Genomic DNA, 117,303 nt, shown 5'->3' on the forward strand with positions numbered 1-117,303 from the left:
CTGATGTAGACCTACATTCTGTTTTCTACCGACCAAAATGAATGGATTTAGGTTAAACTTTGGATACAAAATCCTTGTCTCACACGTAACATAAGCTTATTTTTAGTTGACCTATGACCCTAAGTAGTTCAATTCCCATTTTAATCAGTTTTCGCGGTTATTTCCATTGTAATTAATTTATAAAAAGTTTATTTCATTTTAGTATTTCATCCGAATACAAAATAGGAAGATTTGAAAATAGATTAAAAGTATTTTCAAATTGATAGAAAATAATATAAAAAAAATTATATTAGTAGAAAATTATTTTAATAACAAGAAAATAGAAGAGTTTATATATTTAAAAATATGATATATTCTCTTATTAATTTTTATAATAATTTTAAGTGTAAATATATCTTGTCAATAGCAATATATGAAGATGTAAACCGTCTCCTACTCTTAAAATTCACTGCAATTAATAAGTCTTTCCTCTTTCTAATTAATCAATTTTACAATAAAGATTTCTGAACTCCTATATGCTATCCACTGAATATCTTTGATCCACTTTTATTACTCTGATTGACTAAACACATTCAAAATTTCTCTTAACGATTAAAGGTTACACACGTTTGTACTGTGCAATATTAAATTTTGTCCCATATTAATTCCAGTTTAGAAGGACTGTATTTAAAATTAATTCACGTTCGATTTCGAAATTAAAATAAATTTATTAATTCTGCCATGCATACATAATTACATTGATAGGACGAATTTAACAGAATGATATACCGAATACTTTAACCTTAATGAACTAATTCGTGTGTAATTAATATATCTGTAATAAGTATTTTAATTAATATTTGAAAAATAAGAATTATATATGTAAATGTTTACAACGTGTTATCAATATGATAATAGATTTAAATACAGAAATTTAGGTTATAATGAATTTTAAAAGGTTCAGGAGACATTCGCTGGAAGGCATAAAAGCCCACGTCTTTCTTTATAAATTGCCGTTGATGAGATATATTCGTATCGAGAAGTATTTCCTACCTTTTGAAGAAGTTTTGATGTGAATATTTATTATTATAATTAGACGTTGGGGTAAAGAAAGAGGAAAAGTGTTTACCTTTTATAGATTTGAATGTCGTGAGTTATTTGTATGGAATTAGTTATTAATTCAAAACAATCACCATCCAAAATTTATTTTCTTACCTGATGGAACAATAATTTGTTTCACTTTTGCATTATTATTATTATTAATGTAGAGGATTATCGTAAAATATCCCTATTCGACCCGGTCTAGACTTTAGAGAGATATTTAGCGGTGTAAATGCAACAGAATCTGGTATGGTGACATTTAAGAACACACGGAAGATATTTCCGTTAATACAAAAATTCACAGCTGTGGCATTTTTGGCGCTGCAAGCGGCTTCAGGCTAGGGATGTCAGAGTACCTGCTCTGGACTTCCAAATACGGAAGTCTTTTTTACTTTTATTTTATTGATTTATTTTACACTTGAAGTACGATAGAAATAATAGGATGAAATATTAAATAAATAATCCGTAATTTTAACACAGTTTTTTCTATACAAAGATAATAAATTTGTTACAGATTATACTCGTTCATCCATTTTCCAGACACCAGCAGCATACGTAGTCATTTAACTTAATATCGAGCTATCAACACGTCGAGAAAAATCGAATCTTGAGAAATTAAAAGGAAAAGAAATACTGTAGAAGAAAAATTCATTAGTAAATAGTCCGGATCATTTTTTTTTTTGACATTTTTATCCAGTTTCGGTGACTTTAAATTCAGTGAAAATTCAGGAACCAAATGAACACATACAAATTCATTACCAAGAAAGAGACTGCGTGCTTTTTGAAGAATGTGGAGAATCTCACACACAAACCATAGTTTAAAACACACTAGGAATGTCTCATCGAAAGCCTCGAATGCTTAAAATATAAATTTGTTAACATTTTAAACGCATTCGTTGAAATTTCTAACATAACTCTTGATGTTGATTCCTGATACGAATTTTGTTAACACTATCTGTTTCATTGCACTAGCGGAATAGCGGTTTTCTCGCTGGAAATTCATAAAGAATTAGCTGTGAGAAAACGACAGAACTTGACAGATATGACGATTGCTAGAAAGTGACGTTAAAGAAACGATTGATTTAAATGAAATCGTCAAAACTTTTTCGGTTATAAAAGTTAAAAAATGTAAAATTGTATATTTTTAAAGTCACTGTATACATGGTTAGAAAATAGCATATATTATTTAACGTTTTAAATACATAGAAATTTATTTTCGGGGAAATGGTTTAGATTAATCTCATGAAGTCTGATTTTATTAACTTGATCTGAGTCAAATTTTGGTTAAAGCCCCCTTGAACAAACATTAAAAAAGAAAAAAAAAAAAGCTCTTTTCTCCTCGTGGGCATTAAGAGGATCTTTTACCAAACCAATTCTGTGTTCGGCCAGGCCCAGAATAAGCGACCGAGTGGTGAGGACAAGGTCAAACATATCTGAACAGCCCACCCCGAAAAATTCCTGGGGATTTTTACCCGTCTGGATTTTATTCCGTGTCCCCAGAGCGGGGTTTGTTTCCATCTTAACCGCTCGGTCATTCGGTCGTCTGAACAAACGTTTTATTTGTATAAAACAACTCAAGATACCTTAGTGATGGAGGAATATTGCTCAAAAGTTTTATCTTCAGAACGGTATGAGTGGTATGTTTAACGGTTGACCGCAAATTAATCATTTGTGATGCTGCTCATAAGCAGTGTAATAATGTTTTCCAAGGCTGCTAAATTTGCAACCTGTCTTATAATGTAGTTAGTAGTGCCGTAAGTTGTAAGTGTTTCTTTCACTGAAATGCCACCATTCCAAATTTGATTGCATTTACACTGCTAAATAGGTCTAGACGGCGTTAAATAGGGGTACTACGATATAATAGACTTTACCATACAGGGTATAAATGTATGTTGATTAATTGTTATTTATTAATATTGTACTAAATTCTTTAAGTCAGAATTTTAAAATTTGATTCTCAAATAAACTAGAATATTTTGTCGAATTTTAATACCAATTTTTAGCAAAGATTGAACGTAATTTTTTAGAACACATCAAAAACTATGTGACTTAATTTTGATTTATACTACTTCCAGACATTTTATTCTATTATCAGATCTTTTTAAATTTATTCTAATTAAAGGAAATTTATTTAATTCTTTAAACATATTTATTCGAACTCCGACACGCATACATTTTTTAAAGTGTTAGATACGTCTGTTTGGCACGCGCGCTTCCCCTATAAAAATCTGCCACTCTAGCAGCTGTTTCGATTAAAAATTCAAATATTTAAACCGCTAATTTAATACTACAGGAAGTTAATTAACTAACGAGACATTAAAGTGAGAACGTAAAACGAAATGAAAAAAAAAAAAAAATCTACTAACATTACTCGTAGTCATTATATTTAAGGATAAGGTATTGTTAAAGGTTTCATTAAAGTCGAACCGTATACTTGTGATAATGTCTCCGGCAAGTAACCTTAACCCATTAGGTCGTGCAACCGGATTCTTTTTAAAAGATCGTTGACTGAAGGTCGACGATCACCCGCATCCACGTAATTTCATCTTAAAAAATTAATAATAATACGAGAAAATAACGTAAAAGTTTCATTTCTTTCATCATTACATAAAAGATTTCTTGTGTAATAAATGGAATTAGTTTTCTCAATGGCTAAATTATTGTAAAATTTTTTTATATATTTAATTTATATATTAATGTTTCTAGATTATTATATTAAAAAAAATTCATATATTCAATATAAAGGAATTTAAAAAACAGAAAGACAAATTGTACATGGATTAGAATAGAAACGTCTCTCTTCAAGGTCTCTCGAGTCCAAAAATTTAAACACCTTGGGGGGGGGGTTGTTTTCTGATCGATCGCCACACCTTCCTTCTGTTATATATAACAAGCGGGAGTAAAAATTAGTATCAAAACTCGCTACTATGACACTTGGCCCTTCGAGTAATAAAAGTTTTAATTGTACAAGACATGTTATACAGAGATCTAGAGATATAGGTGATACTGCTCAATGTATTATGAAGGTTATAAATAGTGTACTCAACATCCCTACAACCAAAAAACGTCATAAATTGACATATCTTGTTGCAATTTCTTCGAAAAGCTTCTTATTAAGAACTTGCAACAGGAGATTATTCACGATAAGAAAAACTAATTAAATATTATATATAGATTATTGGAAACGAGTATAATAAAGCTATAGAACTATTCGTATTATTATATTAATAATTTGATCAAGGTTCGTTAATAAATATACTTTTTTTTAATAGATGAACAGTTTAAATATTATTTTAAATATTAAATTTCCGGAAAGCAAATGAATGAAATATTAAATGAAAATAGCGTGTTAAATATACTTGTTAGAAATAATTGTAAAATTTAAATGACGCATTTCAAACGTTAGAATAAATTTACATTTGTAGTGTACTTTCTAATTTTAACCTGTTAATAAATTATAGTTGTTTTGCACGGCTTTTCTTTCTAAATTTATATCACTCCATTTTTATTAACGAATAAGTTATTTCTCTTTTATAAATTAATTTTTTATTATTATTTTTGGAAAGGTAATAAACGTCTATTTAAAAAATTAATCAAGTTAGAACACAGATTATTTATCATGGAACCACTAAGTTTTCTCAGGACTGTTCGACATATATAATATAATGTATAATAAATAATACTGCATTAATCTTTATTGCAAAAAATTATTGCAAGTGGGCTATTCTTTTGCTTTTAGTTGCTTGTTTTAGTGCAATTCCCGTATACGTTACTCCTATAAAAAGTGCAGTATGATTATAATGTACTGTACAAATGAATAACTTTAGTTATAAGCTCTAGACCATCAGCTTCATAAGTAAGCTATTGAATGAAATTACAATTTTTTTATGAATATTTATTTATCTGTATATGACTCGCATTATTGAGGTGTACTGGTTTAATAAAAATGGCACCTGATAAAGCTGTAAGTGTTGATGTACTGTACAAGCCACAGGTTAAATATTAAAACATGGTCATATAAGTACTAGTCTATATACTGTTTGTTGTAAAGTTGTAAACATTATGTAACTTATTAAAAAGAATAACAGAAACATTAGTATAACAGAATAAATGTTATAATATTGTTCGTGGACTAAAATTTAAAATAAAATATAGTATTTGAAATTAAAACTTTCAGTCATTTAAATTAATATTTCATAATAATTGAGAGTAATGTAACAGTCAAATTGCATATTCTAATGAATAATTGTTGCTTAATAAGCACTTTCTTATGAAATAAACGTGAAAAAAAGTTAAAGTTGATATTTCTATTTGTTGATATTGTCTACTGTTTAATAAATTTTTATAAATATACTTATTTAATTCTCTATAAAAATAATTAAATTTAGTTTACATGCGTAACTTCTTTATTATAAAAAATTAAATATATTCTTATACAAGTATCTCCAAATTTCTTCTCTAATTTTGCATTTCAAAACTAAATAAATTAATCCTTATACTGTATCATACATAGCTTTCTATTATGAAACCTATTTAGTTAAAGTCTTTAATTATACGCCAGAATAACCTCTAAATAAAAAGATACTCTATTTGAAATTATAAAAGGCATTCTGTGGCTCGAACTCGAAAGAAGGTGCAGTTTACTGCACGTACGTACTGTACACAGTATGAAATATATACCGTGGCCTTAGAACTAAGGACCCAATATGGCGGCTCCATAGGAGCATTGGCGTCCTGACCTTGTGTTTATAGAACTTGGATCAATAGTAGACTGTAGCACCATCTAACAAACACAGTTGTTGTTGGTAACTTTTTTCGCAGAGTCGCATAACCAGAGAAATATATTTACCAAAGCCAAATAAGTATATGTGGAGCTCGGATGGTAAAATTTTGTGGTAAAATTTTCCCAGCGAAAAAAAAAAATAATTTAATTGTCGGGGGATATGATCGTATCTTCCGCTGGAGTCACTTCCTTTTTCCAGGTGATACATAGAATGTGTTACTAGGAACTTAACAACAAAAATCACTATTGGACGGAGAAATCAACATTACAAAAAATGAGCAGGAGAAGAAAGAAGAGAGGACCCCAAATAAAACAAAATGTCCGATGACGTCATTGAGAGTTGAAAGCGCCCTTCTCATAAATATGTCCGAGTGACGTTCATTTCGATCGGTCCACATTTCGGCCTCGATCTCCTCGTCGCTCATATGAGCTAATCTCAGTCGGAATATCTTAGACCGACTCCAACAGAGATTCGGCTCGACCCATTCGATACATCAGGCTTGCTCCGAACACTCCGAAAGAAACTCCGGATCGGGCTGAAATGCACCAGATTCTGGATCCTCCAAACGTCGAGGAAGAACCAGTATTTCGAGCGGAATTCCACTGACTTCCGGATTCTCTGTGGGACCCTGTCCCATCTCTTCATCTCTCTGCTCCTCTCTCTCTACACCTATCTTGTTACTCGCGCGTCTTCCTCCGAAGATCCTACGCAAGAAACTCTTCTTCTTTCCACTCATTTCACTCTTCAAAAATCGCAAAACTGCTAAGAACGCAAACAAAAGCCTTCGATAACAATCGAAAAGAAAAACTATTGTCGACGAGCGCTAACAATAAATTATCAATTGTTGAGAAAAATGAATATTTTTGCCTACAAATTTCGTTTTTCCTTCCCTTTATGGGTTTATATAAGAATTTTAAAAGAATATTTTCAAACTAATCATACACAATGTTATTGAAAATTGTTTTAGAAACAAGAAACTTTTAAGTCTCAATTTAGTCATATATAGGAATTAATTTAGATAATTAAGCATTTCTCGTTATCAATAAGATACAGGCGAAACTTCTGGGTAGATAGGTAAAACTTCACGGGGCTTCCCACAGCGCATTATGCTAAATTGTATGATTATAGTCCTACAGTAAGATATAAATGGACTATCTATATTCACGCAGTCTTTATCCCGAACAGTTTGTAGATATTTATCGTTTCCGAATGTTTCAGCCCAGGCAATTCTATCACACGGTGTGATAGTCACCTACCACAAGGCTCTGTTCTCTGTTCCATCTATAAGGAGATTATTTTATTAAACAAAACGGGTTTTCTGCAAAAGTGGAACATAAATGAAATTCTATATAATATCGCGAAAGACAGTTTACGAGGTCGGACGAGTGTTGGTAAATACCTTCATCGGTAGAACCTTGATTGATGTCGGGATGTCGTGGATCGTCTTAAGGAACGGGTGGAGAGGTTTCCGCTAGGTCGAGGAGAGTAAGACTCCTGGTCCTGGATGGTGTAGTTCGAATGTCCGGTAGATATAAGCAGCTACGGTTTGGCGTACGGTGGCGGTGGAGCACGGCTGGAATACACTTGCACAAGGAGGTGGATCGGAAAATCCACTCTCTGTCATTAACTCTTTTATGTGGGGTCCTCCCTCTGGCATTCTAATGCCCATTTTTGGTAAAATGTTTTGTTTCTCCAAAAATTGCGGAAAACTCAAAATTTTTTTGTCTCAATTCCCCCGATAATAGTCACTCGGAAGCTGTGTCACTCACCAAGGCGTCGTAGATACCGTTCCTGAACGGTACTTACGACGCCTTTGCCGTTATAATTCGGCGAAATAATGTGCATATATATAAATTGGAAGTATTTTATACTTAAGAAAATCGAAAGTTTGGATTACAGATATCGCGAAGAAAGAAAAGAGAAGTATATTTTGTAGACTGGAACAATGCGATTTCGATGAACATATGATAAACAATGTGGATCTGATTATACCGAAGAAATGCCAGCGAATAAGTGTTAATAAATAATTATTACGTTCAACGATAGTTAAATGAATCAATTGCTACCATTAATAAGTCCGACTTGGTGAAACATTCCGTCTAATATTTTATAAGCTGTATTTCGTGCAAGTATAACACATTAAATTATCCGTTATCTTAAACTAACACGTTAGAAAATAGATTATTTTTCACAATAAGTACGCTTTTATATCCTCCGATTGACACCATTTGTTTCCACTAAGAAGACTCAGTTCGTTAAATGTCGTTTAAACGAGATCATAAAGGTTACATCATTCTTAATTCCATTCTTTATCTTGTCATGCTCCCATCAATCACATCATCTTTCTCTTCCAGATCAGCTCATCCTTAAGTATTTTTTTCTTGTTATAATTTATATTATCGATTACTCAAAAATTAATTTTCCGAATTGAATTATTGATTTATATAGCTTATACTTACTTGTTTTCTCCTAATTAATTAATTAATCAATATTCTGTTTATTATATATGGTTACTGTATATGCATGTATACAGTATAAAGCCTATATATATATTTATTTATTAAGTTTTCTATGTTAAAAAAATAGAAAGAAAGAATTTCTATAATTCTTCATTCGAATTATAACATTGTAATAAACATTCGCATTACTTTGCATTACTCGACGTTTAATACTCCACGAGTCTAAAAGTGTAAGAAAAGAAAAATAGCTTACAGAAAACTCTCTGTGTGTGGAGACAGAGAGAATTTTGCATTGAATTCTATTCGAATTTGCGTTTATTTTGCAATAGGCCTATATCTCAGGACTAGAAAAATCAAAAATTTCTAATTTTGACGGGGTTATTTCTATGTATGGGGCATTGATGCTATTAAAGTTTGCTGGTTAAAGGTCGAGGGGTGGTTAGATGCATGGGGATAATGTGTCATATCTCGATGACGGTCGAACTTAATGGAAGTTTTACTCATTATTGGAATTTACAATTTTTTAGAAACTCATTTCTATACTCAAAGTCGAATCTTCTGCCTTTTAGTAATAATTAATAAAGTAAAAATTGTGTTTTTATAAAATCTCGTAACTGCACCGTACGTAATTTTAACTTTGTGCTAACATATCTTACGTTAAAAAAACAAAACACTAAGTATTTTTTTAAACAGAGTATTTCCTCATAATTCAACGAAATTATTCTTTTTCTTTTATCAAATATCAAGATTACTTTATAGTGGAAACAAATTGGAATATTTTAATTAAATTAATTATTTATTGCGTATAATTTTATTTACGAAACTCGAAACTCGGCGCTAGAAGAAAAGAACAAATCTGATAATAATTAAATTATCCGCTAGATTAAAAATCAAACAATAATGAATGCGAGTGCGCTTATTTATCTTCGTCAACGCAGCAGAGGACTCGATAAACATCGACTTATTAAACTATCGAACAATATGAAGCTTAATTAATTTTCAATAAGCTAAAGTAACAAATATCTATTTAACAACTACGGCTAATTACAATTGTTTTTCGTGTAAAATAAGCAAATTTTGATTATTTAAAGCTATTTAAATTTATACCTGTAAAATCGAGTCTACAAAATAAATCGTTTAAGAGTTGAAAAGTAAAACCGATAAATTAAAATAGAAATTATTACTTAGTGAATATTAAAAAAATGTTATAAACAAATAAACAAAACGTGTACGTCGGACGTTCGGCGCCGCTTTTCTGTAAGCCTAGAAGTTTGACAATGGTGTTTGGAAAGTCAGTGGAATCGTGCTCGGCGTTCCAAACGCCATTGTCAAACTTCTAGGCTTACAGGAAAGCGGCGCCGAACGTCCGACGTACACGTTTTCGCGTTTAAAACTTCGGCCTCAACTTCGCTATTCACGCAAGAATAAAAGGATGTAACTAAAATTTTAAACATTCGATTAAGAACGGATTTCTATAAAATAATTAATCTTTACACGGTGCACTTATTTTTTAATAAATTTCAGAAAATAATCATTGATAGATCTATATTTGCATATTCTGTTTTTTTGGATGATGTGTTGTTTGCATTACATTGTTTATATTTATTCTCGTAAGCTCCGTTCAGGAGATACTTACACAGTCGAGTGGATCAACTTGACAAAAGCTACTGTTTGAAAAAAGTACTTTTCCATCCTTTTGCTAAATTAATGCAGAGAAAATTAATAACTACAAACATTAAAAAGTATATACAGGCAGATGACACATAAAGTGATCTGATTAATATCTGTTCGGTGTGAGATCTATTCAGCGTAAAACACTTAATACTTTTTCGAGATTTCGGAATTTCGGCAACTTAATGAAAATTATCTTTCCGCTGGACCATGCATTCTTTTGAGTTAGAAGTATTTCTACTCAAACATTCCGTGTCAGTGAGTGAATGAGTTAGTCAATGCCAACCAGCTTAACTTCATAAATATTAATTTAAAAATTTACTATTCAACCTCCATTAAACTTCCAAATTTTCCAAACTGTTCTTTACTAGATTCTTCTAAACAGCAAGTTAATCGTCACTGGTCGAACCTGTAGACATTACATCATTTGTTGCGCCCATTCAGTGAAGTTTGCTTTTTCAATCTCCCAACGATTGCAGTGGTTTGAATGTGATAATGCACTTCATAGCGGTTGGTTCTCGCCTTAATCGGTCGTTTATCCAGTCATCAACAGAAACGGTTATTAACCGACCTTTACAATATCAATCCGATCCAATCCGACTCAAATTAAAGTCAGTCGGATTAAAGTCAGGATTCACGTATTTACCGCCTCTGTTATTGTAAGGTCGGTCATTAAGATTAAAATTTGTTACTTGTTATCGATGTAACGTATAAAATAATTACAATAATATATTTATTTTTGAGAACTTTATTATGTAATATTTTTAAACTCGATATACAAATTACGGATAATTAACACGATTAAATTTTAATTGAATACAAATATTAAACTAAAGGCACAAGACAGGATTAAGATAAGAATAAGTCATAAAGCTGCATGTAAATTTCAGAGTGATTCAGAATCTGTACGATAAACTGTGCGGCACGATTGATTTCTCAGGAGAAACATTTTATGCGCAGCAACCCGTGTTTCCTGACGCGTCGTTTACGATCTACGCGACCGCGCAGACAAGTAATAAAAAAATGAAAATAATGAAATATTGACACGTTTATTGTTACAAATACCGTTGCAGACAGTTCACAGAATGTATTCGAAGTATCCTTCGTTAACTTCAGCTGTTACGACAGTCGAATACGATCTAACATACGGAGTCAATGACAGGTTTCGAAAATGCAACGTGTGTACGCAGTATTAGTTTCTCTCTGGTGTCTGTCTGTGGCGTAAATGATACTTTTCAAGTGTCCCCAAAGAAACAAACGGCGAGCCGTTATGTCCATTAAGCGAGCTGGCCAGCGACTAAATTACCTACCACATTTTTGCAAGGGTCGAGAATCGTACAAAATGTATTTTCCAGATAATATATCATTTAAAAATCATACAAACTCTGTACGCTACAACTGTACATCACTAACATAGTAACTTCACAGGAAATATACATAAATAACGTAGTAGTTTTTAATAACGTGATACTGCTAAAATCGTTTCATTAAGTTAAAAAACGTTTAATTTTCATCTTAAACTTTTTGGTAATTGTTTTAAAAAATGTTTTTAAGAATATTGAAGAAAATAATAACTTTGATATGTTTACGGATATATTACTCAATTACAAACAAACAATGATTTATCGTGACATCGTCAAATATAGGGCTGCGAGTTTTAATCATATTTTAATTTAAAAAACCACGTAACTTCCGGTCCAGAGCTAATTTCGTATATAGTTAATCGGTGTCTCCATCCTCTAAGTGTTTCATATCCGGTTTCCATCTTCATCTATCTAACTGTTCTCGAGATTGTTTGTTTTTTAGCAAGTTGGGCATCAGCTTCTCTGGCTATTTCGTCCCGTGTAATGTGTAAGCTGATTTCCTAGTATTAGTAGTTGAATGCAGTTATTACGGTAGACGTAACGCGCGGAAATAATGCTTTCCGGGAGGTCTTTTAAGAGAAACTGCCTCTTATTCGGATTACAGACCTGAAAAAAACCCGGAAACTCCACGTGGCAGTTCGTTCTGGCAAAGCGCGAACCCACTATCGAACTTCCAGTGTTCAGAAAACGGAACCGCTTGGCCACTGGTGGACCTGCCGCTCGTTCGTAGATACAAAGTTACTTAAGAGGGTTGAAGTTAATTCGACCGAAAGTAGTCGTTTATAAAACCCATTTCTACTCTCAAAATGAAATTTTTTGTCATTTTTTAATAATTAAGAATATCAAAACAGATCGTACCACACGCAGTTTTAAATGTTGCTGGGAAAGATAAGAAACTCGTTGCTGAATTTTCATTATGTGAAACAAACATTTTCGCACATTATTCAAAATTATTTCGAAATTTAATAATTTGGAATTTGGAATCTGAATAAAACAACTGACATTTTGAAAATGTTTCACCCTTACAAAAATATATATATATATTAAGATTAATATTATTTTATTTGTTATGGCATATTCCAAATTTGATGGATCTGAAATTCCTCACGCTATGGATTTCGCTAGTACATCATTTTATATTCAAATATTTTTGTTCCTTACTAAATTTCTAAACTTATGCAACAACTCTTTTTTTCTACTATAATAATTATCATATAAGCCTATGATTTAATGCTAAATCAATTTAATACCTCTTCATCTTCCCGTGGGTTTCTTCCGCAATTCTTCTTTCTTCTTCCTGCGCTTCCTGAACTGCCATTTTTAAGTGATTTCGAAAATGTTCTTGCGCTTCTTTCATTGCCAATCTCATTCGTTGCTCCGAAGAACGTCTCTCTTCTTCCATTCTCGACTCTAACTCGTATCTTTTCTGAATTTCTACTTTTGCCACTTCTTCCTGTTCATAAATATTCAAACAATTAATCAGTTATTACAATTATGTAAACAGTTGAAGCGAATTTCCGACATACTAGATTGAGTACTGGCGATGTTTACGCTATACGTGTCAAGAGTTCTCAATCTATAATCTTATAATTTACTAAAATCATACAAATTTACATGATGTACGACACTGATCGATGCAGATTTAATGAACCGTGTTTATTTTAATAAGCTTAGTTATTTCTCTGTGGATAATGACTGATTTAAGTGGATTTTGTCGCGTTAATCTCTAAATATAATTTATTTAGATCATAACAGAACGAAGGAAAACACGAAGAATATGATAAACATAACAAAAATTAAATACAAATTTAATCCTAGTTAGTAGAACATAATTCTATATTAGAATTATCTGCTCTTTCCAAAGGAAAAAATGGATCTTTTCTTTCTTCTATATTTTTATTATATCATGTTTTATTAATACACTGCATACCTGTGGCGTACTCACGGGGATGATTTGGCAGTGGCTTGCGGTGACATTTTATGATAGGGAAGCTGTGCCGGCCTTGGATAGAATCATTAGAAGCGTTGTACGATATTTTGATGTGTAGCATCCACGAGCTAAACCGTGTGAGGTTGGTGCTGTGTAAAACGCATGGGCGAATGACTGTAATCTGGTTGCTTCACACGATTCAAATATTTTCGCCGTTAAGCTGTCCCGTAATCGACAATACAGCGCTTCCATGGGAAATATGCATATACGAATTTATATTTGAATATACAATAGCAATTTTATCACTGTTTACACATGTATAGACATTTGTAATAAAATAAAAATAATGTTTTTTATAACCGCATTATATAATTATTCCAAAGAACGTCAAAATATGAAAATGTATGTATTTATGTCAATATGTATTTATATTTTAGAAAACACAAGGAAACCGATGGAAGCACCGCTTTATGGACTACACGCCACCGTGATTCACATGTTGATGATAAGGTAAGAGATTAAAAAATAAGACTTTTATTACTATTACTGTCGAGAAGAGAAGCCGTGAGGAAATTTCTGCATTACAAATTTTTTTATAGTCACATTTGGAATTCCTTTTTAACAGTTACTAGTAACGGTAATGACTATAATAGCAATAACAGTAGTAGTAGCTGTGGTGAGATCTCATGTTTACAGCAATACAGTAGAACCTAAAGGCGAAGCCCGCTTTACAGAAAATTACAATTAAATACATTCTATAGAATTTCAATTGATGAAACTCTTACGTATGTTAAGTGATGATCGAATGATTTCCTTTCTAAATAAACAAATACGATCTACAAAGTCACTAAAATTTATTATAATTCTATTTTCTTCCTATTGACCAACACGTAAAACAAAACCTATAAATATTAATACTAGATAAATACAGTCAAACATTGATATAGCACTCTCGTGAATTCTCAATAAATACTTGTATATAAAATATTTTCCATGAATATTATTCAATCCTTTCGTATCTGTGAATTATCAAATTTACAATTACGAATCGAAACGACATTGTTATCATATAATTCTTTAACTAAGCTCTCAAATTGAAAAGTGTGTTACTATAGTTAATTCGTATTGTTTCGAACCTATAACCAACTACCGGTGTTTAGTGTTCACCAGTGGCCAGTTTATTCACTGCCACTGGTGGGTCTTCACGATTTAACCGACTAAACATCGGCTTTTACTAGATGTTTTACTATAAGAGATCCGACGATAAGAAGAATGTCGTTAAGAAAATAACCGATTTTTTTTTTTTTTTCAAGTTAAAACTATTTTTAATGATATTATGAAAAGGAGAATTTTAATTATTTCATTAATTTTATACAAAATGGATTCAACTGAAGTTAAAATTTGAATTAGATTTAAGATTGACGAGTTTTGCATGCGGAATCGGTTTCTGTTATGTTTGCCAATTTGATAAATTGTCTTAATTGAGCTCTTATTTTTGTCACTTCGGCTTCGGCTTCTGATTTTTTTAAAAGATTTTCACTCAATTGTTGTGATAATTCCTGTACTTCAGTGCTCAATTCTTTTAATCTGAAATTTAATTTCATAATAACGTCTTCGTATTTTTCCTTTTGCTCCTTCATCTGAGTCATGAAGTGAATCTCCCACTTCTTCTTGCACAATTCTAACGTTTCTTCCGCTTCGTTTTCTAATTTTGCGTGTAAGTTGGCAAGACTTTTCTGTTTGTCTTCCGCCAACGCCAGGTTTAATTTTCTTAATTTTTCTTCAAACTCTCTAAAATTTAAACAAATAATTATCGATAAAACTTATATTATAATATATGTAGTTTTAATATGTAAGCCTAATTTTTATAAAACGAAACAAACATTTTCGCCATTTTACAGTTTTTATATTCAAAATTATTATTTCGATATTTAATAATTTGGAATCTGAATGAAACGACTGACATTCCGAAAATGTTTCATCCTTACAAAAAAATATATATTAAGATTAATATTATTTTATTTATTATGTCATATTCCAAATTTGATGGATCTGAAATTCCTCACGCTATGGATTTCGCTAGTACATTATATTAGTGTTTTTTTTTTTTAAAATTTGTTTGCAGACTTTACCGCGAGATGACAGCACTAGCAACTACGATGCCGTCTGTATGAAAGCATTAAAAAGTATGATAACTTAAGAACTATGATAACTTTCTTATTTTTTGTCTCCGGTCCAAAAGTAGAGTATCGTTGAACTCGTCTCGGTCCCCTCAGTTCAGATATATACTCAAAGTCCCGAAATTCCATAGATAGTAATCTATAGTATCCCCAAATATTTTTGTTCCTTACTAAATTTCTAAAATTACGCAACGACTCTTTTTTTCTACTATAATAATTATCATATAAGCCTATGATTTAATGTTAACTCAATTTAATACCTCTTCATCTTCCCGTAAGTTTCTTCCGCAATTCTTCTTTCTTCTTCCTGCGCTTCCTGAACTGCCATTTTTAAGTGATTTCGAAAATGTTCTTGCGCTTCTTTCATTGCCAATCTCATTCGTTGCTCCGAAGAACGTCTCTCTTCTTCCATTCTCGACTCTAACTCGTATCTTTTCTGAATTTCTACTTTTGCCACTTCTTCCTGTTCATAAATATTCAAACAATTAATCAGTTATTACAATTATGTAAACAGTTGAAGCGAATTTCCGACATACTAGATTGAGTACTGGCGATGTTTACGCTATACGTGTCAAGAGTTCTCAATCTATAATCTTATAATTTACTAAAATCATACAAATTTACATGATGTACGACACTGATCGATGCAGATTTAATGAACCGTATTTATTTTAATAAGTTTAGTTATTTTTCTGTGGATAAGGACTGATTTAAGTGGATTTTGTCGCGTTAATCTCTAAATATAATTTATTTAGATCATAACAGAACGAAGGAAAACACGAAGAATATGATAAACATAACAAAAATTAAATACAAATTTAATCCTAGTTAGTAGAACATAATTCTATATTAGAATTATCTGCTCTTTCCAAAGGAAAAAATGGATCTTTTCTTTCTTCTATATTTTTATTATATCATGTTTTATTAATACACTGCACCCCTGTGGCGTACTCATTGGGATGATGTGGGTGTCGGATTCCTTTCCAGAGGCTTTAGGAATAGAATTTAAACTTAAAAAGAATTCGTCTATAATAACAAATCTAAAATTACATTTTATTAATGAATCAATGAATTAATGATTTTATTTCTTATAATAATAATAATAATAAAAATGAATGCTCTACTCACTTAAGAACGGCTTAGTATATACGCTTCTGTAGATTGTTATAGAATAAGATAATTATGCATGCCGAAGTTTTAGACTTGCAATAACGATATTTAAAGAAATGGAACGAATATGCTTTAATTAGAATAAATGCAAGGAAGCTGACTGAGAATAAACGAAAGGTGATAAATCGAAATGATATAGTAAGTTACGTGCCAAAGTTATGGCACGTGTGCCGACAGTGGCACACGTGCCATAACTTTGCCACCTCCTTTCTAGAAGAAAGATCACAGTTATCGAATTTGTTCTCAAAGTTTTCTTCTAGGAATATCGGAAACATTCTAGAACATTTGTCTAGCGGATATACAAGAGACGTACAGTACATTTGTCGGCAGCGAGTCAGTCTAATACTATACAGCGATCCGAGCGATAAACACACTCTCCCAGATCGCTTGGCAGAGCAAAATTTTAGTTACCTCACTGCCGTACAACATAATGTACCACTACAGATATGTTATTTTATGTTAGAAATAGCCGACATTAATATTTATAGAGATTATATGACAGTTTTCGTCATATTTATTATACTTGTAGTTCTTTTTTCTGTTGCCTCTTTAGATTCCGAATGTGATCATTGTGCCGAGATGTAATTTGCTTCAGTGTTTCCTCTATAACGTGTGCTTTAGCCTTATTTGCTCTATCAATCATTTCTAACATAGTTTCTTCCATTACTTTATGGCTCTCCGTTTCTATAACTTCTAAAGCTTCCTGGTGGAGTTTTCTACTCACGTCTAAATAATAAAGTCATTTAAATAAATATGATTTATTCTAATTCATAAAATTTATTTGTAAAATGTTAATATTCTAACTTTGTAAATGTTTCAAAATTCCTTTTTCTTCCATAACCTTTTTAATTTCATCATAATTTACTTCTTCGACGGGTATTTTCAAGTATTGTTCGTCGATAGTTCCCGAACAATTTCCCTCCTGTAAATATACAAATATTCGAAGCTGTTACTTAAATTATAGATAAGATCTAGAATTTTATCTCTAATTAAATTACTTCAAGATATTCTTCCGGATCTTCCTCATCCTGCGAATTTCTCTCCTTGAAAATATCTTTTTCCTGAGTTATGCAGTCTCCGATTTCTGAAATAATTAGAAATGATTTAACTGCAATTTATTATTAAATTTATTTAATGATCATTTAAGAAATTTTCAGACAAATTCAATTAAAAATTAACTGAAACATCTTTAAAATTTTTATAAAATAAACATAATTCGTTGTATTTACCTTCCATCATCGTCGAATTTGATCGCATGCTAATTCAATATCTAAAGTTTATCAAATAATAAACTATTATTCATATTATTCGAAATTTATTTAGAAACAAATCAAGAACGGCAATTCTTGGAAATATACATTTTGTTTCGTCATAAATAAATAAAAAAATGTTTGTTATATTATTTTCTCTTTCGAGGCTTTATTTTATTCATAAAATTATTAAATTACCTGAAATAAATAATAATAATATATTACTTATCCTCTTTGTAAATTTGGCATAGCAATTTAGGGGTTACCTTTGGTATGGAAATTCAATATAAAAACACCGTATAGAAACTCATAGTTCGCATCCACCCTTCTATATACAATACATATCTTTTATTTATTATTACTTTTACGGCTCTTATATATCACAGGAAAAGTGTAGTGATTAGTCAAAAACGACCCCGCCGAGGTGGGAGATAAAGGGATTGTGTGCTAAATTTCGCGTAGGGTCAGACTTAATGACAACTTTACTCGTTATTTGGATGCAATTTGAAAAAAATTTTGACCTATAAATTTTCCTGACGTCTGTTATCTGTACGCCAGTCCGCTTTTCCTTAAACTCGAGAACGGAGTTATTTAGATGAAAGCCGAGAGCATATGTAGAAACAGTAGGATCAGGAGGTCTTGATTAACTACTACTAACTTCCGGTTATATCAATTCAAATCTTCCCTTCTCCGATAGCAGTTAATAGATGACCGGCTCGACTCCATTGTTAGAAGAAAAGTGTGATGTACAGGGGCAAGCCACTACTAATTTGTGGTGGAGAGCATTTATTTAAATTAAATAAATTAAAAATCTGATTAAAAATTCCAGCCCAGAATTGCGATGAAGTCACAATAAATAATTGCTCGTTAGCGTTTAAATTTCTTTTAACATCCATTCTTACCCTGAAAATTAAGCTATTTGCCATTTTATAATAATTAAAAATTTTATGTTTAAGATGAATTTTTTTAGTTTAAATTTTATTCCTAAAGCCTCTGGAAAGGAATCCGACACCCACATCATCCCAATGAGTACGCCACAGGGGTACAGTGTATTAATAAAACATGATATAATAAAAACATAGAAGAAAGAAAAGATACATATTTTTTTCCTTTGGAAAGAGCAGATAATTTTAATATAGAATTATGTTCTACTAACTAGGATTAAATTTGTATTTAATTTTTGTTATGTTTATCATATTCTTCGTGTTTTCCTTCGTTCTGTTATGATCTAAATAAATTATATTTAGAGATTAACATTACAAAATCCACTCAAATCAGTCATTATCCACAGAGAAATAACTAAGCTTATTAAAATAAATACGGTTTATTAAATCTGCATCGATCAGTGTCGTACATCATGTAAATTTGTATGATTTTAGTAAATTATAGGATCATAGATTGAGAACTCTTGACACGTATAGCGTAAACATCGCCAGTACTCAATCTAGTATGTCGGAAATTCGCTTCAACTGTTTACATAATTGTAATAACTGATTAATTGTTTGAATATTTATGAACAGGAAGAAGTGGCAAAAGTAGAAATTCAGAAAAGATACGAGTTAGAGTCGAGAATGGAAGAAGAGAGACGTTCTTCGGAGCAACGAATGAGATTGGCAATGAAAGAAGCGCAAGAACATTTTCGAAATCACTTAAAAATGGCAGTTCAGGAAGCGCAGGAAGAAGAAAGAAGAATTGCGGAAGAAACTCACAGGAAGATGAAGAGGTATTAAATTGATTTAGCATTAAATCATAGGCTTATATGATAACTAGCAGGTAGGCCCGGCGTTGCTCGGGCAAAAGTAACGATAGCGAAGATTCAGATTATTACGTTATAGTCAACCTTACCCGTTTTCACAGAATGCAAGAGTTAGGTCCTCCTGTTTCCAGACTAATGTTCGATTTCCTGCAAAAAAAGGAAAAATCTGCATCTGCGTCTTGCACGTCACTTTCTCTTAACACTTCCATTGTTATATAACTTTTCCATTGTTGATGGAAGTGTTAAGCCTTAATCCTGTCCTTCGCCCTCGTGGGGAGGAATTTCGAAAAATCCCTTCTTAGTGTGCGTTCTGGTGACTTACCCTAACTGTGTACCAAATTTCAACTTTCAACCCCTGACCGTTTGGGCTGTGCGCTGATTATTATTATTATTATTATTATCAACTCGTCTCGATTATATATATAGATCACTATAGTAGGAAAAAGAAAAAAAAAAAAAATTATTAAATTGTTGCATTAGTTTAAAAATTTAATAAAAGAACAAAAATATTTGAATATAAAATAATGTACTAGCGTGAAAAATTTCAGATCCATCAAATTCAGAATATGCCATAATAAATAAAATAATATTGTCTCTTTCTCTTTTTATCTTAATATATATATATATATATATATTGAACAAATCAAACATTTTCAGAAAGTTAGTTGCCTTATTCAGATTCCAAATTATTAAATTTCGAAATAATTTTGAATAATGTTTGAACATGTTTGTTTCACTTAATAAGTAACTCGTTGCTGAATTTTTATCTTTTCCGGCAACATTTAAACTGCATCTGTTATGATATTTTATTAAAAACTTTTCATATCTTTAATTATTATAGTGGAAATCTTCGTGAAGATCTGTGATGTTGTTTCCCAAACTCTGTCTCCTTCAGTTGGTTTCCGGGTGTATCACGATTCGATATAGTGGATTCAGGTTCGATGGAAGCACACCTCCACACTCAATTCAGAGATAATATACAGTTTATTTACAAAACAAAATACGTAGAATGTACAAGTTTGACAACATAATATATACAGGACAACAAAGTGTGGTGTCTCACGTGCCAGGTTGGCCTTCGGGAACTTAGATATCAGACTCTAGAGGGCTCAGTCGGCTTGTGGAGTTGGCTCAACTATACGGTCCGTCCAGTCTCCGCACTTATCCGTCCCCGAGATTGTTATCAGAGGAGTTCACTCTACGCTCAGCGGGCTTCTAGAGTGCTAGAAGCTATCGTATTATCAGTCTCTTGCCCTTCTCCTCTCCCTCTCCGCTATTTAAGGGTTTCTTTTGGATGAAAAACTTCCGACCAATCACAAACCGTTCTTTCGTGAAAAGCTTATACTCAGGTCCGCTGTTATCCGACGAGAGTGGAGCTTACATTAACGACCGCCACTTGTTTACGTTTAGTAGTTTTTTATATGGCAAGCGGCCTATCGTCTGACCGCAGGTGAGTCCAATTGACAAGGTCGCGCTTCTTTTGTTCCCTTGCTGCAAAAAGGCCAATACTTTATAATTATAAAATGACAAAAATTTCATTTTGAGGATAGGACGAATTTTATAGACGACTACTTTTAGTCAAATTTACTTCAACCCCATAACGTAAGTTTGTATCTACAAACGAGCGGCACGTTCACCAGTGACCGAGAGGTTCCTTTTTCTGAACACTGGGAGTTCGCGCCTTGCCAGAACGGGCTGGTCACGTGGAGTTTTCCGGGTTTTTTTCAGGTCTGTAATCCGAATAAGAGGCAGTTTCTCTTAAAAGACCTCCCGGAAAGCATTATTTCCGCGCGTTACGTCTACCGTAATAACTGCATTCAACTACTAATACTAGGAAATCAGCTTACACATTACACGGGACGAAATAGCCAGAGAAGCTGATGCCCAACTTGCTAAAAAACAAACAATCTCGAGAACAGTTAGATAGATGAAGATGGAAACCGGATATGAAACACTTAGAGGATGGAGACACCGATTAACTATATACGAAATTAGCTCTGGACCGGAAGTTACGTGGTTTTTTAAATTAAAATATGATTAAAACTCGCAGCCCTATATTTGACGATGTCACGATAAATCATTGTTTGTTTGTAATTGAGTAATATATCCGTAAACATATCAAAGTTATTATTTTCTTCAATATTCTTAAAAACATTTTTTAAAACAATTACCAAAAAGTTTAAGATGAAAATTAAACGTTTTTTAACTCAATGAAACGATTTTAGCAGTATCACGTTATTAAAAACTACTACGTTATTTATGTATATTTCCTGTGAAGTTACTATGTTAGTGATGTACAGTTGTAGCGTACAGAGTTTGTATGATTTTTAAATGATATATTATCTGGAAAATACATTTTGTACGATTCTCGACCCTTGCAAAAATGTGGTAGGTAATCTAGTCGCTGGCCAGCTCGCTTAATGGACATAACGGCTCGCCGTTTGTTTCTTTGGGGACACTTGAAAAGTATCATTTACGCCACAGACAGACACCAGAGAGAAACTAATACTGCGTACACACGTTGCATTTTCGAAACCTGTCATTGACTCCGTATGTTAGATCGTATTCGACTGTCGTAACAGCTGAAGTTAACGAAGGATACTTCGAATACTTTCCGTGAACTGTCTGCAAAGGTACCTGTAACAATAAAGGTGTCAATATTTCATTATTTTCATTTTTTTATTACTTGTCTGCGCGGTCGCGTAGATCGTAAACGACGCGTCAGGAAACACGGGTTGCTGCGCATAAAATGTTTCTCCTGAGAAATCAATCGTGCCGCACAGTTTATCGTACAGATTTTGAATCACTCTGTGCATTAAGAGTTAAAAATCTCATGTTACGTATTAATTTATTAATTTGTGTTTCTTATTTACTAGATCAATAAACCCAAAACACTGATTATTCTTATAAATCAAAGGATTGTTTTCCTGTATGAAATTTATGGACACGTTCACCATTTTTTCACTTTTATGCATTTGTAAGCTTATTTTTTAACTTCATATTTCACTCTATGATAATATTTGATTATCTGAATTAGTTGGTATAAATGACTAAATCCAGACAGACATATCTGTCTCTAAAATTATTTTCCTAATATGCAATAATGCAATCCTAATATCACTCCTGATTCATTGTTTATTACAAAATGTTCTACGGGTTCATTTTGGCGCTCGGGGCATATGTCCATTTCCGCTCTCTTTAGTTACGCTTCTGTTCAGTGACGTAGCTACATATTCAGCGCCTTGGAGCAAGTAGAATCGTTGCGCCCCCATGATCCTCGGAAGAGGTCTGGCAAAATTTATTTTGAACATTCAATTTAAAAACATATATCTATTATAATTATTTCGATTTAAAGCCTTACTTAATAATTTATTTGAGGTTCGAGGCATTTCAACTATAAGATATTCAATTTAATAAATATAATAATAAAACAATATATAATTCTTATTATTAGGTAAATATTATTAGGTACTGTACAGAGTACAGTACCTAATAATATTTACTGCATAGTATATAAACTGTATTGACAAAATGTATGCAAGTTTAGTTTCATAACAAACACATAAAGACAACTTCCAAGATTGTTGTTTTCTTGCTTTTTTGTTTGCAAATCGGTCAATCACTTTCTTCAAATAAAGTTGACAAGCTATTGTTTTTTCAATTCATACAGTAGCCAGAGCTAAGACGGTGTTGTGACATGCTGCTTCTTAAAAAGCCAGAAATCAAGGAGAAAGAATGGTGGCTTCTCCCCGGCTCAGTCTGTTTTCCTCCGTGTCGGTTTCCCCGTTGTCTCGGACTTCATTTTCGTTCATTTCGTTCATTATAAAGGTTGTTCGGTATTTTTAATATTAACTTTATCCAGTTTGACGTTGCATTAATATAGAATACGCGAAACCCGCAACCTCGACGGCGACCGACGAATCTTTCCGTAAAGCGAAATAAATCGAAATTCTAAGAATTCGATTGATTTCATCCGATGGCCGAAAACGGACGAAAAAGATATTTATCAACGTATTCAAACGAATTTCGGGCAATTTTTGGAGATGGTCAAGCCTCGAGACGTAAAATTTCAAAAGATTGTCTTTTACCTCTCCATTCTGCACCATGTAAACGCAGAAGATAATTTATTTATCAAATTCCGAACACAAGAAAACGGTTGAAGCAAAATTTAAAAAGAAAAAAAATTATACATTAATTTGAAAAAAATAAAATTGATTTTTTTTAATTCGAATTTTTACGTAATTCGAACATTGTTGACGCGTCTTTTAACGTTTGTTCGAAATTCGTCACGCACGACGATTCGCAGTTCGATTGTGTTTCTTGTTGTGGTCGGACGTGCTTTTGTTGTGCTCTTCGATTGCGTTGCTTTTTTGCCGTTTGAGGACTTTTGCAGAGAAGATTAAAGATTTTTCAGATAAATCTTAGTCCATATTGACCCTAGACGTAAGAATTTATTCAAGATTACTTGGAGGATCGGTCCCAGAAGACATCTCGGCACATCGTTCGATGGTCGGCCGTTTGCGCTTCGGATTCGAATCTTTTAGATTTAAAAGGCAGCTGCGGTCAGCATTTTGCTTTTATCGGAAGACTTTAAGCACTAATTTAAGCTTTTGTTTTCACCGGACTAATTGCAAATTTTCTTTTTTTACAGAATGGCGACGTTGATGCGGCTTTGGAGGCTGTTCCGGCGGAGGCAGGCGGTGGCGCCGTAGGAAGGGGGTTCCTCGGACGACGCGGAACGAGTCTGTCGTTCCGTGCCGTTGGAGGAGCGGGGGCTCGACGAGCGAGAGGCAGCGGGTGAAGAAGACCTTCCCCAAGTGCGCGTGGCGTGGCATCCTCCCGGAGTCGGGATCATGCGACGCTACACCCTGGGTCCAGTGCACTTGGCCAAGGTCTTCGGGGGTCATCCGGCCACAGACCTTGCTGTGGCGGATGTAGAAAATGACAGCTCGTCCGAGTTGACATTTTCTGGTTGGTCGCGTTCTGCCCGTTCGTTCGCGACGGCGATGGCGACGCCACCGCCTTGCCGAAGTCGGAATGGGGAGGAATCGGAGGAGAGAGCCGCCGAAGTTGAGGAGCCGTGCTGTCCGTGGTTTCGTTGCTGCGGACGGCTGCGGTTCCCTTGGCCTAGGCGGTGATTCTCTTCGATTTCCTCTTCTTCACCCGGATGCGACTTTCTTACCGGATTCGACACCTTTTCCCGGATGTGACTTCTCTTACTCGGTCGTGACCCACGGACTTGTCTCCCGAACGTGACACTCGTACGACGACGACAGATTTGACTCCCGATTGTGACCACCCAGACTTGACCCTTCTACTCACCGGACGCGACATTCGGCCGACCTTTCTTCCCAAACAGCCGTTATGAGGATTGAGCATCCGGTTAGGGTAGGTTAGATTAGGCTAGGCTAGGCTAAGTCAGGTCCTTCGCTCTCCTCGTGACACTGTTCGGGAAGAAAGACTGTCTGATAAAGGTAATAATATTAACCTTAGGTAATAAACGAATGAACTTTTTCTTTTCTCACTGCCTTTGTGTTTTCTAGGAACATTTGGGAGGGAGAGAATCTCCCTCCCCAACTTTATCACCAAGAGGACCAAGTGAACAAGTGAATATTTTCCGAAATCTCCGATGGTAAGAACTTTCTTTCATTTTTTAACACATATTATTCTCGTATTGTAATTTACTGTTTTTCTTTTTATAGACATGTCGAAGATGTTCTTCGCTTACACATACACACACGCACGAACATAACATCACTGTACACGAAGATATACACCGTTTAACCTTTACTCGAATTCTCGCACTCAAGCACTTATATGCCAAGCACCTTGTTCTGTGTAATTCCACACAATGAAACAACCCAAACACTCGCTTCCCACAAATCCAACCCCTGGGTCCTTGTCCCGGGAAGTGGAAACGCCAATTTTAAAGATTAAAAGACTTTAAATTGGCGGCCGAAGGGGCTCTGGTAATTACACATCTTGCATGGATTAAATAGAATTTCAGACATTAGCATCAATAATCGTATTGTGATGAATTTTTCTGTTAAATTTAGTGTCGTGAATGCGAGCTGCCAAACTGTATGGAACGGGACTTGACAGACCGCCCTGGGTTCTTCAACAGCCCGAATCGATGTCAGAACGGTAGACCGAAGTCTTAACCGCTCAAACATCCGGCCGCCACCTTGTTATACACTTCTATATAAACAGTTTATTGCACACTAGACACTTGATTAGCAACTAGGCTCTATGTTCCAAGCGACATAGAGCCTAGTTGTATCCCTGCCTTATCCATTCTCCACAGATGCTTCAGTGTATGTAGTATGATGTAAGTGTTTGGTACAGCTGTGGTTATGTATTGTATGTGATTTTGTTTTATTTCTCAATAAATGTGATGTCTGATCTGTTGTGATGAATTGTTTTGTCTGAGATTATAACTATCATAATATATTTTGTATTGTTTCCTACGACCCTTTGAGGTGTGTATTCATAGTATGAATTCTGGGTATATGAAGGGTTTTTGTTTATGTGAAAGTTTTTGAATATATTTGCTATTTAAGAAATGTTTTTCTAACAGCCTGTAACCCATATGACATGTTTTGTGTATGACGTGGCATTTCCTGTAAGTGTCGTCTGGTGTTGTGACTTAAAATGTGTGTTCTGCAGTTTCTTTATTTCTTATATTCATTGTGAAGCAATCATAAACCCTTCTGCCTCTCCAATGAGGTATCTGTGAATGAGCCAGCCAGCAGTTTGATGCAGTTCTATCATGATCCTGGCTGAGATTGTCTTATTACTATTATATGGGGTTATCCAGAAGTCCTTCAAAATTGCAGCCATTTGTGGTGCCAAGAATATAATTTTTTTATGCAATGGTGAACTGAGTTTTTTCCCTTTAATTTTGTAAATTTTTTGGTTTTGCTTATTTACAAAGATACTTATTATTAATATGTATTTATTTACATGTATATTACATGCACAGCAGCATGTAATATACATGACACAGCAGTGTGAGCGGCTATGTTGAAAGACTTCCGGACTGCCCAGTGCATTCATCTTTAAGCACTAGCTTTTAACAGATAAAAATTAAGACTGATTTCCTATTGCAAAACAAATTTAAATATTTAAAATAAAGCATTTTAAGAATTTATTTATTTAAAAAAGGAATTAAAGTTTGTTGAAGAGAGGAAAGATTGTTAAAAATTCTCTTTTTTATCGTGTTTTTAAAATCAAAATACTAATTAAGCATTAATTAAAATATAATTTTTAAAAATATAACATCTGACATTTTGATACATTTTATTAAAAATATTTTTTTTTCTTTTTTTCACATATTTTATTTCATTAAAAAAAAAAAAAAATTACACAACAAATAGTATTTGAATTTTCTGTTTACACAAGAGTTGCACTGTTTACATACATCTAGATATCAGTTTAACTCTCTAGAGACATCAACAGAACCGTTGACACTCAGTAGTTCTATTGATTAGCTCTCTTTCAGATTAATATAAGAAATATTTAAAAATTAATTAATTATTAATTAAAATATCCAACAAAATACAATATTTAATTACTATTTTCTGTGACTGTTTCGTCTGTAATCATACAATAATTTCTAAAAAAAATCGCATTTATAGATTTATGAAATGAGAATATATGAATGATCGAAAATAGAGGAAAAAAGAAAAAGAAAAAAAAACATGGAATGCTACATAGTCATTAAGGATGATTGAGAACAGATAATTAAGGTCATCTTTTACTTCGGTTAATTTCTCGAATACTCTTTTCTACTTCAAATTGACGTAAATCGACTCTTTGAAGGAATGCTTGTCTTTCCAAATAGCTATTCCAATAAATAATATATTTAAAATGCTCAAATTTGATTTAATTAAATTTATAAAATATAAAAAACAGCTTACCCATCTTTTCCTTTATTATGTAATTTTAATTCATCATCAATATTTTCATCCTTTTTAAAAGTTTCCCAATCTAATCGAGATTTATCCTGAAATATAACATTTCAAATGCGTAAAAAGATAATAAATAAATGCTATCATTTCATATTTTTAATTACTCATAAATTAAGCCATTTATTGAAAAAGTCTTTGGGATGCAAATGTAAGTAAATTAATTCATTTTGATTAATTTTAATACAATGATTAGTTGTAAATTTTATAATTGTTAAATACATAAATTTTAATTTCTTTGGTAAAGTTCAAATGACTGATAAAATATTCTAGAGTTTGAAATACAAACATTTAAAAATCAAATTGGAGCATTTTGCAATGTACTGTAACAGTTTGAAAATCTTTATCATCAAAATTTAGGAGAATTTTCTTTCGGCAAAGTTTTCTTCATTACTGTCTAACATTTACGATTTCCAATGTCGTCATCGGACCAAATTGTAAAATAAAAGTAACTGTTTTATTTGAAATTTTTAACTTAAAATGTTATCTAAAATTACTTGATAAATTTTAAGAAAAAATTATACATGTTTAAGTTACAAAAATAGTAATATATATTTTTAATAACTAGTCATCTACTTTTGAAATTTTGTTCTTATAAACTTTATAACAAAACATTTCTATTTATTTTTTAACTCTAATCCTTTATGAAGACAAAAATTTTACATATTGTTAAAACAAATTTTAATTGTTATATAATCTAAATACCGTAAATCGTTGTAAATCGTTTATTTTAAAAAATGCATACATTAATCATCGTCAATTACAGAATACCTTATATTCAAATTTTACCACTAAAAAGATAATTTATGTTATTTATAAAAAAAAAACCAAAAAGAGATTTTTGTATTTAATAATTAAAAAAAACCTAAATAATAATAGGTCTAGTGAAAGAATATACATAATACTTTTTAATTTCAAATGCTTTTCCATCAAACACAAAAATAAATTCTTACCTTTTTATACCTTAAAATTAGATCAAACTTGTGAAATATTGGAAATAGTTATAAGTACAGTAGAGCATCGATTATCCGACCCCCGATTAACCGACTTATCGGTTAAACGATCGCATTCTAGTCGGCAAATTCAAATGTCCGCTAGTGATCTGGCGCTACAATATTTGATTATGTCTCGGCTACTTTAATATTATTTTTGTTAAATTTTTGTATGTTTTAGCTGGCAGCACTGGCTCGACCATGAAAGGGAGGCTAGTATTTAAACCAGGCCTAATACGCTATACTAATAATGTAGTTTTTCATACTTTTCGGTTATCCGACTTTTCAGTTATCCAACCAACCCCAGTCCCCAATTAAGTCGGATAATCGATGCTCTACTGTATTTACAAAAATGTGAAATTTTTGTAAAGTGCCATTTGTTTTAGAAAATACAGTCAAACCTGTTTTTATGCGCTCTTTTTATGTGCGATTTTTATTTGTGCGATTTTTTTAATGCGAATTTTTAATTTGTGCAGTATAGTTGGCGACTAGTCTCGTGCGATTCGTCATGTCTTACGTTGACTTATTATAGCTAAATAAACTTATTATAGCATAAATGCACTTATTATAGTAATATTATTGCATGAATATGCGAAAAATAAAATAATTTACTTTTTAAGTCAACAAAACACCACCTGGACAAAAATATGTAAAACAGACGATAGACCAGACGATGCAGTCAAGTGCTGACATCTGTTGTCAATAAATTCTATTTCGTACGGTTTTGAGTTATTTTCTATGTGAGACTTTTTTTATGCGGTCCCTGTTGACCACATAAAAAAAATATTTTTTTAATTGTGTCGTGAAAACTATTATTTACAGCCATCTGTGAAGTTTTGTGAGATTTTTTTTATGCGTTTTTTTCATGCGGTTACAAAAATGTGAAATTTTTGTAAAGTGCCATTTGTTTTAGAAAATATTATTGATTTGTTATTAAACATTTTCTTAGTTCATTGGCTTCTTCTAGAATAATAATTTTGGATATTTTTTTATATATTCAGTTTTATATTATATACTGGTAATAGGAACTTGAAATCTAAACTGCATTTCATACAATTAAATAGAATTTAAAGTTAAAAGTTAAAAATTTAATGAGAAAAGCTATAAGTATAATATGAATAATCAACTATTACCTAATTGTAAGATACAAGATATATTATATAGAAATGTTTATGTTTTCATTAGTTTTCATTTAATCAGAACAATTTTTATTATAACATTTTTTCATGTCCTCTCAATTAGTTGATTGTTATTTTAAAATAATTTTTCAAGTAATTCAATTCCTTGATAAAAGAAACTAATTGATTGTTGGATAACTAATTAGACAACTCTACTGATCTGCCAATTATTTTTGGATTATACTGAAGTAAATATTTAATTAAATAATGAAATGTGGCCCAGAATTATGCAATTGTGCTGTATACTTTTAGACCACATTTCATTACTTCAGTAATTAAAGATTAGTTTAAATATAGTCTTAAAAACTTTAGATTTGTATTTTACAATTATTGATAGATCAAAGCCTTGATTTATATTTATATACCTGCTAAGATAATATATTCATTATAAATTAGAAGTGATGACATAAGTAAACCAAATAATCAGTATTGTCTAGCAACATGAAAAACACATTAATTATAATTATATGAAGCCTATTAAGAAGAGTATATTAAAAAAATAAAAACAATTTTTATATTAAATTTTTCAGTTGTTATTACCATATTTAATCATTATTTATGTCAAGCAATAAGTATAAATATAGTACCAAACTATAACAGCAGTTTTCAAAATTAATTTTGTATTTCATGAGCTTACCCTAATGTTCTTAATATCCAAACAGCTATATTAATTATCCAACAAAACATATTAATCATTCTTACAGAAATTCATATTAAATTTACCAAACATTATCTTTTGTTTGGCAAACAGACATTTAATATATTTCATTTATAAATCGTATTATGCACATTTAATATAGATATTTTAATCAATTTGTTTAAACGACAACAGAATATATTTTGGAATATTTTAATAACAGGTCTCTCTTCAACCAATTTTTTTTCTAAAATAAAGTAAAAAAAAAAAAATCTTATCAAAATCTACAAATAAATATAGACAGATATTGTAAAGCATTGTATCAATGTTCACTGAAAAATGTCTAAATTTGATCTTAATCATCCCTATTTCAGTTAACAATTAATAGTATCAAAAATAACACTTAAATACATGCTTAATAAACAAAACTTTGCAATTAAAATACAATAGCATTTGAATGATAATTTTTTTATTGATATATGTGTAAACAATATATTTGTTTTCTGTTTTTAACTTTTAAAAAACAAAAGGGAAATTGAAAGTAAAAATATAAATAAAAAAGCTACTTTTCAAAATACTAAAACTGTTCAGAACAAAATGCATCTGTCCATCAAATAAAAGATAATGTTTGCTGCTTGATAACTTTATTGTCTCAATGTATAAATAAGTGTTTCCCAAAATTTTCAGACAACTTCATCCTGTTAATGCATATATATATATAAGTTTTCTCCCCTTTGCCTTCCAATGTCCCTTAAATCTTCTGTTGCCCTCAAGGAGACATCATCATCCATTTTGGACGTTTTTTTAATCAGATTACCTATTATAAGATTGTTTCATAGGAGTAGCTTTTATTAATAAAAATTTTAACTTTAAAATATAAATAAAGTCATTGGAAAATATTTTAAAAAATAGTTAGTTTATTATTGAACAGACTATTGTTATAGATGGGGTACCTTTTTAATCAAAAGACCATATCCTATTTCTGAAGTAACTCTCAAGGCTACATTACATATTACAGATTGCATAATTATATATATTTACCATATATGCACCAATAAGGGATTGTCCATAAATGACAGCCATACTGGAAAAGAGGGGAGGGAGGAAGTTAAGACAAGTTGGAAAATGTTGGACAAGGAGAGAAAAGGGATTGAGTTTCAATGGATGTCCATTTATTTCATTAAATTTTAAACAGTCTATGCATTTTATTATAAGTCTATTTATCTCAAAATTTCTTGTTTGTTTCATTTCTGCTTATGGTATCTATTATTCATAAAGTGATAAAGATTTTAAGAGGGGTCAAGTTTTGTTGGACGTCTGAAGTGGGGAGGGGATTACAGAAACTTGGACAACCTGGGACAAGAGGAGGTAAAGGAGTATAGATTTCAAGAAAAATGCACACATAATTTATAGACAGCCCCTAATATATATAAATTGTAGTTAGATGTCTTTATTGAAAAAGAGAATGGAAAACATATTTTAATAACTAATAAGTTTCATTTTGTTGTCATGTATAAATTTCATTTTTATCAATTTATATTTTATCAGGTTGCACTAAAAGCCACAAAAAGTTATAAAGTTTCTCATCTAAGTCAACTATTCTTGAAACATTAAACATATGAAATATAATACAGCCAAAGTAGGAAATCAATTTTAATCTTTCATCTAAATGTACTGTAATAATCTTGAAGTTAATCTTAATTTAAACTTAATCAACTACACTGATTGTCTATTTTAATTTATCAATTTTTTTATTTTGTAGAAAAATTAATATGTCATTACATCTTTAATCTAGTCCCAAAAACTAAAACAATAAAATACAAAACATAAATAATAAATTTTGATTATACAAAGTGTTAAGAAATTAAACTGGCAGAATGAAATTTGTAGTAGAGAATGGGTCAATAAAAGCAAATTTTGTTCCACGAACTGGGTTGTTGTGTAGGCCTAATGGATAGTGGAGACAAAACAATTTTGTCTTCCACTTGGGTGGTTTGGTTTTTCCAGAGGGGGTCACAGCATAGCAGGACGCATCGCACCTGAATTCCGTCTGAGGCAGACCTGAATGTGAGCTACTGACCTTGCTTTGCATTGGCCTGTTGGTGGACTGACCAACCTCCTTAAAAACAAAGGGATAAGGATCCCCATACAACTTTTTAGGATCTCTCAACCAAGTTTGAAAAACAGCTAGAGTTCCCTTGGCAGGTGTTGTGTGGATGATTACGCCTGAACTCAGACAATGGACATCTGATCATAGGGACTGGCACCCAGAAGTGGCAGATTCTATGGACTCTTCCTTCAGAATGACCCATTCAAGTAAGGAAACTGTGTTCCAATAAAGGCCGTAAGGTGACCTTCTGACAAACCAGTCATGGTATGTAAAAGGGAGGAATAAAAAATCGTTCAATGAGTCAACATTGTGAATTTTACTTGGATATTGCAGCAACCATCTTATAACTTACAGATTCCTAAACTTTTGATAGTGGTTGTTGCTCTGTAATGCAAGAATACCACAAAAGCCTGACATTATTGTTAAACATTTGTTAAATCTATTCAAGGAGTACTTTTAATTCACACTATTGTAATACCATTGTGAAAACTCTCTTCACATTGGATATCTTTCAGGGCTTGTCTTGTACAGTTTGATGGTAAGAGGATGTAGCAACTGTTCATGTAGCATGTCCATACTTTGAGATGATTCATCCCAACAACATGCAATGAATCACTAGTCTTCAAAGTCATCAGTTCTTGTCAAGTGTGGTTGTCTCTATCCATTTTTTTTTTCTTTTTTTAAAAAAAAAATCATTTTTCTTGCAATTGCAGTCTTTTTTTTGCACACACAAAAAATATCAGAAATTGAGATATTAATACAATTCAATGTATTGGGGTCTGGGATATGTGTCTTGATAAAGAATTTATGCAAAAAAATACATGTCAAAGGAGCTTTGTCATATTAAAGAAAAGGGTAACCATAGCCAATTCAATAAAACAATTGAATATTATGAATGAAAATAGAATATAATAAAAGCCAAAATATTAAAAATATTATCCATAAGACTTCTTGAGACATAAATAGCATGAAAGTAATGACAGAAATCTTAAAATAGTGTTAAAAATCTTTAGAATTATAAATTTCCATAAACAAATAAACTTATGCTATTTTAGAAAATAATAAATTTACAAACTGTAACAAGATAAAAGCAACAATTATCACATCATGTATTTCCATTCACTAAAGCAACCATTTGATCATACTACAATCATCATTCAGGATCATTTTGTATATTCAAGGAGAGAATAATCATTTGCATTTAGTTTACCTGTAAATAAGATGCTCCTGAGATATGTGGATTTCTCCATTATGTCTGATAAACATTCACTTAGTCAATATAATTAAATATCTTACAGGTTTCACACATTTTTCACAAGTGACAATAATGTATTGAAGAAACAAAAGTTAGAATGCCAACATTTTAAAAGAAAGAAGGTTAAGAAAAAAAAAAACAGTTTTTATTGTGAAATATACATTTTTCTTCATCTTAACTGATGTTATGAAAACATTGCATTTAAATAAAGATATTAGGCTTTTGAATTTTGGACTTTTATTCTTTATTTATTAAAGAATTTTGCCCAACTTTTTTTTATTGTTAATTGAATTTAAAATTTGACATTCAATTAAAAGTAGGTTATCAGTGAAAAATTAACAACTAATGAGCAATAGTTTATTGAGACCTCATCAGAATGCCAGGCTGCAATTTTTAACCATATTTTTAAATTTATTTAATTTAAAATATGTGCTTTCCACCTCAAATTAGTATTATAGTATCTTGCCCCTATACATACTTTTCCATTAACAGTAGAGTCTAACTCCTTTCAGGGGAAAATTTTTGAATTGAAATAATATGACTTCTGGTTTGTATCGGAAGTTTATATATAGTTAATTGGACCTGCTGACCCTAAGATTTCTATACCTGGTCTTGGATTTCATTTATCTAACACTGTTCTTGAGATTAGTGAAAGATAGATGGATAACAGTGGGAATTTCTAAGATGCATCTGTCTATGCTTTTAAAACTGCTACACCACAAAACAAGGCAAATGACAATGATGGTTGGCTTTCCTACACTACATGCATACTGTGTAGTGAAGAGAAGAAATTTTAGAAGATTTATAAGGGGGATGTGGCAACCCCCAGTTCACAGATTAGAATTGCTTGTATTGACCCCTTTCTACCACTTATTTCATTTTGTTGGTCTAATTTCTTAACATCCTATAATTATGTAAATAATTAATGCTTTTCAATCATTATTTATTTATGCATAATTATGAAAGAATTCCTGCATAAATGTTTTACATAAACATCGATTTTCATAAGATACATTTGATATTGTATTAAGAAAACATTCTCAATACTGCATTTAAATATAAAACATTTAAACTGTTTAATTTACTTGTATATTATACGAATGTTTAAATTTTTTCTCATCAGCATTAATATTATAATTTATTAATAAATGTAATTCAATCATTTTAATTAATAATGTATCTGAAATATAATAAATAAAAGTATTTTATACGTGGGATTAACTTAACGAATACTCCAAATTTAAATATAAAGTGAAATAAGCAGTATAAATCATAAAATTGTATTACATAAATAACATCTATCAAAAGAAAAGAACAAACAGCTAGACATAAAATCTGTCTGAATCTTTGTTTGTTCTTTCAGTTGTTAACTTTTAAATTTTCTAATCATTACAAAAAAAATTTTAGAGTAATTCTTGAATTCTGTAGCAAATTATTTAGTATACTAAGAAAATATACTAAATAATGATTTGATATTTATATTTACTGCAGATATTATTCAACTATTTTATTTTATCCTACCCTATGATATAAAAATATATCTGATTATTAAAATTATGAAGATATTTATAATAAATGCAATTACTGTGATTTTAATGAATCAATTGAAATTATATTATTAATGTAAAAAGTGATGAGAATTATAAATTTTAAAAATTATTTCATTTTCAGAATAATGAAATTTCTAGATTATGCTAATTCATTGTTTATTTTACAATCCAAATAAATTAAACATGATAAATTTATTTACCAATGTTGTCATTTTAGGCTTCTTTCCCATAACTTTTCCAAGTATATTCCCTATATTACTTGAACGTTTAATGCTGAAATACATAATAAAAAATGATCTAGTTTAATTTGAATGATATTTATTGAATTATGCTGATCACAATATTTCATTTTGTATCACTAAACATTAAGATTTAGAATTTTTATTAGTCTGTTTGCTAACTCAAATGTTAAGAATATCATTGAACAGATAGCAATAATATAAATTTTAATTAAAAAGTTATGCAATTTTTTCTCTTTCAAAGAAAAAAAAAAACATATATCAAATATCAATATGTTCTTTTCTATAGAAGAAAATTATTCAAGAATGCATTAGCATGCATCTCAGCAGTTTTTCTGCTGCAATCATAATCATTAAGAATTATTTTATTTCCAAAATAATTCAAGCTATTTTCATGTACAAATTACTCAATTCTAATTTTTTTCCTCTTTCTCTCTCTCTCTCTCTCTCTTTTTTTAAAATACAAATTACTACTAAATCTCTGGTAAAACCTAATCAGGGGACAAAACATCTGGTATAAAAAAAATGAAAAATGAGGAGAAAAGTACACAAATGGATATAAAACACAGGCATACACAAATTAGACTCAATTGTTCAAAAGTTCTCAACACCTTAATCTTTTAAATATTTTGTTTTAATTTTTAGACAAATTAAAAACTTACTATTATAATAAGAAATAAAAATTTTAATTTAATAAAAAATTTCTTATATAATAATTATATTATTTATAAAATCATTTAAGAATATTCAAGTAAAACAAAGACTTCTTTAAAAGAAAAGTCATAAAAATTTTTTAAAGCATTTTTCTACTCTTTCTCAATGTAGATAGACTCTTTGAAATACTTTGCAAGAAATGTGCCGCCGAATATAAAAAGATTTACTTATACTCTTCAACCATGTTTGTATAATGTTTTGAATTGTTTCATTTGTTTTAAAATGATAATCACTAGAAAGAATGAGGTCTTGAATGCAAGAAAACTGTCATTGAAATAAGAATATTATAACGATGATAAAGGATCAAGAATATCATTGATAAATGTAAAAATATTTCATAATGTATTGTATTATAATATCTACTGTTATCTCTGAAATCTACACGAATAATATCTTTCATGTTTCATAACAAATATGGACTATAACTTTATCAGTTGATATATCTTGATCTAAACATATAATAATACATTCAGATTTCATAATATATAATGATTTTACAATATTTACAAAACTGATTATTTTCATTAAAATACTTCTAAATGCTTTACAAATCTGAAATTATATGAGGGCTGTTTCTTTTTCAACCTCTGACGGTCCATAAAACAAAGACAAGTGTAAATAACAAAATCAATTTATTACCAGAAGTTAGGTACAAACATTGTTACTTTTCAACATAATCACTGTGATGATTGAGGCATTTGTTTAACTGTGGATGAGCTTTGAAATCCCCTCTTCATAGAATGTTCCCGCCAGTGACTTGAGATGGCCTTAACAACGTTGTTTTGAAGATTGTCATTAGTCTCGAACCTCTACCCTCCTAGCCACATTCTCGGAAAGAGGTGAAAGTCTTTAACACGTTAAAAAGTTCCAAGCTGGGCGAAAGTCTTCACCATCTTTAAACACCCAGCATATAGCCTCGATTTAGTGCCGAGAGACTTCCACTTTTTTCCTACATAGAAAAAGTGGCTAGGAGGGCAGATATTTGGGACTAATGACAATCTTCAAAACAATGTGAAGGCCCATCTCAAGTCACTGGCAGCAGAGAGAATTTTAAAGCTCATCCACAGATGGACAAATGCCTCAATCTTCATGATGATTATGTCGAAAAGTAACCATGTTTGTACCTAACTTTTGGTAATAAATTTATTCTGTTATTTACACTTGTCTTTGTTTTATGGACCATCAGAGGTTGAAAAAGAAACAGCCTACATATTCTACATACTTTGTTAGAAAGTGGTAATTTGTATTGGCATCTAATGTGAAGATAATTTCTGGAAAAAACAGATATTCATGAATGATAATGTTATCATTGCTTAATCATGTATCTTCAGTAACTTGATGCACATAACAAAGGTGGAATAATTGAATCCATGTTTATTTGCAACTGATATTAAAATGAATACAGTAAAGCAAATTAATGATGTATCAGTCAAGGCAGGTAAAATCTCAGTTTTACTTGAATATCCCTTGTTACTTTTAGGCAAAATTAAAGTACAATACAAGTATAACAAATATCCCAAAGCCTGACACAGATACATAACCAATCAATTGCCTTAAATTCCAAATAATTCTAAATTATTTAATAAATTATTAAAATTATAATTATTAATTTAAATAAGAAATAGCATCTAATGTCTATCTGTAGTAGCAAATTACTTAGTATTAATCATTAAAATAATGGATTTATAGCCCGATTATTTAAGGCAATTGTTTAGTTAAAGTACGATACACCTTTTAAAAAACAATATTTAAAAAAAAAAACCTAGTTTCTTAATGGAAAAGTAAAATTCAATAAAAGTCAATTGGATATAAAATATATGAAATTAAACAGAATGTAAAAAACATATACAAAGAAGAAATGCAATTGGATATTTGACGATAGATGATAAAAGAAAAAACAGGCATAAACCTAATAAATTATAATACATAATTAAGAAAATAAAAAAGACTGAAAATGATATTAAAAATGTATCTGATAACTTTAAATTTTGTTATGAATTAAGAAAAATATTATTATTAAAAAAGAGAAAAGCTGATTTGTATTAATTTTATCTGAAAAAGAAATATCAAAAATTCTAATTTTCAAATAATTTTATTAATAATACTTTTTGTAATTATCTGATTAATTCAATATTGAACAGAAAATTTACTTATCTTAAAAGTATATCACAAATAACTTCAGTATATATATATCTTGTAAATAAATCATGATATAATATTCATGCCAATGGATTTATATTGAAATTAAAAATCTAGTTTCCAGTTAGAAACATAAATAGTTAAATGAATGTAATATACTATATATTTCTTTTATTTTCAATAAAATTATTATAAATGAAAATAATAAATTTTTTTTTGTAATTTTAGAAAGAAATTAGAGCAAATATGATTGGAAAACATTTCATTGTAAAATAAATCTATATTACTACATAATGATCACAAATATTTTATATTTACTTATTTTTAAAGGTTTACTAAATGAATATTTATTATTTGCTTAAAATTTTAGTTCTTTACTTGAGAATGACTAATTCTTTTTAAACAAATATTTAAACCCTAATTTCTATCTTTATACACAGACTATTTTGAAAATGTATCATGATTCATTCAATTTTTTAAATAAATTTTGAAAATCAATTCCATTTGCAAGAACAAATCACACAAAACAGAATGATCTGTGAAATAGAAACAATATAATTGATTGTGTATCAAAACAAGTAATAAATTTATGATGATGAAGTATAGAAATAACTTAAAATAAATTGTTAAAATTAGAAAGAGCAAACAATCAACACTTTAAAATTTCAAATGGACATTAACTCTTTATTACAAAAATATTATAAAAATTGAATGCAAATGAAAATACTACAGGAAATCCTTATTAATTCAAACTTGGATAGTTCAAAGTCCCATTAGTTCATAACTGTACTTTTGTCCCAGTCAGGGATATAAAAATTTATATGTTGAGAAATTCAGTTAGTTTGAAATACAGCTTACTTTGAAATTTGAAGTGAAAATTCTGTCTGAACTCATATGTGTAGGTTAACTCGTTTATTTAGATCAAAGTGCCTCCATACTATAAGAGAACAATAGTCCAAGAACAACTCTAATCTCATCAATATGGCTTTGCTTTTACAGTAACACATTTTCAGGTGTCATCTTACACGTGAACTACCCTTTTTATCTCTTATCTCATAAAATACGACTGGTTTTTGGAATTGCAAGATTGGACTACAAGTAGCAAATTAAGATATTTGTAGGATTCTAGGCTACTAGATTTGAATGACTTACTACCTTTTGGGCCACTTTAAAAATAATTTGGGCTACATTTTGAGGAATTCTGCTTTACTTTTTATAAAACCTATCTGGCAACTTGTGAAGTTCTCACTGGACATGTACTGTTTACCTGCAGTTTATTATTATTATTATGTTGGGTTAAGCTAGATATACTCGGTTAACACCGGTGGCTAAGTACTATGCCGGACCAAAGTCAAGGCATAGTAACCAAAACAGAAATTAAAGAAGTGTATCAGTGTGTGTGTCTGTATTCAGGAATTTTCTCACAATATGACATGTATTCAATATAGTGGCCTTCTGTAGAGTGATATATGTGTTTCTATTCAATTCTAATGTGCCCAGGCTTTTGTGTAGTGTGTGTGGTATGACACCTGTAGAGGAGAGAACAACAGGTACAATAAGCACCCTATCCATCCTCCACAGATGCCTTATTTCCTGGGCGAGTTCTGTGTACTTGCTAATTTTTTCAGTGCATGCGTTTTGTATATTGTGAGTGTTTGGAATGGATATGTCTATAATGTATGTGATTTTATTGTGTTTGTCAATGAGTGTGATGTCTGGTCTGTTGTGGTAAATTGTTTTATCTGTGATTATGGCTCTGTCGTAGTACATTTTGTGCGTGTTGTTTTCCAATACTGTCTGTGGAATGTATTTGTAATATGGTTCGTGGATGTCTACTAATTTGTGTTTCCTTGCAAGCTCTTGGTGTATTATATTTGCTACTTGATTATGTCTGTGTAAATAATCTGTTTGTGCCAAGAGCTTGCAACCAGAGGTGATGTGTTGTATAGTTTCTGGCATGATGTGACATTTTCTGCATGTGTCATTTGTGAGTGTTGCATCTTTGAGTATGTGTTTTCTGTAGTTTTTAGTATTTATGACCTGATCCTGTATGGCAATCATGAATCCTTCCGTCTCCCCAAAGAGGCATCCCCGAGCTAACCAGCTGTTTGACGCAGTTTTGTCAACAAAATCCTGGGCCAGATCGTAAGGATGCCTGCCATGGAGTGCCTTTCGAGCCCACAATTGCTTAATGGTGTCTATGCTTTTTATATGTTGTGTTGTGTCCATATGATGTGAGTGTAAGTTTAATGGTGTGTTATTCGAGTCTGCTAGAGTTACTGCTTTATGTAATTGTGATGTTTCTTGTTTTTTGTAGAAAAACTCTCGCAGTGACTGTATTTGTTTGTAGTGAAGGTTAACTATGTCAATCAGGCCACGTCCGCCATCTTTACGTGGAAGAATTAATCTTTCTGTGGCGGATTTAGGATGATGTTGTTTATGCTTAGTAAGTGTTGTTCTTGTTTTCCTTTGGAGTTGCTCGAGATCTGTGTGAGTCCAATGTATAACTCCAAAAGAATATGTGAGTACTGGGATGACATATGTGTTTATTGCTTTAACTGTGTGTTTTGCATTTAACTCTGTTCTGAGAATAGCATTTAACCTACTTTGGTATTCTTTAATTAATCTTTGCTTTATTTGTGTATGTTCTGTTAGTTTGGCCTGTTGGAATCCTAAATACTTGTAGAACTCGCCCTCTTCCATGGATTCAATAATGTCTCCATTTCCAAGTGCAAAATCTTCTTTCTTCAGGATTCCTTTTTCTATGTGAACTGTTTTGCATTTATCTAGGCCAAATTCCATTTGTATGTCCTTGGTGTATGAATGTGTGATTTGTAGGAGTTGATGAAGTTGTTTTTGTGTGGATGCATAAAGTTTTATGTCATCCATGTACATGAGATGTGACAGTGTAAACTGTGTTGTTTTTTCATGTCTGATATTGTAACCATATTGCGTGTTGTTTAACATGTTGGATAATGGGTTCAGGGCTAAGCAGAACCAGAGAGGACTCAAGGAATCTCCTTGAAATATTCCTCGCCTAATAAAAATTTGGTTTGTTTGTATGGAAGTGTTACTAACCCTGAGATGTAGTGTTGTTCTCCAGTGCTGCATAGTGTTTTGAAAGAATGCAATGAGTGATGGATGTATTTTGTACATGTGTAGAATATGTAGCAGCCAACTGTGTGGAACACTGTCGAATGCTTTTCTGTAGTCTATATATGCCATGTGTATGTTTCTGTGTTGTTTGTGTGCTTGCCGTAGAATGACTGAATCTATGAGTAACTGTTCTTTGCATCCCCTGTGTTTTCTACGACAACCTTTTTGCTGTTCTGTTAGAATGTTGTGTTCTTCAACGTGTTTGTATATTTTGTTTGCGATACAGGATGTCAATAATTTGTAGAGTGTTGGAAGACATGTAATTGGTCTGTATTGTGTGGGGTCTGTGGTATTGTTGTTTTTAGGTTTCATGTAGGTGATGCCCTGGGTAAGAAAATTTGGCATGTCTTGTGGATTGATGATGATGTGTGTTAGATGTTTAGCTAGTTCCTGGTGCAGTGATGTAAACTTTTTGTACCAGAAATTGTGAATGTTGTCTACACCAGGTGTCTTCCAGTTGTGTGTTCTGTTAACAGTGTATTGGAAATCATGTATGCTTATTTCAACACAGGGCATAGTTGGTATGTTGTGCAAGTTTCTGTTCTCCTCCTCGATCCAGCCTGCATCAGCATTATGCGTGACAGCACTGGACCAAAGAGAAGACCAATATGTTGTGAGTTCTTCTTCTGTTGGTGTGCCACTGTGCTGTGTAACAGTGTTTGCTTTGTTATTGATTTGTCTGTAAAAGAGTTTTTCATTGTTTGTAAATAATTTATTTTGTTGTTTTCGTAGTGTACATGTTTTGTATCGTTTGAGTCTACGTGCTTTGGCAGCAAGTTTTTGTTTTAGTGTATCAATGTATTCTGTAATGCGTGTGTTGTGATGTTCATGTTTTGTGTGTGTTTTTATTTTCTTGAAAATGTTTTTGAGCTGTTTCCTTAATTTGGGTGTTATGTTGTTTTTAGCGTATTGTGTCAGCTTGCCTAATTGCTGTCTAATGTCATTTATTTGTGTTTCTATTCTTCTCTGCCAGGCAGGCTTGTGATAGAATTTTGTTTTCTGTGTGTTTGTCTGTGATTGTACTTTCAGTCCATGGTGTGTCACTACTGTGACTGCCCCAGCATAAACTAATGTATGAATGTCTGCGAGTGTAGAAATTGAATGAATGTAGTGTGGTAGTAAGTGAGTGTTTACATAATTTAGTGTTTTTCCTACTTCCTTCGACGTGTTGATTTTTGGTATTCGTGGTCGTTGTGTGGGATCTGTACCTGTATATTTAGTGAGTGTTTCCTGAAATATAAGTGAGAGCGTATTAACTAAATTCATGTCTATGTTATCAGTGATGGATGAAGAAGTGTCTGTAGTATCATTAGTGGTAATTGTTGTATGTGTGTTATTATCAATGCTTGTTGCTGGATTATCCTGACAGGTTACATGATCTTCATTAATGTTAGATGTTTCTGTCTGTTGATGTATTTGATCAGCAACCTGTTGTTTGATAAGTTCAAGTGTTGTTTGTGGAATAAGGTTGTTGTGTATAATTGTTCTTTTTTGATCAACAACCCTTTGTTCGGTGACAGTGAGATGAGGATACTGTTGTGTGAATCTATGGTGTAGTTGTTGTCTGTATGCTGTCATGTTTGTTTCGAGTTTTGTGATTGTGTAGTAAGTACGGATGATAAACTCGTTCATTTCTACTGTCCATTTCATCCGTTGGCGTGGTTTTCCAGCCTTTGTGGTCTGTGGATGCATTGCCACAGAAACACCAAGGCTGGGTTGGTTCCTCACATCTGTTGAGGGCATTGCAGTAGCCATGCTTGGGCCGGTGCTGCTTTCGCCACCGGTAACCAAGGGAGACTGTGACCTATTTTTCGAACGTGAGCCTCTGCCTAACCCACGAACGCGGACCTTGTTAACCCGGGCGACGTCCGAGCCGGTATCACACTTTGATCTAGTTATTACCATAATAAATATCTCCACAGAATGTGGGTGTGGTCACTCTTAGCTTCATTTCTCCCCATAGACCTTACTGGCATGGGTGTCCCTACCAGGAGCTTATGCTCCAGCCTGCATTGCCCTATGGATCAGTAAAATTACTGGGCTCTCCCACCACGACCAGGTGGTGACCACTGTTTACCTGCAGTTTATTCATATTATTATTATTATTATTATTATTATTAATTATTAGTTAACAAAAATAGCATTTTGTATATGTAGCCATATTCCATTTCCTTAATAAATTACATCAGTTATGTGGAATTTTGCATATTGTAGAGAAATATGTAACCTAAATCTCAGATAATTCAAAGTCAATTATTTTATCCCTTGAATTTTGAACTAATGAGCACTTCCTATAATATCACGACAAACAGTTTTTATATTCATATCTAACAAAAAGCAAATAAAAGTATGAATAAGTAAAGAGGGTCCAACATTGTCAGGTAAAATCACCCACAAAAATTTGAGGATTTAAACCAGATTCAAACTTAGGTCTCTCAGAGAAGCATGTAGACTCCTCTTACTACCTGTCATCAGATTATCAAATCTATTATTGTATATTTTGAAGAAAACATTACAGAATGTATGTATACATTTTTTTTTTTTTAAACAGTCTTGTCAGCACTAAGAAAGCTTATTTTAATCATACTTTTAATGGATTTGGCCAGAGCCACAATGGAGGCAGTCAAGAGATCAGAGACAAGACCTGATACATCCAGGACAAACTCATCAATGTAATATTCCAAGGGAGTTGATCATCAAGATTCAATCTTGGTTTCTAAAACAACAGACTGATATCTTAGCTACCTCAAACATTCAACAGACTACAATTGAGGTTGAATGAAAAATAACAGCAATTTTAATAACTTTGAAAAATGAGATCCTTCAAAGTCTGCTAAAATGTTTATTAGCTAATAACTTAATAAAAATAAAATCTAAGAAAAGTAGTACAGAAAAATTAAGTTAATTATCTACTTAATCTGATAAGGTAAATAATTTGCAGTTAACTTTTGCAAAATATTTAATATATTTAATATATAAGTTTTAGACCAGAGATCTCAAACTCAAATGCAGCAAGCAGCCTGTCAAATACATGTCATCATGTATATTTAATATTATTTGGTAAACCAAAACAAATACTATAATTAAAAAAAAGGCTCCAAAAAAAGCCCTTTTGTTGCCGGGCCTTTACAACTTATGTAAACAGTTAGACATTTAAACTTTTTCTATTTTAACCCTTGCAAGATGATAGAAACATTGGTTTTTATAAAAGAAATCATCAAGGCTGTGGGCCAGATATGAAGCCTTAATGAGCCGTATTCAGCCTGTGGGCTGTCAGTTTGCATCCCCTGGTTTGAACCTTATAAAAATTAAGAACTTTTAAATTAATAAAATGAAAATTTCCAAGTACATAAGCATTATAATCAAAATAAAGTATTTTGCATTAACTGTTTAAACATAAGAATTCTTGACAACTGTTATATTTGACACTGATATGAACAGAATTACACCTTACTTATTTCAGCAGTGTTTATTCTGAATTACAAAGGTTTCTGGCCATATTTAGAGGCTTTCTTCAAGTAAAAAGCTATTCCATTTATCAAAATGTTTGATAAGTGACCTCTAAATATGGCTGAAAACTTTCGTAATTCAGAATAAATGTTGCTGGAATAAGTAAGAAAGGTGTTATTTTGTGCATATCAGTGTTAATCGAAAAGTTCCAGTTTATCAATTAACTTTGTTATATTTGATTCTCAATTTGTTTCTGCAGAAAACATATAAAAAATTAATACTTAAATTGTAACATAAATATTTGCTCTAATATGCCAAACTAACATTTGCATTCTAGTCCTCCATTTTCAGCATATAAGATCAACTTCAAGATTCTCAGCTCAAAATTCTGGTTTAGAACTATATCTGACATATATGTTGATCTTGCAAATACAGTAGGCTAATGATAGGCTAGAAATGAAACATGAAGACAGTACAAGGTTTGTCCCAAAAGTAAGTGTACTAATTTTTTATTTCAAAGTATACAAGAGTTACAACTACAAATGATCTCTTTCAAAGTATGACCCTTGTGAAGTCACACAGTGGTTGCAAAGTTTTTTCCACTAGTTGTAGTAGTACTTGAAGTTGTTTTCCTTAAGGGTGTTTAGTTCATCAGTTCAACTTTTTTGATGTTTTCCACCATCCTGAAATCATGACCTTTCAACTTAGATTTTATCTTAGGGAACAGGTAGAAGTCACATGGAGCTGGGTCAGGGCTGTACAGAGGTTGTGAGAATGTGGGGTTTTTTGTTGGCCAAAAATTCTTGAATTGATAGCGCTGTGTGAGCAGGTGCATTATCATGTGGTGCAGCACTCAATCTGCTGCACTGTCCCTGCATACTAGCTTGATCCATTTTTGAAGTTGTTCCAAGACATCTTTGTAGAAGGCCTGAACTGTCTGTCCTGAAGGTAAAAATTCTTTGTGCACAATTTCACAGCTATCAAAATAATGATATGCATCATCTTTATCCTGGATCTTTGTGTCATCTAAACACCATGTTTCTCGATAAAGTGGCATCTCCATAAGCTTCGGTTAAATCTGCAAATGTCTCAGTTGCAGATTTCTTCAGTTTCACACAAAACTTGATAGCATAATGTAGTTTAAGATTTTTCTCCATTTCAAATGTAACATGTGTTAAAACACTATCTTACACAAATAGAGATTGTGTATGTTTGACTTAATTAACCAATCAACTTGAAATAGTCTAGACATGCTGATAAGATATCTAGCAATGTGAAAATACCAGTTAATGATGTGTTAAGCTGCACAGTCATTAAATAAAAATCAGTACACTTACTTTTAAGACAGTCCTTTTATACTATGATGCACTTTTGCTATATAAGTCAAAATAAACATCTCCAACAGAATATAAATATTTTAAACAGTGTAGTATCATGATAGTAGTGCTACATATATGACATTAAAACATGATATGCCTTTGCTTACACTCCAGCTGATAGAATAGTGTGTTCATCTATACTGAATTTTTATTATATTAATTTCTCAATTAAATAAGTAAAATAAGTTCACCAAACACAAGATTTAGTTTGAATATTTATTGCTGTTTGCCTGAGTTACAACACAGTCATTGTTATATCACTGCATACATTTTAAAAATTTATATCTAACTAAACATAAATATTTTTTATATTTAACTTTTTCTAATCAAAATTCAATAAATAATATATGTATAAAAAGAAAATAATTACATTTGGAAATATTTAAATTTTATTAAAAATTTTCATGAATTACATTTTAAATCTGCATTTTAATATATCCTAATACAAAAATTTCTCCTTGAACATTATCATCCATAAATCACACATTAAATTATTATTAATATTAATAATAATTTCAAAAATGAAGAAAACTACTTATAAAGAAAGCTAAAAGAACTACTATATAAATGGTCAGCAAATATATGATAATTATAACTGTGATCCTCAAAAAATTCGTCTAATTACCGTATTTTACGGACTATAAGACGCACTTTTTTCTTCAAAAAATTGCCTTTAAAATTCAGGTGCGTCTTATACTCTGTAGCGTCTTATAGTCCGTAAAATACGGTAATAATCAATATTAATACGAGTTTACCAAAACTAAAATATTTAGCAAATATTAACTTTGATTTTATTGTGAAAAATTCATATGCTTAGTGGTAGTAAATTATTGAAATGAAAAAATTATTGCTGCTAAAATAATTGAATTGTAGTAATTTTAAACTAAAATTTAAATAAAATAACTTTTTGATTTATTTACTTAAATCATTTTTGTAATATAAATTACATAAATTATTAACACATGAATTATAAGAATGTAGTTTTTATTTCCCAATCAAGTAAAAAATAAAAAATTAAACAAACATATAATTCAAAAACCAAGTTTAATTGAAGTTAGTTTTTTATTTCAATTATTTCTTGAATTATTAAGTAATTAATAATAATTACATAATTATTTAATTTAAAAAAAATCAATTTTTATGAGATCATTTACTTAAAATTTTAAATTCATTATTTTTCTCAGAAGGACTTCATAAAAGTACTATACTTCAGTTAGCTTTGCTTTAATTTTGCTCTCATTCTCATTGTTGCCTCTTAACTTAAAAACAGACTATTAATTTTCAGTTATTTAAGTTAAAAGCAATCTGTTTTATGTAAATATGAATATGTGCAAAATGAGCTAAAGTTAAAATATAAACAATTTAGAAACATTTTCATATTAGAAAGACATTCAAAGTAAATTTACCCAACTTGAGCACTTTTATTAGATTCTGGTTGTTCGGCAGCTTTATTTTCAGCTTTGTCTTCAAATTTCTTAGCTTCTTCTGAATCTACATCAACTTCTTTTGTTACTCTAAACAGATATTTAAACATTTATTTTATTTCAGAATTTTTGTAAATATTTTATAATTAGAAAAAAATTTGAACTCAAATAACTTAATTTTTAGATTAAAAAAGAAGGGGGAAAAATACTTAAATTTAAATTTTCTTCTAAGATTTATATCAAATAAAAGTAAATTAAATATTAAATGAACTAGAATGCTACACTATAACAATTACTACAACAATTACATAGTCAAATTTTACAATGAGTAAATTAATAGAAAAATTTCTTAAAATCATATTTAAGAAAACTCAAAATAGTATTTAATATAACAAAATTATTATAAATATATTAATTAACTCCTCTATTAAATGATGTGTGTATGCACATGTATATACATAGATATGAGATTTTAGAAAAGTGCTTTAGATATATTCTAGTAAAGAATTTCCAGAATTACCTAGGAATTCAGGGAGAGAGTTAGTTATCCTTGTTATAAGGAAGTGTATGTTTTTCACAGGGTGGCAGAGCAACAATGCAAAATTGGGTGGAAATCAGTCAAAGGGTTTCATTTGTAGGGATGAAATCAGAGGAGGAGTGAGGGGGTCCAAGTTTTATGGTAGTCCATACAGTACAGATCGCAAGTATGTGGAATTTGGTCCAGATCAGTCAAAGGGTCTGGCAGTTTGTAGGGGAGATAAAATCAGCATAAAGAGTGGGGAGCCCATAACACAACTATATTTCATGACAATTGAGACTTTTAAATATTTTATCATCAAAATGGCTCACTTGCATATGCCTACACCTGAAAAGTAACTGAAAAAACTCCATTTATGTAGGTAGATAACTCATAACATAAGACTAATTCTCCTTTTTAAATAATGGGTACAGTAGAGTTAATACTAAAACAATGACACAAAACAAAAACACACAAAAATACTGTAGACCTATGTACAAAAGTTTACTTTCATCTAAGGTAAGTAAATATATCCTCCTTATAGTTCTAAGTATCTGGTAACAAGAGTATTATTATAAGAAACAAACAACTAAGACAATAGAAATGAAGCATATACACAACTACCTGAACTGCATGCATTAAAACTGAAATTGAAAATATAAGATAAAAAGTTTACAAAAGCCCATTAGGTGACAAAGGGGATTGACCTTCAATGGAGCAGGCAAACAATGATGCAGGACAAATGCTATGGTAAAAACATCTTTTTTGTGCATTTTCCTTCTTTAATATAAAAATAGCATATAGCCTATGCTCATCTATAAGGAATACACTTTCCAATAACGAAAGAATTTTTAAAAAATCGATTCAGTAGATTCTGAGATTACCTCTAGCAAACAAACAAACATTCTTGCCTTATATATTAAAGCAAGAATGTTTGTTTGCTATTATATATTAAATATAAACACAGACATAGGATATCATATTATTAGATGTTTTTACAGTGAACTAATTCAAACTTAAATATTTTTTATTTTTGGGCTGCAATTTGTAAAATACTGTAGACTATAAATTCCCACTGTTGTCCGTCTTTCAGTCTGTCTTTCCTTAATTTTGAGAACAATGTCAGATAGATAAAAGACAAGACCAAATATGGAAACAATAGGGACAGGAGGCTCCAATTAACTATATACGAACTTCTAATGCAAGCTGGAATACGTGTTATTTTAATTTAAAAAGTTTTCCCTGAAAAGTGTTAGATAGATGACAGGCATAACTCTATTGCTAAAGGAAAGTATGATGTACAGGGGCAAGTCACTACTAATTTGAAGTGAAGAGCATATATTTTAATTTAAATGATTTAAAAATATGATTAAAGATTGCAGCCTGGCATTGTGACAATGTCACAATAAATAATTGCACATTATTTTATAAATTATTGGTGTTTGTAATGTTAAAATTTTGTTAACAAGAAATAAAGTGATTACTTACGATACTGATTCTCCAGCAAAATCAAAAACTTCAGTTATGATTTTCTTATTTGGAACAGAAGCTTTTTCGGCTTTCTGCTTTACTGAATCTGACTAGAATAAAAAAAAATAATAATACTTTCATTAAATACTCAACTTAAACTGTAAAATAACAGAAAATGACAAATGAATGTTTCAGATCCATAGATTTTTAATAAAATATTTTTAGTTTTATCAAACAAATAATAGTTAAACCTTTCAAATGTGAATTCATTACAAATAAGACAACTGACGTAAACTGATCATTCCCTTTTAAAGTTTGTTCAGAAACTATTCATAGTTTATGCATTTGAAAAAAAAAATAAAATCATTGTAACAGAGTAAAAAAAATATCAAAGTTTGTTGAAAACTCGTTATAAATGCAATTAAAACCTGTAAAATGATAAACTGTGAGGAACATTCAATAAATATCTGGACTAATTTTATTGTTATGCAAATATTATATATATGGATGTGCCAGAAAAACCTGATGGTATTGAAAATAAAAGGACATTTCAGAGAAAAACATGACTATTTATTATTTTACATTGATACAGTATATTCATCATTTTATGGAGAATTAATGTTGAAAATGATATTAGGTAAGTGTCCATCATGATGATTAATACACACATTTAGCCAGGCTGAAAAAATAATAAAACTTGCTGTAAAGTGTCTTTCAGAATCCCTCAAATGTACTCCCAAATTCACTCTTAGTTTATTCATACTGGCCAAATGTTGTTCAAAAACATTAAGTTTCACACAGTCCCACAAAAATTAATCTAGTGCAGTCCAGATGATGTTCCCAAAGTAAGAAATAATCCAGCTTAAAACATTTCTTTGAAAATTGTCATGAAGACATCTATGAATGGTTGGTCCATCTTGCTGGAACCATATGTGACAAGGATTAACCTCATGTCTCAGAAATGTTTTGCACCTGGCTGAGCAGCACTCAGTATTACTGTTAAAGCAGTCCTTCTTGTCTTAAAAAATATATTGGCTGCTAATGCTGTTGGATGAAATGGCACACCACAATTATTTTAGCACTATGTGGAAATTGCTACTGAAATTCACATGGATGGTTTTCAGTCCAGAAACAACAGTTCTGTTTGTTCACAAACTCAGACATATAGAAGCAGAGCTTATCTGACATCAGTAATCTGTTTTTGTCACCCAGAGATTTGTTACAAAGCTGAAGTTGCTGCCTGTTGACTTGTTCACTATGCTCCTGAATAACTTGGATCTTGTGTAAGTGATAATGAAAACATTCATGCAAGATTCTGCAAATGCCACTATCCACCATACCAAATACAACAGCTTACTTCAAGTTAACCTGTGAAGACTACAAAACATGGAATTCACATTGTCTAGTCTGCCCTAACATTATATTATATATGTTCTAAGCTTCTCATATACAGTAGAATCTCATTTTAATGGATAGCTTAGGCTCCAAAAATCATCCATTGTTCTGAAAATCTGTTATCGTGAACAACAAATTTCCTGTACACCCAGGAAAAATCCATTATTCGAAAAAATTTCCATGTTTTAACCTCAACATAAAAGAAATACCTGTACTTGAAATTATTCAGTCTATTAAGATCTCTATCCTTTATTCTAAAGAACATGTATGTTACAAGATCACATATTATGCTGTATGTGTGTACAACAAAGCAGACAGAAACTGTATATACTTTAAGCATAAAAAAGAGACTAATTACATATGCTTATTAGCACTACACTTGACTTTGCAATTTGTTAAAACAACTTGTCCATCTTGTTTTCATGGTGCTTTTCTGCCTATTGAATACAACTGCTTGCTATTAGCAATGTCATGTACTGTACAGTACAGCCTGTTCATTTATGCTGAAACTTATTATGAAGGTTTGCAAAACTTTGAAAGACTATGGCTTCACTAAATTTTGGCACTACACTTAGACCAGTATCAGAATATTCACTAGGTGGCTTCTCCTTGATGATATCAACCTGCTGACTCTCTTTGTACAATTCTTCAATTATACAAATCCTGGATGTAACAAATGCACCATCAAACTTTGCAAATTCTCAAAAACATCCATATATTAACTAAACTTGATACAATAGTTTACAGTTTACAATAGATAGGTCTAGAAAAAGAAATCTGTTATTCAAAGTTACTGATCTATTAAAAGGAGGTAAAATTACTTTGATTTGATGGGACATGGGAACAGTGGCGTAGCGTAGCGGGGGCGGCAGGAGCGGCCCGCCCCGGGTGGCACTTTTAGGGGGCGGCAAAATTTCACAATAAATAATAATAATATCTTGTAAAAATTTTTGTAATAAATGTGATTATTATGTTGTAAAACATATATACATGATTTTTTTATTTGTAACATGTACAATACACAATAATGATGATTGTTCTTGCCGAAAAGTTCTTTAGAATTACTGTATATTTTAGTCTTTTAAATTGAGATACCTAAATAAGGGGGGCGGTGAAATTTTCCTCTGCCCCGGGCGGCTGACACCCACGCTACGCCACTGCCTGGGAAAAAATGTTATTCTGCAATCTGTTAAATGAGATTCTCCTGTATATCCAAATTGACTCAGTAATTCTAAAATCTAATTTAAAATCAGAGTCAACTATTAAAATTTGGTTTCTTGAGAAGTTCCACTTTATTTCATAGCATGAAATAAAGCCATAAAAATTTTATAAAGTGTATTTCTATTTTAATATAATTTTTTTTTATTGTCACCAAAACAGATCTTCAATTACCTCCATTTTCTGTTGATCCAAATGTTTAGATTATTTTTATCATACAAAATATTGTGAAAAAAAATAATAAAACTAAAATGCTGAATGCAGTATGACCTTGCCATGTGCAGACTTGCCACACATGATTTCAGGTTTATGCTATTGGCAATAAAGAAAAAAACTTAGTTATGCACTTTTTTCTCATCATACATTCATCACAGCACCTTCATCATTCTTGTTCTGGGAAAGTGCTATGATCATTTCTCTCTTTTGCACTAAACATTGGAACTCACATCAGTCTTTTCTTGAGATCTTGCTTGTAACAGGTCATCTGTGTGATATCATTGCTTTTCTTTGTTTCTTTTAGCCCATCGGTGGCCAAGTAGATAAAACCACTGAACACTGGTAGTTGGTCATGGGTTCACACCTGACCAAAGGCTGGATACATGGAGTTTTCCTGGTTTTTCTTTTTTTATGGCTAATGCCTAAATAGGAGCTAGTTTCCCATAAAAGTTCTCCCAGGAGGGAATTACCCATTTCTTTATATCATCAAACCAATCCAATCCAATCCTTGTTTCCTTTATGCTAATTACTTTACAACTACAGTTCCAAAGTCAAGAATAGTGATACTGATAGCTTTGATAAGCCAAAGAAAAGCTATAAAGGGCTAATTTTAGAGAAAAAAAAATTAAAATTTTAAATTTAGTGAGAAAAAAGAAAAAATTCTTCTTTTGAAAATTTTCAAAAGTTGTTTTTATAATTTACAAGTACAGTATTATGCTATTTAGTTGCCTTTACATATATATGTATATATATATATATATATATGTCGTATTATTCTGCAGTCGTAGTTGTGGGGTCAAGTGTGGGGCGAGCAAGACAAAAGAAAATTGGAGACCATAAAATAACAAGTCCATTCACTTTCGGGTCCTCACTCGAACTCTCTTTATTCTTCAATTCTTAAATTTATCTTTGTATACTAAGTACATTTATCAATTAACAGGACTTATTATACTGGAAAATTATGAATGCAGATATTTAGTCTTACTGATCAGAAACAATATTTTTTATTTAGTTCACCTCTCTTTATTCTTTATTATTGTTGTTAACCTCATTCCAAACGGAACGAGATTAACAAAGTAAATTACAGAAAAATACATACAAAGTTTACAAAAGTTTAAAATATGTTATATATATATAATATATAAATGTGTTAAAGCAGAGGTCACACTGCATAGTGTGAAAATCACCACTTGGCAATATTTTTATTAGAGTGGCAAGGCAATAAGAACCTTAGTCTGCTTATTTTGATATTCAGTGTAAAATTAAATCACAAAGCACATGTCAGGAAAAATAGCAGAATGTTGAACTCTACATATCTAGCAATGTCATAATGTCATGTGGCAAGTTTTGACAGAAAAGCAAGAAGTCATGTTGAGAACTGAAGGCAATTTCTGTACAATGCCACCCAGCATTTCCAGATTGCAGATTTTTTTTTTTTATTAACTGACAGAATATTTTTTATCACTGATCTTTTTTCAGTAAACTAAAGCATAAAAAGTTTGTATGACAACATGTAAAATACTGTTTAAGCATTGAGATCAATATGTTATTCAAAATGTTTCAAAAATGATTCCTATTTCTAAGTGACAGTTTAATATGTTACTTTTGCTTTCAAGACACCAAACTGTTAAAGCTACCAGCACTTACATTAATTAGTAAGTAAAACTGGTAGTGATAATAATTTGAAATGGTAAAAAAAAATTTAAAACCAGCAAAGTGGTTGGCAAATTTTTAAGATTTTCCAGAGAATCCTCTGTGATCGGTAGGCTAGTATAGGAAATACTTAATAATTAATAAGGTTCACTTTTTTGCAAGAGGTCTTAGAATGTATTGGTTGTATATAGCAGGGTCCTTCTATATTCATTTTATAATTCTTCATATTTATATTCTCAAAGCTGATAGATTGTAAAAGTTAAAAATGAACACCAAAAACAATGTTTTTCTATCTGTAAATGTTTTAAAACTCCTATTAATCATTTTTTGATTAAGTATTTTCTTTTATATAACTTGGAATTCATTTGTTCAATGAATTCTGCATTATATTAGTTCAATGAATTCAAAGTTTTATGAACTCCAGTGCTAATTAATTATCGAAATACATGGATAATTAATTAGCGTTATGAACATTTTGTGAACAGAACAATGTAATTAGTTATAATATCAATTTATGATAAATTTAATGATTAGATAATTTACCTGTGTCTGCAAATTTTGCTCTGTTTTAGGTTTGGATTTTGCAGGAGGCTCAACATCTTTTAAAAAATCAGCCCATAAAGAATCTGATTTCTTTTTATCAACTTCTGGCAACTTTTTTCCTGTTTCATTACCATTTGAAACATCATCATCATTGGTATTATCATCTGATTCATTGACACTATCAGAATTATCATCTCCATTGTTAAAATCATCATCGTCATCCTCATCATCTTCATAATCATCATCTGATTTATTTCCACGTTTTCTTTTTCTAAAATATGCATTTTAAAATTATATTTCAGAATAATACTTTTACTATAACAACAGATTAACTAAAAGACAAAACCTTGATTTAACAGTTTTCCTTTTGCTTTTTGCTCGAGTTCTTTTTGTTTTAGATCTTCCTCTTTTACTGCTAGCAAATTCTTCACCTGATAGAAATTCGTCACTTTCTTCTCCTACAATAAAAGAAATAAAACAAACCATTATATTCTCCACAAACATTTTATTATTTATAAAAATTTCAATATTTAGTTTTCAAAAAAAAAAATATTTTATCAGGTCAATCCATAAGTCCATGGACATTTTTATGACCTTGAGAAAAATCTTGTTTTGCTGTTAAAAATGTCAGTCTAATGTGATAATTTTTACACTGAAGTGTTAAATTGGATCTCATTCATATAATACTGTTCAGAATTGTGAACATTTCAATTGTTTATTTTCCTTAAAATGGAAGTAACCAATGAATATAAAAGATATGTTTTATACTTTTTATTTTTAAGTGGTGAAAATGCTACAAATGCAGCCGAAAAAATAAATACTGTACATAATCAAATTGTAATTAGTGCAAGGACTGCGCAGAAGTGGTTTAAAAGATTTAGAAACAATGATTTTAGTGTGGAGGATAAGGCTCGTACTGGAAGACCCGTTGACTTTGATAATGATGCTCTCTCTGCACTAGTTGAAGCAGAACCATCTTTAACAGTTTATGAAATTGTGGAACATTTAAATTCATCCCATGGAACTGTTCATAGACACCTACAACAAATCAGAAAAGTTTCAAAGCTAGGAAAATGGATACCACATGAACTGTCAATAGCTAACCGACAACAACGTGTAAACATTTGCACGTCTCTTTTATCCCGTATTGCTTTAGAACCTTTTCTTGGTAGGCTGGTTACTGGAGACGAAAAATGGATCCTCTATAATAATGTGATGAGAAAAAGACAATAGGTGGATTGCAACAAGCAGCCAAAACAGACTGCAAAAGGTGGGTTGCATCCAAAAAAAATTCTTTTGTCTGTTTGGTGGGATATGTTAGATGTAATTCACTTTGTGCTGTTAGAACCTAATCAAACAATTACGGCTCAAATGTATTGTGAGCAATTAGAACGTTTAAATGAAAAATTGAAAAAAAATCGACCGTCGTTAGTGAACAGAAAGCAGGTTCTCTTGCAGCATAACAATGCCAGACCACACTGCAAAAATAACTGTACAGAAACTTGAAAGCTACAACTGGAAAATTTTACCTCATCCACCATATTCACCAGATATTGCTCCCAGTGATTATCATCTTTTTTGCAGTTTGCAGAATTTTTTAAAAGGGAAAACTTTTGAGGATGAGAACAATGTAAAAAAAGCTATTTCTGAATATTTTGATTCAAAACCGAAATCATTTTACGAAGACGGGATTAAAAAGCATCCATCAAGATGGCAAGAAATTGTACAAAATAATGGTGAATACATTATAGATTGAAATAAAATTTAATTAACATTTTTTGCTGCTTTTTTTGTAGATAAAAATACGCATGAACTTATGGACTAACCTGATATATATAAACAGGTGCCCAGAAAAATCCAAAATATGCACTAAACAAAATATTTCAGGCTCTAGTTAACTTTAGGCTAAAGTGCTATAATTTAAAAGCATATGGAATGCTGTAGGACATTTCATAATCTTTTTCTGTAAAATTGCAATGAAAAAAAAAAAAAAAATGCTTTACACAAAAAGTATATGACTTTTATATATTAAATAAAACATTAAGTAAAAAGTTTACAGTAAACCATTTTGCAAATGAAGAAACTGAAAACAGACTGTACTCTCCATTCCACAAATACTGCACTCTCTAATGTTTCAAGAGTGAATTACTATCACAGAAAAGAAAGACTGTACCACTGAAACTGAAAATTTAATGTATTTGACTCCACAACGCTTTGAAAACAAAAACATTAAATATCAAAAGAAACAGGTAATTCTGAACAAAATAGAGACACACAGATTACTGGCAAAGATGAAGCATGAAAGTTACTGCAAAAGTTCTCCGAAAAATTTTTCATTTTGGATGACAAATTTTATTTCATCTTCTTGCATTCAATGATCTATGATAATGATGGATTTGATATCTGCTCTACACTTGCCAATATATAGATTTTCAAGAAAAATAAATTTGAGGGCAAAATTTTGGTTTGGATTGCAATGAGACAAAGAACTGAATAAGCCCTAATCAGAAAATAAAGTTTTACTATCCAGTGATATTTAAATGAATGTATACAACAACAACGCCTTACATTTGAAAGAACTATTCTCAAGCAAATTATGTCTTTTGACTAGACCAAGCTCCCATTATGCCAAAACTGTATGGGATTATTAGCAACAACAAAATATCACATTTATCAAAAAGAAGGATAACCCTGTAAACATGCCAGAAATTAAGTAAAATCGAGGATTTTTGGGCAATTCTCAAGGCAGTCATTTACGAAAAAAGGTGGAAGTCAAAAAGCACATCAGGTGATCAAATATGCACTGATAAAACAAAGATTAACACTTGAATACCAGATATGCAGTACTGAGAACATACCTAAATGCAAAACATACTATTAAAGCTATTAATATTTATGTTGTCCCTATACTCACTTATTCTTTTGGAGTTATATACTGGACACACAGATCTTGAGCAACTCCAAACGAAAACAAGAACACATAATAAGCATAAATAATTCAAAATTATTCATAGAGACTAACTCTTCCTCGTAAAGGTGGCTATGGCCTGACTAATATAGTTAACCTGCACTACAAATTAATTCTGACACTGCAAGTTTTTCCACAAAATACAAGAAACATCAAGATTACATAAAGCTATAACTTTGACAATCAGTAACATGCCTTCAAACTTACACTCTGAGCACCTGGACATAGTTCAACACATAAATAACAGACATCAATAAGCAGTCATGGGTTCAAACGGCACTTCATGGCTGGCATGCCTACAACATAGCTCAGGACTACGTTGATAAAATGTGTCAAACTACTGGCTGACTAGGTCTTGCCTGTTTGGAGAGACACAGAAATTTATATTTGCCATTCAATATCAAGCTATAAACACTAAATACTACAGAATACATTCTGAAGGATACATCATTCATATATGATTCTTGGAGAAAATGTCCGATTCTGTCAGAAACAATACAGCATATAACTTCTGGTTGCAAGTTCTTAGCACAGATTATATATAATTATTTACATAGGTGTAATCAAATAGTAAATATAATACAAGAGACTACATACAAACACAGTTTATTAAAACACCCAGGTACTATAATACAAATATACTTCATAGGCAGTATTAGAAAATGACAGATAAAATTTACTCTAACACTTCATTACAATAGATTTGAAATCACTTTCATTGACAAATACAAATAGAATTGTTTACATACAGAAATCTCCATTCTAAACACTCATAACATGAAAAATATTCACAATGAAAAAATCAACAAGTATATTCCACTCACCCAAGAAATAAGGCAGCTGTAGAGGATGGATAAGTGCTATTCCACATACACTAAACAAAAGTCTAGAAACGTTAAACCTTAAAAAAACATACATGACACTACAGAAAGCCACAATATTGAACACATGTCACAAAGTTAGGAAATTTCTAGATGTTGACACATGTCAAGAACACAGAAGCTTAATGTTACACTTGTTTGGATAGCTATACTTTGACTTCAGTCATGCATAGCACTTAGCACCGGTATCAGCTAAATGTGACATAATAATAGATAGAAAAACTAAAAGATTCTCTGGGAGGAAAAAAAAAATATAAAGGAAAATAATTGTTACTGTCAATATGACAATATGAATTACTATATTTTAAGAAACAGTTTTTAATAATCATTTTGAACTGTTTTTCAAATTTAGTAGTAATCAGTAGTTAAGTTTTACTTTATTATCTGTACATTACAGAAAATATAAACATACTATTCAAGTTTTCATTATTGATTAATATATTTAAATGTTTTGAAATATTTAACTGTTCTACCACTAATCTTATAATATAATCAAGATGGGTTGATAATAATAATAATAAGCACAGAGCCCAAATGGTTAGGAGTTGAAAGTTGAAATTTGGTACACAGTTAGGATACGTCACGAGAACGTACATTAAGAAGGAATTTTTCAAAATCCCCCCGCAGGAGAGAGGGAGGATTAAGGATTACCCCAAACCTCAGATTTTACTGTACAATTTTAAATGAAAGTTTTTGTGGGAAATCGAACATATTTTTAGACTTATCTAAAAATTTTCTAATTAATCTCGGAAGAGGGGGACGAAATTCTTGCACCCAGTGAAAACGGGTAAGATGGGCTATAATGTAATAATCTTAATCTTGGCCATTGTTACTTTTTGCCCGAGCAAAAAGTAACAATGACCGGGCTCATCTGCTAGTTATAAATAATTACTTATCAAATGATAATGCTGGATTATCAAGCTATACAAAAATACAAATATTACATAACTGGGCTGAAGATACGCGATTAAGTCATCATCTTGTATTAAATTTGATAACAAAAATTAATTTAAATACTTTTGAATATTCTGGAAGAAAATACAAACAAAAACATCTAAGATGTAAAAAACTTGTGCCAAGTAAAAACTTATCACAATTTAAACAACAGTCAAAATTTTTCTTAGGAGTTTTTCTTTGGATAAGATAAGTTTGGCACTTCAAAGCAGTATTCATAAGACTTGCAACATCATTTTTACTTGTACTATTCCAAGTGCCAGAAGCTTATCTTTACAAAAAGGAAAAAAAAAAAATATGAAGAACAATTTTGACTGTTGTCTAAATTTGATATAAGTTTTTACTTGGAACAATTTTTTATATCTCAGATGTTTTTGTTTAGATATCAATTGTTTTTTGATTGATGAAGACTTGAAAGTGTTTTTATTCTGAAAGAAATACAGATACTCTGATTTTAATTTATTATTTATTAATTTCAAGAAATCATAAATTGTTGTATGTAAGGTTTTCTAAGAATAAATTGTTTGTTTGTTTGTTTTGTTAATTTGTGGCAATGTAACACTTGGGCAGTCTGCCTAGGGGATGCCTTCCAGGGGGTCTTTTTAAGGGTAACTGGCCCCTATTTAGGCATTACAGACATGGAGAAAACCTGGAAAATTCAACATGACCAGCCTGTCCTGGCAAGGCGCAAACTCACGACCGAACTCCCAACGTTTAGGGAACAAAACTGCTTGGCCACTGGTGGGCCCTAAGAATAAGTATGTCTCATCTAATCAACTTGAAGTAATAGCCTCTGCTCGGTCGAATGGCACTACAGAGTACTAAGAGACGATGTTCTAATCATAGGCTGGTCCATCGCCCGGTGGGCACAGAGCTCCTAGATACTGAAAATCGGTCCAGGGATAAGTGCTCTGGCTTTGACTCTGGCTTGGGCTAGGGTTCTGGTGGGTCCAGAGGGCCACCAATCCTAATGCCTTCCTTGCCTTCATCGCTCCCAAGTCCGACCCTCTAACATTAACATACGTTTCAGTGCGGTCAGGGCCGCACATTAGGGCACTCTACCAGAGGAGAGGGATACTCTCTGAACGGGCAGTGGGGTCCCCTTCCCAGCAAAAGGGGGACCCAGCCTGATGTAAACTCCAAGCTTAGAGGTCAAAAAGACCGAGAACTGTTTCCATCATATCCTTTAAAGTCTCAAAGTTTCCTTTACTTGCTGCAAGCATTTTAAGTACTTGGTCTGCGGGCTTTGTCCAGTCAATGTGACTAGCCCTCACACACTCGTGTGAGGGCTAGTCCTCCGTATGGGGGCACTCAAGTACATAGTGCCTCGTGTCGCCACGCAGGCACCCACAGGAGCAGCAACCATTCATACATCTGAATCTGGACATGTAATGGGGAAACTTCCCGTGTCCTGTTAGGATTTGGGTCAGCTTCCAATTACAACTGATCAGAGTTAGGCCAACTTCTGGCACGAAGGCAGAGGTTGACCTACCTACTGTACTGAGGTTCCAGCACTCTTGCCAGTGAGTCATTGATCATTGCAGTAGAGTACCTTTTATGTGACTAGCCGTTGGTGCTACCTTCTCCGTCATAAATGGGCCCCTGGCTCCCGCCTTGGCCAGTTGGTCGGCACGCTCGTTGCCCAGGATTCTGATGTGGCCTCAGACCCAGCACAGGGCAAGACGTCATTTGTGCCTCGCCCTCAGTACGCTACCTCTGATCTCTAGTACAAACTCATCCCTGTGGTACCCGTCGCGCAGTGCCTGAAGCAAAATAGGTATGTATAGACATTTTGCATTCCATGGCCATTTACTTTTTTCTACTACAATATCATTGCATTCTATCCATTCATTGTTTTCTTTGAACATGCAAGTGTAATGCCACTTTGCAATTCACATCTGCAGGTGTAAATGATGATAGAACAAAAAGTTAAAATCTTAGAACAATTTTGTTTTAAATTACAGATCAAATGTGCAAAGTTGTGCATGTCAAATGCATTGAATTAAGCAAGCTCAAATAGCACTCTCCAGGCTGTGAGATAGAGTCTGTATCTTTAAAGTTAATAGCCATTTCTTTCCTGAAGGCTTTGTACATTTATACTCTTTCCAAATGTTTCAGCCAAGGCACTATTTTCTCTCAATGGAATCTTATTTCTAAAAAGTAAGAAAATTGTAGGGTTTCTTATAAAAACAATTCTGTGTGTACTACATCAGGCTATCTCCTTATAGATGGAACAAAGAGCCTTGTTGTATGTGATTACTATACTGTGTGACAAAACTGCCTCAGCTGAAACACTAGAAAGGATAGAAATCTACAAAGTCTTCAAGAGAAGGACGGCATGAATATAGATAGTTGACTTATATGTTACTTTAGACCTATAATCATAAAATTTAGCTAAATCTTTGTAGAGGAAATTGCTGTAAACTTTGATGATAGTGTGAGGTTGCAGAGTTGCACTTAAAGTCAGAAGAAAAGAAAAGTGTCAATTCATATATGGGTATGACAGACACAGAGTCAGACTCAACAGTTACAAAAAAATTGTCCAGATTTATTTAAATACAAAAATAAAGTTACAAGAATAATATTCTGGATCTGCAGGTGAAGATTATAAATCTTCAGGTTCTTTTTTTTCTAAAGAAAAAGAATCCCAAGAGAAGAATCCTTCAGAGTTGACTGCACCAAGGTGTTGTTGTGAGAAGGTCTGTTGGGAAGGTGATAATCAGTCCAGTTTGAGCCAAAGATGAAGTGGAGAATTTAACCAAGGAAGATGCTGCACAATGAGAAGTCAGAGAGAGAAGTTCTCTGTGTCCTTAAAATCAGAAATTTATCATTTATGGTCCCAGATCAACCATTTTGATTAGCTATTTTTCCTCATCCCCACTTTTTAATTGGTCATCACTTAGTACTAAGTGTAACAAGATCTGAACTCAGATCATGAGATGAGTCAAAATTGATATTTAATTTGATTCCAACCAGAGATAGTTGATCTTAGTACTTACATTGTTTAGTTTTCCTTTGTCTAATTTCTCAGAAAAGGTTTTTTCCCCCCTCTAATAAATTTAATATTTCCTTTTATGGACAAAAATTATAGTTTATAATATTAACAAATTTACAGATTTTTAGATTTTAGTGTGGTTCTGGAACATTTCTAGAGCCTCACATTAGAAACAATGATGTTATCTATGTTTATCTCTAAATATATTTAAACTTGTCATTATGTTGCAACCTAACATGATGATGTAAAGTCTGGTCAGTGCTCAGCAATGGCCGAATGCTGATACATCATTTAGTAAAATCATTATAAAAAGTTTTTATTTGCATAAATCTGAGCTTTTGTTATTCTGAATAACATTTTGAATAAAATTCATTTGTTTCAATGCAGTTTTATCCTTATAAGCCATAAAATTGAAATAGCTCTTTTGGAAACACCCATGAACTTTGACTTATAACAAGATGACAACTGATAACAAGAAAAGCTTAAGTGTAAAATTTGAGCTTTCTAGACCCAATAGTTTTTCTCTACAAGCATCTGCAGTGCCAGATGAAGAAAAAAAGAAAATACAGCTTCTTTGGTGATTTTTATATCTTTCAATCGCTTATATTCCAGAAAGTTTTATAGAAAATCTTGACATTTTGCACACTACCTAAGAAAGCAATTATCTTTCAAATGAGATATTCAGTATTACTTAGATTTTCGGTATTTTGGGGGGAGAGAAATCGACCCCCAATAATTGGCAACTCTGATTCCTGTATATATAGTCAGTCAGTGACTTTTACTTTCCTGGCTGTTATATATAACAGAGGGAAAGTACAGCAATCAGTCAAAAAATGACCCCCAAGATTTTTACATTTTTGGACCCAGGGGACTTTGAAACATCAAGATATGCAAAAAAAAATTTGAGAGGGTTCTGTATGTACGGATGTTAGTCTCTCTCTGTGTATGTGTGTGAGGGGGCATAATTTTGTCCATCTTCTTTAAAGCTTAGTAATTCCTGTGCTTTTTGTCAAAAATTTCTGAAATTTTGCAGGGAGGTTTGTTTATTAGGAGACTGATGCTATTAAATTTTAGTGATTAAAGATTGAGGGGGTAAGGAGATAAAGGGGGTCATATGTATCTGCAGTAGGGTCAGACTTAATGATGGTTTTACTCATTATTAGCATTTACAATTTTTTTTTATAAAACCCATCCCTAGCCTCAAAATTGTTTTTTTTTGTCATTTTATAATAGTTAAAAATATAAAAGGTTTTTAAAAATAAAATATCATAACAGATGACACCACCAAATGTTGCCAGGAAAGGAAAGGTAAGCAATTTGTTGCTGGATTTTTTTTATTTGGTGGGGAGTCACTGCCTTGACTCTCGACATCAGTATATATTTTCTTCCAGAACATTCTTAAGTAATTAATTAATTTTTAAATTTTTCCAATGTAAAAGCTTAAAGTTGGCTGAATGCCTGCCAGGATCATGGACTCATAGTTGTCTCAGTTGGCATGACAACAGACTGTATGGTTATATCTTCTAAATTAATTGATATGAAAGCAAAGATTGGACAGAGCTGCAGGTAGTGTAATTGGTAACACATCTGTATACAAACCAGAAGTTGTGAGTGTGAGTCCTGGATTAATCTCTTCTTTCAAAATATTCTAAATTAATTAATTTAATTCTTATTATTAAATTTAACACAAGATAGTAACTTAATTGCCTACCTTTAATCCAAATTACATAATATCTGTATATTTAATTAGCCAAGTTATAAGCCAATAATCTTACTTATAATCAAATGATAAAGTCATGTTTTAATTATAAAAAAATTTATATAATTATGAGCATTATATTTTATGCTTGAAATAAGAAAAAATAAATTTCCAAAACCACTAAGTTCTTTAGATTTTAGCTTAAAAATGAAAGACCATAATATTTTAAACAGATTTCAAGTCTTGCTTTAATAACTTCGGTTAAAAATACAGAAAAAAATAACAATATATATAACAGTAAATATTTCATATTTACATATTACATATATTTTTGTTTACAACAAACATATTTTTGTTTAATTCTTTTTGCCTCTACATCCTTACTTTTATTAATTTCTGTTTTTATCCTTGTCTACTTTGGACTTTGTTTCTTAACAGGACTTATTACACTGTGTAGTGTAGTTTCCATATAGCAAATAAAGGAGAACTTATCAGAAAAATCAAAACGAAATATCTTTATTTTCACCTTATATTGTTTTGATTTTTCTAAGTTCTCCTCTATTTACTATACAGAAACTACACCAGTGTAATAGGTCCTATTAATAAACAAAGTTTAAAGTAGACAACGATAAAAACAGAAATTACTTTTGTTTATTTTATTTTGTATAAATATTATAAATAAATTGCTAATTAATTATTAAATTAAAAAGTATTATTATTAATACTGTATAAGAATATGTAATTGTATAACATTTATAGTCTTATGTACTTTCTGATTTGACATTCTATAATTGATTATTCCATAGATTAGTTCTGAATATGTGATTTTAAAATATCAAAAATTGTTGTCTTATCATTATTGTTCTTAGAATAAATGTAGACACAAAAGATAATCATCATTAAACAAGATAAAAATTAGGATTTTAATTGGATTAACACTAACAGAAAACATAATTGTTATTTACTTAAACTATCAGAGTCAATCTTTATTAATACTTCGTACCATGCTAAAATTATTTATTTCCAATGCTTATTTCAGGCAGCCAAAATATTAATGTACAGAAACAATTTTGTATCACATTCTAACCATTCGATTTTTAAACTGAGGGTGTTCCAATAGGAATAAAAACATTCCTGTACAGTACATTAATATTTTGAATGCTTGAATAAGTATTACAAATAATAACTTTTATTAAAATCTTATAACATCATTCAGCATTTTTTCACAGAATACTAAAGTGAGCAGCTATCCATATTCATGAGAATTTTGTTTTTAATTTTAAATTCTCTAATGATTTCACAGGTTATCCAAATTTAATAATATATAAACAATTTAACTGATAATAAGTTTATATATTTTTTAACTTGCTTATACTCATAGGCCTGATTAAATTTATATAATAATTTAATCAGAATTAAATTCAATATTTCTTATCATTTTTTACAGATAATTTAATAATTAAAACTGATTTTAGATTTCCTTTACAGGGGTGCTGTCTGACTGTCGTAGCTTTTGGTGTGAATTTTTTTGCTCTTTGATTTGATTCACTTTTGTTTTCTTCTGGAAAAATGTTAAGAGTTTTTGTATCGGAAGAGAAAAACATTTTCGCCACAATCTAAAGGTAGATCGCCACAAAATGTAAGAAAATGTCTCAGATGAGTCAACAGAACAGTTGATCTTGTCTTATATAAGTGCCAAAAAGGAGATTAACATTCAAGAAGGAATTTGACTCTTGTTGAAACTGCAAGCTTCTTTAAATAGTAAATTAGAAACACTTTTGAACTGTTTAGACAGAATGGATTGAGAATATAGATACAGCATTGGTAGATGTCGAATCTAGGCTATCTGTCCTTGAAACTAATAGAGAAAAAGGCTATGTTAAAAGTGACAAATCCAAATGCAGAAATTAATGTAATCTGCATGAAAAGTTAATGAAATTAGAAGATAAAGAAAAAAGGAATAATATTGAAATCTCAGTCATAGAGGACAACAATAAATTGGATGCTTGTTCAGTTAGGGGTTCAAAACTTCTCAAGGATAAATTAAAGGTTACAGATGTCAATATTAAACATGCTTTTAGGATTGGAAAATTTAAACCTAATATAAAAAAAGACTGACTATTTGTGAACTGATTTTGAAAATAAATTAAAAGTTTATAAAAATGTTAGTAATTTAAAAGGCCTAAATATATTCATTAATGATGAGTATTATACGAGTACCAGAACTGTCAGAAACAAACTAAGACTGCATGGAAAAGAAATACATTTAAAAGGCGATTGATAGATGAAAAAATATTTTGCTTGTAATTACAAAAGTGAAATTTTCCAAGATGGAGAATAGTCTTTTTTAGAAATATAATTTATAATGATAAACAGCATAATAACATAAACAACAAAAATGACCAATATGATGATCTGTATTTGGATAAAGATGATAATATGAAACTTCTCTTCTACAATATTGTAGGTTCACATAATAAATACTGTTTCCCTAATTTCTGGAATCTGATATACAAAATGGATATATTCTGTCTGGTGGAAACATGGCATAAATCTTCAGTAGTTGAATCAATGTTCTCTGATGATTACAAAATTTATCATCAGATATCTCATAGCCATGATGGACGTGGAAGACCCAGTGGAGGCTTACTTGTTGGGCTTAGATTAAATACAGTATCTGCACATTAAATAAAGCCAACCACTGTCGTATGCTATATGGCAGTGGTTGGCTTTAGTATTATATAGTATTATATTTAGTATTATAATGTATCGGGTTTTAATAGGATTGTTTGTTTAAATAATTAATAGTGTTAAATATAAAAGTTTATTGAGTAATACATGAATTCCTTTGGAAAGATGGTTCAATTATTATGCTACTAGATTCTCTAAAAAACATTGTTTACTCATTAATGATGAACAATTGTCAACATATGAATATAGTGTTTCCAATAGAATTGGAATGTTTTACAGATTTTACACTAGAGAAGCTAAAAGGAGCTATTAACCATTTTAAATCTGGTACCTCATCTGGAATTGATTTTATTAAAACATAATATTTAAAGTGTTTTTCAGAAAATTTTCTTCTTACATCATTGGAAGTTTTTAACTCCAATAAAAGAATTTCTACTTTCCAGGAAAAATGGACTGAATCTTTGATTACTTCAATATACAAAAAAAGGCAATAAGAATGACCCAAAAATTATTGGCCTATATCTTTGGTCCCTGTAATTGGTAAACTATTTATGTCTTTATTAAATAAAAAATTAGAAGATTGGATTAATAAATACAATATTTTGTGTCAGGAGCAAGCAGGTTTTCGATCTGGCTGATCTTGCCAAGATCAAATATTTGTTTTAAATGCATTTTGGTAATTGAAATTGCAAAAAAAGAACTTTATGCCATTTTTGTAGATTTTAGATCTGCTTTTGATACCGTTAATCATAAAGTTTTATGGTCTCTACTAGAAAGAATGGGTATGAATAAACAGTTTCTTGGTCTTATAATTGACATATACAGCTGACCCTTGATAATCCGACGCTTTTGTAATCCAACATACTTCCCATCAAGGTCACCGCAGTCCCCGTCCCGTTACGTGTCTGCTTGCACAGAAGGATATCGCAACATGAATCTCCCCACCCAATTCTTACACAATGACACACATTTCTTGTGTTTTCCATGAGCAGTTCTGTACGTACTGTACTATTTATGCCTATACATACTGTATGTACATTTATTGACTTCCATATTTCTTTTAATAAACATGTTTTAGTTAACTGAAATGGGTGTTTCATTTCCATATTAACCTAGGCAGCATTTTACTCATAAAATGTAGGAATATTGTAGGCTACTGCTAGCAAAACAATGCCAAATATGTAATCACTTTCGGTAATCCAGACACTTTTGGTAATCTGACACCCCTTTGGTCCCATACCTGTCGGATTATCAAGAATCAGCTGTACTCCAAAGCCATAGCAAGAGTAAAAATTTTAGCCAAAACGACTGATTCATTTTGTATTGACATTGGAGTTTTGCAGGGTGAGATAAGTTCTGAGCCTACTGCTTTTTAATTTATGTGTTAATGGTTTGATAGTGCAACTTGCTAAATCTGACCTACCTGGGATTTCTCTCTCTGATCAAGTTGAGTTACATGTACTAATATATGTTGGTGACATTGTAATTCTTGCTGATATTCCACAAATATTACAAAAGAAAAATCACAATTCTAGAGGAATTCTGTTGTGACAATAAATTAACTATAAATGTCTCAAAAACAAAAGTGACGGAGTTCAAGAAAGGTAATAGACTATCACCCAGAGAGAGATGGTCTTTTAACAATCAGCCTATATGAGTTGTTTCGAATTACATATACCTGGAAGTATTATTTCTATCTGCTGGACAGTTTTTATAGGCTAAAAATTATAGTATTCATAAGGCTAAAATGGCACTGGGTTCTATGTGGCCTATTCTTTAAAAAGCTAAAATTAATTCTGCTCATTTATATAAAATTATTTCAATCAATGATTTCATCTGTACTACTTTATGCTGCTTCTGTATGGGCAATTACTTATCACAATAAAATGGAGATTGTTCTTGCTTTATATCTTTGAAGAATTTTCATGTTATACCATGCATTGAAAAATCTATTAGATCAACATGGTTTCATATTTCTATGGTTGTCTCAAGGTCCTCATTTGATCAAAAGTTATCAAACATTAATCATAAAAGTGTGTTGGGAACAGAGCATACAAGAATATTGGTCTTTGCTGGAAAGGAACAAGCATTTTCAATTATATTGTATTTTTAAAACAACTTATGTGTGTAAAGATTATTTGTATATGGACATAAATTATCATATAAAACATTTAATTCTACAGCTGAGATGTGATCAAAATTAAATTTTGACATATAACATTAAACTAATAATAGACTCTGAGAGAATTTGTAGTAAATGTAGTTTTCAAAAATGTGAAACTTGGGAACATGTGTTCTTTCACTGTATCAAATTTGAAACAAATAGGAAAAAGTATTTGACAAGATTTAAAATCCTGGAAAGATATAATTAATTTATCCTGTTTTCAAAAAATGATTATTTTTGTGTTATCCTGTACTAAATTATTTAATTAATTTGTTAAAATTTTACTAATTTCAGATTTACATCATATGTATAAAAATAATTATTATTGTGTATTATTGTTTAGTATTAAGCTATTATATTAATTTGTTAAATTTGTTACTAACTTCAGTTTTTACGTTATTCTCCCCTTGTAATGAACTAAGGTTCATACAATAAAGAATTGAATTGAATTGATTTCCTTTACAATAAATTTTTTGTTTTTCCTTTTTAAGTCTTTCCACCTTGTGGGCACCAAGGAGACCTTTTTTCTTATACCCATTGTAAATTTGGCCAGGTCCACAATGGGGAGAGCCAAGTAATGAAGGATAGGTTCTGATTCATCCAGAACTAACTGTCCAAGAAAAATTTCCAAGGAGATGCTTGTCCAGATTGAATTCCAGGTCTACAAAGTAGTAGGTTGATACCTTAACCATTTTAGCCATCCAGCTGTCAATGTTGTTGCTTATTTTGGTTAGTGATAATGTAAAATTTATCCAGATTATAAGCAGATTCCAATCAACCATATAAAAATAAATATTAGCCTATATGAACAAAAGAGATTGTCTAGCATTGCATAAGTATATGCAAATGATACATTACTGTAAATGTCATAGTAAAACTAAAGTAAATTAATTCATTCAAAAAAGGATCTATACGATAGATCTGCAGTAATACACAGAAATTTTCCAAACATAAAGGAATTATACTCATAACCGCTATTGTGAAATGATTATACTTTACAGGGAAATGAGACAAATGCACAAGAACCATATATAGATTCCATGAATGCTTTCACAGCTGCATCAATTGTTACACATTACAACAATTCTGAATGTAATATGTTACTTGATGCAAACTTATAGCAATGTCAGGAATTATAGTCCAAATTGCTCTTGTCTTCATGACATTGAAGTTTTGACATACTTCCATGTATATCCACATACAAGCATACATAAAAGTGAAGAAATGGGAACTGCAGTAATAACAAATATATTGAATTTTATGTCATCTTGATATGCACTATCTACAACTGGCACAACATGTAGGAGATAAAGGACAGCAATTTAGCTTTACAACATGATGTTAAATTTATGTCAGGACAAACCATAACTGTTTGACCCCATGAGCCCATGACATGATGAAGCATCTTTTCCAGAATGGAGTGTGGAACTGCAAAATGTGCATTATTGGGCACAACATCTTCCATAATATATTCAAAATACACAACACAAGTTGTTTTACACTAAATGTCTGATATAGTGTCTGATCTAGAGTGAGCAGGTTCTTGGTCCTGTATTTATTGATAGCACTCAGACTAGTGACTGCTATCTTAACATTCTATAACAGTGGATGAATGATTTGATGAATTTCTGTTGAAGTAACAGTGGCAGGTTTGGTATCAGCAGATTGTGCAGTAGCTCATTCTTGGACAAATATGTCAATAACTGAGAGAGGTTTGCCAACTGATGGATAAGACAATGCAGTTCTGTTCCATAGCCATATTTTTCACACTTGACCATTCCTGTGTTTTTAGAAATGATACATACAGGATCTACATTCCCCTAAACTCTAGGAATCTATGGAGATAAAAGAGGGTGACATGGAGTGCATTAATATACAGAATGCACATAATGACAAGTGAGGAGCAAAATTTCACTAATGATATTATCTAAAAAGGCTTGGAAGGAGATATGGATGTACTGACCTATGTTTAATAGTACTCTCAGCAAATCTTGATGGGATATTACAAGGAGGGAGAGAAAGAATAGAGCTTGCTAGGCTGATCACTTGGCAATCCAGTATGAATGTTTTAAGAAAGGTTTCTAGAGGAAACTTGAGTGAAGGACAAAGAAAAAAAAAAGGTGTTTGTAACAAGACAGTTTTTTTTATATTTTTTGAAATGAGAAAGAAAAAGCAATGGTCTAAAATGCTTCTCTGAGAGAAGGGAGAGGAGTGTACAAATAAACAAATCTCATAATTAACATTTATTTTTGATACTGAAATTGACAAAAAAAAAAAAAAAATTAAATACAATGTCTCTATCTTGTGTTTAAAACTTTTCTACATTTATTTATTTAAACCACTTTAGAATAAAAATTCAATAATAAAATTTCTTATACTGAAACATTATGATCATAGGGGGAAATGATTATTTTCTGTATAAACAGAACATCTTATTCATTAAATGTCATAGCTATACTAATAATAATCTGAAATTTATCTTATAGTATATGATTACAGATATCTTGGTTTTATATAATTAAAATATATTGATACTCATCTAACATACTAAATTAAACTTTGGTATGTATGAATAATCATAATCAATATACTGCTATCAAATATAATGTACTGTTAATATAAAAGTAAGAAATACATTAAAATTCATACAAAAAAAAATATTATTCACTTTTATAACCACTCAAAAGCTGTTTTAGGTGAATAAAACAAAATGTTACATCCTTCAAATCTGATGTTCATCCAAGTTCAAGAATTACTCAGAAGACAATTTTATTCTCAGATGTTTTATTTAAATGTAGTTTGGATCGGCATTTTCTATGATCCCTCTTCGGTAAAGTTACAATCTGCGACAGAGCTCATACCAATTTTTCGGACCTCGCCAGCATCAATCACGGTAACGATCCCCGAAACAAATTTTGGATTCAAAGGACACAACATTTCGTTTTATTCGTCCAAAAAACCCACTTTTAACTGGTTCTAAAAGCAAATGATCTGGCAAATATTGGTAATTTTAGCTTCATACTAGAATTATTCTTCTTTTCCTCCGGCAGCCGATTAAATTATCATCGATTCTTAATACCGATCACATTAATCGGATATCCATTTAGAGCCCTATTTTCGTAGCCGTTTTATAACAATTACGGGCGTCCGCCGGATCCCACACCCGCACTTGTTAGAAAATAGGAACCTAAAACGACACCCGACTAACACGGTTGGTATTAAGAATCAACAATAAAAAATACATTCTTAATAACAATAATAGATTTACACTTATTTACCATAGTTTAATTACTACTAATAATTATTCAAAAAGCTGTAATTTCATTAAAAACTATAAAGAAAAATTTAGCAAATGAAAGAAATCAGACAAAAGATAAAGACAATTTTAATAATTTAGCATTTGTGGCTATAATATGTATTTTTTTTTTTTTTTTTTTTTTTACATAATTTTCGCAAATCATCACACTACGTTGATTTAATAGCAAATTTTGTCGCAGTAATCTCCATCCATCTTTTAACATTTTTATTAATTAAACGTAAAGCCGTTTAAGTAATCGAATTACATATTTAAACGAACTTGGATTGAAATTTTAATAAGAAATCGCTTTATAATATCGAATAAGCCTATTAAAATAGCCGAAGATTCCGTCGGAAAAATGTTGTTTTTAATTGACTTGTTAGTTTACTGCGCCACGGACAGACGAAATAATGAATTTGATTTACATATTACAACTTTGTCTTACCAGAAGGGACGTAATCTTCGTCGGTCGAACTTTGTTCTTCGAAATCGGGTTCGATCTCCATTTCTTCAACAAGTAAATATTTGAAAAATTTCAAATTGATTTAGAAATTTAAAATATCGATAGATATAATTTTTATTGACTCCCTGGTGGTTCTTTTCGGAAGCTTACATTTGCAGATGGCGTTAGTGCCAACTGCTATACTGGTTACCATAGTAATATTAAAAGAGGTAATGTTTGCAATTAACTTCTTTCGTCGGATAAATATGAATCCGTTTGTAAGTCTAAATACATATTTTGACATATTTTATGAACTAGCTTTAAGAAATTCCCTTCTACATTTAGTTGTATAAAAAAGAAACAATTTATCAATATTTTTTTCTGAGTTTCATCTTAATTTATTCCTCATAAATTAAGAATTTAATATCAAATGAATTGACTTTGTCTTGAACAGAACATGCAATATTACATCTTTCTAACTGTATTAATGAATATATATATATATATATATATATATATATATATATTAAGTTTTTATTTAATCTTCATTAAAGAATAATGATAATCCTTTAACTAAATATGGAATGATATTATGATTTAAGTGTGTTACAATATGTAAACATTAATATTGTGATTTAATGGAATTGATGTTAAGCGTGTAAAAATTCCAATATGGTATCTTATGTCGAATGACAAGTCGATGGTTTATTTACTTTTATAAATAATTGATAAATTATCATCGAGTCGCGACGATTATGGGTACGTCGATTCTTATTACTGTTTATAAAGTCGAGTATAAATCTTATTCTGTAAGCTTTATTGAGATTTAATGTCTTGGTTATATAAACTATGTATTTAACCTCGACAATTGTTGATACTTAAAGTGTATAATTTAGATTACAATTGAGACAGTCTGTTTCTAAGAAGTAGAGAATTTTATTTTCCGTCTTTGTGTACATTATTATATTTCGCATGTGAAAGTTGTAGCGAAGTGAGTGAATAAGATTCATATTTTTTCCATTAATGTAGCCATAATAATAATCGATACTATTAATACATTTTCCTAGTTAAATTTCTTATCCATATGGTGATTTTGTTTTTTCCTAATCGGTCAAAAATATCGTTGTTTATTAATAATTCCTTTATATTTCTGTTTTATAAGAGATAATCAATTTCTTTGATTTACAAACAAAACTGTGTTGTGTTATCTTGTAAAAAGGAATTTATGTTTTTTAATATTTAGTTGACTGAAGAAGGGCAGTGCCCAAAACATGTATCAATACTCGTATCAACTAAATAAAGATGGAAAACCGCCAAGTGTTAAAATAGTAGCACGATTTGTGTTTGTGAATCATAGAAATTAAGAAAACACGGTTTCAGAAGATTAATAATTAATTTCTTGATGATTTCTAAATAAAAATGATGAAATTATATATTTTTATTAATGATTTTTTTTAATATTTGTTGTATTTTTTAGTAATAAAGTTAATATTGAGAAATCAGACTCATCACTGATATATAGATTATCGGTTTTTATAGATCTTGTTTCATACAGATAGTACTACAAACATTTTGAAAAGAAGCTAACCTGATGCAATTTAATTGGACTGCAATTTGAAAAAATTGTAAACCTATAAATTCCCACTGTCGTTCATCCTTCCATCCATTTGTCTTTCCTTAATCTTGAGAACAAAGTTGGATAGATGAAAGATGAGACCGGATATGGAAACTTTAGGGGCAGGAAGGCTTGATTAACTATATAAGAACTTCTGATGCAAGCAGGAAGTCATATTATTTCAATTAAAATGTTTTCCCCTGTAAGGTGTTACAGATGACTGGCATGACTTTATTGTTAAAGGAAAAGTATGATGTACAGGAGCAAGCCACTACTAATTTGAGGTGGAGAGCATATATTTTACATTAAATACATTAAAAATATGATTGTCACAATAAATAATTGCTTGTTTGTTATGAAATACAATAATTATTTGAAAGATTGGTTCTAGAAATCCTTAAAATACATGGACCAATGTTTCAAGATATACAAAAAAAAAAAAAAAAACAAAAAACAAAAATTATTTGATATTGAATTTCCTTGGTAGCTTATAGTTAAGAGCTCACATAGAGGATTTCTGTCCCACAAAATCTGCCTGGTAGGTCAAATGTCAATGCAGTTGTGAGGCCCTTGGACATATATCCTTATGTTGCATGCATGAGCTTCAATGAACTTGTATTCAAGGTATTGTTATCCAAAATGTATTTCTTGGTTATTGTGGTTCTTCCAAAGAAGTAGCAAATGAATGCAATCTGCAAGTTTCAGATTAAACATTGCTTACAACACAAAAAGATGCCTTTTGCATCAGACTGACTGAAAAGACAATTTATCTAATTCTTACTGACTATATAGAGAAAAAATTGAAGGGGGAAGGTTCTGTAAGAGTACGTTGAGCAGGAAGACTTTAGTATTTGAAAATCAGGCAACATTGTCTTATATGCAATAGTATGTGCCCATGAACTTGTACCTTTCTTATCCTGCCACTTTCTTAAAAGCATGTAAGAAATATGTCTTGTGGACTTACACTGATATTCTGCAAGTGTAAACTTCAAATGCTTATGACAGTCCACAATTGGACATGATAACAAAATACAAAAATTAGAAGCAATGTCAGAAAATAAATTCATGTATTAGAAATCAACTCCAGCAAAAAGTTTAATAAAACAAAAATCTCTTCAACCTAATTTGATAGGTCTTCATCAGTTGAGTATTCCAAAGTAGATGTATATTTATTATGAACATTCAATAAAATAAAATATATGTATATTTTATTTTATTGAATGTTTTTTTTATTCAAATATGTTCTATTTTGGAATACTCAACTGATGAAGAAACCTATCAAATTAGGTTGAAAATGTTTGTTTTATTGAACTTTTTGTTGGAATTGATTTCTAAGGTGTGAATTTACTTTTTTTATTTTTTTTTAAAGATGAATAAGTAATAAATTTTATTCTTTTGTTATCTCATGGCTGTTCATGTAGCCTAGTATTTTGACTTAGTATTTGAATCTGATGTGCCTCTTTTCTGTTTTATCCAGTGGTCTGCCTTTGACTTTTTTTTACTGTTTATTCTTAAACTCCTGTGAGGCAGCAGTAAAGCTGACAGAGTGAGGGTGGAAGTGTCGCTGTGGGAAATAACACCCCTTGCATCCTGTATGGTTAAATTCCTATATCATTTAGATTAATCCAGCCAACTGTATCAGATTTTGATGGTTTGTCTTACATTATTATTTGCAGAAAATGTCCCATATTTACACTTTATTCAGCAAAATCACTTAAGCAGATTTATCACCCTTGCTACTAGGCATTAAACAAACAACTCTACTAAATCTGATAACATGTGGCAATGGTTGGCTTTGGTATTAGGCATTACTTTAAATCATACTGTTGATTTAATATGTTACCAATGATGACAAATTTTATACATTGTTTCTTATTAAATGTTGCTTGACAGCTGTGTCAATAGTCTGTCACACTCAAAAACTTCAAGTATTGACTTTGCAGACTTGCCAAATATTTTGACTTTCTTATCTGAGGTAAAAGATTAAGACATCATTGCTAAATTAGTGTTTAATGAATAAAGTTTGAAAAACAACAACAAATGTATGTTTATGAATTTAACATGAACCCTTGCCAGGATTTTTACATTGACTTGTGCAACATTGTTAATTCTACATTGGCAATACAAATTCATTTAACTGAAAAATATTGATGTTGATATATTTAAATTTACTTTTTATAGAATTGTTATTACATTTTTATTTGACTCTAACTTGAATAAATTCATGTTTATAATCTGATTTATACTAAAATTTGGTCTTTAATTATTTTGATTGGTACCATTTCCATATACTCTATTCTGGTTAACTGCATCAGTGTATTTTTAAGATGTCTAACATTAAAAAACCAAAACCCATATTAACTGCTTAAAAATTTGACTGTCTTAACTTGTTAGCACCCAAATTATGTTTTTGAGAATTATTAAAATATAACAAGAATATTATTAAAATATTACTGAAGTATAAATTGTTTCTGACTGTTAGAAATGGAAAAAAGAACTGTTCCATATATAGAACACTGGACACTTGTGGTATCCTTTACAGAAAATAGTAAATGAAAAATCAACTGTGTTTGGAATATTAGTTCTTGGTTGGCTCAGTTTTTTAATATAAATTAATAGTTTGATGAATTAGATAAAAGTAATCTATTAATAACCAAAAACTGTTCTATTTAAGTATTGGAATACAAATAAGCAATATGAAATTAAATTATTTATGAAATTAGGGAAAGCCTGAAGTATATAAAGTCATATCACACTTTGTACAATATTTGAGGAGCTTACCCGAACAATTTTGGAATTGGCATTCTTCTCTTTTTCCGATAATATGACCTCTCATCCAATCTCACACTATCTAATACTTTTTCTTTGAAGTTTGTGCAAATAACTGTACTGATGCTACTTCTTGTATTCTGTCTAATTTTGACAAATCACCAATATTGCCAAAATTGTATGTGGAATTTTTCTCGATCCTTGCGGCTATATGTTCACTTTGTTTTTTGGGCTACAATTTGAAAAAATTGTAGACCTACAAATTCCACTGTCATTCATCTGTTCGTCTGTCTATCTATCCTTAATCTGAAGAACAGAGTTAGATAGATGAAAGACAAGAAAAAAATTTTTTTGTTCTAAATCAATGGTTTTTTTTTACCACGTTTTGTCTTGTGAGCCATTTTGAATACAGAATTTGTATTCCAAATTTCATTAAGTTAGTTTGTGATATAAAAATTTTATATTCAAAATTATCATCATCAAGAACTTAGAATAATGTTTTTCTTTAAGAAATTTATATTTGTATTTATTAGGATATGGAAAATTTAGATTTTTTTAAGAATTTTAATTATTTATTTTTCAGTTTATTGTGGGTTCACCGGGAGGTCGGACGGAGTCGGACCTCCTTTTTCTCGGTCAACAGGTCGGTAAAACCTGCCCACGGTCAAGGATGGCTGTCAGGTCTGGAACTAATTGCTTGTCAGGTCGAGTGGAGGAGGAGAGTGAGCTCGTTGATAAGACAGAGGCGATATTCGAATAAACGACACCAGTTAAATTAACAAACAGAATTTATTGCTAGACAAAAAGGACAGTTACACAGGATAACATGGATAGAACTATTAGTTGCTAACTTAGGAGTTTACGAACCCGAGAGAGAGTTTACAAAGTATTGGTCGTCATACCTCGTCAAAGGATCGTCGGTGAAATGGAAGGAGTCCGTTCGAATCAAATCGTCGACAGTGGAGAGGTGTCGGTGGGCCTTGCAGGGTTCGAGCTCGAATGGAGGCGGGAACGACGAACAACCCTTCTGTCCTCGCTCCCCTCCTTTTTATTTCGTCCCCTTGTTAATTTTCTCGCCAATTAGCAAATTTTGTCTTTAGTTCCGTTTTGACTCAGTTTCGAGTTTCAAGGGGAGGGGAAATACAGCCATTCCCCTAAGGCTTTTTTTGGAATTTGGTTGTTGATGTCGAAATAAAGACTAATAGAAATTTAAATTTATATTTTGCTGGTAGATTCAGATTTTCACATCACTGCAGGCTTTCCAAAATCGTACTTGTCCTAAAAGGGCAAGTTTGATTTTTTTCGGAGAGATTTTCTCTCTTTAAGTACTTGCGTAAAGCGGTGGGGATTATATTAAACCAAGTTACTTAAATATTGTAGTGTTAGAATTCTGGGTAGCCTGCGATACAAGAAGTTATTTATTAGTTTTTAGTGCAAGGCTAACATAAGATTTCTGGGGTTCGGATTTATTCTTGGTGACCGGTGACGTCAGTAAGTGCTTGATTGGTTGACCCCGTTAAGGATGAGGTCGGGGGTGAAGTTCGAAGTGAGTCATGTGCGTCTGTAGGTTAATTGTCCTTTATTCTTTGGTGCCTGTTGTCTGGTTCGATGATGTGTTATATCGGAATTAAGGATGTAGGCGATTTTTCTTACTAGTCGGACTCGAAGCCTCTACGCCGCCGATTGGATTCCGACTCGATTCTGTCATCTGACTCCGATCCCCACACCACCTACTCCACCCCCTTCCCAACCGGCGGAAGTTAATGCGGCCGCCTTACAAGGGGCGCTGGATTACAACCATTCATGACGTCGATGAGGGGCGACCCCGGCCACCCTCATCCTCCCGGTGGGACATAAATGTCCTCTGGAGCTGGAGGACGCTTATCGAGAAAAGATCGAGCGAGTCGAGGCATATTATACGCAACTGACCGACCTCCCGGTTCATGCCGCCCAGGCTCCTCTTTTCCCCTCAGCGGGAGATCAATCGGATCATTCCAGGAGGGCCTCCAACCATAAACCTTGAAGCCGGCCATCCTCCTAGATGAGAAAACTGTACGCAACTTCTTCCATGCACCCTGTGTACTGGGATATTTATATACTTATATATTAATATGCAAATAAATATTATCCTTACCTCTTCCATCTTGTATATCTTTCATTCTTTTTGAATGCGTAGTGTGTGACCGCGAATAAAACATACCTTACGAGTAAACCTGCGGGCAAGGAAAACGTGAGTACGCGATTAATCACGATTCTGGAGTTATTTCTTGTTTCTCTCACCTAAAGTTCTGTCTTACCTAGGTAGCTAACCAAGATCATCATGATCTATCTACAAATCAGCATCCTTTACCTATGCTGCGCTATATTGGAAACGGCTGCAGAACCAATAACCTTCACGATAGGAGTAATTTTCTTGCACCAAGGAAATTTCCTCATGACCTCCAGTCATTGGACTTTAGTTAATGATTTTACGTTTGAACATCTCAATCAACAAATACAATTCGTCTCCAAATCACTAGATTATTTGGAAGCCTTAAGCCAAATACACGCCGATCTTTAAGAAAATAGATCGACAAGGCATATGGATTTATTCCACTCCAAAATCACTTACCCTAACGATCAAATGTCCAACACGACATCAAAAGCCACTCTTTTTATCGACTACTCATAGATTAAATGGCACGGGAGAAATTAAACTCCCAAAGGCATGTACTGGCTATTTGCCTGGAATCATCCTCACACCACACTTCCAAAAACAATCTACAATACACCTAACCATGGAACAACAATTGATCGTCCCACCTATCGAGCAAATCATCAATCAAACGGAAATACAAGTACTACAAAAACATCTCGTAACCTCTCACGAGTCAGACCTACTAAAGATATCTGAAAATACAGACATCCAGCTAGCAGATCGATCACTGAAACACGTCCAGTACAATCTCGACCATTTGTTACGAATATCAACAAAACCTCCATCCACATCCGACTCGCCGTTAATGACAATACTCCTTAGTTGTCTTGGTACGGCCATATTGTTAATTTACACCCCTTGCATCTTTGTTATTATCTACGACGACAAAGAACTAGAGCAACAAACCAACGGCCCATTCCAGAAATTACCGTAGAAACCATCCCCCTCGACGGGATAGAAGAACCCAAGCCACTTCCGCGAACGGCCGAACCAACTTCCTGCGAAGAAACCAAGCCCCGGCCCACCCAAGCTTCCATTGTTCAAACTTATTAAACGCCATCTTTAACTATTTTCTGGAGTTAACTTTCACAACTTCTATACATTCATAAACTCATACGAGATCGTGAATTTTATATTAACCCTTATTTTATTACTATATTATACATTTCCCATTTGCAGAAATAGGTTATTTCTTAATACTAATACTCTAATCCTTTTTATTTTTATTAGTTTACTTAATTATCTTAATCATTAATAATAATCCCGAGAGAGAGTACATTAAATAACCTGTAAAACCATGCATACCTCCAACGTACCCGAGGGACAAAACTTTAATCTCTATACTCTAATTTAATATTACTTTTGTACCTATAAGAACAGGACCAGCCATAGCCGACCGAAGAAGCCTCACCCGAAAACCGCTCGAGAAATTGACAAAATAATCGAGGAGGCTATGCTAATAATACCTCTAATAATCCGCTCTTCTGTCAAGGCAAATATTGTTCGAACTCTCCTAGTCGCCGATTCGATCGACCTGATCAAATTCTGAATCAATATAATCACAATCGCAACATGGGAAATGATACAAACAGGGTACGATTCAGATCTCCGTCTCCAGCAGAGGGTCCAAATCGCTGGAGCGGCTAATTGAGGTGTGTCAACGATCTTAAAAGGGACCTAGAGGAAATTCTAGCAGAACTTTTTCTCCTCCTCAATCAGATTCATTGGGAGATGAGAACGAGACAAGGTGGAAAGACAAAATAGACGAACGTATATACCTGAGGAATGTAAGCCAGTGATTCTATGTTACATTAACAAGATTCCAGTCAAGGTTGCTGTTGATCTGGAAGTCGGCGAAACGCTAATAGCGAACGAGGTAGCAGATAAGATAAAAAGTAAAGCACCTGTTAAATTTGGGACCAAAGGGAAGATAGCTGGTCCGAGAGGACAATCTGTCCCTACCGTAAGCAACGCGGTTCCCACCTTTAAATTATGGGGGGACAAATTCTCCAGGGCTTGTAGAATCGTCCGATCCGCTGTTACCTTTCCATGTGAAGGAATAATCGGGCGAGACTTGATAAGAGAAGAAGGCCTCATTCTTGATTATGCAAAGGAACGAATTACGCTACCAAATGGGAAATCCATTCACTTCTGTTCCCCTTCCAAACCCTACAAGAAACAGGGGAAAAGACAAAAGAGAATTGAACATAGAAAAGAAGGTGAACCGACTCGTGCACCCAAGATAAGTGTGATTCGACTCATGCACCAAAGCCCTGGACCAGACTTACAAAGGGCGCGAAGCGAGAGAATGCCCTCAAAGATCACACGATCCCGCAAGCATAAGAAAAACTCGAGACGAAGCGACCAACCAAGAGGCCCAGGAAGCCTCCAGAAAGGGTCGACTAACCCAAAGAGACCTTCCACCGAAACCACTAATCTTCGACCTATCCAAGACTCGCTTCCAAACAAATTCAAGGTTGAGAACATACAATTGAAACAAATTTTAAATATTTTCACCAACACCCCACTCCTGAAAAACCAATTTGTGGGTTCACCGGAGGTCAGACGGAGTCGGACCTCCTTTTTCTCAGTCAACAGGTCAGTAAAACCTGCCCACGGTCAAGGATGGCTGTCCAGTCTGGAACTAATTGCTTGTCAGGTCGAGTGGAGGAGGAGAGTGAGCTCGTTGATAAGACAGAGGCGATATTTGAATAAACGACACCAGTTAAATTAACAAACAGAATTTATTGCTAGACAAAAAGGACAGTTACACAGGATAACATAGATAAAACTATTAGTTGCTAACTTAGGAGTTTACGAACCCGAGAGAGAGTTTACAAAGTATTGGTCGTCATACCTCGTCAAAGGATCGTCGGAGAAATGGAAGGAGTCCGTTCGAATTAAATCGTCGATGGCGGAGAGGTGTCGGTGGGCCTTGCAGGGTTCGAGCTCAGATGGAGGCGGGAACGACGAACGACCCCCCTGTCCTCGCTCCCCTCCTTTTTATTTCGTCCCCTCATTAATTTTCTCGCCAATTAGCGAATTTTGTCTTTAGTTCCGTTCTGACTCAGTTTCGAGGGGAGGGGAAATACAGCCATTCCCCTAAGACGGGTTGGCTTTTGGTTTGGAATTTGGTTGTTGATGTCGAAATAAAGACTAATAGAAATTTAAATTTGTATTTTGCCGGTAGATTCGGATTTTCACATCATTATAATTGAACATTTAATGAGATATTTGATCTATGAAAAGTTGTTCATATATCTTGTAATCAGTTTAATGCCTTGTAATTCCTTTATTTTCTGATCAAACTTATTCATAACTATTTCCACTAACTTAGCACCTATTACTATACCTATGTTAATATCATTTTTTTGGTAATAAAATTTATCATCAACTAAAAACAATTGCTATTAAGTGAAAACTTAATTAAATCGATTATTTAATTATCCAGCTTTCTATATTATTTTCTGCCAAACTATCCTCTATTAAATCCCACTTTATCTATGGTTACATAGACTTAACATCTAAGCCAGGGGTGTCCAACCTTTTTGTTTTTCTAGACCACATTGGAAGAAGTCATGGAGTTTTGGGTCACAAGTATATTATATATACTTGTAGCCCAATTCTTAAATATACAAGTATATTTAAGGATTAACATGTCTAGATTAGAGTAATAAGTATTAAAATTTTATCATAAAAAAAGTATTTTAAAAAAATTACTTCTACAGACACTTTCAATTTTTACTTGGAAATAGATAAATTTATTTATTATAAAGGAGACAGACAAAAATTTATTTGAAAAACAAATATTTGTTTTATTTGGGTCTCTAATTAATAAAAAACACCATTTTAAAGTGCATTTTTATTCGACTAACATATTTATAAATAATATGTAGCCCAAAAAGTAGCCGATGCCCAAAATGATATTTTTTACGCCAAACTAAAAAAGGGTATCCAAATTTGGCACAGAGTAGCCAAATCTTGCAATCCTGGAAGGAATACTAAATAAAGCTGGAGTTGGGACTCAAAGGATTATAGACCAAAATATGGGGAAAGGAGAGAAAGGACAAAAGATAAAAGTGAAGAAGGTTGGAAAATTAAGAGTCAGTGTTTGCATAACAGAAGTTCTATTTAACTTTTCTCACCACTTTTTATCTTTTGGCCTTTCTCTCCTTTCCTCGAATTTGGGTCTATAGTCCTTTGAGTCACAACCCCAGCTTTATTTAATATTCCTTCCTCATTCATATATTTCCAAGTATTTGAAAATATTTCCTTTCCACTCAAAAATAAAATATGTATAAAGGTTTACGGCTTTGTAAAACTTCTTTTTTGAGTTTATGACATTGAAATATATAAATAAATTGGGCCACATTGGAACTTGCCTTGGGCTGCATGTGGCCTGTGGGCTACGGGTTGGACACCCCTAATCTAGGCTGAGCATACAGTATGAAGATCTATATACAGTAGAGCATCGATTATCCGATCCCCGATTAACCGACCGCGTTCTAGTCGGCAAATTCAAATGTCTGCTAGTGATGTGGCACTACAATATTTGGTTATGTCTTGGCTACTTTAATATTATTTTTGTTAAATTTTTGCATGTTTTAGCTGGCAGCACTGGCTCGACCATGAACGGGAGGCTAGTATTTAAACCAGGCCTAATACACTACACTAATAATGTATTTTTTCATACTTTTCGGTTATTCGACTTTTCGGTTATCCGACCAACCCCAGTCCCTAATTAAGTCGGATAATCAATGCTCTACTGTACTAACTTATGTATTAGTAAATTAGAAATTAACTTGCATCAAAGTTGTTGAAAATGTTTATTTATATAATTAATTTTTTTTTTCTTTTTGCTGGATTTTCTGGTATTTATGAAGGCATAATAGTTTACTAATTAACTGGCCTGATCATGTATACATATATCTGATAATTCTGTGACAATCATTTGCCTTGTTTTTCCTACGTGTAAAGGACAATGCCCTTTGTTTGATGCATTCCCAAATGTTCCATCGTCTGTTAGACCCAGAAGGGGCAATGAACCCAGCAGGGGGGACAGAAGAGTATAAAAGGTGATAAGGCCGACAGAAGCAAACTTTTTCAGATTATCTGGGAAGCGAGCTTGGATGAACAATGAGGTCAACAAAAAGCAAAGGTTATTGACGATCGAGATCGAAGGTGAACAACGAGTAGGGATAGCTTCTAGACAGTTTCACCCATATATTAAATTGTATACGGCAGGGGTGAGCAACCTTTTTAATCAACGGGCCAATTTAAATTTTAAAATTTTTTGGCGGGCCGCACATAAAGTAACACTTATTAATAATTTACAAAACTTTATTTATAATAAACATTAGAATAAAAAAAATATAAAATTTAAAAAAAGTAAAGATTTCATATACAAATTTTAATGCAAAATAAAAACAAACTAGAAAAGAACAGAAAAACGAATTTACTTGAAATTTTTAATGAGAAATTTGGCACTGTTTTTTCGATACAAGCTGATCAATATCAGCCGGAATTGATGAGGTAGCTACACGTACGCAGCTTTCTAATCGTGCATCACTCAGTCTTTATCGGTGGTCATTTTTGATTAATTTCATGGTTGAAAATAATTGTTCGCAAACATACGTACTTCCGAACAGAGACATCATTTGCTTTGCATTTTTTGTCAAAAGCGAAAATTTCTCAGGGCTCACATAAGATTTATAAAAATTTTCGATGTTTACTGAGAAAAATACATTTTTTAAATCTGTATTATTTTGCATGTCAATCACTTCCATTTGAAAGTCTTCGGGAACTGTATCCACATCGATATTAAATGGCGAGGAAAACATTTTCATGGAAACCGCTGTCTTCTCAGCTTTGAACATTTGGAATCGTAATTGAAATTCGTTGATTAAAATGTCTATATATTGTGCGTATTTTTGAGAAGTAGTAACTTTTTTTTTTTTTAAATGTGGAAAGTGAGAGACATTATTCTGCAAAAGATGCTGTTTCCACAATTTTAATTTGCGCTCAAAGCCCTGAATTTATCATACAAATTATGAACAAACTGTCCTTTGCCTTGAAGTTCCACATTAAGATCATTGAGATGCTGAGTCATGTCGATAAGAAACCCAAAATCACACATCCATTCTTTATTACCAAAATGAGGAAAGGCATATCCCTTCATATCCAAGAACAATTGTATTTCGCTTTTTAAGTTGTATACTCTTTTTAGCATTGCACCTCTACTAAGCCAACGTACTTCGGTATTAAAAACCACGTTGCCATATTCAGTTTCTAAATCTTTCAGGAATTCTTTAAATTCACTGTGATTTAACGCACGCAACTTTATAAAATTGATTAGTTTAATTATTGGTACTGTGACATTTGGCAAACTCAATCTTTTCGCGCACAAATTTTCCTGGAGAATTATGCAGTGGTTAACGAATATTTTCCTTCCTGTGACCTTCTTAATGTCTTGAAAGAGCCTTCCCGATACTCCTACCTCCATGCTTGACATTGCTCGTGCTCCATCTGTCGATATACCAATAATCTTTTCTAATAAAATTGAAAAATTTTCCAACACAGACTTTAGTTCGTCGTACAGGTCTTTGCCGGTTGTAGTTCCTTGCATTGGAATCAGTGAACACAATTCTTCGGTAATATTAAATTTGGTGTCAATACCATGTAAAAATATAGCCAGTTGTGCTGTATCGCTAATATTGCAACTCTCATCAAGTGCCAAAGAACAGTATTCGAATTTTTCAATGCATTCACAAAGCATTGTTGCTATGTTCTCGGACAAGTCTTCAATTCTCCTTGCAATGGCGAATCTTGATAAACTAATGTTTGAAGTAATATTTATTTTATCAGGAAATGCTATTTCTGCAACAGCAGTCAGACATTCTTTTATCATCTCTCCATCCGCAAAGGGTTTCATTTTTTTTGCCAGTATTTGACTGACAACAAAACTAGCTTTTACTGCCGTATTTGATAAAACAGCTTGATTTTTAAAAATAGCCTGTTGGTTTCCCAAGTTTTTCTCCATTTGATTAAACTTATCTATCCGGAGTTGTCCTGTTAAGTTTTTATATTGTTGTTCATGTTTTGTATCGTAATGCCTTTTTATGTTATATTCTTTTAATGTCAACACAGTCTCTGAGCATATTAAGCATACAGCTTTATTTTTGACAAAAGTGAAAAAATAATCAAATTTCCACTTTTCTTGGAAATGCCTGTGCTCGTCCGCAACCTTCTGTTTTTTTATTTGCTTTTCCGACATGCTATTATGGATTAAAAATTTGTAAGAAAACTTAATTTTGAATAAAAAAACTCTAATATTACCTTTTTGACAATAATATTGCACTCACGCCTTTCAAGAAACACAAGAATTGCTAAAATTGCTAGTTCACAGCTTACCAGTCTGACTGATTGTGTGACAGAAACAAACACAAACAAACACAGACGCCGCACGTTTGTATTGCATGTTTAAACAAGTCGCCGACAAGTAAGTAACTCGTCACAAGAAATTGTTTCGGTTTAGTATGTACTACCATTTTATTATAATTAATTTTATAACAATATATTGATGGGAGAAAGTCGATAAAATAAATTCAATTTTAGAAATGCTTGGCGGGCCGCATAAACATGTTTAACGGGCCGCGTGTTGCTCATCCCTGGTATACGGTATATATATTAATTGTGTGTAACTTATGCGTATTGGGAGAAATTAATTGTCGTGAAAACCGAGAGATTATTGTAGTTCATATCGAGTCAAATGTTAACTCATCTTCAGGTCGAGAAAATAAATCTTACAATTCTATATGCTATATTTTTAATTTTAAAAATTGCTCCAAATTAAACAACATATTATGGAAATCCACTATCAGACAATTTATTTCCCAATCTGTGTGTTTTCATTCTAACTTTATTTATAGGTGTTCTACATGCATTAATATCCAAAATGTTACTGTTTTTAGCTGATATTTTCTCATCCTTACACAATCAACTAACCCTCTTTTCTAATTTTTTTTTGTTTTCATTGCATTGTTTTCTAGTCTTACATAACGTTATATAAATAAATATTATATATTACATAAATTTTTAACATTCATAATTTTACATAAGATAGGTGGATGGCTTGTTTTTGGTGTTTGATAGAAATGTGGAGAAAACAACTCAAATTTATTTTGTCAAAATGAAAATTTTTTAGAAAAACTCCTTTGCTTTTGGGCTAAAAACTCATTGTTAGGACTCAATAAGACACTCTCTGACTTCTCATAATGAGCTTGTAGCCCAAAAGTTTTATTTTTTATTCTAAAAAATTCAGTTTAAAATTTGGTTAAAAACAAGAGATACATAAACATCTCAAAGCTCAATATTTTATAATGAAACTAAACGATTATTGGATTTAAATCAAGATAATATAAATAGCACAATTTAAATCTGGTAATTGTTTGGTTTCAAGAAAAAGACAATTGATTTACATTGTTAAAGTGGGATAGACAAAATCCCAATTTGATGTGAAAATAGCCAAAGCCAAGTCTGTTGTATAGAAAGTCTGTTTTTAGAAACTAGATAAAAAGAACATGAAATAGATGTAAAAATAAAGATGAATACATCATTTGCAAGGGATAAGTCAAGGCTTATAATTTCTGATTCAAAAAAAATGTACTTACATGGTTAGTCTATTGTTCCTCTGGGCACATTGTTGCCTAATGTACGCAGTTGTGCAGATGGTAATATGAGAGAGAGATGGCTAGCTAAAGAATCGTCCATTGCCAAAGTACAGAACTCATCATAATAAAAGATTGAGAGTTGGACTTAGTATTTGGATATGACTAACATCAGACCAATAATAATTATGTAAATAAATATTTTTAATTTTAAAATAATTTAAATTTAAGTTAATATTTTGTTTATTGTTTTAATATTCTTTAAATAAACTTCTAATGAGAGAAAATTTTTGTTAAAAATTTGCATTTGATTTTTGTTCGTCATTTGGATAATTTATTCTCTTTATGTTCTGCTCAAAGTAGATCTGAAGATGGGACATTGAACACTTTTCTCAATAAGTAACTGATTTCTGAAAGTTATGCTTTTTTTAATTGTTTTTTTTTGTTTCATATAGCTATTATCTAGTTTTTGTATTATTGTTTGTATATGATCATTTGCAATAGGTCTATCAGTTTTTCCCCTAAAAAGTTCATCTTGTGTTGTTTTATATTTGATATTTGATGTCTTCTATAGTATTTCTATCTGGAAATTATAATTCTCCACGAGGTTGAGAATATGTAAGCTATATTTATAATCTTAAGAAGGTATATGGAATATTTTAGATATATAATTTTTACTTTGAATTAATAGGTTCGTAAGAATATTTACCTGTTGAATACTGCCTCAAGCTTACTAAAAGTACTATATTTATCTATAAAACAATTAGTAATTCTTAAAATTTTATAGATAATGAAATATTTTTTTGTACTTAGTTTCAGTATAGGATACTTCATTAAAGTGCTTTCAAACTTAATGTCAGCTGGAATAAAGTTTTAAAAATGGAAATATTTCTAATGGAGTAATGGCTTCGGCAGCAGAAGATTTTGAAACTTCAGAATTAGATTCAATTATAAATGTAATAGGCTTAACTCCATCTGATCCTCTGGACACATTTGCAGGTATAAAATGAATTGTTAAATTTTATTCTAAATTTGTAATAATTTATTTCACATTTGTTTTAATATAATAAAACAAATTAAAATAAAAAATGTTTTTCAGAAATGTGGTATCAAGTATTTTTATGGGCTTTGTTTTCATCACTATTTGTACATCTTATTGCAGCAGGCATAGCATTTGGAACATTAAGAAAACATAAATTAGGTCGTTTCATGCCTCTTCTTATTGTAATATTTGGAGTTGTTGCACCTTTAACAGGCGGTGTTGTGACAAGTAAGAATTTTAACTATTGCAATAGTGGTGTGTGTGTATTATATATACATATAACTCTTTATATATAATCATATAAATAGTTATAAAAAAATTCATATGTCCTAGTGACTAGATGTCTTAGCTCTAATAATTTAAGAATTTTTTAAAAATTTATATAACAAAATTATTATTAAATTTGAATATTTAATAATAAATATTTTTTGTGTTCAATAATTTTGTTGTTAAATTATTAAACACAATTGAATATTAAAGTTATTTTTAATATAAAATATAAAATTTGTTCATTTAAACATTTTTATCAAAGTAGAAATTGTAGATGAATAATAATACTGATGTCACTATTACATATCTCGCATTTGTAACAAAATCTACACTGTAATAAAAAGTAATTATTATATTTTTTTTAACTTTTAATTAAAAATAATTTAATTTTGTGTTTTTCTGTGTATACACTCTCACATGATCAATTACACAAGGGTGCAAATAATTTTTTAAATTCAAAACAACAAAATTTCTATGTATAAATTAAAGTTGTATGGCAATTATTATTAAGTAGCAAGTTAAGTGATAAATTGAACAAAATTATGTATAAGATCTTTCTAAAATACACATTATTTTCCATTGATTGCTACACTAAAATCACATCAAAGATCATTATATATATATATATATATATATATATATATATATATGAATTCAGCAGACTTTGGAGTATACCTTTAGTATCTTATGAATATGTCAAATTATTTGGTCAATATTTTTCAATAATGATGAATATTAATTTCTTCAAAGTGAGTTTCTTCCTTTCCTTCGAGGAATAATTTATCATTTCTGGAGAAATATTTTATTGATAGGACCAGGATTGACCTCATAGTTAATGCAATGTTGGATTTTAATCAGTATTTTGAAGACAGTGCTGTATGATTGATTTCAATTGTTTCTGTAAGTTTTGGCCAGTGTAGCTATAGTTCATGAAATGGGCACAGAAGCTGGAATCTTACCTTAGAGCAAACTTGCATTTATAACTTCCAGCACCTACATTTCTCACAAATACAAATGTTTTAAGTTTCTTCAGATGCCCTCTTCAAGTATTATAATAAGAAAAAAGAAATTTATTCCATTGATCTTCCTTATCGCCATTAAGTTAAAAAATTCAGCTGCCAATGTTTTGTTCTTCCTTATTGTCATTATATTTGAAATAAGGAAGATTGCTTCTAAATAACAATAAGGAATTGCTTCTAAATAACAAAGTTGAATTTTTATGTAACAAATTTTTTTTAATTGTAAAGACTATTGATCATTAAAAGTAGATTACTTCACCTGGGTTGAGTTTGAATTTAAGTTCAATTTCAGGTAGCAATCTGTAAACCCTTTGTAAAACTTTAGTCCATGTGTGAGAAATACTTGTCGTTAGCTTTTAAAACATCGTGTAATCTGCCCCCACATGGCTACCAGTTGTAAAGAATGGAAAGAGATGTTATGTTTATGAGGATATTAGGATCTAAAGATTTACAATTAATGAATGTTTGAGTTATAGTATTTTTCAGTAATACTGTAACTTATAGTTAACGTTTTTATTGAAAAAATAACTGTACTGTATAATTTTTGGACAACCGGGAATGCACCCCCTATTCACTTTATAATACTGTACTGTACAGTATAATGGATTAATTTTGCACTTATTTTATTTATGCTGCCTGTTCTGGGAAACTCATCCCTGTTATAAAATCATTGCAGGCCTGTACAACGAATATTGATATCATTCACATCTTTTATTGTGTACAGTACAGTATTTAACTGAGAAAGCAGTCATACTTGTGTAGATGGCTGATCTTCACTTATTTATTTATTTATTTAACTAAACGACACTATGGCCATTGGCCTTTTCCAAGTGTCAAAAAAATACAAATAAAAAAGAAAACGATAAACAAAACAAAAAAAGAAAAAATACACAAAATTAGACACAGTTCAATTTTTTAACAAGTTGCTTAAATTGCCCATAAGTTCTCAAATCTTTATATTCTTCTTTTAAAGCATTCCAGTTAAATATGAATTGGTAAATCGGTGCGTCTCGGCCAAAACAGTGCTTAACTTTTGGTAGAATCAAATTATTTTTCCATTGATAATTGTAGTTAGAGGGCCTAAAGTATTTATTTAACTTATCACTTATATAAGATTCTTTCCTGCCAACCTTTATTAGTTTAAAGCTGTCTAAAAGAACTTGTTTCTTATATAAAACTTTTAATTTGTCAATATTGGTCTGGTTATAATAAGAGGTGACAGAAGAGTTATAAGGTAACTTTTATAATGTTCTAATAAAGTAGTTTTGTATGACTTGCAACCTGTTCAATACAAAAGAAGCTGTACCCCATACGGTAAAGATGATCATACCTAAATTGTTTTACAGTATTCAATGCTATGTAAAGTTTAAAGAAACTTTCCTAAATTTGTCTATGAGAGTTCTCAGAAACATTAAAATTGAATTAGCATTTAAAATTGAAAAATTGCATTTGAGCTCTCTATTGGAACTTCAGGTTTGAGAATGAACGGTTTTATACTGTAGTACAAAAATGTCAAAACAAGTGTTTAAATATTATTGAAAAAATTAACGTGTTGAGGGAAGTTGATAAATATAAAGGTTCAAAAAAAGAAAGACATTGCAGCAAAGTTTGGAATTCCTGTGAGTAGATTATCAACCATAATAAAAAAAATTGTGAATCAATTTTGAAATTGGCTGATGATGCAAGTCCTACAGCAAAACATGCTAGAACCTGTGTTTATGTTGATTTAGATGAAGTAGTTTTAAAGTGGATACATTTAATTTGTGATAAGAATGTACTGTTATTAAGACCACTAAACAAAAAGCTTTAAAATTTTCAGAATTACTTTGGATATATACAGATTTCCAGGTGAACACTGGTTAGCTGGATAAGTTTATAAAAAGGCATGGCATTGTTGAAAAAGTAGTTTGTGATAAACAAAAAACAACAACTGTACATGTAAACTGGAACTATACTTGAACAGAATAACACCTAAACATAAATTTCTAGCAAAAAATAAACAAATTTTATTGTTTTCGGCCGCAATTTTATTGGCCTTCATCAGGAAACAAATACAAAAAACCCATTCTATAGATCGAATACAGCCATGTTCTAATTTAAAAAAAAAAAATTTAAACATGTTTGAACAAAGGCTGTGATGTATAGTTTACATTGTAAATAAAATGAGCAATTATTTACAATGTATAGTTAAACATGAAGTTGCCAAAAAATTTAATTGTTGTAATGTCTAAATAATATTTCCAAGCATGTGGTACTGGAATGCAATCTGTGTCGATGCGTGTTCTGTTCTTTCGTGCTGTATTCAATCTATAGAACAGTTTTTTCGTATTTGTTTCCTGATGAAGGCCAATAAAACTGTGGCTGAAAACTTCTGAACAGTAAAAATTTATTTTTTGCTGGAAATTTGTGTTAAGGTGTTATTCTGGTTTTGTGATAAAAATGCAGCTGTTAGTGAAGAAGACTGCAATCAATGAAATAATGGAACTTCAAAATGGATTTTAGAAAAGTATGAGGCAAAGGACACTATATTCATCAAGTTTGATCAAAATTAGTGAGACCATTACCATGCCATTCCTTCATAAATATAAAATTTTTAATTAAAAAAAACAAATGATCAGGTTGTTCTGATTTACAGAAACAAAGGTTTTGTTAGTTTGGTCTAAGTAATTTACAAGAGTCAGTATTTATTTGTTTCTTGAAAATTACTTTACTTTTAAATAAGTACATAATTTTTAATAAGTAAATGACCTTCTATTTTATAACAAAAGAAACAAGAAATATTGCATAAAAACAAAATTTAAGTATACAGTAAAATTAACTTTACAAAAATATCTTATATTTTTAATCTGCATAATTTTACAAAAACAATATCTTTTATAATGAAGAAAATCTTACTATTGTATTTCAAATAAGATTATTTTACCTAATTTTGATTAATATAATTTCTATAATTTTGTGAACAACTAATATTCAAACTTAATATATTTTTTTCAGTGTAATATTGTTTTTCTAGGTGCAGCTATTGCTGGAGTTTACAGGGCTTCCAGGTTCCAAATGATGCCATTTTATGCTCTTGTATGGGGCGTTGGACAAACCATTTTAGCTGCTGTTATGTCCTTTACACGTATTTTGGCTACCTTGTGATTTCTAGTCAAATAGAAAGACTTGCCAATGTAAAAATAAAAAGAATTCATACTGCAGTATTTACATTGCAATAAAAACATATTAAATAAATATTTATTTTATTGTTATGTAAATATTGTGAATTCCTTTTATTTTAATTAATGCTATGGTCTTTGAAAAGAAAATTTTTCTGAGTTTCAAGTTTAACTTGGAGTTAAATGATGCCTCCACTATCAGATATGATCCGTTAAAGGAACATTTAACAAAACTGTACAGGTCTGTTGAATTTCAAATGCTTCCTTTTGAGAAATTTTACGTATGCATTATTTATTTATGAAAAATTTCTTTTAAGAGTAAATGAAGTCCAAAATATGTAAATATCGTATTTTAAACAAAATATTCTTTTTGTAAACAATAGTCAAAGGTCTACTTACTATTTTAATAAGTTAAAATTCATGAAATAATTAATTTCATCTGTCAAAATCTTTAAATATGAAATATTTTAACAGGGTATAAACAATGCAAAAACGTAAGCATTTTACTATAATCAAATAAGATCCTTTAGACCATATTTAACATTCCATTGACTGATACCTCACATTGTAAATTTATAAGAGTTTGTATACAAAGTACAATTTCCCATTCAATTTTGAAAAGAAGAGGAATAAAATATAATTAAACTTATATCATTGGATTCAAATTTATATCTAGTTCATTCACGCTTAAATATTGTATTAATTTTAGTCATCTAAGTGCCTTCACAGTTTTTTAATTAGCATTTTGATTGCAAATTAAAATAATGTATTGTGTGAATAAAATAAATAGCACTATTTATTTTAATTTAAGAATAATTATTTAATTTATGAAGACATAATTTATTTAATTTTATCGCTTGTACAACCTCAGTGCCTAGTTTATAGTAATAAAGGGGAAAAAATTCCACCATAATTATGTAAATGTGGAATTGAAATATGAATCACTAACAATCCTTTTTATAGGATTTTAATTAAACTGTGTGCTTGTTATGGATACATCAGTAAGATGCTTCCAATTAAGCAACAGTGTTCTGATTGTTGAATGTTTTATATATTGAAAATTACAGAATGTCAGTTGTCTTAAAGTACATTGTACTAGATTGATGATGTTAATAAATATTCCATGAAAAGAGAACTATAGGTAAAAGATATGTAGTGAAGTATGCATATGTATTACAATCATTATCAATTAAATATATTTGTAATTCAATATGTTGTGTATTGTCATCAGTGACTTTCTTACATCCATATTTTTAGCTGGGTTGAATAATATAAAATTTCGAATATGCTGTATTATTAAACATAATGAAAAATACATTCACAGCAGTACTATAAAAAAAGTAAAATCCAGCGAGTTGCGAAAGTTTCAGTTATCAACATTCAAAATTACATGTGACGCCATTGGTGATATTTTATTAAAAAAAATTTTATGTAACTATTATAAAAATTGCAAAAAGCTTAATTTTGAGGGTAGAGATGAGTTTTATGAAAACTTTTAAATGCTAATAATGAGTAAAATCTTAACTCCGACCCTACTTGATATATGACACATGATATTCTATCTCTCCATCCTGACCTTTAACCACCAAAATTTAATCCCCTAATACACAAACTTCCTTGCATAATTTCAGAAATTTTCATCAAAAGATACAGGAGTTAAGCATCAAAGTGGGTGAATAAAATTGTGCCCCCCACACTTACATCCATGCTTACAGAAAAAACAAACACACTTTTTATCAAGTCCAAAAATATAAAAATCTTGATGGGGTCATCTTTTGACCAATCGCCATACTATTCCTCATATACATGATAGCTGGGAAAGCAGTAATAGTAATATTTTGCGACACATCTTAAACTAAACTTATTTTAATAAAATATGAATTTATAATTTAACAAAAGAAATAAATGCAACTGTGAAAAAAGTTTGTCTATTCTCTATTTACAGGGTGTAAAAAAACATTTCAACTTGCTATATTTTGCATCTGCTGAGCAGTAACTAAATGCAATTGCATTGGAATATAGATAATTAGTAGTGGGCTGTTTGTTGATTTGGATGTCACACATCCAAGTTTCCTTTACATAGAAAATCCTATTTTTAATATTATCATGCAATTAGCGCAAATTTATCACGAACATGAGAAATCATACGGGTTTTTATATAATTCGGATAATATTCAAAAACTGACTGAAGACGATCTTCTTAAATGTTGTAAAGACTTAATGCAATCAATATCGTCTTGCAAGGTCACATTTGATTTATTTAATAAAATTAAAATTTGTCGTGGAGTTTCGCCTTCCAGGATTACAATATTTATTTAAAAGTAATTTATTTGAATTGTAACCAAACTCTCAATACTGAAGATAATAAAAAATTACTAGAGATCTAGCATTAGTCAAGAACGATTTACTTCCTTAGCCATTTTATTTATCGAATCCGAATTAGCCAAAAAAAAACCTAACAAATTTGCTCTAAAACATGTAAGAAAATGAAACAAAAATTATACATTGTAACCTTATTCTAGTAAGTCGCATACCAAATTGTATTTTATAAGTATATGAAGCAATTATTCTTGTTATTTAATTTATTAACGATTTTTTTGTGTGATTTAAATGTTAATTTTATTAAAATAATTTAATTATTTAACATTTTTACATATTCCTTACTATACCAATTTGTGCAATGTAATAAATAGCAAAATGCAATAAATTATTATTTTGTTGTACGAAATTTGTTTCTAGGCACCGCAAGTCAACTTTGCACTGGGCCCCGCTTTTGTTTGGGCCGGCCCTGTCTCTTAGTGCCCTCGATAAACAAAACAAAAAACCAAAAAATCATCAGCTGCCATGTTGCAAGTATGAAACGTACGATGAACTTGAAGACTTTAATTGATGATCTTAGGTAAGAGTTAGCAATACTGAAATACAAGAGAGATTTGTGTGCAGATAATTTCTTACCACACTAAACTTAACAGAAAAATTCATCACAAAACGATTATTGATGCTAATGTCTGAAATTCTATTTAATCCATGCAAGATGTGTGATACCAGAGCCCCTTCGGCCGCCAATTTAGTCTTTTAATCTTTAAAATTAACGTTTCCACTTCCCGGGACGAGGACCCAGGGGTTGGATTTGTGGGAAGCGAGTGTTCGGGTTGTTTCATTGTGTGGAATTACACAGAACGAGGCGCTTGACGTGTAAGTGCGTGAGTGCGAGAATTCGAGTAAAGGTTAAACGGTGTATATCTTCGTGTACAGTGATGTTATGTCCGTGCGTGTGTGTCTGTGTGTTCGAAGAACATCTTTGGCATGTCTGAAAACAGAAAATCAGTAAATTACGATACGATAATAATATGTGTTGAAAATGAAACGAGAGTTCTTACCATCGGAGACTTCGGAAAATATTCACTTGTACGATAAATGGTCACTTTGTCCGTCCTCTTCGTGGTAAAGTTGGAGAGGGAGATCAATCTCCCTCCCAAATGTTCCTACAAAACACAAAGACAGTGAGAAAAGAAGAAGTTAATTCATTTATTATCTAAGGTCAACATTATTACCTTTATCAGCTAGTCTTTCTTCCCAAACAGTGTCATGAGGAGAGCGAAGGACCTGGCTAGCCTAGCCTAACCTAACCGGAAGCTCAATCGTCGTAACAGCTGTTTGGGAAGAAAGGTCGGCCAAATGTTGCGTCCGGTGAGTAAACGTGTCACGTCCGGGTGGTCACAATCGGGAGTCAAATCCGTTGTCGTCTAATCGAGTGTCACGTTCGGGAGACAAGTCCATGGGTCACGTCCGGGAAAAGGTGTCGCATCCTGGTGCAAAGGACGAGTTGGGGAAAATCGAAGAGGATCACCGCCTAGGCCAAGGGAAACGCAGCCACCCGCAGCAACAAAACCGCGGTCCCTCGACTTCGGCGGCGCTCTCCTCCGATTCTTCCCCGTTCCGACTTCCGAAAGACGATGGCGCGACGTCGCGAGCGTGGACGAAGAGGCAGGCATCGCGAAAATACGAAGTAACAACGAAACCCAAAAAGAGGAGTCGGAGCTGCTGTCACTTCGTACGTCTTCCACAACAAGGCCTGTGGCTGGCTGATCCCTGACGACCTTGGCCAAGTGGAATGGACTCAGAACTCTCCCGCCTCCGGGAGAGTGCCACGCCAAACGCACTGGGGGAAGGTCGTCACCACCCGCTGCCTCTCGCTCGTCGGTCTCCAACGACACCGAACATTCGGCAGAGACCACGTCCACCCCTGGGTCCTCGAATGTCTCATCGGAGACGTCCGAGGAACCCCCTCCCTCCGGCGCCACCGCATTCTTCCGTCGGAACCTCCGGCGAAACCACTCCAACATCTTCATTCTGAAAAAACAAAAGAAAATTTCCAATTAGTCGATTAAAACAAAAGCTTAAATTAATGTCTAAATTCTTCCGAGAAAAGCAAAATGCCTTTTTAAATCTAAAAGATTCGAATCCGACCATCGAACGACGTGCCGAGATGTCTTCTGGGACCGATTAACGCAGAAAAAGTCTAAGATTATACTCACGACGAATCGCAATTCGGATAGCTCGCGTGAGATCCTACCGGAAATTGCTAGAACGTTCCAACTGTATTTGCAGTAGAGACGACCGACCCGGAACGAAGAAACTCTCTTACGTGTAATTTGTATTTGTACGACAGTAAATTAAAGACACGCCGCACGTAGCCATGAGGAAAAGGCACTCGAGCCCAAGTCGTAACAAGTGTTTCCTTCTAGAGCAATTTACCCTAACGTGTACGTCACATAAACGCAACTACGGCATTTAAAAGAGTTTCGTGCAAAGAAATTGCCAACGAGTCGACCAAAATACAAGACAAACGTGCCCACAGCCCAACTCGCCATTCGGGACACGAACGTTCAAGTGGCACAAAGCATTGGCAGAGGGTTACGTAAGTGTGGAAGATCGACTGCACTCAGAAAGAGACAAAGAGCCTAAGGAAAAGAATTCTTTGTGTCCAGCCTGTATAGATGTATTAGTATTAGAAGTGTTTGCAGACAATTTAATTCTGGCAAAATAAGCCATTGAAAAGCGTTGTAACTAATACATAAATTGCTTGGAGAAGTCGGAGGTCAAAGGGCGAAAGTTTTGACCTGTCCAAGGAACATCCCATGCTTCGGAATACGGTCTCCGTCCATCAATGTTACCAGAGTATATTTCAGTTAAAATTACGATGGAATTCGTATTTAAAGTTAGTATTAAATAATTTTTAATTGAATTTCTATAAATAATCCTTATTCTTTATAAAATATAAAAGAATTAATTACGAAAATAAACCAATGAGCAAATACTCAATCCGTTTCCGGCGCTTCGGTCGCTTTCCAATGTGGCGGCTCGTTTAAAAGTCGTTTCGGATCCTGATTCACAAGCGACGTCTATTCGGAGAAAGAGCATACAAGGCTAAAATCTCCATAAAAACCAGGAAGAAGAAGAATTCACAAGCGACGGCGGATGTCGTCTTTGAATGTTGGACTAAACCAAACGAAAATAAAATCTTACAGCTAGCTAAATTCTAATTAAAATCTTACTTGGTGTAATGTAGGCGTCCAAAAGTCTTCTTAAAACCACGTTCCGGTAGCAAAGAACACTGACAAAAGGCAAAAAAAACAGCGAAAACAAGAGCACAGAGCGCACACGTCCGTTCGGCAAGCGAAAAACAGGCAAAGTGACGCAAAACCGTCTTGCAACAATAGAAACGGCAATTGTTGCCGTTTCTATGGAGATTAGAAAGCGCCTAACGAATTCGAATGCGATTGACGTAATCAATTCTTTTTGAATTTTAAGGCTAAATATCTGCATTTTTTACGTTTCTATCCCCCGAGTGACGACGGATTGGGATCGAGAGACTCCCTACCACCCTACGCCTTCGGTTTCCATTCTCCACAAGGGGTTAGAAGCAAGATTTTCTATAATCGAACGTCTCCACCCCCAAAACTAGAACAAATCATTCCTCTCGTTCGTCCAGTATTCTCCGATTGTAATTTTTACTAAATTTCGTAATATTTCGTTTATCCGACGCCATTTTAAAAGCGGTTACCTGACGTCATCGGACGTTGGTTATATGAAATATGCGTGTTATAGTTTAGTTACGAAGTGATGAAATATACGATGAGCACGAAGATCTTTAAAAGAATTTCGAATGTTTACAGATGACTCTCCCAACGCTCAAGCAGCTGCCTTTTTAAACCTAAAAGATTCGAATCCGACCATCGAACGATGCGCCGAGATGTCTTCTGGGACCGATTCTCCAAGTAATATTAAATAAATTCTTACGTCTAGGGTCAATATGGACTAAGACTTACCTGAAAAATCTGGCACTTGTGCAGTTTAGGAGGTACGGCTGTTTGAAAGGTTTTCTTCCCTAAAATTAATCGATTCTAGACTAATTTGACTCGATCATATCTAAAACACACGTATAATTTTTTGGGAATATACTGTACTATAGTATTTTTACTGTAATTAGAAACGACTTATTATTGACTGTGTGAAACAACAAAGGTAAAAGCGCTGGCTACAATAATTCTATCATGATATATATTATGATGATAAATATTAATCAGATGCAACGTAAGATGTCTAATGTCTTGATGTAAATAAATATACAATTTTGTTTACATGAAAGAGATTAGGCCATTTAAAATTTTACAGAGCCGAATTATTAGTTATTTATCGCATTATCATACGTTATTATATGTTGATTTTAATCCATATTTAGAATGGAATGATGTTTTAATATTTCTATTAATGATGTGTCTAAAGTTCGCAAATAGAATGTTATCAGAACACACGTCAGAAATGAGTAGTCACGTGACCGAATAGCACCGACAAATGTCACATGACACGCTTCGTACGCGTCCGCCGTCCGATATACTGTACCGCTCCGCGACGGAAACAAGCTTAAGCAATAGTGTCTTCGAACGGTGCACACTCGGTAAGTATTTCTACAATATTTTGTATATAACATACTTTACATGGATTATTCCCAAAAAATTATACGTGTTTTGGAAATGATCGAGTCAAATTAGTCTAGAATCGATTAATTTTAGGGAAGAAAACCTTTCAAACACCCGTACCTCCTAAACTGCACAAGTGCCAAAAATCTTTAATCTTCTCTGCAAAAGTCCGCAAACCGCAAAAAAGCAACGTAATCGAAGAGCGCAACAAAAGCACATCCGACCAGAAACATAATCGAACTGCGAATCGTCATGCATGACGAATTTCGAACAAACGTTAACAGGGTTATTTCTATGTATGAGGCATTGATACTATTAAATTTTGGTCGAAGGGTAGTTAGATAGAGAGTAATCATGTGTCATAGCTCGATCGCGGTCAGACTTAATGGAAGTTTTACTCGTTATTGGCATATACAATTCTTTTAGAAACTCATTTCTATACCAGTGGCGTAGCTAGCATGGGTGACACCCGGTGCGGATATCGTGGTGTCACCCTTTTTAACTCTTTTATAAAACACGTGTTGAATTGTAATATCTTCGCACTCGAGCAACTTGAACGCTATATTGAATATGCGATGTCGCGACGTATGAGTTTAGATTTATAGAATAAATTATAGTAAGATTTTCAGCTGGTGCGAGCTCTCGTGGCGTCTCCTCATAGCGAAGAAACTGTCATGGGAGGCGAGCCGTTGACTGTTTGTTTTTTTTTTTTTTTTTAGGTACAGGCCTACCGGGTGACACCCGGGCGGGCCGCCCCCACCGCCCCCCAGCCACACCTCTGTTCTATACCCAAAATCAAATCTTCTGCCTTTAGGAATAATTAATAAAATAAAAATTGTGTTTTTATATAAATCTCATAACTGCACCGTAGGTAATTTTAACTTTGTGCTGACATATCTTAAATTAAAAGAACAAAACACTAAGTATTTTTTTAAACAGAGACTTTTCTCATAATTCAACGAAATTATTCTCCTTAAACTTTTGTTTTATTTAAATTTTGTCGTTCTCCAACTGAAAATTATCGGACATGTTCTTGGTCTTTCTAACCTCCTGTTCGAGACGGCCGGATGGCCGAGCGGTAAAGGTGGCAGCCTACCGCTCTGGGGGACCCGGGATCGAATCCGAACGGGTCGAATAATCCCCAGGAATTTTTCGGGGGGTGGTCCGTTCGGATATGTCGGGCCCCGTCCCTCACCACCCGGTCGCCCCATTGTGGGCCTGGCCGAACCCATAATGGGCCTACTAAAAAGAGGCCCTCTTAGTGCCACAGGGCGGAAAAAGTTTAAAAAAAAAAAAAAAAAAAAACCTCCTGTTCGAGAGCATTTTTAAAAATTAAATTGATCGGAAAGTGTTTCTGTGTGATTTTCTAATTGAAAATGTTTGTAGTAATTGTGTAAATGATCGGAAAATTAAATCAATACAGAAGTTAGGCTGAATTGTGATGCGAAAGCTTGAAATTCAGTTCTCAAACATTTTGTGTGGGATGTTACTATCGTGGTTATCCACAGAGTAAATTTTCTTTATTTAAAAATAATGTAAGGCAAATATGTATAAATCACACGATATCATTACTCGAAGAAAGTACTTTTCCATCCTCTTACAAAATTAATGCAGAGAAAATTAATAACTATAAACATTAAAAGGTATATACAGGCAGATGACACATAAAGTGCACCGTTTCACGCTATAATGTTTAATATCTGTTCGGTGTGAGAGCTATTCAGCAAAAAACACAATACTTTTCCGAGATTTTGGAATTTCGGTAACTTATGAAAATTATCTTTCAGCTGGACCATGCATTCTTTTGAGTTAGAACTATTTCTACTCAAACATTCCGTGTCAGTGAGTGAATGAGTTAGTCAAGGCCAACCAGCTTAACTTCATAAATATTAATTAAAAATTTACTTGTTTTTTCTGTCACAACTAGGTGCATTGATGGACACTGGGCATCTTTTTCATCACGTTTTATTTACGAAAACCTTGTGAACCGATACACGTTTCAGGCATACGCCCCTCTTCAGTTGGCTTTACTATGCCAACCAGCTTAACTTCATAAATATTAATTTAAAAATTTACTATTCAATCTCCATTAAATTTCCAAATTTTACAAACTGTTCTTTACTAGACGATTCTAAACAGCAATTTAATCATCACTGGTCAAACCTGTAGACATTACATCATTTGTCGCGCCCAATCAGTGAAGTTTGCTTTTTCAATGTCCTGATGGTCGCAGTGGCTTGAATGCGATAATGCACTTCGTAGCGGTTGGCTCTGGCCTTAACCGGTCGCCATTCAGTAATAAACGGAAATGGTCTATAAATTGAGATTTATAATATCAATTTAATTCAATACAACTCGAACCAAAGTATCTGACAGAGTGGCAGATTCACATATTTACCGCCTCTGTTATTGTAAGGTCGGTTATTAAGATTAAAATTTGTTACTTGTTATCGATGTAACGTATAAAATATTCACAATAATATATTTATTTTTGAGAACTTTATTATATAATATTTCTTAACTCAAAATACAAATTACAAATAATTAATACGATTAATTTTAATTGAATATAAATATTAAAATATAGGCACAAAACAGGATTAAATTAAGAATAAGTCATAAAGCTGCATGTAAATTTCAGTCTGTTCTCTGAAGAGTTCGAAACTCGGCCAACGATTAAATCACAAACACAATAAAGAATACGATTAATTCACAAAAGTCCGAAGGAAATGATTCCCGCTTATACGAAAGTCCATTCGAGAATCATCCTTCTGTCACATCCGAGGTTTGAAGTCACATCCGGGTGTTGAGGTCATATCCGAGGAAAACTGTCAAATTCGGGTAAAGACGTCAAATCCGAGTTACAGAGTCAAGTCCGGTAAATAGGGTCACAAGTCGGTAAATCGCACTCATTTCATCACAACTGACGAACTGGAACATTGGACCACGCTGGCCAAGGTCTCAGTTCGACTCCAACTCCTCCAGTTCTATACTTTCGATGTTTGTGGTGGGAGGGCTATAGAATAAAATTAAAAATTATTCATTGTGAAAAACAAAAATTGAATTTAAAGCACAATCAATGTATGCAAATGACACTTACCCGAAAAGACGATTGCGAAGACGTAACTCATTGTCCATAAGTGGATGAATTTTTATCTTCTTACGGCCACCAAAGCAGGGACAAGAGAATTCCCGCACATTCCTTATTACTTTCACCAATTTTGAAAGCGCCCCTCTCATAAAACGGTCCGAGTGACGTTCATTTTGATCGAACTCGATGTCTTCGGTCCACATTTCGGCCTCGATCTCCTCGTCGCTCATATGAGCTAATCTCAGTCGGAATATCTTAGACCGACTCCAACAGAGCTTCGGATCGACCCATTCGATACGTCGGGCTTGCTCCGAACACTCCGAAAGAAACTCCGGATCGGGCTGAAATGCACCAGATTCTGGATCCTCCAAACGTCGAGGAAGAACCAGTATTTCGAGCGGAATTCCACTGACTTCCGGATTCTCTGTGGGACCCTGTCCCATCTCTTCATCTCTCTGCTCCTCTCTCTCTACACCTATCTTGTTGCTCGCGCGTCTTCCTCCGAAGATCCTACGCAAGAAACTCTTCTTCTTTCCACTCATTTCACTCTTCAAAAATCGCAAAACTGCTAAGAACGCAAACAAAAGCCTTCGATAACGTAATTCGAACATCTTTTAACGTTTGTTCGAAATTCGTCACGCATGACGATTCGCAGTTCGATTGTGTTTCTTGTTGTGGTCGGACGTGCTTTCGTTGTGCTCTTGGATTGCGTTGCTTTTTTGCTGTTTGAAGACTTTTGCAGAGAAGATTAAAGATTTTTCAGGTAAGTCTTAGTCCATATTGACCCCCCTAGACGTAAGAATTTATTTAATATTACTTGGAGAATCGGCCCCAGAAGACATCTCGGCGCATCGTTCGATGGTCGTATTCGAATCTTTTAGGTTTAAAATGGCAGCTGCTTGAGCGTTGGGAGAGTCATCTGTAAACATTCGAAATTCTTTTAAAGATCTTCGTGCTCATCGTATATTTCATCACTTCGTAACTAAACTATAACACGCATATTTCATATAACCAACGTCCGATGACGTCAGGTAACCGCTTTTAAAATGGCGTCGGATAAACGAAATATTACGAAATTTAGTAAAAATTACAATCGGAGAATACTGGACGAACGAGAGGAATGATTTGTTCTAGTTTTGGGGGTGGAGACGTTCGATTATAGAAAATCTTTCTTCTAACCCCTTGTGGAGAATGGAAACCGAAGGCGTAGGGTGGTAGGGAGTCTCTCGATCCCAATCCGTCGTCACTCGGGGGATAGAAACGTAAAAAATGCAGATATTTAGCCTTAAAATTCAAAAAGAATTGATTACGTCAATCGCATTCGAATTCGTTAGGCGCTTTCTAATCTCCATAGAAACGGCAACAATTGCCGTTTCTATTGTTGCAAGACGGTTTTGCGTCACTTTGCCCGTTTTTCGCTTGCCGAACGGACGTGTGCGCTCTGTGCTCTTGTTTTCGCTGTGTTTTTTGCCTTTTGTCAGTGTTCTTTGCTACCGGAACGTGGTTTTAAGAAGACTTTTGGACGCCTACATTACACCAAGTAAGATTTTAATTAGAATTTAGCTAGCTGTAAGATTTTATTTTCGTTTGGTTTAGTCCAACATTCAAAGACGACATTGGCCGGCGTATTTGCGTTTAAATGTGCCGTCGCTTGTGAATTCTTCTTCTTCCTGGTTTTTATGGAGATTTTAGCCTTGTATGCTCTTTCTCCGAATAGACGTCGCTTGTGAATCAGGATCCGAAACGACTTTTAAACGAGCCGCCACATTGGAAAGCGACCGAAGCGCCGGAAACGGATTGCGTATTTGCTCATTGGTTTATTTTCGTAATTAATTCTTTTATATTTTATAAAGAATAAGGATTATTTATAGAAATTCAATTAAAAATTATTTAATACTAACTTTAAATACGAATTCCATCGTAATTTTAACTGAAATATACTCTGGTTAACATTGATGGACGGAGACCGTATTCCGAAGCATGGAATGTTCCTTGGACAGGTCAAAACTTTCGCCCTTTGACCTCCGACTTCTCCAAGCAATTTATGTATTAGTTACAACGCTTTTCTTTTTTTTTTTGTTTTTTTAACTCTTTCCGCCCTCTGGGCACTAAGAGGGCCTCTTATAGCAAGCCCATTATGGGTTCGGCCAGGCCCACAATGGGGCGACCGGGTGGTGAGGGACGGGGACCGACATATCCGGACGGGCCACCCCCCGAAAAATTCGTGGGGATTTTTCGACCCGTCCGGATTCGATCCCGGGTCCCCCAGGGCGGCAGGCTGCTAACCTTGACCGCTCGGCCATCCGGCCACAGTTACAACGCTTTTCAATGGCTTATTTTGCCAGAATTAAATTGTCTGCAAACACTTCTAATACTAATACATCTATACAGGCTGGACACAAAGAATTCTTTTCTTTGGGCTCTTTGTCTCTTTCTGAGTGCAGTCGATCTTCCGCACTTACGTAACCCTCTGCCAATGCTTTGTGCCACTTAAACGTTCGTATCCCGAATGGCGAGTTGGGCTGTGGGCACGTTTGTCTTGTATTTTGGTCGACTCGTTGGCAATTTCTTTGCACTATGACACTATGATGAAAAGGTGATTAGAGGGCTATCCGTATTTAGCGACGGACTTAGGCCCTATTAGAAACTGAAAGAAGAGTTAAGTAAGATAAGAAGCTAGAGGGAAGAGGAAATAAAGAGAAATAGGAAAGTGGGAAAAGGAGTAACCAGGGGGCCCCACGGAACCCCATGGGCGTCTGCATCGCCATTCATTTAAAATAAAAACATATTTACATTGGAATACATAACATTAAAATGGTTACATAAAAGATACAGCCTGACTTGGCTGCGTAGTAAAAATAACAGTAAACAATTAATTAATCGATATCATACATTATATACAACGCCAGACTTATGGCTATATAGACAATAATTGTTAGTTTACAATATTAACAAATGTTTCAGTTACATTAACACTATATGTATACAATAATTGAAGTACACCGGACATAATTTCCCCAGGTGTGAGGTAAATGTGCGTTTCTTGGTTGAATTACATTATTACCCGACAATGGTCCTAGAATTGGTTTAAAAAGGCAAATAATTACAATACAAAATTAAATATTTCGATGATACAATAAACACGGATATATCTATAATCCGTTTACAAAGTGTAAACATGACAATTTATGTTATTTCAATAATGACAAAATTTGTATCGAATTTAAGATAAAATGAAAGCATAAAGATTCATAGCCAGGTAGTGATGGCTGTAACAAAATAACAATATTATATTATTCAATTCGTTTACAAGATGACATCGATGTAATACTTATTACAACTATCAAAATTAACAATGTTGTCAAAAACGTATTTACAGTGTACTTCAAATGAGTTGCTTACAGTTTACATCAACATAGAGATTAATAAATAAGCGATGTCAACTGCAAAAACCGATAACATATTTACAAATTTACATCGTTACGTGTCTCTTTGAAGCACGAGACAATTTTTCCTGGTCTCTTCAGTCTTCTTCACTCGAGGAAGTAGTCCAGTCACTGTCACTTTCATTTTCACTAATGTCTATCGCTTGACTGTTGCAAGTATTTATTGTGTTACTGTTCTGTATGGTTAGAACACCACTGTCTTGAAGAAACTTCTCCAATGCTTTTAGAAGTTTTATGTTTGTGATGAAGTCTTTTTCATTTGGTGGCCAAGTCTTCCCCTCCTGGACGCAAGTTCTTTGGAGTGGTTTCCTGATGTCTCGGTGTTTGGTGCATTCATATAATAGATGGTAGGCAGTGTCCTCACAGTCCATATCTGTATCACATCTATCACTATCTCTCTTTCCGAATCTAAATAGGTAAGACTTAAAGTTTCCATGTCCAGTTATCAGTTGTGTTAGCTGAAAGGTTGGGCGAAAGAATTTGTTGTTTCTTCTGTCTTCTATTGATGGCAAGTATTGATAGCAATGTCTACCGGTAGTAGATCTACTCCACTCCGTTTGCCAGATTGCAGTGATTTGTTGTCTGACATATTTGTTGACACTACTGATGGGAAGTCGGGAGTATGTAATTTTTGAGTTTACTGTTGTGGCTCTTTTTGCCAATTTGTCGGCTAGTTCATTACCAGGCTGTCCTGTGTGTCCTTGAACCCAGTTGAAGGAAATCTTTAGTTGTTGTTGTTGTGTTAACTCATTTATAAGATTCTTAATCTCTGAGGCTAGAGCCGAACTAGTCTTCTCTCCCTTGAGGATGTGTAGGGCCGCTCTGCTGTCGGTGAATAATATTAAGTTTTTGTGCGTGATGTACGAAAGGCGTTTGATGTAGGAGAGAGCTTTAAAAATTGCCCAAAGTTCCGCCTGCATTATCGTACAATGACTAGCAAGCTTAAATGCTGCTTGGTATTGTGTTCTGCCGTTGTTCCTGATAAGTACTCCTGATCCAACTCCATGTTCGCTCTTCGATCCGTCTGTGAATGCTATGATTTGATGTTTTCTATCGATGGTGGACATATCAATGGGGTCCAGCGATATTTCGTAATGACAGTTCTTTTTTGGGTCAGTTGTTTGGTTGACGTTTTTGGGAATGTGATCAATGTTGTCATGAATAAGGTGTTTTTTAAAATCCATGTTATCTGGTGGGAGAACTCCCATGTTCTGGAGTGCCTTTATTTCAGTTTCCGAACAGCTGGTCAGGTCTTTGTTCAAAAGGAACCAATGCCAAATTTGTCTTTTCGCCTCTAAGTGAATTGGTGTTAAATTGGCAATCACCAATAATGCGTCTGTTGGGGCTGTGCAATAAGCCTTGCATATGCGAATTGCTGATCTTCTTTGTACCGCCAATAATTTCCTCTTCATATGCGTGTTATTTAACGCTTCTCTCCAGATTTGAACACCATATAGGAGTGCTGGTTCCAAGGCTTGTTTATAAATTAATTTTGTGTTTTTGGATTCTAGGCCCCACGTGTTTCTTGTGATGTAAATAAGTTGGTTTGATTTTCTAGTAATTTTTTTGCAGATGTGATCAACATGAAATTGCCAGTTAAGTGCCCTGTCAAGGTAGATGCCTAGGTATTTAATTTGAGGTACATTTTTTATATTATGGCCATTTATTTTAACGCTTATCGATCTTTTAAGCTGTCCCCTTTTATTTTTTCGTGTATTAACAAGAGCCTCACATTTGTCACAGTTGATCAGTAATTTTTATTTATTGCACCAGTCTCCTATTTTTTTTAGAGTGTCGTTTGCTATATCGGCAACTCTGTCGCAGTTTCTGTGAGAGATCATTAACAAGGTATCGTCAGCATAAGCTTGCAGGTTTAATTCTTCTGTTTTATTGAATTGGTCCAACAGATCGTCAAGTACTAAATTCCATATTCCGGGCCCACATCTAGATCCCTGTGGGCAGCCCTTTGAAATTTCGATCTCCACATTGATGTTATTTGTATAAAAACCTGCAGTTCTGTTTAGTAAGTAGCTCCTCATAAGTTTCGTAAGATTGTTTGGGCATTTTGTGTCAATTAACCGTTGGATGACGCTAGGCCACCACAGATTGTCGAAGGCCTTCTTGAAATCGATGCTTATAAGCATCGCATGTTGCCCTCGTTCCCATGCTCCGTGAACAAAATCTTTAACATTGAGTATCGCATATATTGAGGATGTCCCTTGCTTGAACCCGAACTGATTGTTATTACTGTTGTTGGTTTTTCGAAGGTGCCAATTTATTCTGTTTATTAACATACCATCAAGTATCTTCCCCAATACCGGTAAAAGACTAATAGGTCGGAACTCGTCAGGTTCAGTAGCGTTCTCTTTTTTGGGAATCAGCTTCACATTTGCACGTTTCCATGAAGATGGAAAATATCCAAGTTTAAGACAACTATTAAATAAAAGAACCAGAGCTATGGGTATTTAATCGAAAGCGGCCCTAGTCATTTCCGCCGTAATCCTATCTAAGCCAGGCGTTTTTTTCTTCGCCAGCGTGTATATAGCTTTTCTAACCTCAGAAAATGTGAACATATCATCTTCTTCCTGTGAGGATGGGTGGTGGATAGAATTTCTAATCTCTTCATGAATCTCTAGATCAGTAGTCACGTCATCTGTGGGGAAATGATGATGTAATATATTTTTTATGTTATTAGTTATATCCAGATCAGGTGTGTTCCCATTTTGTCCTACAATGTTTGGCATGTGACATTTCCTTTTCTTACCGCAGACAACTCTATATGGGACATCCCATGGATTTTTTGAAGTTTGCGGCTACAAAAATCCCGCCAAGCCTTTTTTTCGAGCATAGTTGATACTCTTCTTGTAAGTTTTTAGGGCTTTATTGTATTTCTCTTTTAGGCTATGCTTCCTATCTTCATCTGTTGCTTTTGTTACCTTCTTTCGTAGTTTTCTAACATTTCTTTGTTGGGTGGTTAGGTTTTCATTCCACCATACCGTCTCTCTGTGTTTTGATCTAGTAATTCTGGTTGATATTCTTTTAGCTTGTAGCATCGCATCTGTTATGTATTCGACATATTGGTTAACAGTGTCTTCAGTTTCGATACTACTGAAATTGTAATTTCTCCATATTGTGGCAAATATCTGCTTGAATTGTTCCCAATTTGTTTTTTGGATGAAGTTATTGTTATTTTCTTTCTTTTTAAATGAGCCTGATAACTCGGCCAAAATGTATCTGTGGTCACTTACTGATTCCCGGAGGAGTGTCTCACAGCTTGTGACCATGTCGCACATGCTAACTGGGGCAATAAAAACATCGCTCCAACCTTCCGCATATGCCGTATAGAAGGTGGGGTAAACGGTGGTATTAGCTGAATAAAAGTTATAACTGTCCATTATATTAGTTAAAAGGCGTCCTCTACGGTCTTCTTTTGGGTGAAACCAAATTGGCGATTTCGCGTTAACGTCTCCAACAATAAAGATTTTGTCACTTTGAATTTTCTGAATGGTCTCATCAAGCTCCTTGATGCAGTCGTTATCATCATCCTTTGGGGGAAAGTATACGCTAAGTATATACAGCTGTGTTGTCTGATGAATAGTTATAGTTGTTATTCTTTGGGTGGATAGCTGCGGAATAAGTGCTACATCGAGGTGGCTGTCCCTTACTATTACTCCACATTTCGGTTTATCATCACTTCTTGCTGTGAGTATTCTCCAACTTCCGAATCCGATTATTTTATTTTGGAGGGTATACGGCTCTTGGATGATTATGATATTTACATTTAAGTCGTTGGCGGTTTTTAGAGTCAGTGAGCTAGCTGCTTTACTGTGTTGAGTATTTATCTGTAGTATGCGCAGATCCGAAGTATTCTTTCCATTATTTTTATTGTTTGTCTGGGTTGGGATCTGGATACGATTAAAGTTCATAATTGGTCTGATTGATGACTTGCTGTCTGATTCTTTGTGCTGTTGGGCATTGTAAGCTATAGGTGTTGTGATCGGTTCTTATCTTTTTGTCTTTTGACAGGTGCTTGTTTTCTTTATCACAATTTACGCATATTGGTTTTGTTGTTTTTTCACATTCTTGATATTTGTGTCCTTGTCCGCAGTGACTACAAGTTTGATTTTGTTGACAATCTTTGGCGAAATGTTGAAAGCCACAACATCTGTAACATCTAATGATTGGCAGGAAGTCATCAACTTTGATCTGTGCCCACGATATTGCAATTGTTTTTAAAGCTAGAAGTTCTTTTCTTATCTCTGGGGAAACTGTTATTACGATGTGGCGGCAATTCTCCCTTGCCCTTCCTCTGACATTAAATTGAGTAATTTTGCAGCCCATGTCAAATTCTTCTTTTCTTATTTTTTCCAATGTTGGGTTCTGTTCATACAGTATATTAAGTAATTGTTCTGTCTCGACTGTGTTGGGAACGGTGATGAGTATCATTTTTGGGTTTCTTCCTTCTGATTTTTTGTATCTAATTTTAGATTGTATTTCTTTAACTTCTTTGATGGCTTTTTCCAACATTTCTCCTTCGCCTCTGCTTTTTACTCGGAAGCATACCCCATCACCCTTGATCTGGCGGACAGCTTTTATGTTAACTTTTATTTTATGTGGTTCCACTTTATCCATTATTGTCTTGATTATAGATTTCATGTCAGTTTTTTCTCCATCGTTTATGTTTGGGTACAGGATAAGGGCATGGCCACCTCCAGACCCTTCATTATTAACTATGATTTTATTAATAGATTTAGTTGTTTGACTTGTATTATGGTTTGATTTCACCATGTCTGCATATGTGGGTTGTTTTTTGTTTTGACTATTAGTCCACTGTGCAATTTGTGGTAATATGTTGCCTGGTTCCTTTGTCCTTATTTCTGTCAGTATTCCATACATTTGGTGTACGGAAGCGAATAGTTGTGCCACTCTTTCTTTTATTTCTTTTCTTTCTTCAGTTTTGATATGACTTTTATGAGGTTCGGGCAAAAGGTCCATAATGCGCTTTAGTTGAGTGCTTGCGTTCTTTAAAATTTCCTTTTCCCTGTGGTGTGACACCTCATTATCCATTATTCTATCTGAAGGTTTATCCAACCTTGCTTGAGGTGGTTCCTCATGTATTGTATTATTAAATATGGCAGAGTCCTCCATCATGCCGAGTACGAAAAATTATGCAAATAATATGGATCTAATACTAAACTTATAATAAAAGTATCCAAAACTCCCAAAAATATACCAAATACCAATTAAGAATTATAATTTAAGAAATAAAATTTAAATATTATTCTAAGCCTTAATTAACACTACAATTAATTTAAACCCTTAACCTATGCTATTAAATCCGACATCCCATAATACTATAATAATTCCCAAAAGAAAATTCAAGATTAAACTGAAAATATTTAATATTAAAGGAATTTACATGTAAAATAATTATTTAATAATTTAATAATAAATAAGTTAAAACGACCGTTACAACAATGAAAACACAACAATTAAATTCCAATAATCAAAAGGAAGAAATCAGATGTCGAAAATTGCACACCTGAAGGTAAATTTTAAAAAGAACAGCCGTTACAAATACCGTTGCGTCGGTTAGAAAGACTGTTACTAATTTCTTTGCACGAAACTCTTTTAAATGCCGTAGTTGCGTTTATGTAACGTACACGTTAGGGTAAATTGCTCTAGAAGGAAACACTTGTTACGACTTGGGCTCGAGTGCCTTTTCCTCATGGCTACGTGCGGCGTGTCTTTAATTTACTGTCGTACAAATACAGATTACACGTAAGAGCGTTTCTTCGTTCCGGGTCGGTCGTCTCTACTGCAAATACAGTTGGAACGTTCTAGCAATTTCCGGTAGGATCTCACGCGAGCTATCCGAATTGCGATTCGTCGTGAGTATAATCTTGGACTTTTTCTGCGTTAATCGGTCCCAGAAGACATCTCGGCACGTCGTTCGATGGTCGGATTCGAATCTTTTAGATTTAAAAAGGCATTTTGCTTTTCTCGGAAGAATTTAGACATTAATTTAAGCTTTTATTTTAATCGACTAATTGGAAATTTTCTTTTGATTTTTCAGAATGAAAATGTTGGAGTGGTTTCGCCGGAGGTTCCGACGGAAGAATGCGGTGGCGCCGGAGGGAGGGGGTTCCTCGGACGTCTCCGATGAGACATTCGAGGACCCGGGGGTGGACGTGGTCTTTGCCGAATGTTCGGTGTCGTTGGAGACCGTCGAGCGAGAGGCAGCGGGTGGTGACGACCTTCCCCCAGTGCGTTTGGCGTGGCACTCTCCCGGAGGCGGGAGAGTTCTGAGTCCATTCCACTTGGCCAAGGTAGTCAGGGATCAGCCAGCCACAGGCCTTGTTGTGGAAGACGTACGAAGTGACAGCAGCTCCGACTCCTCTTTTTGGGTTTCGTTGTTACTTCGTATTTTCGCGATGCCTGCCTCTTCGTCCACGCTCGCGACGTCGTCGCCATCGTTTTTCGGAAGTCGGAACGGGAGAGAATCGGAGGAGAGCGCCGCCGAAGTCGAGGGACCGCGGTTTTGTTGCTGCGGGTGGCTGCGTTTCCCTTGGCCTAGGCGGTGATCCTCTTCGATTTTCCCCAACTCGTCCTTTGCACCCGGATGCGACATTCTGACCGGATTCGACACTTTTCACCCGGACCCGACACCTTTTCCCGGACGTGACCCATGGACCTGTCTCCCGAACGTGACACTCGATAGACGACAACGGATTTGATTCCCGATTGTGACCACCCGGACGTGACATTTGGCCGACCTTTCTTCCCAAACAGCTGTTACGAGGATTGAGCTTCCGGTTACGTTAGGTTAGGCTAGGCTAGGCTAGGCCAGGTCCTTCGCTCTCCTCATGACATTGTTCGGGAAGAAAGACTAGCTGATAAAGGTAATAATGTTGACCTTAGATAATAAATGAATGAACTTTTTCTTTTCTCACTGTCTTTGTGTTTTGTAGGAACATTTGGGAGGGAGATCAATCTCCCTCCCCAACTTTACCACGAAGAGGACGGACGAAGTGACCATTTATCGTACAAGTGAATATTTTCCGAAGTCTCCGATGGTAAGAACTCTTTCGTTTCATTTTCAACACATCTTATTATCGTATCGTAATTTACTGATTTTCTGTTTTCAGACATGCCGAAGATGTTCTTCGAACACACAGACACACACCACGCACGGACATAACATCACTGTACACGAAGATATACACCGTTTAACCTTTACTCGAATTCTCGCACTCACGCACTTACACGTCAAGCGCCTCGTTCTGTGTAATTCCACACAATGAAACAACCCGAACACTCGCTTCCCACAAATCCAACCCCTGGGTCCTCGTCCCGGGAAGTGAAAACGCCAATTTTAAAGATTAAAACACTTTAAATTGGCGGCCGAAGGGGTTCTGGTATCACACATCTTTTAGCTGCCGGATGGCCGAGCGGTCAAGGTGGCAGCCTACCGCTCTGGGGGACCCGGGATCGAATCCGAACGGGTCGAAAAATCCCCAGGAATTTTTCGGGGGTGGTTCGTTCGGATATGTCGAGCCCCGTTCCTCACCACCCGGTCGCCCCATTGTGGGCCTGGCCGAACCCATAATGGGCCTACTAAAAGAGGCCCTCTTAGTGCCCACAGGGCGGAAAAAGAGTTAGAAAAAAGAGGTATCACACATCTTGCATGGATTAAATAGAATTTCAGACATTAGCATCAATAATCGTTTTGTGATGAATTTTTCTGTTAAATTTAGTGTGGTAAGAAATTATCTGCGCACAAATCTCGCTCGTATTTCAATATTGCTAACTCGTTAAAGATTGTGCTTATCGTATATTTCATCATACTTGCAAACATCGTGGCAGCTGGTTTTGTTCATCGAGAACTGTCTTAATCTTATCCATTTTTGGTTTTTTAAGATTCACAATGTGGGCTGCCGGACTGCATGGAACGGAACTCGACACATCAGGTACAGCCGCCCTGAGTTCTTCAACAGCCCGAATTCGATGTCAGAGCGGTAGATTGAAGTCTTAATCGCCAGTGGCGTGCCGTGACATTTGATGGTAGGGAAGCTGTGTTTCTGTAAGAAGCCGACTTCCAGGAGAAATCAGTTAATTGTGCGTCAGTAATGGTCTAGGGTCCATTCGTACGTGCGTGGTGGCAGAAGAGACGTATCTGACAAAAACCGACAAAAAAGAAACATAAAATAAACATATACTATGTACTGTAAAAATAGTTTTCTTTAGAAATATCACCCGTTCGGACATCCTGAGCGTCGATGTGGTTCTTCGATGGTCGATCGAAGGTGGCTCGGGGACAGTGGCATTGACAAATCTGTAAGGCACGGGGAGACTTCGTCCGTTGGCGTCGGGGACACGGTCTAAGTCCGAAGTGGCACGGGTTACAGGTTGGCACAATAGACGAGAATTTTTTTTTTTTTTTTGCGCTTTGGCACACGGCGTTATGGTTATTCGGAACGTTAACCGAGTGCCAGGTGTCCTCGATTGTCGGAGATTATATCAATCTCCGTTTTTTCTTTCGTCCATTTTGATTGGTCGTTCTCCTTTAATCACGCCTCCCGAGTGGTCGGTCCCTGGTTACTAAACGTAACGAGACTCTTACCTGGAGCGCGAGAAAAGTCAAAATCGAAGACGAATTCGATCTTCCACCGATCATAGGACGACTTCCTTCCGCTATTTATAGTTTCTGCCTGGCAGTTTGATATAAACAATGGGTGTCCGACTACAAACGACTTTTACCTATGTTTTTTTAAACTAATACATTTTTCTGTAAATTAACCGTTTTTTCGCGTCTTTCGTGACGGGTCAGACCTGTCCGATACATGACATTTCCTTAAAAGTTTTAAACAAATAATGGAAATGACAAAAATAAACAATTTATGTATTTTAGTTCTAAAATACATATAATACATACATAATACAAATTGATGCGATACAAAAACTTGTTTTTTTAATTTTTTATAAACTAATTCTATTCGGCGATTTTTTCCGCAAAGTCGTTAATTACTTTATCATAAAAGTCGCTGGTCGTCGACTCCATCAACGTATTTAAAAGCTTTTTTTCTATCGAAAGCAACGATAGCGACCACAACCTTTCCTTCGACCGAGTGTTCCTGGCCAATGTATGAATTTTCTTCGTGGTCGAAAAACTGCGCTCAACAGACCCGCCGGTAGATGGTACCGTAAAAATTAATGATATTAAATCATATAATTCTTTTAGTACGTCTTTGTTCGGATCGACATTAATTATAATATGTTTTATGTTTAAGAGTTACTTGTCAATATAGTCCGGACACGAATATAAATATTGCGATTCGCTACGTAATTTAGATAAATCAAAAAATTTCTCATAAAATTTACTTAATTTATAGAATTAAAAACACGCTTGGAAAAATTGTTTTTCGTAATATTAAAATTATTAACATCTAAAAGTGGTAAAAATTCTAAAGATTTCATGTCTGAAAATCTGTCAATATAATTACAGTATAATTAAAAGAAAAATTATAATTAAATATAACTTTGCAAAAAAACGTACATAAAAATAACATTGAATACTCTTTACTTTTTAAATCTTAAACAATTCACTTAGTCAGATAGCTCCTTACCCAGTGACTAAGGGTCGTTGGAAACGTTACACGTGTGTAGCTTCCACCAGCTAAACCGGCTGAGTTGGTGCTCTGTGAAGCTCATGAGCCAATGCCTATAATCTGGCTGCTTTACACTATTCAGTTATTCTCGCCGTGGAAGCTGACCCGGTTTCGACATTCCTTCCGCCACTGATAGTCGAATATACAATAGCAATCTTATCGTTTTTTTCACATGTAGTATAGAAATTTGTAATAAGATACATAATGCAGTTAAAATTAATATTTTATTATAATTAATTCAAAGTATGTTAAAATATGAAAATTTATATTTTAGAAAATACAAGGGAAGGTCATTGGAAGCGGTGGAAGCGCCGCTTCCACCTTCCAATGACGGCACGCCACTGTTGACATCATAGTTAGACTTTATGATTTTATCATTTTTGTTCCTTCACGTTTTTAACATGTAAATTGAAAAATCTCAAAGTTGTTTTTTTTAAACCA

At 32.8% G+C, this 117,303-nt stretch overlaps 4 protein-coding genes and 1 long non-coding RNA gene across 8 annotated transcripts; 1 reads left to right on the forward strand and 4 right to left on the reverse strand.

Annotated features, from left to right (window-relative positions):
• Nucleotides 1-14,630: 14,630 nt before the first annotated feature.
• On the reverse strand, nt 14,631-18,001 carry LOC136980121 (uncharacterized protein C6orf163-like). The gene is made up of 6 exons (XM_067276163.1): nt 17,868-18,001; nt 17,637-17,722; nt 17,443-17,560; nt 17,162-17,364; nt 15,729-15,931; nt 14,631-15,079 (listed from the first exon to the last, which is right to left on the reverse strand). Exons 1-6 carry the CDS (start codon nt 17,893-17,895, stop codon nt 14,701-14,703), a joined length of 1,017 nt encoding a protein of 338 aa, XP_067132264.1. The 5' UTR covers nt 17,896-18,001; the 3' UTR covers nt 14,631-14,700.
• An 8,925-nt stretch (nt 18,002-26,926) lies between these two features.
• On the reverse strand, nt 26,927-73,079 carry LOC136980188 (craniofacial development protein 1). 2 transcript variants are annotated; one of them, XM_067276249.1, is made up of 8 exons: nt 72,942-73,079; nt 55,193-55,304; nt 54,847-55,117; nt 49,840-49,931; nt 47,817-47,924; nt 35,534-35,606; nt 27,564-27,649; nt 26,927-27,487 (listed from the first exon to the last, which is right to left on the reverse strand). In XM_067276249.1, exons 1-8 carry the CDS (start codon nt 73,000-73,002, stop codon nt 27,394-27,396), a joined length of 897 nt encoding a protein of 298 aa, XP_067132350.1. In that variant the 5' UTR covers nt 73,003-73,079; the 3' UTR covers nt 26,927-27,393. The 2 variants fall into 2 exon arrangements, 1 of the variants encoding a protein (XP_067132350.1); XR_010881512.1 differs by lacking the exon at nt 35,534-35,606.
• An 11-nt stretch (nt 73,080-73,090) lies between these two features.
• LOC136980191 (transmembrane protein 170A) lies at nt 73,091-94,884 on the forward strand. 3 transcript variants are annotated; one of them, XM_067276254.1, is made up of 5 exons: nt 73,202-73,216; nt 88,877-88,924; nt 88,999-89,184; nt 89,285-89,455; nt 93,530-94,884. In XM_067276254.1, the coding sequence occupies exons 3-5, from the start codon at nt 89,088-89,090 to the stop codon at nt 93,658-93,660; spliced, it is 399 nt and encodes a 132-aa protein (XP_067132355.1). In that variant the 5' UTR covers nt 73,202-73,216; nt 88,877-88,924; nt 88,999-89,087; the 3' UTR covers nt 93,661-94,884. The 3 variants fall into 3 exon arrangements, with proteins under 3 accessions (XP_067132354.1, XP_067132356.1, XP_067132355.1); XM_067276253.1 differs by lacking the exon at nt 88,877-88,924 and having other exon boundaries at nt 73,091-73,216; XM_067276255.1 differs by lacking the exons at nt 73,202-73,216; nt 88,877-88,924 and adding an exon at nt 73,150-73,168.
• A 1,931-nt stretch (nt 94,885-96,815) lies between these two features.
• LOC136980123 (uncharacterized) lies at nt 96,816-97,270 on the reverse strand. The gene is made up of 2 exons (XR_010881498.1): nt 97,055-97,270; nt 96,816-96,984 (listed from the first exon to the last, which is right to left on the reverse strand). It is a non-coding gene; the product is annotated as an uncharacterized lncRNA (long non-coding RNA).
• A 6,348-nt stretch (nt 97,271-103,618) lies between these two features.
• On the reverse strand, nt 103,619-104,359 carry LOC136980132 (uncharacterized). The gene is made up of 2 exons (XM_067276171.1): nt 103,758-104,359; nt 103,619-103,673 (listed from the first exon to the last, which is right to left on the reverse strand). The coding sequence occupies exons 1-2, from the start codon at nt 104,357-104,359 to the stop codon at nt 103,619-103,621; spliced, it is 657 nt and encodes a 218-aa protein (XP_067132272.1).
• Between the last annotated feature and the right edge of the window lie 12,944 nt (nt 104,360-117,303).

Source organism: Centruroides vittatus, unplaced genomic scaffold, assembly GCF_030686945.1.
Source record: "Centruroides vittatus isolate TY-2023 unplaced genomic scaffold, ASM3068694v2 contig_680, whole genome shotgun sequence".
Lineage (NCBI taxonomy): Eukaryota > Metazoa > Arthropoda > Arachnida > Scorpiones > Buthidae > Centruroides > Centruroides vittatus.

What these genes read in the sequence shown, in the direction of transcription:
- LOC136980121 (XM_067276163.1), bottom strand. Translation starts at nt 17,895, where the DNA reads ATGCGATCAAATTCGACGATGATGGAAG. An exon ending in AAATTCGACGATGATGGAAG is followed by an intron (nt 17,723 to 17,867) that starts GTAAATACAACG and finishes TAATTATTTCAG; the next exon opens with AAATCGGAGACTGCATAACT. An exon ending in ATCCGGAAGAATATCTTGAA is followed by an intron (nt 17,561 to 17,636) that starts GTAATTTAATTA and finishes GTATATTTACAG; the next exon opens with GAGGGAAATTGTTCGGGAAC.
- LOC136980188 (XM_067276249.1), bottom strand. Translation starts at nt 73,002, where the DNA reads ATGGAGATCGAACCCGATTTCGAAGAACAAAGTTCGACCGACGAAGAT. An exon ending in CGAAGATTACGTCCCTTCTG is followed by an intron (nt 55,305 to 72,941) that starts GTAAGACAAAGT and finishes CTTTTATTGTAG; the next exon opens with GAGAAGAAAGTGACGAATTT. An exon ending in TTTGCTGGAGAATCAGTATC is followed by an intron (nt 47,925 to 49,839) that starts GTAAGTAATCAC and finishes ATATCTGTTTAG; the next exon opens with AGTAACAAAAGAAGTTGATG.
- LOC136980191 (XM_067276253.1), top strand. Translation starts at nt 89,088, where the DNA reads ATGGCTTCGGCAGCAGAAGATTTTGAAACTTCAGAATTAGATTCAATT. An exon ending in TCCTCTGGACACATTTGCAG is followed by an intron (nt 89,185 to 89,284) that starts GTATAAAATGAA and finishes AATGTTTTTCAG; the next exon opens with AAATGTGGTATCAAGTATTT. An exon ending in AACAGGCGGTGTTGTGACAA is followed by an intron (nt 89,456 to 93,529) that starts GTAAGAATTTTA and finishes TTGTTTTTCTAG; the next exon opens with GTGCAGCTATTGCTGGAGTT.
- LOC136980132 (XM_067276171.1), bottom strand. Translation starts at nt 104,359, where the DNA reads ATGTTCGAATTACGTTATCGAAGGCTTTTGTTTGCGTTCTTAGCAGTT. An exon ending in CTTCGCAATCGTCTTTTCGG is followed by an intron (nt 103,674 to 103,757) that starts GTAAGTGTCATT and finishes TTTATTCTATAG; the next exon opens with CCCTCCCACCACAAACATCG.